The 144,179-nt window shown below is 43.2% G+C and overlaps 1 protein-coding gene and 1 pseudogene across 2 annotated transcripts; one reads left to right on the forward strand and one right to left on the reverse strand.

Moving 5' to 3' along the window:
• Window positions 1–9,988: 9,988 nt before the first annotated feature.
• On the forward strand, window positions 9,989–60,982 carry LOC101397583 (WD repeat-containing protein 91-like; annotated as a pseudogene). Its single transcript, XR_015552224.1, has 14 exons — window positions 9,989–10,153; window positions 11,513–11,791; window positions 13,397–13,480; window positions 14,423–14,579; window positions 15,964–16,062; window positions 18,172–18,183; window positions 19,939–20,140; window positions 21,919–22,112; window positions 22,867–23,013; window positions 24,400–24,494; window positions 24,658–24,826; window positions 26,900–27,008; window positions 53,704–53,919; window positions 57,048–60,982. The product of XR_015552224.1 is annotated as a WD repeat-containing protein 91-like (transcript).
• On the reverse strand, window positions 29,385–83,998 carry LOC101395853 (solute carrier family 23 member 1-like). The gene is made up of 12 exons (XM_087431134.1): window positions 83,732–83,998; window positions 77,021–77,167; window positions 74,143–74,300; window positions 60,974–61,133; window positions 55,063–55,244; window positions 54,025–54,145; window positions 52,738–52,894; window positions 51,655–51,908; window positions 31,625–31,816; window positions 31,174–31,282; window positions 30,982–31,077; window positions 29,385–29,644 (listed from the first exon to the last, which is right to left on the reverse strand). The coding sequence occupies exons 1-12, from the start codon at window positions 83,771–83,773 to the stop codon at window positions 29,385–29,387; spliced, it is 1,878 nt and encodes a 625-aa protein (XP_087287260.1). The 5' UTR covers window positions 83,774–83,998.
• Window positions 83,999–144,179: the final 60,181 nt, after the last annotated feature.

Consider the following 144,179-nt stretch of genomic DNA (forward strand, 5'->3'; position numbering starts at 1 on the left):
AATGCTTCCAAACCCACCGTTGAGTTTCTTGTGGCACCTAGTCAGTGACACGTCTAATCCCAGGTCTTTATGTTGCAGATGAGGAAGCTGAGAGGCAGAGAAATGACACAACTCGATAATCAGAGTTCAGTAGTGAGGTCGTATGTTTGCTTCCAAAAACAGAATTGTATAAGCACAGGATTGGGAATTCCTAGTTTAGCAGCAGTTTATATTTAAAAGTTTTGGGGGTTAGTTGATAAAAGCTTTGTGCGAGTTGGCACTAAGATATGGTTGTTATGACAAATGAACATGGCTTGTTTAAAGATATTCATTATATTTATAAAATAAAATTAATATGTGTTCATAGTAAGGAATTTGAAAAATATTAAAAAGTATAAAGACAGTCAGAAATCACCCATAAAATCCAACACCTCTACTACCTAAAGCCAATAATTGTAAATATTTTGTGTACCTATATATCAAAAATATTATATAAATCAATCACATTGCATCTACAGTTTTATATTGCATTTCTTAAAATTAAACTTTTATTCTGAGATAATTGTAGAATTCACATGCAGTTGTAAGAAATAATACAGAGAGATCCCATGTACCCTTTAGCAAATTTCCCTCAATGGTAACATCTTACAAAACTAGAGTTCATTATCACAACCAGGATATTGACATTTACAATCCACTGATATTATTCAGATTTCCCTGTTTCCTGGTACACATTTGTGTGTGTGTCTCTATGTTTAGTTCACTACAATTTTATCACACATGTAGGTTCATGCACCCACAACCACAGTCAAGATGCAGAACAGTTCCATCACCACAAGAAGCCCCTTTATAATCACACTCTCTTCCTCTCATATGCCCCACTCATCACTGACCCCTGGCAACCACTAATCTGTTCTCCAAAATCTCTAAATTTTGTCTTTCAAAAATGTTGTATAAATGGAATCATACCTTTTGGTATGTATGTAACCTTATGGGATTGGCTTTTTTCACTCAGCTTAATTTCCTTGAGATCCATCCAGGATCTCCTGGATGCCTCACTAATTCATTTCTCTTTATTGCTGCATAGATTTCCATGGTGAGGATGCACCACAGTTTGTTTAACCAGAAGAGGTGAGGTAGACCAGCCATGCCCTGGGTCCCAGTATTGCCTGTTACCCTTGTTTATTTTAGCTTCTACCAAAAAGAGTTGATGGACATTTGAGTGCTTTCCAGTTTTTCACTATTATGAATAAAGTGGCTATAAACATTTGTATATATGTTTTTGTGTGAAGGTAAGTTTTCATTTCTCTGGGATAAACGCCCAAGAGTACAATTACTGAGTTGCGTGGTAACTGCATGTTTAATTTATAACAAACTGCCAGAATTGTTTTTGGAGTGTGAAACATACATTTTTAACATGTAGTGTGAGTATTTCTCTAAGTAATTAAGTAGTCGTTGGAAAAAAACATGATTTTTAATGACAATATAATATTGCATAAGATGGATATATCATAATTTATTTAAGCTTTTCCCTAATGTTGAACATTTTGGTTGTTTCACATTTCTTTTTCCACGTAGAAATCACTAATAGACTCCTGCATGTGGAGCTGGTGTGAAGAACAGGCCAGCTGGACCTGGTTCTTGCAGTGCCCAGGGGTGAGCAGGTTCTGAAAGGCTGATTCATGATAACTGCACTGCACAGGGGCCTGAGGGAGACACCAAGATGCCAGTTTTTTCATTGTTCAATGAGAAATACACCTGTCACACAGAGAGAGAGTGTTTATGGTAGCACTGGCATAGATGACATCCCCTTCCACCTATGTTGGAAGGCTATCACAATCAGAAATTCCCTTTTAATTTACCAGGAGAAAGACATAGGAATGCCACAACTCTTCACGTTGTCAAGTGCCAGGAGAATCAGATGGTCCATTGGTGAACTTAGCACCAGGAAAAGGGGGGGGCTGGGATGCCCCTAATGGCCCAATTTTGAGCGGTCTAGCCCCACCTCATTTTGGGAATGGCCTTGTCATAGGACAGAACACAAGACGTCTGCTGGCCAAGGTGCACAGGAGAGCTTTGATGGGCTTTGCCCACAGTCACTCACTTGACTTCTGTGTTTAAAACCTTTTCTGAGAGGAGTGACATCATCATCATGGTGGAGTGAGCGTTCCACTTAGACTCTCTCCCCTAAGATACAACAAAAGGGACATTCATATACCAACAGAGGACATTCACACAACACAAAAGACATCTGAGAGAACCACGCAGCCATATGTCTGAAGGTGGAGGTGCTGGACCCCATGGAGGAAGCAGAAGGAGGTAAGGAGAACTCTTCTCTTTGCCCAGTGGCAGCGACCCTGGGACCGCGCAGCTCTCACAGAGAGAGAGGGCGGCAGGGCACCCCTCTGCAGGAAAACTGTCACTCTCCAAATTCCCTCTCAGCCCATGGGAAACTGCAACATAAAGGTGATAGAACTGTTATGCGGGTGTCTTCATTAAGCTATTACCCCAGGAGAGCAGATAGTGAGAGAAGAACGAGAAGACCTTGGGATCGGGCAGGTGAAAGAAAGCGTCCCGACACCCCCACCTGGTTCTCCAGTTCAGCCAGTTGCCCAGAGTGCCCTCAGATCACAACAGGCTCAGAATACACAGCTCTTGACCCCCACAAAGTGGTGGCAGGTGGAAGCTGTAACCCAGATATTTTCATCATGAGGAAAAACAAACCCACGCCCTCAAATAGTATGCATAAATTTATTAAATCTCCAGACCAGAAGGAAAATGATAAGCACGCAGAAATCAATCCTGAAGGCACAGAAATTTATAATTTAAAAGACAGAGAATTCAAAATAGCTATCATAAAAAAGCTCGATGAGTTACAATAAAATACAGATAGTTCAATGAAATAAGAAACTTCTTCATAAAAGAGATTGAAACTATAAAGCAAAAACATTCAGAAAAGTTGGAGATGAAAAACACAATGGAGGAGATAAAGAAAAATCTGGAATCTTTAAAGAATAGAGCTGACAATATAGAGGCTAGAATTAGAAACCTAGAGGCTAGGAATACAGAAATTCTCCAGATGAAGGAGGAGAACTAAAACTAAAAAGAAATGAAGAAATTCTCTGAGAAATAGCCAACTCAATTAGGGAATGCAATATGAGGATTATATATATTCCAAAGGGAGAAGAGAGGGAAAAAGGGGCAGAAAGCTTATTCAAAGAAATAATAGGAGAGAACATCCCAATCCTAGGGAAGGAGCTGGAATTACAAGTGAATGAAATCAATAGATCTCCTAACTATATCAACATAAAAAGACCCTTTCCAAGGCATATAGTATTAAAGCTACAAGAGTCAATAAAAGAAAAAGTATTAAGGGCAGTAAGACAAAAAACTAATGTACAAAGGAACTCCTATCAGGCTTTCAGTGGATTTCTCAGCAGAAACCTTACAGGCTAGGAGAGAATGGAATGATGTATTCAAAATTCTGAAAGACAAAAACTTTCAGCCAAGAATACTCTATCCAGCAAAAATATCCTTCAGATATGATGGAGAAATAAAAACTTTTCTAGGTAAACAAAAGCTAAGGGAGTTCATTGCCATAAGACCCCCACTACAACAAATGCTCAAGAAGGCCCTTACACCTAAAAAAAAAAAGAGAGAGAGAGAGAGAAAGGGGATACAAAGCCTTGAGCAATGAGAAAAGAGGTATACCAAGTCAGAAAAATTGCAGCTCTCTATCAGAACAGGTTAGAAAATACTTAATTATAACATCAAAGATAACTGGAAGGAAAACATCAAAAATAAATATAACTTCATCACTTTAACCAAAAGCTCACAACACAATATGGAACAGGTTGTGACATTAACAACATAGAAGAGGAGGAGGAAAGGGATGGAATCCACTTAGTCTAAGGAAATAAGAGGCTATCATAAAATGGAATATCTCAGGTATGAGATTATTTATGCAAACCTCAAACTATAATAATCAAAACAGCATGGTAATGGTACAAAAACAGACACACAGACCAATGGAACAGAACTGAAAGCCCAGAAATAAAACCACACATCTATTGACAGCTAATCTTCAACAAAGGAGCCAAGAACATACAACGGAGAAAGTAAAGTCCCTTCAATAAATGGTGCTGGGGGGCCGGCCCCATGGCTTAGTGGTTAAGTGCACGCGCTCCGCTGCTGGTGGCCCAGGTTCGGATCCTGGGCGTGCACCGACGCACCGCTTCTCCAGCCATGCTGAGGCCGCATCCCACATACAGCAACTAGAAGGCTGTGCAACTATGACATACAACTATCTACTGGGGCTTTGGGGGGAAAAAATAAATAAATAAAAATTAAAAAAAAAATAAATGCTGCTGGAAAAATTGGATGGCCACATGCAAAAGAATGAAAGTAGACCATTATCTTTCACCATACAAAAACATTAACTCAAAATGGATCAAAGACTTGAAGGCAAGACCTGAAACTATAAAACTCCTAGAACAGAATATAGACATTACACTCTGTGACATCAGTCTTAGAGGGATCATTTCAAATTCCATGTCTACTCAAGCAAGGGAAACAAAAGAAAAAATAAACAAGTGGGACTTGATCAGACTAAAGAGCTTCTGCAAGGCAAAGGAAACCAGGATCAAAATGAAAAGACAACCCATGAGCTGGGAGAAAATATTTGCAAATCATATATCTGAAGGGGTTAATCTCAAAAATATATAAAGAACTCACACAACTGAACAACAGAAAAAAAACCTGATCACAAAATGGGCAGTGGATATGAACAGATATTTTTCCAAGATATACAGATGGCCAACAGGCACATGAAAAGATGTTCAACATCACTAATCATCAGAGACATGCAAGTCAAAACTACAGTAAGATATCACCTTACACCCGTTAGAATGGCTATAATCACCAAGACAAAAATAACAAATGTTGGAGAGGTTGTGGAGAAAAGGGAACCCTCATTCACTGCCGGTGGGAATGCAAACTGGTGCAGCCACTATGGAAAACAGTACAGAGATTCCTCAAAAAATTAAAAATAGAAATACCTTATGATCTGGCTATCCCACTACTTGGTATTTATCCAAAGAACTTGAAATCAACAATCCAAAGAGACTTATGCACCCCTATGTTCACTGCAGCATTATTCACTATAGCCAACAAGTGGAAGCAACTCAACTGTCCATCAATTGATGATGGATAAAGAAGATGTGGTATATACATACAATGTAATGCTACTGACATAAAAAAGACAAAATTGTCCCATTCGCAACAAAATGGAGGGACCTGGAGGGTTATGTTAAGCAAAATTAGCCAGACAGAAGACAAGCAGTGTATGACTTCACTCATATGTGGAAGATAAACTAACACAAGGATAGAGAGAATAGTTTGGTTGTTACCAGGGGGAAGCGGAAAGGGGGGGGGCACAAGGGGTGAAGGGGCCCATTCATATGGTGACTGAGAAACAATAATGTACAACTGAAATTTCACAATGTTAGAAACTATTATGACATCAATAAAAAACACTTTTCTGATTGACGCAATATCTATTTTGTGAGTTGATGCCCTCAATTGCGTCCTGTGTTGTTAGCGCGATAGAGTTGATTCCGACTCCTAGCAACTCTGTGTACAACAGAGTGGAGCCCTGCCCGGTTTTTTGCACTATACTTTCACCTTCCACTACTGTATCAGACAATGCTCTACTGCTATTCATAGGGTTTTCATGGCCAATATTTCGGAAGTGGGTGGCCAGGTCCAAGGTAACTCCAGAACCTGAGATAGCTGCAGGGGCTCTTACACCTCTGCCCTGTTTTCTTTGGTTACCCAGGGTTAACGAGATTGATCTCTGCTCCGTGCAGACTGCTCCAGCTATTAAAGAGACCCTGTGTGGTGGTCTGTGCTCTAATACTCTTCAGGAGGAGGGGTAGTTCATCCTCATTCACTCAACTGCCCTGTCTCACAAGTTGACTGACTCATTGACACTGCTGTGAAGGTCTCAGCAGAGCACTGGTGGACTTGAAATCAGATATGTGAATTTGAGACCTTAAATAAAACATTTAGTCTCCCTAAACTTCAGTTTCCTATTTCTAAGATGAGGAAAAAAGGAATTTATAGGGCCACGTAAGGTTCAAATGAAATATGTAAAAGTGGTATGTAAAAGTGTTTTGCAGCTACAAAATGTTATCAGTATTACTATTACTATTAAGCTTAAAATAGTCACTGATACATGGAAGCCTGATGATTGGCAGCTGCCCCTTATACCCTCTATTACCATGAAATGTGATTCTCAAACCTGTGTCCCTAAGAATCACCTGGAGCTTGCTCCAAATGCAAGATTCCCAGGCACCATCCCAAGCAATTCTGATTAAGTAGGTGTGGCTTGGTCCCAGGAATTTGTCATTTAACAAGACCCCGAGGTAATCCTGATTTTGTGGTGACACAATTATACTTTGGAGAAACAGGAGCTGAATTCTACAGTCTAATGTAGCAGGACTAAAGCCCTCATTCACCATTTTGAACTCTGAGCCTCCATAAATGCTTCTGAACAGAACTGGTACAGTTAAGTTTGAGACATCTGTAGGATATTCAGATGGAAATATCCCCAGGTATTTGGGCAGAAGCTCAGGAGGAAGGTCTGGGCTGGAGGTAAGATTTTGGAGTCCTCAGTGTATAGATAATAGTTGAAGCCTCCACAGGGGTGAGGTAGGATGGTGGCCAGGCTCCAGGATCCAGTCTTATTTACTGTTTAAGGGTCCCTGTTTGTCCCAAAAGAGTGTGTCTGGATGTCCCACAGTCTCCTCTTTCTGAGTTCTCTCTGATCATGAATGGCATTATCATCCACCAGATGCTCAAGCCAGAAGCCTGCCAATCACTGACCACACCTGCTACTTACTCACCTTAGCCAATCAGTCACCAAGTCCAGCTGATCACACTCCTCAATAATCCTCAGATCTTCCCCCTGCTCTTCATCCCCACTGCCACCAGTCTAGTCTCATCTCTTGCTTGGAATGCCACAGCTTCCCAACTGGCCTCCATCCTCCTTCCAGCCCTGCTCCCATCCAATCCAGCCTCCACGCTGCAGCCAGAGTGTGTGTGCTTCAGTTGTCTGGCTTCTCCAAACAGCCAGAGCTAGTCCTGAGGGCAGAGACTCCGGTCTTGCATATTAATATGTCCCTGACACCTACCACAGTGCCTGGCTTCTAGTAGGTGCTCATTAAATGTTTTCCCCCTGCTATCCCCATATTCCTTGTCCTCCCTTCTCTCCCAACTCTAAGGCTCGAAAGCAAAGAGAGATTATTAGATTGGAAGAAAAGATAACTTGTGGTTCACCTTGTGGGCACCCACATAATTTTCTTTGTATAATGGAACTGCTGTGGGCCCCCGACAGAACCTTGTTAACTGAACCCCAGGCTACCTGCTACTTTCACAGCAGGCACCAGAGCATAAGCAGTAAAGGCTTAATCAGATCAACTAACTGGAGCCAATGAAGGAGCTGGAGAATCTAGTGCCTTCTCCATGGCATAAGACAACTCAGTGAAATGTCTCCAAATATCTTTAAAGAGCCAGTAAAATGGTATGAAAGGAAAATGGGGGAAGAGGAATGCTTTGGACAGGGAACCAGTCAGAAGTCCACACACAGGAGTAATCCAAGAGTTTATATTCCTTCCAATAGGGCTGTCCTGCCGGAAGGTGGCTGGGCCCTCACTGAAACTGCCCTCCCTCATGCATTGAATAAATATTTATTGAGCATCTACTATAAGCCTATAACAGCCCTGTTTTAGGCTCTGGGGATATAGTAGCAAACAATTAAGACAAAAATCTCTGCTTTCATGCAGCTTATATTTTAGTGGGGGGGAGGAGACAATAAATTAAATAAGTTAAATATCTAGTTTGTCACATGGTAATAAGTACTATGGAGAAAGATGTATCAGGGCCAGGGGAATAAATGAAACCGAGCACTAAAAAGCTAAAAAAATTCTTCCCTAGAGCCAAAAAAACTTTGAGATAAGCTTTGCTAACTGCAATTGTGCATATTCAGCGTAATCAACTGCTGTTTAAAACTAACCAGGGCTTTCTGTCCCTCTTTAGTATATGAGTGAGCTGTCTTTCCCAGGAAGTCAGGTCCAGAGGTCAAGATTCAGCCTCACAAGGCTAAACACAGGCTGGTGAGAAGGTGCCAACCAGCATGGCCACATGATCCCCCTCCCCTACCTAAAACCCCAGAAGAAAACCCCTACCGTTTTCCCTACGAGGAGGTGGATCTGAGTTCTAACACCCATTTCCTCATCTGGCTGTCTTTTGATAGTAATCCTCTTTCCTTTCCATAAGCCTGACATTTCAGTTATTGGCCCTACTGTGCGGCAGGTAAAAGAACCTGTGTTTGGGTTTGGTAACATAGGAATACTGGAGGTCAGAGTACTGTCTTTTACAGGATGGTCAAAGAGAGCCTTTCTGAGCTCGTGACATTTGTACAATCTGTGAAGCCTCCTCTGTCTGCTCAAATGAGATCTCCATGTGCGTATCTAGGAGAAGACATTCCAGTCAGAGGAAAGAGCTTGTGCTAAGGCCCAGAGGAACTGCCTTTCATTGATCAGAAAACCAATCTTATGTGGTTTTATAGGCTCTGGTCTGGGAATGGCCAGTGAAGCTGGACGTGGGGGAGGTGGGAGCTGTGGCTGCACACTTCAGAAGCCTCAGGAAATCTAACTTACAACTTTCCTGTAGGGGGAGGTTTTGGCGGTTGCTACTAGTCCGGATTTCCCAGGTTCACTTTTGAAGATCTGAGATCCCAGTCAGTGTAGGCTGTGGTCTGGTCCTCCCCATAGTCACTCTCCTTTCCTGCCCTGCAGGGCAAGGCTGGTTGCCTGGGGGATACTTACACCTGTGGAGACAGGTAAGGCAGACAGTGAGATGCAACCAGCCTCTACTTTGTCTTGCTGTGGCTTGCTCTTTGTTATCTTTTCAGGTTTCTCCAGCAGAGATCTGAGCCACCCCTGGAGCTAAATGTCCATATAGTTGGATTGGAGGGTCTGGGCAGAGTGGTAGAAAGATTCTGAGTCATACTTTGACAAATACAGAAAACTATTCCATTAGAGGGAAAGAGAAAGGAACAAACATTGAGTTTCACCAGTGGGCTATTTACTGCTAAACGTTTTACATACATTATCTCACTAAATTTTCCTGACTACTCTGCAAGGTAGATGCTATTGTCACTATTCTACAGACAAGGAAGTAAGGCTCAAAGACACTGGCTATTTCCATGCTTACAAAAATACACTTTGTAAAAGTTTCAAACAAAGAATGGTAAAGAATAGGAAGGCAAAGTCCCTCAGAGTCTCACCTCTTAGAGAAAACAACCACAAACGCTTAGCGCATAATCTTCCTGAATTCTTAAAATATACCAACACATACTTTTCTTTGCTTTTTACAAGAAACTGAGACCATATTATATATACTGTTCTGAATCTTGCCTTTTTTTTCTTAACAGTGTATCTTGGGTACCTGGCCGTGTAGTTAATTAATATTAATGAGAGCAGGGGTTTGGGGGGAGTTAGAGCTCTGAGGACACACTTGGTTGTGGGACTTCCCACAGGTCACTCCGCTCGTTAGGACTCCGGTTTCCCCCATTTGTAAAAGGAGGGCAGGGCACAGAGGATTCCGCGATGTAACGCCAATGAGCAGGGCACCTCAGCCCCAGCCCGCCTCGTGACTATCTGGGATGTTCTGCAAGGTCCAGCCCTCCTTGACGTGGACGGCAGCCGCCGCCAGCGCCCCCGGGAAACTCGGGCAAGCAGCACGTCCTCCTGTCGCTCCCCCGGGAGGGTGCTGATGACGAAACAGCCGGGCGGGACCAAGGGCGAGACTGGGGCGGGGCCTCAGGCGCACGGCGCGTCGTGCGTGCGAGCTGGTAGGCCAGCCGCGGCGACACGTACACGGCGCCTGCGCCCGGCCCCGCCCCCGCGGCCCAGATCCCGCCCCCGAGGCCCAGGCCCCGCCCCTCCTTCCGTGGTCCGCCGCGTCCCCTCACGGCGCTGGCGCAGCGATGGCGGAGGCCGTGGAGCGCACTGATGAGCCGGTCCGCGAGTACCTGCTCTTCCGCGGCTTCACGCGCACACTGCGGCAGCTGGACGCCGAGATCAAGGCGGACAAGGAGAGGGGCTTCCGGGTGAGGCACGGGCGCGGCGTGGGCAGGGGCGACCCCGAGGGAGCCCGGAGCGGGCTCTCCCCCAGCGCTGCCTCCGGGGCGGGAGCGGCGCTGTCACCGCGCCGGGGGACCGTCGACGTCGGCGCGTCCGGCCCTCGCTTGACAGAGGAGGAACCGAGGCCCTGAGGGGGGGACGTGACCTGCCTGAAGTGGCCCAGCGAGTCAGGAGCATCGCCGAGGCTAGAGCCCCGGTGCCCTGACTCCTGGTCCAGGCTCCGTTCTCCATCTGCCTCCCAGCAGGGGCTGGCCTGTCGTTGGCCAGGGTGGCGATGAGGTTTTAGGAGCTAAGGTTGGGTACATGGTTGAGTTTTGGCGACAGAAATATTCTAAAGTTGGCTTCCGAGGGCGCTGAGAGTAAAGGGGTCTCCAGCCCACAGTGTTAGCAATGCTCAGGTGTCTGGGATGTTTGTTTAAAATGTGTCAGTGACTCCTTGGCAGTTTTGCTTGGGCAGTTGAGGAAGCCCTTACTGTACATTTTAAAACATTATACCTCCCCTCCTCGGACATGATTTTCTGTTGAGAAGTTCTTGGAATTTATATGTGTGTGATTTGTGTGTATGTTTGCTGACCTCAGTCAGTGTTGGCAGGTGAATTGAGAGAGGCAGTGAGCCCGCAGCAAGAGCACTGGAGGGGAGTTAGGAGACCTGAGTTCCTGTCTTGCCAAAGGTAGTGGCTACTTAGTGGCAAAAGCAAATCATTCCAGCTCTCCAGGCCTCAGTGTCCTGATCTATAAAATGGGGGTGTTGGATTGGTATTGGTATCCAAAACCTTTTCCAGGTTGTGTTCTGGTGTGATTGCATCTCGCAAGGAGGTGACTTCTTTGGCTGACACTCTGAGCAGCAGCCAGGGCTTTGGTGGTGCGTTGATGACTTGGAGTCAGGCAGTGGGTCTCACCGTGAGCCTTGGAATCCTGACATGGCGGAGCTGGGAGGAGGACCGTGGAGATTGTCTCACTCGCTCTTTGTTCACTTTTCGAAATCTTAGTCAACTGAGACCAGAGAGTTGAGGTGACGTTGCCATGTTGGTTGAGTAAGTCAGGGGCAGCTCTAAGACCTGGGCCCAGATCTCCTGTTTTCTGGGCCAGAGCACTTTTACAGCTGAAGTTTCCACTCTTGTTAGTCAAACCACATATCTAACATCAGATAATAACTTAAAAGCTGTTACATTACTATGTTTTGAAAGTTTTATAGATTGCTATGTTTAAAAAAACTTAATACCCAGAAGCCACAGCACGAGGAAAAAGCTGTATTAACTGTGGAGTGAGGAGAGAATTCCCTTCTGTCCTGCGCCACCTTCTCCAGCCCATCTTTCTCTCACCAGGTGGACAAGATTGTGGACCAGCTGCAGCAGTTAATGCAGCTGTATGACTTGGCTGCTCTTCGGGATTGTTGGAGCTACCTGGAGCGTCGGCTTAGGAATTCTTTGCAAAGCAGGCCACGGAGCTCCAGAACCAGGCTGAGTGGAAGGATTGGTTTGTCCTGCCTTTCCGGCCCTCCCCAGACACCAACCCTGCCTTTACTACCTACTTTTCTCGGCACTGGGCCGCCACCTTCATTGTGTCCCTGCACAACTTCCTGAGTGTCCCGTTTCAGTGCATGCATATGCTTTCGGCTGCCTGGGGCTGTGGCCCTGTCTGAGGCATCAGCCTGAGTGTCCCGTTTCAGTGCATGCATATCCTTTCGGCTGCCTGGGGCTGTGGCCCTGTCTGAGGCATCAGACAATGTGATCAGCAGCCACTGCTCTTGATGCAATCATTTCTCTACAAAATGCCCAAGGACCACTGTCATGTTTTGTGTGAGGGGGCTGGACAGATTGTGGTTATTTTTGTCAGTTGGCCAGGGAATCATAAATCTTAGTTGTGACACTCGGCTGCTGAAGAAATAGCTGATGTGCACGGGCGGTGGGGACTGTCGTAGCGGTGGGGTGCTAGTGCCGGGCTCTGAGAGGACCCCTCAACCAGGGCTGACACGGGGATTGGTAGGCAGCTGCTTTTAGTGACACTGCCTGCCTCCAGAGCACCCTCTCTGTGCATGCCCTGTGCCCTGGAGCGTGTCACTTGCCTTTGCTGGGATTAGGTAGCAGGTGAGAATGCTTCTTGGACTGGAACTTCCTCCCTGTGTCGCTCTCTCTGACAGTGACCCCAGTGTTCCTCAACTTGTCAGAAAACAGAGTAGCTTTAAGAATGTACGTGTGGCTATCTAAGAGAGAGAGAACGTAAATAATTTACAGCCTACCATATTTACCATTTTGTCATGGAAAGCCTGCGATCCTGGGGCCCGGGGCATCCTCCCTTGCTCCTGATCTAGGCTAGACTTCTAGGGGAAGAGAAGGGAGTCTGATTTGAATGGGGCTGCCTGGTGAGTCACTGATAAATTGGGTGTGTAGAGGCCCACCACCGGAGGCTGTTTTGGCCTCTGGGACGAGTGTCTTCTGGGAGAGTGTCATGAAAGGAAGGGTGCCCTTTCCTTTCCTGTTGAGGGTGAGCGTGAATTCCTCCCCTGCCATTGTCTTTTTTCTCCCCCTGCTGCTGCTCTTCATCCTGAGGGCTTTCAAAGGAAACTAGCAGGGGGCTCAGCCCATGACCACATGGGCCCTCTAGGGAAATTGGAAAAGTCACACCAGATCTTCTCAGGACAACACAGTGCCCTGCAAACTAGGCCATGCTCCCTCCAGCCACAGTTCGCTTCCCCAGTGCTGAGGCCCTGCCTGCTGTGCCCCTCCTGACTGAAGCTGTTTGAGATGACTGGGAAAGACTGACACCCTGACCCAGAATGTGGATGTTCATGGGGTGGCATGGGGCCAGTGCTCCTGCCCTGCTGGTAGAGCAGCTGGCAGTATGCCTGGAGAGCCACTGGCTGCTGGGCTCGCTTTTAGCTGGATGTCGCTAAAGCTTAGACTGCCTGTGAAGCCCACTGGATCCTAGCTCTTTACTGCTGGTATTTGGGAAAAAACACTCAGGTTTGGATTTATGTCCTCTCTGTGGGCTGGCCGGGCAGATTGTCATGTGTCAGTGAGTCTGTCTGAACGAAATCAGGCCAGGCCCAGCGTCGAGAGAGATGATTCCATAAAGCTGTGAAGAGCCCACAGCACCGAGTCTTTCTCTGTTCCCTGCGTCTCATGTTCAAGGATGTTGCTGCTGTGTCAGCAGTGTGGGAAGGGCTTTTACTCGTTTCACAGGCAGGCTTATTCTTTAACTTCCTGCACCAGTTCCCGTGATCCTGTACTTCGATGCGGAGTGCCAGAGGACCAACCAGGTTCCAGAAGAAAATGAAGTTCCGCGCAAGAAAGGTTGTTCTGAACATGCTTGCTCCTTGGGAAATATTTCTCACGTACTTTTTCGTGTGTGAGATTAGGTAGTGGCAGTGGAGGGCTGATTAAATACAGGAAAACACTGATCTCAGATGAAAGTGTGTCACCAGAAGTCAGTGTTGGGGATTCGGGGGCTGTAACAGTCTCTGAAAACCAGAGGTGAGGTTCCTATTTTAAGTCATGTGTGTAGCGTGAACAACATAGTAACAGTAATGAGCTTCGAAGAGAAGGCTGTATGCACTCATGCCTCACAACTAACCTGTTTTCCTGTCTATTTTGTCCCCCGAGTCCTTTTCCACATCTGTATTGTTTACAGCCCAGATATAGTTTAATTGTTCTGTTCAGCTGTGTTTCTCTAGTTTGGTAAAATGCTAGCGCCAGGAGACTCACATTTGCCTTAGATTTTGCCTGAGGAGAATTTCTCTGTCCTTCAAATTAAGATAGCTTCAGAAAGAGGAAGATTTTCAGAAAAAGGAAGATTGAAAGCTGTTTAGGTTTTGGGGTTTAAGATTCTTGGGTTGTGTGTGTGGGTGTATAGTTTTCTTTAGGCGAAAGGTCAAAAATTCTGAAATTCATTTAAGACATTTTTTATGTGCGAGTTCCAAAGTCTGATTTTGTAGATTCCAAAGAGCAAAGCAGGATAGGGCAGAGCTGTTTTTCTCAGTGAATTCAGGAAGGAGCAAGTCAGATGATAAACAGAAAAAGACAAGTGGGTTTTGTGTATCTAACGGTTTTTAGTTTTCTCACCTCACGAGAGTCAGGTAACAGCGGCCACTTGCCCATTTTTCCAGTCCACGGTGAGCAGAGAGTGAGACGGGCCCTGAGGCCAAGGGCCAGGGGCCTTTTGAGCCAGTGAGGGTTGGTTTTGGATGTGACATGTCTAATCTTCCCCAGGGGAGGGATGATTAGGTGGGATTGCAGTCTGACCCGCCCCCACTCCTACGTAGCTTTTTGGGTTGCAAGCCGAAATCCACTGACTGAAGAAAGAGGAGCAACAGCCAGACGAGGAAGAGGCCGTGGTCCAACACAAATTGCCTCCTTATGTCTGCAACATGGACCGCCTGGGGGACTCGGAACTGTGAGTGTTCACTGCCCCTCGCGGGTGGGGTCCACGTCCCCGCCTGTCTCCTGTGCTCTCCCCTGGAAAGCACCTCGCCCTAACCCTCCTGCTCCTAGGGAATTGCCAGAGACCCTCCTGGCCCTCACAGTTCTTGTCTAAGCTTCTGAGGAAGGTTCCCTAGGAGTTGTTCCCCCCTCCCAGCCTCTGAGCCTGCCCAGGGAGGGGGAACTGCACAGCTCTGCCAGGGGTCTGCACATCCAGATGTGCGCAGCCTGCATAAATAAACACAACCCCTGTCGTGAAGCCTCAGGAAGTTTCTGTGCATTGAAAGGCGTGCCTTGTGGGTGGAAAGATTGGCCACCCCAGGTTGGATGCATTCAGTGGTAGAAGCATGCTCCTGTCAGGGTTTGAAGAGGTAGGCAGATTGGAGAGAGGTATTTGAGTGACCTTAGGAAACAGCCAGTTAAAGCAAAAGACCCAGGTGATGATAATCATAGTAGCAGTTGAAGAAACGGAGGCACAGACAGGTCTCAGTGATTGTGAGTCGGGATGCAAACCCAGGCAGTCAGATTCCAAACCAACACATGGCCAAGTGCTGCAGCAAGTGAAACTGTTCTAGTTTCTGAGCTAGCGCCATCTGGCGGAGATAAATGCAAGACAAAATGTAATTTAAAAATTTTTAGTAGCTATGTGAAAAAAAAATTAAAAGTGGGGCTGGCCTGGTGGCGTAGGGGTTAAGTTCAGTGCGCTTTGCTTCTGCAGCCTGGAGTTCGCCAGTTTGGATCTCTAGTGCAGACCTACGCCACTCATCAAACTGTACTGTGGCGGCAACCCACATACAAAATAGAGGAAGATGGGCACAGGGCCACTCGTCCTAGAGCAAAAAGAGGAAGACTGGCAACAGGTGTTAGCTCAGGGCCAATCTTCCTCACCAAAAAGAAAAAGTACAAGAAACAGGTGAAGTTGATTTTAATGATGTATTTTATTTAGCCCAATATATGCAAAATATCATTTCAACATGTAGTGAATATAAACAAAATATTAATATTTTCCAACTAAGTCTTGAATTCTGGCATATATTTTACAACTCCAGCACATCTCAGTTTGGCCCAACCACATTTCAGGTGCTCAGGGGCACATGTGGTCAGTGGCTGTGGGACAGCACAGCTCTGAGCTTTCCTGTGGCCCTCAAAGAAGAGCCACAGACGTCACCATTGTGCCAGATAGGCTGCCAGCTCCCTTTGGTACAAGAAATAGTACCAAGGATAATGCCACCTTAAAGCCCAGGCGTGTGGACCTGGCGAAGGCCCTGGTCACTGGCGCCGTCCATAGCCCAGTCCACAGCTAAGCCTCCCAGGTCCCCCTCCAGCCCTGTGACCTTGTGGTGTGTCTGCTTGACCAGAGCCATGGTGTGCAGCCAGAGGAACGCTTCCCTCTCCCAGTGTCCTTGTGTGGGCTTCCTGTCCTCACTGCTGCCTCAGAGTAAGAAGAGCCCCTCAGGGTTGTTGCCTTACCCAGTATCAAATGACCTCATAGTTACTGAGATGCCAGTGGTAAGAACAGCTGCCCTTGGGGCTGTTTCCATGGATCTTAGCCAGATGGGGAAAAGGGAGCCCTCTTCTAAGTCTTTCATTCTGTAATTCCAGTGTTACGAGGGCTTGCCTTCTGGGTGGCTTTATTTTGCTTCAGGTGAGACCAAGTTACTGGCCCTTGTTCCCTGCCCCATTTGGATGACTGCCTGGCAAGCTCTTTTCAGGCCACTGAAAATTAATTTATATCCTTCTCCAGAGTGAGAAGCAAGAAGGTCAAATGATAAAACATATGTGCAGATATCTCTGCTGAGCTGTCGGAGATAGGTAGATTATGATAGAATGTGACTGAATAAAATTTGGACCATTGGAATGTTATATGAATCCAGTAGTTAAGATTTTTATGAGGTTTGCTCTTAAAACAAAATAAAACATTCAATTACCAGTTATGTCATAGTAAACATTTATTTACCTACATTTGTAGCTAGAGGCAAGTTTATCTTAACCTACTTAAAGTGTTTTCTGCACAGCTGCGTCCATCAGTGTTCAGCACATTAGTATTTTTTGTTATTTTTCACCCTTCTTTAGTAAATAACTTAGATGTAATTTAAGGAGAGGCTCTCTTTCGGCAGGCTCTGATGGGTCCATAGCTGTCTGGGTGTGAATTACCCTGTCACTGTAAAAGTGGTTCTTAATTTATTGCAGTGCCCTTTGTTAATGCCTGTGTGAGTTTTCATTCTGGAATACTGTCCAGCCCCCAGCCTGGTGATGTACTGGACAAATTCTTTGCCATCTTGACTTGTGAGGGAAGCACTGCCTTTGTGCTCCTTAATGTTATATTTCCTGTCCTTGCTGGGGAAGAGTTAACAAGTGGCTTTTGTGTCACCTAGAGGAATTTGAAGTCCATCCTAAGCCTCCCTATTCCATCAGTGTGGGCCAATTGAATTGAGCACTCTTAACACCAAACGTTGAAAAGGAAAAGACACCATTTATCAGGTGTAGTGGGTGAGTAAGGAAAGAAAAGAGGGCCGCAAAGTGCCTGTCTCCCTTCTAACATTCCCCAGCTTTGGTGCCAGGCAGGATACCTCTGTGGTCCATATACTTTTTCCTTGGAATGAATGCAATATTATATGTGTTCTTTTCCCTTTTCTTCTCGGATATCTAGTTTAAAGATCTCTTGGTCAGGTTAATAAATTTGTCAAACCTGCATAATAGTTGTTTGAGGTTTTCTGAGACTTCCTCACTTGCCAGGATCCCACTATTTTGGAAAACAGCTGTCAACCCAGGAATCCAATTTTCCATCTCCTTAGCACTGTTTACGGAGCTAGCTGTGGAGTTCCCATAGGCATTTTTAGATTCAAAAAATGTGGCCTCTACTACCAGTTCTTTTGTCTTTTCAACCAAAATGTTAGAGCTTATAGAGACATGTTCGGAACTCTTAACATCTCATTTTATTTGAGTCCTCTTTTTTCTTGGTAAGTCTAGCTAAAAGTTTGTCTATTTTGTTTGTCTTTAAAAAAACAGCTCTTAATTTCCTTGATCATTTTCATTGTCTTTTTTGTCTCTATTTCATTAATTTCTACTCTGATCTTTGTTATTTCATCCTTCAGTTAACTTTGGGCTTCATTTATTCTTTTTCTAGTTCCTTGAGGAGATTGTTTATTTGAGATCTTTGTTTTTTCTTAATGTAGGCGTTTATTGCTATGAACTTGCTTTTTAGAACTGCTTTTGCTGTATCCCATAAGTTTTGATATGTTGTGTTTCCATTTTCATATGTCTCAAGATATTTTTTGATTTCTCTTGATTTCTTCTTTGATCATTGATTGTTCAGGAGCATGTTGTTTAATCTCCACGTATGTGTGAATTTTTTAGTTTTCTTCTTGTAGTTGACTTTTAGCTTTATACCATTGTGATGCTTGATATGATTTCAATCTTCTTAAATTTTTTAAGACTTGGTTTGTGGCCTAACGTGATCTATCTTGGAGAATGTTCTATGTGCACTTGAGAAGAATGTGTATTCTGCTACTTTTGGATGGAACGTTCTGTAAATGTCCATTAAGTTCATTTGATCTAGTGTATAGGTTAAGTCCAATGTTTCCTTGTTGATTTCCTGTCTGGATGATCTCTCCATTGTGAAAGTAGGGTATTAAAGTGCCCTACTATTATTGTATTGCTGCCTATTTCTCCCTTCATGTCCTTTAGTATTTGCTTTATATATTTAGGTCTTCCTATGTCAGGTGCATAAATATTTACAAATGTTTTATCTTCTTGTTGGATTGATCCCTTTGTCATTATATAATGACCTTGTCTCTTATTACAGTCTTTGGCTTGAAATCTGTTTTGTCTGATATAAGTTTAGCTACCCCTGTGGAATTCTTCAGTCTAATTTGCCCTCTGGATCAGTAGATATGGAGAGGAATCAATGGATTTATGTAATGAGGGCTGTCAGACTTAGGTCACATCCCAGGGAGTAAGCACAGGCCCCCTGGGACCCATGTGAGGGGTGTCATGGTTACCTCATGACCTCTCTGTTATCAGTTGTCTTGATCATGTCTTGCTTCTGGGAAGATGAGAGAAGTCTTCTTCCACTTTCTAAATCTGTGGAACCTGTTCAGTGTTCCATGGACCATGGGATACTTCTCAAGAATGGCCGGAAGCACTGAGAGAAGGGCCTTTTCTTGGTTATGTTGTGTAGCTCCAGGATTATGACATTTCTTCTTATCTTTTCTGTTCAGTGTCCTTTTCTGCCAAGTGCTCCCTTTATGGTATTGCTTTTCTCGGCTTTCTCAGAGCATGAAGTTTGCTGTCAGATCTGGGTGCGAATCCCAGCTCCGACAAGTTCTCCCTGTGTAGAGCAAGTAACTTAACCTCTCTAAGCCTCAGTTCCTCAAGTTAAAATCATGTTCTCATCTTTAAGGGGATGTTTGTGAAGTTCTTATCATGGTGCTTTACGTATGGTAAACATTCAATGAGTGATATATGTTGGCTCTATTATCATTATTGTTGTTGTTGGTTATCTTCTTATTTCTTTTCTCTTGAACAAGAACCCTACTTCTCCCAAAATAAGCCAGAATTCAGAGAACAAATACTTTCTCTAGAAGAAACATCTATTACAAGCATAAGTAGATACCGCTGGAGGTGACCTCGGTCAGAAAAACAAAAATAACAAATACCCTGTAGGTCAGCCACAGTTAGGCTCCAGGTAAACTTATTGTCCTTTAAAATTTCATTTCTTAACACATATTCACATGACTCCAAGGTCCCAAGGAATCTATGTTAATCATTTTAAGTTGTTTATTCTTAACATAAGAAGTAACAAGTTAAAGAACTAGAAAGGAACAAGCAGACTGTGGTTGAGTTTATTCTCTTAGTCGCACCCTTGGCCCGAAACGAGAGAGGGTATTGTGTTTCTTTTTCCCTCCAGATTGTATGTTGCATAAATATTTTTATTTTGTTGCCCAAACATATAGTTGATGTAAATGTTTATCACACCAAGCACAGGGCATGACCTGCGTCATATTCATCGCATAGTAAGTGCTCGTCTCCTCCCCCTTAACTAAAGTTCACTGTTCAGATCAGATGAAGGAGATAGATGTATATCTACCTCCAGGTGACAGCTGTGGCAGGCTGAGGGGTGCTGGCGACCTGTCCTCTCATGATGGGGACTAGAGCACGGAGAGGAGGAGGTCTAGAGTTGCCCATGTTTCACTCTTGACCTTGCCCACCAGGTGAGATGGTAACATTTTAACGCCCTGCTCAGCACGGCCAGGGAGGTCCCCTACCCAGGAGCTGTTGGGTAAAGATGCTGCTGCCTGGCTCCTGCTCCCCTCCTGGTCCACGTGTCACAGCCTGGGCACAAACGAGAAGAGACTTACAGCCTGTTGTCTCCCCTTCCAGAAGGCTAAGGGAGCAGACCCAGCGTGTGGTCCCAAACACGGGAAGAGTCTCTTCAGCAGACTGGCCACCGGGGAGTCCAGCTGGTCGCAGCACCGGCAGTGGTGCCTGCAGGATCACAGAAAGGAGAGGAAGGAGCTTCTCTCCACTTTGCAGGTACGGCTTGTCCTCTCCCCCCACCGCGGGGACAGCACACGGCTACCGTGGATGGCCGTGGGAATTGTGGGGGTGCAGGGCCCGCTCTTACCTCTCTTGATTATGCTGCTGTGTAGAGCATGGTTTTGCCTAACTGGGTTTAATTGCTTGTGCTTTGGTTGTTTTGCTGATATTGTGCCTGGCTCTTCTGTGGTCCCTTTTCCCCATGTAGCATTTCCCTAAGTAGGGGCCATAAGATGCCAACTGAAAATGTTCCCACAAGATGAGTTCCGTGATTGAAGTGGTCTGGGACCCCTTACGTACTGCGTTCTTCCCCAAAGTTAACTGTGCATATTAATGGTAGCATGTTGCAGGCTCTCAGACTCCACAGAGACCTGTTGCCCTTGATTTAACCCTGAATCCCCGAGACTTGCTTGATCCCAGGAGCCTTTCCTCCTGAGCCCCCTGAGGCCCATCTGCTGAAGTGGCGTCCCTGAGGGCGACATGCACACACAGTGTAGTGCTGCAGCACAGGCCCTGGGCATGCTGTCCCTGAGACTCCCCTCACTGCTGAATGTGGGTTGGGGTCTGCTCTTCCTGGCAGTGTGAGCTGCCTCCTTTTCCTTCAAATACTCTGGGTTGAAGACAAAAGCCTGAGGGATTTACTGCTTAAGCACCTTGTTGTCCGGTTATCAGGAGATGAATGCCTATTTTAAAGGCATTTCTGCCGATTCCCAGCCCTCTAGGGTTCCAGGTTGATGGTAATAGACACTTATGACTCCGATCTCAAATCCTCCTGTCCGGCGCTGTAGGATTAAAGACACTCCTGAGCTCAGCCACTCCCATAGGGCACTTTTCTGAGCTCCAGTCTCTCTTCTCTGTTATTATTTTGCTGTAGAACTGCTCTTCCTGTGACCCTGGGGAGCGCTTAGAGGAGCATCAGGAGCTCCGGGGGTGGTGGTGATGCCAGCTGATGCCCTGGCCTGGGTTATGTCTGGGTGAGCGGGTGGTAATCATGGTGGCCACCACTTAGTGCACCAGGAGCAGAGACAAGGGCCGCTGCAGACCCTGGGTGCCAGGGCATGTGGGGTGCCCTCTGGCCTCTGGCCTTGCTCTGGCTCTGCTGCTGTCCATGGGTCTCTGTCTTTATGCCTGGCCAGTGGCCTCAGTGTCTCAGTGACCCCCTCCCAGTAGGAGGTGCTGGCTGGCGTGGTGGTGTACTGCTGAGGGGCCAGCTTACCTCTGACTGACCTGGCTTCACGTCCAAGTCCTGCCCCTGGCCAGCTCTTGACCTTGAGCAAGTTACTTAACTGATGCTGCTTTCAGTCATAGTTTCCACAGCTGTAAAATGGCATTAATGATAGGATCCACATGGTTTGGGGGAGGATTAAGTGAGAGAATCAGTCGTATTCACACAGTGTCTGGCTCACAGTAGGCACTCACTAACCGACTTCTGTCATCATTGGCCTGGCCTGTCAAGATGGTGTGTATCCTGAGTCCCCTCAGCTCTGACAGGGAGGGGCGCCCGTGGCCCACTCCTCCCTCAGCAGGGCCTGTGTGAGGAGCAGGGTCTCTAGAAAGGGGCCGTCAGTGAAGCAGGCACCACCTCTCCTGGGGTGAGCTGGGCGCTGCTCTCGCCATTCAGAGCTCTCTCCTCTAGACTCTGAGACCACCGCGAGCCCCCTCAGAGTGCTGCGGCCTGGTGTTCTAGATGTCCCGCAGTGTGCCCCAGGTGTGGCGAATGGCTGGGTCCAGCACAGACAGCCACAGCTGACTTGTCCCCACTTTGCTTGGCACAGTGTGTCGAGAAGAAGCCTGAAGCTAGTGGCCCAGAGGGAGAGCCCTGCCCAGAGCTCCACATGGAGGCCCTGGAGACGCTGACGCGGGCTTCCACAGCAGGCCCTGAGGGCGGAGGGGTCCGCTCCAAGCAGCTGTTCATCGTGCTGGGGCAGGAGGAGTATGGAGAGCACCACTCCTCCATCATGCACTGCAGGTGGGTTTGGGCCAGGGGTGAGGCCCACCAGGGAAAACGCTGACCAGGGTGGGGGCTGGTCTTTTCAGGCTGTGCGTGTGAGGTGTGGCCGGCAGGAGGATGGGGGACGAATGGAGGTACAGATGGTGGAATGGTCCCTGAAGGACCGTGCTCACCCCTGAACAGTCAGAGGAGGACTGGGCAGCTGTCATCGGGGGCTCCTGCTCAGAGCTGCTGTTGGCTTGGTCAACCCCTCTATCCTTCCTAACTGTGGGAGTCTGGGTTTTAGGAACAAGTTACCTTTTATTTTAACCCTCTAAGACTTACTCAATTTTAATTTGCTTTATGTGGGTACTTTTAGGTAAATATTTTACATGGTAAACGCATGACCTTTCATGAACAAGCCCTCCCGGGGTGTCATGTTCAGAGGGTCAGTGGGTTCCTTGCTCTGACAGCCCTGATGGGCTCCAGAGCTGTGATGCAGGAGGCTCTCCGTCTCCAGAGCCTGCAATGGCTGAGCGCGGGGTCAGGTTGCCCGCTGTTCTGTCCTCAGGGTTTACTACTGGGCTTAGCAGACAATGGGTGCTTCATAGCTAGTTCTTGGATGAATAAATATTTCTAGAAATCGTCCATGCCCACCTTTGGAGTATAGGCACTTTGGGATTATTTTTTAAAACAGTAGGAAAGTCAGAACATCCATCCTCTGGGCTTTAGCTGAGGAGGACGGCAGACTGAGGCAAGGATGCTAACAGCTTCCCTCTTTTTTTGTCCTTAGAGTGGACTGCTCAGGGCGGAGGGTCACCAGCTTGTAGATGGGGTCATCAAAGTGTGGTCCTTCAGCCCCATCATGCAGACCAAAGCGTCGTCCATTTCCAAGTTGCCGCTGCTCTCTCTGGAGTGGGCTGCCAAGCAGGACAGGCTGGTGAGTAACGTCTTGCCTCGTTGCTCGCTCTGTGCTCTAAGTGACGAGTTCCCCAGGGCTCTCCACCCAGCTCTGCCACCACAGGCCAAGTTGAGGCAGCTAAACCAGACCCCCTCCCTTCTCTCTGTCATTGGGAATTTGGGGACCACACATCCAAGACTGTCCCAGCGGGCATCTGTCGGGGGGTGGCAGGGAGGTTACTGGATTCACAAGAATTGTGATTAGACTGCATGGGACCTGGAGAACGCTCTCCCGTCAGATGGCAGAGGCCTTCTTCCCACCTGTGGTGATCTGGCCCGCTTCTCCATCTGCCTGGGGAGGGACTGGCTTACTTCCTGTTCTCCCCCAGGAGCTCCTGTCGTCTTTCCGCGGTTTCTAACAACCCACTTTGAACATTCTCAGCTGCCCCCTCCGACTGCTAAGACCCCTCCCTGTGCCAGGCCCCAAGGGAAGCACCTTAAGCTGGTGGGGGTGGTGTCCTATTTCATGGTTCCCAGGTCTAATGCATTTGTGTTAGTACAGGGTTCATCTTCCTTCTGGACTTTAATATTTGTGATAGGATTTGTAGTTAAGGAGGTAAAGTTGATTTATAGTTTTTTCTTTCATTATATTCCATTTTGAGGGGATCATACCAGGCAGCCCAAGGGGCAAACCTTGTTTTTTTATAATTTTTGACAACTGCAGGAATTATCCTTATGGTACTAGGATCTTGGGGCTTACCCTGTACCACTGTAATTTGCCAAGTGAATGCTGAGGTCCTGATGTAGGGAACATTCCTGGGGGACACCCTCAGACCTGCTTCTGGTGCTTTCTTCTGGCAGCAGTCATTATTACCTTTGAAGCTTTTCACCAAATAAATCACAAATTCCTGAAGGCAAGGATAGCTTCTTCTATTTCTTCTGGAGGCCTTCACAGGCCCAGAGCTGGAGCTGTCCCCAGAATCTGCACATGGGCCAGTGACCCAGGTGTGGTGAGCACCGGGACCAGTACCTAGGGAAGTGGTGGTGAGGAGGTCAGGAGCAAGAAGGAAGGGCTGGAACAGCTGGGCTTTAAAACTGAAAGAAAGGGAGGGAAGATCCGAGGGTCTCATTTAATCAGCCAGAACATTCCCACTGCCTTGTGTCTGTGGTGATACCTCTCTGCCGTCCACAGATCCTTTTGTGATTGTGCTTGTGTTCAAGGTCAGCTCTGATGTCTTTATTTAAATGTGAAATGAGGTCCTTTTTAGCCAGATTTCAGAGAACTACCTGGATAAGTGGAGGGGCCTCACCCCTGCAGCCTGACCAGACCCGTACCTCACAGGAGCAGGCCTGGCTCCACGTGGTCCTCCCTGACCGGGCCTGACCCCATGCTGTTCTTCACACCTGCCGCCCCTTCTCATTCCAGTTCTTGCTGGGCAGTGGTGTGGGGACAGTGCGCCTTTATGACACGGAAGCCAAGAAGAATCTCTGTGAAATCACTGTCAACGACGATATGCCCAGGTGAGCTGGAGGCCACACCCCCCACTCACTGTGCTCTGCGGGGCCTGGTCCTTTGCTGAGCCTTCTGCCCCACCTCCTGTGGCGGGCCCCAGCCTCAGAGCCGAAGCTCATCCTTCCCCTGCGCCGGCGGAGTGCTGACCCTGCCCCACCCTGTCTGTTGCAGAATCCTGTCTCTCGCCTGCAGCCCCAGCGGGGCCTCTTTCGTCTGTTCAGCTGCAGCTCCGAGCCTCGCTTCTCAGGTGGACTTCTCGGCACCAGACATCGGCAGCAAGGGCACTAACCAGGTTCCTGGCAAGCTGCTGCTGTGGGACACGAAAACCATGAAGCAGCAGGTGCGGGCCCTGCCCCCGCGGGTCACCCTCCCAGGACTCGATTTCTGAGAGTCTCTTCGCTCTCTTTGCTTTGGTCTCCTCAGGTTTTGATTTATGAGGAAATTTCAAAGTTCAAGTGTTGAAAAGGAGTAATACTCCAGCTGGGCAGATTGCTAGCAACTTAAGTCATTCAGAATTGTGCCACAAACTGAGAAGTCACACAGAGCCTATGAGAGGGCCCTTGTGGTTTATGTAAAAAATTTTTTAATTTAATTTTTGTTTATATGTAAAGACTTTATTTTTGAGCAGTTTTAGGTTCACAGCAAGACTGAGAGGAAGGTACAGAGATTTCCCGTATACTCCCTGCCCCTTCACATGCATGGCCTCCACAGCTATCAACACCCCACCAGAGTGTGGTACGTTTGTTACAATTGATGCATCTACACTGACTCAACATAATCACCCAAAGTCCGTAGTTTACATTAGGGTTCATTCTTGGTGTTGAACATTGTGTGGGTTTGGACAAATGTGTAATGACATGTATCCCCCCTTATAGTATCATACAGGGGATTTTCACTGCCCTAAAAATCCTCTGCTCCACCTATTCATCTCCCTCACCCCACAACCCCTGGTAACTGCGGTCTTATACTGTCTCCATAGTTTTGCTTTTTCCAGAATATCGTATAGTTGGAATCACACAGCCTTTTCAGATTGGCTTCTTTCACTTAATATTGTGATTCCAGTGGTTATTTTGGGGAGACGACTGGAGTCTCCTTCTGACTCCCTGTTAGCTTAGAATTGCATAAAAATGACAGCAGCACTTGGAGTAGTGAGGACACATGCGTATTCTGAGAAGCAACAGAACTGTGAAAGCTTGCTCACGGGGCCATGTGGCCCACCTTCCTCAGGAGCTGAGGACCCGTTCCCATGCAGAACAGGAGATGCCTGCAGCTGTGACCCTAACACCTAGAGAGATTCATTGATGTCTGAAGTCACCTCTGTAAAAGGCAGTGATGTTCCTTGTTAAAATTAGTGTTGGTGCTCAAAAGTGGTGTGGCCCTTATGTTGAACAGATTGTTTCCTGATGTTGCTGGACGCTTGCAGGGTCCCTGTCTCATAGGTGCCCTGTGTTCCAAGTGTTCAGTTTGCACCTTACTGCATCTGCTGGTACAGATGGTGTAAATTCCCAATGGGAAGTCTCACAGGTGTCTCAGGCCTATGAGGGCCACACCCGAATTCTTGACCAACATGCCTCGCCACACCTGTTCTCCTCTAGTCTTCCTGCATCCCACTGAGAAACAGTGCGTTTCCGGGCCCATCCTTCTCCCTCACCCAACACCACCAATCTATGAGCAAACGTTGTCAGTTCCACCTCCCAAATGTCTTCCCAGTCTGACCACTTCTCTGCACTTCCAGGGACACACCCTAGACCCACTGTCTAGTGCCCCTCAGCCGGACAGCTGCAGGACCTCCTGCTGTGGCACCCACCCCCCGTCTCCCCACCACCACCTAGGGGACAGGCAGACACTGCAGCACGTCACGCTCCTTCCTGCTCTTCCAGGTTTCCCATCCCCTGTCCCTCAAGGCCCTGCACGCTGCCCCTCCCCACACTCCGGCCTCCTGGTGCTTCCTGCCCTTCTCATCCTGCAGCCGCAGGCCCTTCCTGTGTGCTGCCCCCTTTCCAGAGGCTTCTTACCCCACCCTGTCTGGCAGACATCTGTCCTCCAGCATCTCTTAGAAGCTTTCCTGTTTACAACCCAGTTTGGTTAGTTCCTTCTTAATCTTGCTGTTTTCCTCAAGGCACTTACCATGATTTCTAATTTTATGTTTACTTGTTATTCTAAAATTTCAAATTAAATATTGAATACATATATAAGAATATTGAAATTGTAGATATATGGTATAATGAGAATAAAAGTAGTAAAATAAGCACCTATATACACAACAGTTTAAAAATGAAACATTACCAATACTTTTTATGCTCCTGTGTGCCCCTCCCTAGTCTTGGTCTCTTCCCCCTACCAGAGACAACTGTCTTGAATTTTGGTTTATTATTGCACTACATTTACTTTTTATTTTTATTTTTTGTACCAGCTCCAGTTCTCCCTGGATCTGGAGCCCATTGGTATCAACTGCATGGCCTTCAATCACAACGGGAACCTGCTGGTCACAGGGGCAGCTGACGGCGTCATCCAGCTGTTTGGTAAGTAGGTGTGCTCACGGCAATCCTGGTCCCCTCCTTAAATGTCTCAGAGAAGAGAGTTGAATTTTTGCCAGCTAGACTAGAGGCTGTTGCAAACCCGATTCAAGATGCTCACAATAGAGCTTAACTTTGGTCAGGGTCTGCTGTTTCCAGAGCACCCTCTGTAATCACCTTGCACATGGTCAGTGTCAGTGGACGCGGGAGAGTGGAGCTTAGCGGTCCTTCAGTCTTGAGGTGTTGCATCTGAGTCCTCAGGCCTGAGTGAGATCCAAGAAGACACATGAGCTGATGTTGTCCTGTCCTCTCGGTGCGGCTAGTTCATTCTCCCCATAAAAGCATTAGAACAGGGCCGGCCTGGTGGCTTAGTGGTTAAGTGAGCGCTCCGCTATTGGCGGCCTGGGTTCCGATTCCGGGCGCACACCGACGCACCATTTCGCCGGCCCTGCTGAGGCTGCATCCCACATATAGCAGCTAGAAGGATGTGTAACTATGACATGCAACTATCTACTGGGGCTTTGGGGAAAAAAGGAGGAGGATTGGCAATAGATATTAGCTCAGAGCCAGTCTTCCTCAGCAAAAAGAGGGGGATTAGCATGGATGTTAGCTCAGGGCTGATCTCCCTCACACACACAAAAGAAGTGTTAGAACGTTGTAGATGGGAATCATCTGGCATGCTGTTTAAAGATGCTTATGCCAGTCCTGTCACAGGAGACCTGGACTCAGAGGGTCAGGGATGGGACTAGGGACTGTATCTTTAACAGATCCCCAGGGTCCCCTGGTGGGAAGTTACAGAGGCCTCCTAGGAAGGACTTGTGTGTCCTCCTAGACAAACGGGCTCTGCCCAGGGATTCCGGAACCTTACTTTTGACCCAGTGGAAGAAGCTGCTTGTGGGGCTCAGAGGCAGCCTGGCCTCTTCAGCAGACGTCAGCCCTGTGACCGCTGTCAGGTCCTGGAGGCACTCTGCCTCCAGAACAGCTCCCACCCACTGGGCAGAGGGCAAGGGGTGCCTCCTGTCATGGGCAGATGCCTCCCCAGGGCCCGGGCGGGAATCTCAGCGGCGTCTGTTGCCTCAGATATGCAGCAGCATGAGTGCGCTATGAGCTGGAAGGCCCACTGCGAGGAGGTCTACTCCGTGGAGTTCAGCTACGATGAGAACACCGTGTACAGCATCGGCGAGGACAGGAAGGTAGGTGAGCAGGGTCCAGATCAGGAACTTCCTTCCCTCTGGCTTAGGCATCAGAGATTCCAGAACACACCAGGATAGCATGATGGGCTGGGTTTAAATCCTGACCATTCCTTTTACTGGCTCTAACCTTGGGCCTTTCTTTGCCCAATTTTGTCATCCGTAAAATAGGGGTACTAATAGTAACCAATCGGAGAGGATCTTTGTGAGGTGTAAATGAGTTGACTTGGCATTGGCTATTCTTATGAAAGGGGACTGTCCACATCCTTTTTCCTTGTGGTAGCAAAGTGACTCATCCCACCGTAGATGGGTCTAGATCTGGGACCAGGTTGTGCTATGGTGAGCATGGTTGTTGGGTGGTCACAGCATGGATGTGTCAAGTTTGCCGGCGGGTGGGGACAGCTTCCCAGAGGCAGCTGTGTAGGCCTGAGCAGAGTCAAGATATGTTGTGAAAAGGAAGCTGGGGGAAAAAAGTAAAATTGAGTGCTCTCTTGTAGATTTTCTACAGGGTGGGGCAGGCAGAGGTGGGAGAAAGACTTGCTTTTCATGTATGCTCTCCTGGACGTTTTGGATTTTATACTATCTACCAGTATTATCCTTTGTTCATACAATTCCTCCTGTGTTTTTGTGAGCTCTCCCAGTGTCCTTCCTTCCCAGTTGCAAGAATCAATAAATCCCATCTCGCATTTTTGAGTTACACTTTTCTCATTTCCAGCCAAAAGTGCCCTAACCAATTCCACAGAGATCTCCTCTGTGGCTCAGCAGGGAATTTGGAGGTTGTGGCCAATCCCCCTGCTGCTCCAGGGCAGAGCTGTCTGACTTATTTCACTTAGCATAATGTTCCTGAAGTCCATTCATGTTGTTGCAAATCACAAGATTTCATTCGTTTTTATGGCAGGATAATATTCCATCGTGTATATATATATATATACCACATATCTTCATGTATTCATCCATCAATGGACACTTACGTTGTTTCCATATCTCGGCTATTGTAAATAATGCTGCAATGCACATGGGGATGTATATATCTTTTTGAATTAGTGTTTTCATTTTCTTCAGATATATACCCAGAAGTAGAATTGCTGGATCATACGGTAGTTCTGTTTTTAAATTTTTGAGGAAACTCCATACTGCTTTCCATGTTGGTTGTACCAATTTACATTCCCAGCAGCAGTGCAGACAGTTCTGCTTACATGCTGGTTTCTGTGGCACCCTTCAGACACTCTCCTGAGGAATCCTGGGAGCAGAGGGTAAGCTGGCACACTCCCACCTCACCTATCCTATCATGTTCCAGTCTCGGCCAGAAGGGGAGGTAGCGAGTATAGGAGGAAGTGCAGAACTTTGTGCCAATCCCACAGGGGAGGCTGTAGACCTCTGATGCCTTCGTAGTCTCCTCAGACTGCTCGTGGATTTGATTCCATGCCAAGAGGCCTCTCTCCTCTGGACTTCCTAATAGGAGACAGTGAGCAGTCAAGGCCAGGCCCTGATGGAGCTGGGCCGAGGTGGGCTGGAGGGAGCCTCTGCTGCCCTCTGCAGGCACTCATGAGGTCTCCTCTCAATGCCCTCCACCTGCCAAAAGGGCCTCCTCCTCCTCCTCCTCCAAGCCCATCTGAAGAATCACAGCTCAGCTCATCAGACATCCCCTGAGCTCCCACTGTGGGGCTGACATGGTGCAGAGCTCCGAGGTAGGATCCGTATATGAACCACCATCCTCTCCTCATCTTTAGGAGTAGGCCTCTCTGCATTTAATGTTTCTGGAATGCAGATGCATTTTATACTTGGGAGAGAGAAGAAAGGTTGAAAATAGAATACTGTGAAGCAGGGGCTAGCATAGAGGTCCTGTCGAGAGGCTGTGCCAGGATCAAGAAGGCAGCATTGAAACCCATCTGGGATGGCAGCTCTGCACTCTTCACCTTCAGTGTCCTCAGCACTTATAGACTCAGTTTGCTCATCATCACATTTGTTACTGTGTATTGTAATTGTTTGTTTTCTTGTTTCTCTGCCCTATTAGCCTGTGGACTTCCGGAAGGCAGTGGGCATGTCTTTCTGCTCTTTGTATTCTCAGTACATAGCATCTGGAGTACAACAAGTGCTCAATGGGTTTTTATTGAAAATATGAATGAATGAGTGAATGAATACGTGTGTTCTCTCCCTCACCAACTAGACTGCAGGCTCTGGGGATGGGGTTGTATCTTTTTGGTTTTGCTTCTGGTGCATTTCTCACCTCAGAGCTGTGTTATAGACTGAATTGTGTCCCCCCAGAAATCATATGTTGATGCCTTAACCCCCCATATTTCAGAATGTGCCTTATTTGGTGATAGGTCCTTTAAAGATGTGATTAAGTTAAAGATAAGGTCATTAGGATGGGCCCTAATCTAATCTGACTGATGTCTTTCTAAGAAGAGGAGATTAGAACATGGAGACAGCAGGTCTGCACATACACAGAGGAGAAGGCACATGAGAACACAGCAAGAAGGTGGCCCTCTGGAGCCAAGGAGAGAGGTCTCAGGAGAAACCAACCCTGCCAACTCCTTGATCTCAGCCTTCTAGCATCCAGACTGTGAGAAAATACATTTCAGTTGTTTAAGCCCCCCCAGTCTGTGGTATTTTGTTATGGCAACCCTAGAAAGCTAATACATGCCTTTACACCCCACTCAGACCCAGGGCCTCCTCAAGGTATGCTGTGGCCAGCTTGACATGGTAATCCGGGGCAGAGAGGCAATGTGGGTGGCCAAATACTGACCATCTACCCAAACGGCTAGCTTATAGGCAAAAGTGAGCCCTACCTGGGATGGTGTTGTCCAGTAGAAAGCCCAGAAATCCCCCTACAAACATGTCCGTGGTCAGCAGCACCTGGATGACCTGGTCCAGTTGGAGAATTCCTAGAGTCGAGACAAAAGTGACAGAGATTCCTGGGGACAAAAGGCCCCACTGGCTCTTCCACTGGAGTGGTCACAGTCTAGAGGATGGAGAATCACCTGTGTGGAGCATCTCAGCGTTCCTGTTCACCCATTTGGAAATGGCAATCCCACAGAAGATGGAGAAGCCAAAGACAAAAGTGTTCCTGGACAAGTTCATGTCCACGTACTGCAGGAGAGAGGCCCCCATGGCAAACCCAGAAGCATTGGCACCTGTACTGCACGTCAATCTAACATCCCTCAAAAGCCCCCTCCCCTCCCACCACCACCAGAGTCGGGAGGAAGGCTGGAATCAGAGTGACACATGCTCTCAGTGGGCCAGCCAGGCCCCAATTCCAACTTGACCTTGGGAGTTTAGTGGTTTAGATGATCTAATGCAAGCTGATGCAATTTCTGTTTTTCAGATGTTTGGATGATACTGGCTATTTATTTCTTCCATTTGAAGGCCAGTGTGGTTCCTGGGACCATTCATCTCATCCCCATGGGCTCCTCTCAGGGGATGCAGTGCTACTGCTTTTCCAAGGGTGCCTTGCCTCTCCTGCAGATTGGAAATCCCCAATGCCGTGAGGATCCCAAACGTCACCAGGAACATGCCTCTGATCACAGGGGTTGGGATAGTGGCAAAGGAAGCCCTGATCTTCCCCAATACTCCCATTAGGAGCAGCACACAGCCCGGAGTGACATTCACCATCCTGCTCACCACCTGCAGCGCTCAAGGAGATGGGTGACAAGGAGCTCAGCACCAGCCAGGCCACAAGTCCAGAGGCCTCTGCCCTGCTCCCGGGGCACCTGGAACATCACTCCAGTGGACTTGCAGGAACACCACCTAACCCCAAAATGGTGCCCCCTGTGCTCCCACATGGGGTTTGGGAAAGGATGAGGGTGTGACCTTGGATCCCGGCCTCTGCCCTCACCTCTCCACTCGGCTGCTCTCACACTTGTCTTCAAGTCCTGACTCAAATGCTCGTCCTCTAAGAAGCCGTTACAGCGAGGCAAGAAGTCTCTAGGGAGGCAGTGGCCAAGTGCTTAAGAATGGAGGTTTGAGAGTCAATCCCAGCTCTGCCTCTAACTAGCTGTGTGGCTTTGGGTACATTACCTAACCTCTCCAAATGTCAGCCTCCACAAACCAAATGGTATTAATAATATTTACTTCACACACTCACTGTATGAGACCAGCATTACCCTGATACCAAAGCCAGATAAAGATACTACAAGAAAACTACAGACCAATATCCTTGATGAATATAGATGCAAAAATTCTCAACAAAATATTAGCTAACTGGACTCAACAGCACATTAAAAGGACCATGAGTAAGTGGGATGTATTCCAGGGATGCAAGGATGGTTCAACATTTGCAAATCCATCAATGTGTTACACCACACTGACAAAGAAAGATAAAATCATATGATCATCTCAATAGATGCAGAGAAAGCATTCAAGAAAATTCAACATTCTTTCAAGATAAAAACTCTCAACAAATTGGGTATAGAAGGAATATACCTCAAGACAATAAAAGCCGTAAGTGACAAACCCATAGCTAATATCATACTCAACCCTGAAAGGTTGAAAACTTTCCCTCTAAGATCAGGAAGACAAGGGTGCCCACTTTTTCTACTCCTATTCAACATAGGAGTGGAACATAGTACTGGAAGTCTCAGCTAGAGCAATCAGGTAAGATAAAGAAATAAAAGGCATCCAAATCAGAAAGGAAGAAGTAAAATTGTCTTTATTTGCAGATGATATGCTCTTATGTATAGAGAATGTGTAAAAAACACTCAACCAAGTAACTGTTAGAACTAATCAACGAACCAGTAAAGTTGCAGAATACAAAAACCGACATACAGAATCAGTTGCATTTCTATACACTAACAGCATAATATCTGAAAAAAAAATAAAACTATCCTCTCCCAATAGCATCAAAAACAATAAAATACTTAGGAATAAATTTAACCAAGGAAATGAAAGATCTGTACAATAAAAACTATACGACTCTGATGAAAGAAATTGAAGAAGACACAAATAAATGGAAGGATATCTCACATTCATGGATCTGAAGGCTTAATATCGTTAAAATGTCCATGCTGTATTTACCCAAAGAACTTGAAATCAACAATTCAAAGAGACTTATGCACCTCTAAGTTCATTGCAGCATTATTAACAATAGCCAAGATGTCTAAGCAACCCAAGTGCCTTTCCACTGATGAATGGTTAAAGAAGATGTGTTATACATATACACCATTGAATACTACTCAGCCATAAAAAAAGACAAAATCATCCCATTCACAACAACATGGATGAAACTTGAGGGTATCATGTTAAGTGAGATAAGCCAGACAGAGAAAGACAAACACTATAGGATTTCACTGATGTGGAAGATAAAACATACATGGACAAAGAGAACAAAGTAGAGGTTACCAGAGGGGAAGGCGTTTGTGGGGTCGGCATAAAGGGTAAAGGGACACATATGTATGGTGACTGACAATAATGTACAACTGAAATTTCACAATGTTATAAACTATTATGACACCAATTAAAAAGAATGTCCCTACTACCCAAAGCCATCGATAGACTGAGTGCAATCCCTATCAAAATTCCAATGGCATTTTCCACAGAAATAGAAAAAACAATCCTAAAATTCATACATAACCACAAAAGACCCTGAATAGCCCAAGGAATTCGAGGAAGAAAAAGCTAGAGGCATCACAATTCCTCATTTCAAACTATACTACAAAGCTATAGTGATTAAAACAGTAGGGTACTGGCATAAAAATAGACACATAGACCAATGAAACAGAATCAAGAGCCCCCAAATCAACCGCTGCATATACAGTCAACTAATATATGACGGGGGAGCCAAGAATACTCTGTGGGGAAAGGATAGTCTCTTCAATAAATGTTGTTAGGAAAACTGGATAACCATATGCAGAAAAATGAAATTGGACCCCTGTCTTACACCACTCACAAAATTTAACTTGAAATGGATTAAAGACTTAAATGTAAGACCTGAAACTGTAAAACTCCTAGAAGAAAACACAGGGAAAAATCTCCTTGACATTGATCTTGGCAGTGATTTTTTAGATATGAGACCAAAAGCACAAGCAATAAAAGCAAAAATCAACCAGTGGGACTGCATCGAACTAAAAAGCTTCTGCACAGCAAAAGAAACAATCCACTAAATGAAAAAGCAATCTATGAAATGGGAGAAAATATTTGGAAACTATATATCAGATAAGGGTTTAATATCCAAATGTATAGAGTACTCGTACAACTCAATAACAACAACAAAAATGATTTAAAAATGGGGAGAAGAACTGAATAGACATTTTTCCAAAGAAGATATACAAATGGTCAATGGGTACATGAAAAGATGCTCAACATCACTAATCATCAGGAAAATGTAAATCAAAACCACAATGAGATATTATCTCATACCTGTTAGAATGGTTATCATCAAAAAGACAAGAGACGTGTTGATGAGGCTATGGAGAAAAGGCAACCCTTGTGCACTGTTGGTAGGAATGTAAATTGATGTGGCCACTGTGGAACTCAGTATGAGGTTCCTTAAATATTTAACAATAGAACTAGCATATGATCCAGTAATATTTCTGGGTATTTATCTGAAGGAAATGAAAACACTAACTGGAAAAGATATATGCACCCCTATATTCATTGTAGTATTATTGACTATGGCCAAGATATGGACAACCTAAGTGTCCATCAATGGATGAATGGATAAAGAAAATGTGGTATATATATATATATACATGTATATATATATATATATACATGTGTATATATATATATATATATATATATATACACAATGGAATATTAACCTTAAAATAAGAAGGAATCCTGCCATTTGTGACAATATGGGATGGACATTGAGGGCATTCTGCTAAGTGAAAGAAGTCAATGAAAGAAAAATACTGTACGATATCATTTGTATGTGGAATCTCAAAAAGCTAACCTTGTAGAAATAGTAGAATGGTGTTTACCAGGGGATGTGGGGTTGGAGACATGGGGAGACATTTGTCAAAGAGTACAACTTCTGGTTAGAGGATCAATAAGTTCTGGGGATCCTAATGCCTGGCATTGTGATTCTAGTTAATAATACTGTATTATATACTTAAAGTTGATAAGAGAGTAGATATTAAATGTTCTCACCACACAAAAGAAGCAATCGTTAAGTAATGTGATGGAGGTGTTAGCTAATGGTCGTCTTCATATTGCAATATATAAGTGTACCAAATAAACACATTGTACACCTTAAACTTACACAATGTTCTATGTCAAGTATATCTCAATACAGCTGAGAGGGATAAAAGGAAAATCATTGTGCCTGGAGCACAGTCACACAGGAAGGGACACTAGATGGGATGGAGAGCAAGGCAAAGGGTCTGTCATGAGGGCTTTAAGGGTCATAGAAAGGAGTTAGAATAAAATCCAAAGGCAGGACATAAGCAAATTGTGGTACATATCTACAATGGAATATTAGTCAGCCTCAAAAATGGAGGAAATTCTGACACATGCTACAACATGGATGAACCTTGAGAACATTATGTTAAGTGAAATAAGCCAGACGCAAAAAACAGATACTGTATTATTCCACTTATATGAGGTACCTAGAGTAGTCAAATTCATAGAAACATAAACTAGAATGCTGGTTGACAGGGGCTGGGGGAGGGGGAATAAGGAGTTGTTTAACTGCTACAGAGTTCAGATTTGCAACATGAAAAGAGTTCTGGAGATCGGCCGCACAACAATTTAAATGTATTTTAGTCCGGTGAACTGTACATTTAGAAATGGTTAAGATGGTCAATTTATGTTATGTGTATTTTATCACAATTAAAAATAATCCAAAGACAAAGGAAACTCTCAGTAGAGTTGTGTTTAGCAAGGTGGTGATGTGTGATTTACTTTTCAAGAAGTTCCATCTGTAAAAGTCACTTCATTATTATTAATTGATACATTCCCTCGGTTAGGACAAATTAGATTTTCTCAACAAGCAATTATTATGGAATACGTATAAAGTATGATTTCTCCTTAATCTCTATGTGGGTTCACTTGGAATACAAACCTGAGATGCGGCCCCCTCCCATGGTGTTATACAGCATCAACTGGTCCTATCAAGAATCTTACAAATGAGATTTTCTTCTGGTTCATTTCTCCAGAGGCTCAAGTGTTGCAGTAGAGTCACTAGTAATTGCTATTAGCTGGTTGCATAGAGTTTTTCGAGTAGCTAAGGGTGTGGGAATGCTAAGGAAGTACATTTCACCCCCTTAGAGTAGATCTTAAAATTAAGTTTCTACAAAGGTTAAAAAAACAAAACACAAGGAGTGCTGTCAGCATCATAGCAGAGTGAGCTCTTCCCTTACACTCTCCCCCCTAAGATACAACAAAAAGAACACTCATAAACCAACAGAGGACACTGGCCCAACACAATAGACGTCTGAGAGATCCATGTCACCATAGGTCTGAAGGTGGAGGTGCTGGACCTCCTGGGAGCCAGTGCAAGGAGGTAAGTGATCAAGGGCGCAGAACCACATGCGGCGGACGACGCACGACTCTGAGTTGAGAGAGGGAAAGGCCAGGCCTCTACTGGAATGCCTTCGCTCTCAGAGTTGCCTCCCAAACCATGGGAATGCTCCACACTGAGGAAGGTAAGCAATCATGGGGGCATCTTCACCAAGCCAAGCAGCCCAGGAGGACAGATGGAGCGCAGAGCGAGAGAACCCCCGGGGTCACACATGTGAAACTAAGCACCCCTCCCCCCATTCAGTGCACCAGCTCAGCTGGTCGGCCAGAGCAAGGGGCCCCTGCCAGCGTGCCTCCATATACATATGTAAAGCAGTGGTGTCCAGCAGGCAAACACAGAAGGGCCCTATCAGCACAGCTGCCAAAGAACAGGCACAGCTGTCATGAATCACGGTGGGATCAGAATACAAAGTCCCTTGGCCAACCCCCACCCCCAGTGGCAGCACATAGGATCTGCAGCCAGATACTACCATTATGCAATGGCCCAAATCCACCCTGTCAAATAGTATGAAGAGGTATATTAACACTCCAGACCAGAAGGAAAATGACAAGCACCTAGAAATCAATTCTAAAGTCACATAAATGTACAATCTAAATGACAGAGAATTCAAAATAGCTATCATAAAAAAACTCAACAACTTACAAGAAAGCTCAGAAAAACCGTTTAGTGAAATCAGGAATAAAATTAAAGAAAAAAGGGACTTCTTCAAAAAGGAGATTGAAACTATTAAAAAATCAGAAATGTTGCAGATGAAAAACAATAAGAGAGAAATCTGGAGTCCTTAAATAACACAGCTGATATGGAGGACAGAATCAGAAATTTAGAGGACAGAAATAAATGCTTCAGATGGAGGAGAGAGAACTAAGACTAAAAAGAAATGAAGAAATTCTCCGAGAAATATCCAACTCAATTACGAAATGCAACATAGGTATTATAGGTATTCCAGAGGGATAAGATAGGGAAACAAGAGTGGAGAGCTTATTCAAAGAAATAATAGCTGATACCTTCCCAAACCTGAGGAAGGAGCTGGAACTACAAGTAAAAGAAGCTAATTGAACTCCTAACTATGTCAGTGTAAAAAGACCTTCTCCAAGGCATATATTAGTAAAACTGGCAAAAGTCAATGACAAAGAAAAAATATTAAGGGCAGTATTAGGCAGAAGAAAATAACCTACAAAAGAACCCCTATCAGGCTTTCACCAGATATCTCAGCAGAAACCTTACAGGCTAGGAGAGAGTGGAATGTTATATTCAAAATGCTGAAAGACAATAACTTTCAACCAAGAATACTCTATCCAGTGGAAAAAATCCTTCAGATATGATGGAGAAATAAAAACTTTCCCAGATAAACCACAGCTGAGGGAGTTCATTGCCACTAGACCCCTGCCTGCAAGAAATGATAAAGAAGGTCCTCATACCTGAAAAAAAGAGAAAGGTTTTACAAAGCCTTGAGCAAGGAGATAAATAGGCAGACAAAATCAGAAAACAGCAGCTCTCTATCAGAACAGGTTAGCAAACACTTAATTATAACATTAAAGGAGAGGAAAATATCAAAAATAATTCTAATCACTTAATTTTAAATACAAACAACACAAAACAAAATAAGTTGTGATAACAATAACTTAGATGGGGAAGAGGTAGGGGATGGAACCTGCTTAGACTAAGGAAATAAGAGGCTGTCAGAAAATGGACTAGATCATCTATGAGATTTTTTTATAGAAACCTCAAGGTAACTACTGAACAAAAAATCAGAACAGAGACCGAAACAAATAAATAGATAATTAATTAATTAATTAAAGAGAAAACAGAAAACCATCATAGAGAACAACCAAACTGGATTGGCATTCAGAAATACATGGGAGCAGAAAAAAAGGAGTACAGAACAACTGGAAAATAGTGATAAAAATGGCAGTATTAAGCCCTCATATATCAATAATCATTCTAAATATAAATGGATTGAATTCTCCAATCTAAAGACACAGAGTGGCTGAATGGATTAAAAAACAGCACCCAACAGCACTGATGTCAGCATCATGGCGGAGTGAGCTTTCCCGTAAGCTCTTCCCCAAATAAGATACAGCAAAAGGAACAGTCACAGACCCACTACAGACTCCTAGACAGCAAAAAGGAAGATCAGGAAGATCCACACTGTGGCACATCTGAGAGTGGACATGCTGGGGCCCCCAGAGGAAGTGTAGAGAGGTAAGGAGAAATCCTCTCCCTCCCCATCAGATCAGCGATCCAGGTCTGTGTGGGTCCCAGAGTGGGGGAGGTGCATCCCTCTGCGGGGAAACCGTAGCTCTTCAGGCTCTCTCAGCGAGTGGGAATCTCCCACACAGAGGACTCAGGACTGCTGCAGGGGTGCCATCAACATCTGATCACCCCAGGAGAGCAGATAATGGATGAGTGAGAAGCCCCCCATTCCAGGGACCCAGTGGGCAAAAGAGAGAGCCCCCACAACCTCCCCACATGCCTGACACTGAAGCTCAACCGACCAGACCAGACCGAGCGGCCGGCCAATCACAGCAAGCAGCTGGGGTAGAGTGCAGGGAGCTCAGATTACACTGCCCTTAACACCCACATGGTGGAGGCGGGTGGAAATTGCAACCAGATATTTCCAGGATGAGGAAAAACAAAGCGAATACAGGAACCACAATGCAAAAGTACATGAAATCACCACACCAGAAGGAAAATAACAAGCACCCAGAAACCAACCCTGAAGACACAGAAATCCATAACCTAAACGACAGAGATTTCAAAATAGCTATCATAAAAAAACTCAATGAGGGGCCGGCCCTGTGGCTTGGTGGTTAAGTGCGTGCGCTGCGATGCTGGTGGCCCGGGTTCGGATCCCGGGTGCGCATCGAGGCACCACTTCTCCGTTCATCCTGAGGCCGAGTCCCGCATACAGCAACTAGAAGGATGTGCAGCTACGACATACAACTATCCACTGGGGCTTTGGGGGGAAAAAATAAAATAAATAAAAAAATCTTTAAAAAAAAAAAAAAATGAAATACAAGATAACAGAAACAATTCAATGAGATAAGGAGGTTCTTCACAAAAGAGATCGAAATCATAAAGAAAAACCAATCAGTACTGATGGAGATGAAGAACACAATGGAGGAGACAAAGGAGAATCTGGAATCTTTAAAGAACAGATCTGACAATATGGAGGAAAGAATTAGCATTATAGAGGATAGAAATACAGATATGCTCCAGATGGAAGAGGAGAGAGAACTAAGACTAAAAAGAAAAGAAGAAAGTCTTCCGAGAAATATCTGACTCTATTACGAAATGTAACAAGAATTATAGGTATTCCTGAGGGAGAAGAGAGGGAAAGACGAACAGAGAGCCTATTCAAGGAAATAATAGCTGAGAACTTCCCAAATCTGGGAAAGGAGCAGGAAATAGCAGTAAGTGAAGCCTATAGGTCACCTAAATACATCAACAGGCAAAGGCCCACTCCACGACATGTAGTGGTAAGGCTGGCCAAAGTCACTGACAAAGAAACAATATTAAGGGCAGCTAGACAAAAACAAAAATTAACGTACAAAGGAACTCCCATCAGGCTCTCAGCGGATTTCTCAACAGAAACTTTACAGGCTAGGAGAGACTGGAATGATATATTCAAAATACTGAAAGACAAAAACTTTCAGCCAAGAATACTCTATCCAGCAAAAATTTCCTTCAAATATGATGGAGAAATAGTAACTTTCCCAGATAAACAAAAGCTGAGGGAGTTCATGGCCACGAGACCCCCACTACAAGAAATACTCAAGAAGTCCCTCAGACCTGCAAAAAAGAAAAGAAAGGGAATACAAAGCTTGGAGCAAGGAGAAAAATAGGTAGACAAAATCAGAAAAGTAGTAGATCTTTACTGGAATAGCTTAGCAACCACTTAAATACCAAACTCAAAGATCAAAGGAAGGAATTCACCAAAAATAAATATAACCTCATTACTGTAAACACACACCCACAATACAAGATAGAATAAGGTATAACAAGAATGACTTAGAAGGGGAAGAATAAAGTGATTGAACTCACTTAGTATAAGGAAATAAGAGGCCATCAGATAGTGGACTATCTCATACACAAGATTTTTTATACAAACCTCAAGGTAACCACTAAACAAATAATCAAAACAAAATCACATGATAAACAAAGAGAAAACTAGAAGAGTCATAAGACAGAACAACCAAACTGAATTGGCAGTCCAAAACAAATGGGATGAGAAACAAAGGAAATGCACAAGAACCGGAAAATAAGTGACAAAACAGCAACATTAAGCCCTCATATATCAATAATTACCCTAAATGTAAATGGATTGAACTCTCCAATCAAAAGATACAGAGTGGCAGGATGGATTAAAAAGCAAGACCCAACAATATGCTGCCTTCAGGAAAGACATCTCAGCTCTAAAGACAAGCACAGGCTCAGAGTGAAAGGATGGAAGACAATACTCCAAGCTAATGGCAAACAAAAGAAAGCAGGTGTTGCCATACTCATATCAGACAAAGTAGACTTCAAGATAAAACAGGTTGAGAGAGACAAAGAAGGAAAATATATAATGATAAAAGAGACACTCCACCAAGAAGACATTATCACTTATAAATACATATGCACCCAACATAGGAGCACCAGTGTACATAAAGCAACTATTAACAAACCTAAAAGGAGACATTAACAGCAACACAATAATAGTAGGGGATCTTAATACCCCACTTACATCAACAGATAGATCATCCAGACAAAAAGTCAATAAAGAAATAGTGGACTTAAATGAAAAACTGGACGAGATGGACCTAGTAGACATATACAGAGCACTCCATCCAAAAACGTCTGACTACACATTCTTCTCAAGCACGCATGGAACATTGTCAAGGATAGACCATATGTTGGGAAACAAAGCAAGCTTCAATAAATTTAAGAAGATTGAAATCATAACAAGCATCTTTTCAGACCACAATGCTATGAAACTGGAAATCAACCACGAAAAAAAAATGGGAAAGTGATAAAAATGTGGAGATTAAGAACATGCTACTGAAAAACCAATGGATCATTGATGAAATTAAAGGAGAAATCAAAAACTATCTGGAAACAAATGAAAATGAAAATATGCCATACCAAATCATATGGGATGCAGCAAAAGCGGTCCTCAGAGGGAAACTCGTACCAATACAAGCCCACCTTACCAAATAAGAAAAAGCCCCAATAAGCAACCTTAAATTACACCTAACAGAACTAGAGAAAGAAGAACAAACGAAGCCCAAAGTCAGCCGAAGGAGAGAAATAATAAAAATCACAGCAGAAATAAATGAAATTGAGACCAAATAAACAGTAGAAAGGGTTAATGAAACAAAGAGTTGGTTCTTTGAGAAGATAAAGAAAATTTACAAACCCTTAGCCAGACTTACTAAGAAAAAAAGAGAAAAGGCTCAAGTAAATAAAATTAGAAATGAAACAGGAGAAATTACAACAGATACCACGGAAATACAAAGGATTATAAGAGAGTACTATGAGAAATTATATGCCAACAAATTGGACAATCTAGAAGAAATGGATCAATTCTTAGACTCATACAACCTCCCAAAACAGAACCAAGAAGAAATGGAGAATCTGAATAGACCAATCACAAGTAAAGAGATTGAAATAGTAATTGAAAACCTCCCAAAAAATAAAAGTCCAGGACCAGATGGCTTCTCCAATGAAGTTTACCAAACATTCAAAGAAAATCTAATACCCATCCTTCTCAAACTATTCCAAAAAATAGAGGAAGATGAAACACTTCCTAACTCATTCTATGAGGCCACCATCACCCTGATACCAACGCCAGACAAAGACAATACAAAGAAGGAAAATTACAAGCCAATATCATTGATGAACATAGATGCAAAAATCCTCAACAAAATATTGGCAAACCGAATACGGCAATACATTAAAAAGATCATACACCATGATCAAGTGGGATTTATACCAAGGACGCAGGGATGGTTCAACATCCGCAAATGAATCAACGTGATACACCACATCAACAAAGTAAAGAATAAAAACCACATCATCATCTCCATAGATGCAGAGAAAGCATTTGACAAGATACAACATCCGTTTATGATAAAAACTCTCAACAAAATGGGTATAGAGGGAAAATACCTCAACATAATAAAGGCTATTTATGACAAACCCACAGCCAACATACTCAACGGGGAAAGGCTGAAAGCCATTTCTCTGAGAACAGGAATGAGACAAAGCTGCCCACTCTCACCACTCTTATTCAACATACTACTGGAGTTTTCTTGGCCAGAGCAATTAGGCAAGAAAAAGGAATAAAAGGAATCCAAATAGGCAACGAAGAAGTGAAACTCTCACTATTTGCAGACGACATGATTTTATATATAGAAAACCCTAAAGAATCCATTGGAAAACTATTAGAAATAATCAACAACTGCAGCCAAGTTGCAGGGTAGAAAATCAACCTACAAAAATCAGTTGCATTTCTGTATGCTAATAACGAACTAACAGAGAGCTCAAAAAGATAATACCATTTACAATTGCATCAAAAAGAATAAAATAGGAATAAATCTTACCAAGGAAGTGAAAGACCTATACGATGAAAACTACAAAACATTATTGAAAGAAATCGATGACATAAAGAAATGGAAAGACATCCCATGTACATGGATTGGAACAATAAACACAGTTAAAATGTGTATGTTACTTAAAGCAATCTACAGATTCAATGCAATCCCAATCAGAATCCCAATGACATTCTTCATGGAAATAGAAAAAAGAATACTAAAATTCATATGGGGCCACAAAAGACCCCGAATAGCTAAAGAAATCCTAACAAAAAAGAACAAAGCTGGAGGCATCACAATCCCTGACTTCAAAACATACTACAAAACAATAGTAATCAAACCAGCATGGTACTGGTACAAAAACAGACACACAGATCAATGGAACAGAATTGAAAGCTCAGAAATCAACCACACATATATGGACAGCTAATTTTCGACAAAGGAGCTAAGAACATGCAATGGAGTAAGGAAAGTCTCTTCAATAAATGGTGTTGGGAAAACTGGACAGCCACATGCAAAAGAATGAAAGTGGATCATTTGATATTGCCGTTCACAAAAATGGTCTCAAAATGGATCAAAGACCGGAAGGTGAGACCTGAAACTATAAAATTCATAAGAAGAAAATATAGGCAACACACTATTTGACATTGGTCATAAAGGAATCTTTTTGGATGACATGCCTACCCAGACTAGGGAAACTAAAGAAAAAATAAGCAAGTGGGACTTTATCAGATCAAAGAGCTTCTAAAAGACAAATGAAACCAGAATCAAGATGAACAGACAACCCACCAGCTGGGAGAAAATATTTGCAAAACATGTATCTGACAAGGGGTTATTCTCCATAATATATAATGGACTCACAACTGAACAACAAAAAAGCAAACAACCTGGTCGAAAAATGGGCAGAGGAAATGAACAGACACTTCTCTAAACAAGATATACAGATGGCCAATAGGCACATGAAAAGATGTTCAACATCACTAAACATCAGGGAAATGCAAATCAAAACAACACTAAGATATCACCTCATGCCCATTAGAATGGCTGTAATCACCAAGACAAAAAACAACAAATGTTGGAGAGGATGTGGAGAAGCAGGAACCCTCATGCACAGCTGGTGGGAATGCAAACTGGTGCAGCCTCTGTGGAAAATGGTATGGAGATTACTCAAAGAATTAAAAATAGAAATACCCTATGATCCAGCTATCCCACTACTGGGAATCTGTCCAATGAACCTGAAATCAACAATCCAAAGAGGCTTATGCACCCCTATGTTCATTGCAGCATTATTCACTATAGCCAAGAAGTGGAAGCAACCCAAGTGTCCCTCAACTGATGGTTGGATCAAGAAGATGTGGTGTATATATATAATGGAATACTACTCAGCCATAAAAAGACAAAATCGTCCCATTTGCAGCAACTTGGATGGGCCTGTAGGGTATTATGTTAAGTGAAATAAGCCAGAAAGAGAAAGACAGACACTGTATGATCTCACTCATATGTGGAATATAAACCAACACATGGACAGAGAAAACTGTATTGTGGTTACCAGGGGCAATGGGGGTAGATGGTGGGCACAAGGGATGAAGGGAGACGTACATATGGTGATGGACAAACAAAAATGTACAAGCCAAGATTTCACAATGTTAAAAACTATTAAAACATCAAAGACCCAACAATATGCTGCCCCCAGCAAACACATCTCACCTCTAAAGACAAACACAGGCTCAGATTAAAGGGATGGAAGATGATACTCCGAGCTAATGGCAAACAAAAGAAAGCAGATATTGCCATACTAGTGGCAGAAAAAGTAGACTTTAAGATAAAAGAGGCAATGAGAGACGAAGGGGGGCAGTATATAATGATAAAAGGGACACTCCACCAAGAGGACATAACACTTATGAATATATATGCACCTAACACAGGAGCACCAAAGTACATAAAGCAACTATTAAGAGCTAAGAGGAGATGATAACAGCTACACAATAATAGTAGGGGACCTTAACACCCCACTTACATCAATGGATAGGACATCCAGACAGAAAGTCAACAAGGAGATAGTGGAATAAAACAAAAAACTAGACCACGTGGCCTTAGTAGATATTTATAGAACATTCTATCCAAAAACAGGAGAATACACATTCTTTTCAAGTGCACATGGAACATTCTCAAAGATAGACCATTTGTTGGGAAACAAGGCAAGCCTCAGTAAATTTAAGAAGATTGAAATCATATCAAGCATCTTTTCTGACCAGATGCTATGAAACTAGAAATCAACTACTAGCAAAAAGCTGGGAAAGTGACAAAGATGTGGAGACTAAACAACATGCTACTGAACATCCAATGGATTATTGAAGAAATGAAAGGAGAAATCAAAAAATATCTGGAGACAAATGAAAATGAAAATACATCATAGCAACTCATATGGGATGTAGCAAAAGCAGTTCTGAGAGGGAAACTCATAGCAATAGAGGCCCACCTTAACAAGAAAAATCCCAAGTAAGCAATCTTAAACTACACCTAACAGAATTAGAAAAGAAGAACAAACAAAGCCCAAAGTCAGCAGAAGGAGGGAGATAATAAAAATTAGAGCAGAAATAAATGAAATTGAAACCAAAAAAACAGTAGAAAGGATCAATGAAATTAAGAGATGGGTCTTTGAGAAGATAAACAAAATTGATAAACCCTTAGCCAGACTCACTAAGAAAAAAGGAGTCTCAAATAAATAAAAATGAAGAAGGAGAAATTACAATAGATACCACAGAAATGCAGAGGGTTATAAGAGAATACTATGAAAAACTATATGCCAACAAATTGGACAATTTAGAAGAAATGGATAATTTCTTAGACTCATACAACCTCCCAAAACTGAATCAAGAAGAAGTAGACAATCTGAATAGAACAATCCCAAGTAAGAGATTAAAAGAGTAATTAAAAACCTTCCTAAAAATAAAGGTCCAGGATCAGATGGCTTCTCTGGAGAATTCTGCAAAACATTCAAAGAAGATTTAATACCTATCCTTCTCAAACTATTCTAGAAGGTTGAACAAGAAGGAACACTTCCTAACACATTCTATGATGTCAACATCACCCTGATCCCAAAGCCAGACAAGAAAAACACAAAGAAGGAAAATTACCGGCCATTATCACTGATGAACATAGATGCAAAAGTCCTCAAGAAAATACTAGAAAACCGAATACAGCAAAACACTAAAAGGATCATAAATCATGATCAAATGGGATTTATACTAGGTATGCAGGGATGGTTCAACATCCACAAATCAATGTAATACACCACAGTAAGAAAATGAGGACTAAAAACCACATGCTCATCTCAATAGATGCAGAGAAAGCATTTGACAAGATCCAACATCCATTTATGATAAAAAAAAACTCTCAATAAAATAGGTATAGAAGGAAAGTACCTCAAAATAATAAAGGCCGTATATGACAAACCCATAGCCAACCCATAGCCAACAAACCCATACTCAACAGGGAAAAACTGAAAGCAATCCCCCTGAGAACAGGAACAAGACAAGGGTGCCCACTCTCACCACTCTTATTCAACATAGTACTGGAGGTTTTGGCCAGAACAATTAAGCAAAAAAAAGAGATAAAAGGTATCCAAATTGACAATGAGGTAGTGAAACTTTCACTGTTTGCAGACAACGTGATTTTATATAGAGAAAACCCTAAAGAATCCATCAGAAAACTATTAGAAAAAATTAATAACTATAGCAGTGTTGCAGGGTACAAGATAACTGACAAAATCAGTTGCATTTCTATACTCTAATAACAGACTAACAGAAAGAGAAGTCAAGAATACAATCCCATTTACAATATCAACAAAAAGAATAAAATATCTAGGGATAAATTTAACCATGGAGGTGAAAGACCTATACAATGAAAACTATAAGATATTATTGGCAGAATTCGATGAAGACATAAAGAAATGAAAGGATATTCCATGCACATGGATTGGAAGAATAAACATAGTTACAATGTCCATATTACCTAAAGCAATCTAGAGATTTGTGCATTCGCAATCAAATGCCCAATGACATTCTTCACGGATATGGAACAAAGAATCCTAAAATTCATATGGGGCAGCAAAAGATCCTGAATAGCTAATAAAGCAATCCTGAGGAAAAAGAACCAAGCTGGAGGCATCACAATCCCTGACTTCAAAATATACTACAAAGCTATACCAATGAAAACAGCATGGTTCTGCTACAAAAACAGACACGCAGATCAATGGAAGAGAATTGAAAGCCCAAAAATAAAACCACACATATACAGACAGCTAATCTGTGACAAAGGAGCCAAGAACATATGATGGAGAAAGGAAAGTCTCTTCAATAAATGATGTTGGGAAAATTGGACAGCCATACACAAAAGAATGAAAGTAGACCATTATCTTTTGCCATACACAAAAATTAACTCAAAATGGATTAAAGACTTGAAGGTAAGACGTGAAACCATGAAACTGCTAGAAGAAAATATAGGCAATACACTCTTTGACATCAGTCTCAGAAGGCTCTTTTTGGATACCATGTCTACTCGGGCAAGGGAAACAAAAGGAAAAATAAACAAATGGGACTATATTAGACTAAAGGGTTTCTGCAAGGCAAAGGAAACCAGGAACAAAACGAAAGGACAACCCACCAACTGGGAGAAAATATTTGCAAATCATATATCCGACAGGTTAATCTCCAAAATATATAAAGAACTCATGCAACTCAACAACACAAAACCAAACAACCTGATCAAAAAATGGACAGAGGATTTAACAGACATTTTGCCAAAGAAGAAATACAGATGGCCAACAGGCACGTGAAAAGATGTTCAACATCACTAATCATTACGGAAATACAGGTCACAGCTACAATGAGATATCACCTTACACCTGTCAGAATGGCTATAATTACCAAGACAAAGAACAACAAATGTTGGAGAGGATGTGGAGAAAGGGGAACTCTCAGACACTGCTGGTGGGAATGCGAACTGGTACAGCCAATATGGAAAACAGTATGGAGATTTCTCAGAAAACTAAAAATAGAAATACCATACCACCCAGCTGTCCCACTACTGGATATTTATCCAAAGAACTTGAAATCAACAATTCAAAGAGACTTATGCACCCCTGTGTTCATTTCAGCATTACTCACAATAGCCAAGACATGGAAGCAACCCAAGTGCCCATTGACTGGTGAATGGTTAAAGAAGATGTGGTATAGATATACAATGGAATACTACTCTGCCATAAAAAAGGACAAAATTGTCCCATTTGCAACAACATGGATAGACCTTGAGGGTATTATGTTAAGCAAAATAAGCCAGACAGAGAAAGACAAACACTGTATGATTTCACTCATATGTGTAAGATAAACACATGGACAAAGAGAACAGATTAGTGGTTACCAGTGGGGAAGGAGGTTCGGGGGTGGGCATAAGGTATAAAGGGGCACATATATATGGTGACTGATAAATAATAACATACAATTGATATTTCACAATGTTATAAACTATTATGACCTCAACTGAAAAAAAAAGGAATTAGTGGAAATGAAAACAAAACAAAGCATTCTGCTGTGAGGATCATGCACCATGGGCCACATCCCATCCCACCACAGAACACATCCCATCCCAGCACAGCTGTCACACAACTGGACATTACTGATTGTTGTGCTAGTCAAGGGTTATAGCTGGAGTTTGAGTGACAGCTACTAGCAGTGAGACAAAAATGACCTCTGACCTTGAGGCATTCAGGATCATCCTCAAAAGTTAGACTTGTACTGCAAGTGTCTGAATATCCCATCATGAGTCTATTGTCAATGAATGTCTTTAGATAGTTCTTAAATCTTTTATCATCCATTTGTGTCTACTCCCAGTCCTTAAAAGTTACTCTAATGTAGTCTCAGCTTTGCAAGATGAAAAAGTTCTGGAGATCTGTTGCACAAGTATATAGTAGACTAAATTATTACAGTATATCGTATAGTATAGTATATTAAGTAAGTATACTTAACACTACTGAACTGCACACTTGAAAATGGTTAACATGGTAGATTTTATGTTATGTGTCTTTAAGCACAATTAAAAATATTTTTTTAAAAGATACTCTAATGTCAGCTACTTGAAGTCCATTAAGGCAGCAATAAAGTAGCAGATTCTGCCTTTGCTTATTTTTCTTTCTAGTCTAAGAGCTTCTTTACTTAACTGTCTTCATTAGAAGACAAGTGGTAGGAATTTCCCACATCAAAAGCACTTTTTGCCTTGTTTTGTTTGCAACCCTAACAATGCACTGTGGGAACAAGGGCATGAATCCAAGCACAAGAGATCAACTAGTTGGATCAACCAGACCCTTTAGACATGCTGATGGTCTTATAAAGTTGGCAGTCCTCCCCAATCCTGCTACCACAGAATTCGTCATGCAGCCCTGAGCTTCTTTTGTCCTCAGGATTGACATCTGGGCTGGGAGCATGACCTCCTGGACAGGGGATGGGTGATCTCTGGCCTTCAGCCAGATCCCCCTCCACACACACACACACGCACTCATGCACGTGCACGCGCAGGGAGAGAACCAAGAATTGGTCACAGCTCTTTCCTTGCAGATGCAACATGAAGCAATACCTTAAAAGGCCACAAGGAGGAGGTGTGAGTCCAGACCAGGGTTAATCTGTCTCCTACTGCATTCCTAGTCTATTCTGTGTCTGTGAATATTTCCCTCCTCCTCTTTCCCTCTCCTCTAAAGGCCTTAGTTTAGAAATGATACATCAAAGAAATGTTCTGTTTATTGAATATAATTTTCTGCTCTGTATCAGATTTGTTATCTTTAACAGGAAAAATATTTGCTGCTTTATACCTATGTAGCCCACTCCCGCTGTATTTCTGTGTGGGTCATTGGCCCTCATGTGGGATGGTGTTCGCCTCACTTGCACTAAAGGTTTAGAAACCTTGGGCAAGTACCAAAGAGTCCACAGTGTCGCAGCATACGGGACTTGCTGTAGGCGTGGGTACTGGCTCAGCTGTTTGCTCCCAGGTTTTTGCCCCCGCTGTGGGCCAGAGGCCATGCAGGGTACAAAGGTGGACAGATCTGATGCTAGAAAGATGCAGTGCCACCTGGCTGCATATCAGGACCACTGAGGGAGCTATCAGAAAATGTAGGGCGGGGGATGTGGGTGGGGGATCTGCGTTTTCCAAAGCTCACAGGACTTGTGCTGGGAACCATTGCAAAGATATCTGAAGCAAGTGGAAAGCAACATCATAATACTATTCTTTTCTAAGTCACCTTAGAGAGCACATTCCTGAAGAATTCTTGCTGACCTTACAGAGTTTCCCTGTGGAAAATGGAGAGCAAGGAAGAGATTTTAAGCAGGGACTAATCTAATTGAGTTCCAGAAAGATCCTTGTGCAGCCATGTGGTAGGTAGATTAGAGATGGGCAAGATCCTTAGAAAAGAGACTGTTAGGGAGACTGCAGTGTCCAGGTGAGAGATGATAAATCTGTGGCACTAGGAATGGGTAAGGGAGGACAGGAAGGGCAGCAGGCATGTTGAGAAAATAGAATCCACTGTGAGGATGCAGGACAGCAAGAAGTTAGATGTTTTGGGTGAACTCACTAAGACGAGGTTTACAGGAGGAGAAGTAAGGATGAGGGCACATACTGAGCATCACAGGGGCCATACTGAGTATGAGGTGCCCTTGGGACATTGAGGTGGAGGTGACCAGATGGCCTTTGAATATTCAGGTTTGGAGCTTCAACATAGGGTTGGGCCAGAGGTAATGGACCACCCACCTAAACTTCAGAAAGTAATGACTTTCTTCAGTGCTCATAAAGCCACTGACGTCTGCCAGTGTCAGATAGACTTTCTATCTTGGTTGTGGAATCGCCACAACCAAGAAGGTCAAGTATGGTAGGCAGAAAGATGCCATGCCCTAATACCCAAACCTGTGAACATGTCACCTTGTTTGGCAAAGGAAACTTTGCAGTTATGATTAAGTTCTGTTAAGTATTTTGAGATGGAGAGAATATCCTGAATCATCTGGGTGGGCCCAGTCTAATTACATGAATCCTTATAAGCAGAGAATCTTTCCTGGCTGTGCTCAGAGGGAGATGTGACCATGGAAGAAGAGTCGGAGAGATGCAACATTGCTGGCTTTGAAGATGGAGGAAGGGGGCCCTGAGCCATGGAATGTGGGCAGACTCTTGCTGATGGAAAAAGCGAGGAAATGGGTTGTACCCTGCAGCCTCCAGAGAGGAACACAGCCCTGCGGGACCCCTGTTGGACTTCTGAACTCCAGATCAGTAAAGGAAGAACTTGGGGTATTTGAAACCACTAAGTTTGTGATCCTTTGTTACAGCAGTACTAAGAGACTAACACTTTGATGACAGATTCAGGTGTCCAGCAGGCCCGTCAGCTGCCTTACCTTGGTGATCCCCAGTGCCCCAACATTCTCGCTGTAGGAGGTGGTGCCATTCCCGGACCCCCAAGCCCCTGCCAGCAGACAGCCAATGCCCTCAATGCCGATGCCACGGTTGATGGCGTGCTTCGGAGGGGGTGGGGCCCCTGCCAGGCGGGCACAGGCATAATAATCGCCTACCGACTCCACCATGGAGGAAATCACCCCTGCCATGATCCCAAAGACCCCAGCTGGGCTGACGGTGGGGAAGCCCCACTGTCCTGCAAAGGCAATGCAGAGAGAATATTAACCTAGAAGATAACAGGCTGCTGAACTCTAAATCATTTCTTTGCTGGAGAGGTCTCTGAAAGGCTTTAAAGGCCAGGGAGCATGTCTTCCAACCCCACAACTGTCCAGAGGCTTTGGCTCGGACTCCTGCCCTACCATTCATCCCTGAGGTGGTCAGACGCCCTGACCTTGATGTCACTGTGCACAAAAAGAGCCAGCAACAGGGCCTCTTCCCAGGAAGGGCTTGAAGCATTGGAAGCCAAGATGCTTAGTCAGGGAGGCCTTAGCGCCACAGTCCATGAGGCAAGGCCAGCCATCCCTGGAACCTGGTTATTTGTACACCCTGAGCGAAGAACTGCAGGCAAAGGAGACCAGAAGTGGCCTAAGGGGTGGCCTTGACCTTGTCTCCTCAGAAATGTTCTCCTTCAGTCCCAGGCCTCCCTTGTGTGGGATCCACAGAATCCAGGAGGAGACCAAAAGGTCTGGCTAGGAGGTCAAGACCTCACTGTCCTCTCCCCACTCCCAAGTTCGTTAGTTCTGAGCAACATGGAGGAGGGCTGAGGGATGTAGGCCAGCTCAGAGGTAGGTCTGGGAGTGGGAGCCTTTGGCCTGGCACTCCCAAAGGATTCTTAGGGCAACCCAAGGGTCTTCTTTTCTTAGGGGAATGATATGGACTCCCTAGGGCCTGTCCCTCCTTGTCAGATCCCTTGGAGGAGATCTCCCCCACCGGCCCTATTCAACTCTCCCTCCAGTGCCCTGGGCCCCATGGGCAGTCCTGGGAAATGTGTGTCCCAGGCAAGAAGGGGCCCATCTTCTCATTACCTGGGTAAGGGAAGCGAAACCAAGGAGCCTGGCTCAGGACGTTGGCTTTGGTGTCGGTGCGGGCCAGGTACCCATAGGCTGTGGGGTCCGCGGGGAGGGCATTGGTCACCGTGAGCACAAAGCAGAGGAACCATGAGATGCAGAGGGCCAGCAGCACCTGCCAGAAGGAGCCATCCTTCACTGCTGGGTTTCACCCCCTGCCCAGGTCAACAACCTCCCAGAGGGGTGGGGCAAAGGAGGGAGTTCAGGAAAGCTCTTTGGAATAAAGAAGTGTTGGGTTACTCACCCTTCCAGTGACAACAGGAATCTGGTGTGTCAGTGGATAATTAACACATTAAAGGAACGTAGAAAATAAACTATGGGGAGACCTTGTGTCAAACGTAGGTGGAAATGTCTGGTAAAGCGGGCACAGCCGAGTTCAGAAGGATTACCATCTGGCTCCCTTTCCACTGTTTGTTGGTCACATGACCTTGGGTCAAACTCTCTGAGCCTCAGTTTCCTCCTCTGTACAGTGGAATGACCACCACTGCTCTGCAGAGCCTAGAGCAAAATTTCTTCAAGTAGAATCCTCAGATACATTGATTTTTTTTCTCTTGTGGCAGGACCCAAGAAATCTGTATTTTTAACAGCGTCCCCAGGTGATCTGATGCATATTGAATTTTAGAACCACTGGCCTACAGTGTTGTTGAAGGAGCAATAAGATCATTGTGTGGAAGGATCTTTTTACAACGTGAAATGTAGTTTACAGTTGAATGAAACCTGCAAACATATTTGTGTGGTTGACAGCTACACATACTTGACTGTGTGGTTCAAGAGAGAATTCAACAGGGAAGGCTCTGAAAAGGGAGATGCCGTCCTCATCCCAGGGTATATGGACTACCCATAGGCCACAGGGAAAGAACCAGATCTAAGCAACTTGGCCCTTAGTTTTGTGTAATTAGTGGTGATCCTGGTTGTGTCTTCCAGAACCTTGCTATGAGGACAGCCCAGGGAACATGAGAAGGCTGTCCCACACTGGTGCCCAGAGCAGCGACCTAGGGCAGGGTTCTCTGCTCCTGGGAGAGAACACTGAGGGAAGGCGTTGGACGGCATTCCACCCATGGTCAGGAAGCGCCCCATAGGCCACAGGCCTCCTCTCGGCCTCCTTCTCCTTCTCCGGTCATTGAGGAGAGGCCACTGAAGGTGAGAGAGCATTTGTTTTGGGGGCTTTCTGGGAGTGCCAGAGGCTGTGCCTCACTCTCCAGGTGAGTCAACTCAGAATGGAAGGGGGAGGGGAGTGCTGCTTACAGGGAAGACCTGAAACAGGTAGAACTTAGAGGTGAAACCCGTCCTCTCTCGTCCATAAATGGGCACGGGCACCACGACGTTTTTCAGGAACTGAGAAAACAGCACGATGAGGAAGATGGTCCTGAAACAGAAACAAACCACACCCAACTCAGGGGCTCAGCCTGAGTGAGGGTCCAGAATGCTGGGCCACCACGTATCTCTGGGATTGGGAGCAGTAGCCAAGCTGGGAGGGCCCCCATCTAGACCCTGCTTTGCAGCACAGGCAGAATCCTGCCACCTCTGAAAAAGTGGGCTGCTGCCTTTCAGAAGCTGCTGGTGGCTGAGGAGGAGGAGTGGGAGGGGAGGCTGTTATTCCTTGGAGATCAGCAGCTGGATGGATCCAGCAGATGGAGCCAATGAGCCCAGACTCAGAGAACATTTCTCCCAGGTTCTTCTGCAGGTCCTTGTGGTCAGACCACAGCAGGCAGAGAGAATGACAGTGTCCAGTGTCATCCCCAAGTCCCTTCGATGCTCTCTTTAAATGCTTCAGACCTCTTTTTCCAGGAAGCCTTCCTGATCCTCCCAGCTGGCTGTCCTCACCCCTCCCCTGAACATGCATGACATTCTGTAACTCTCATCACTGTCTCCTGATGTCATAGGTACTTGGATCCAAGTCTTGTCTCTCTCCCAGACACTACAAGATGCTTGACAGCTGAAGTCATGTCTTTGCAGCCTTCCCAGAGGCCAGAAGTTTACAAACATTCCCTCAATGAAAACCTAGTAGTCAGGGGAACAGTAGTATCAGCTTTCTGTGAACACTACACTAAGTATTCTTATACACTGGCTGCGATGATCTCATTATCTGTAAGCACTAATAATGGAATAAACAGTAAGAGTAATAGAAGTACCAATTTTCCTGCTTTTTAAGTTATCGTAATGTTCATGCAAGTATTTCTAAACCACAAGAGTTTGCCAATATCCAGGACTCTTATTCTTCTTACTGGGTAACCTTCCACCAAAGAGAACTTAGATGGCGCTCCCTCCCCAGAGAGTACTTACACGGCGGCAATCCCCCAGTGGCTCCCAGCATTATTCCCTGCAGAATGGAAGAGAGGCAGGGCCACCAGGGAGATGGTCGGAGCAATGGTCAAGGGGCCAATGAAGCGCATGAGAAAACCGATGAGGCCTGAGAAGCCCACTAGAATCTGGACACAGGAAGCGACCATGATGGCGCCCTGCAACTGAAGAGGAAGAGTGCAGCTCAGGCACCTCAAAGCTTGCAGCAGGACTGTGGGCCTCAGCCCAGCCCAGGCCCCGAGAACAGGCCCCGCTGCTGCAGCCCACCTCTAAATCTGGTCACCCCTGGGTGGTGCATTCAGAGGCAGTGCAGAGGCAAAGCTGGACCCTGAAGGAACTGAGGAAAGAAGAGCTCTGATCTCTCTCCTTTCTCCAGTTCTGGATTTCCAACCAGCTGTTGGACACTTTCACTTAATAGGAAGGTTTTCAGGGCGTAGCCTTCAACATTATTGATTGATCATAGTGATGATGGTGATGCTTGTAAAGCAGCGTCACTCAGCAGTGTATTGGATATGTTGCTGCTTCACTTTTCTCTGTTTTCCCACTTTCTATTGCAGGGGTTGGCCCTTTTTTTTCTGTAAAGCACCAGATAGTGAACATTTTAGGCTTTGTGGGTCATATGGGCTCTGTCATACTTTTCCAGACAGGAAGTGAACAAATGAGCCTAGCTGTATTCCAATAAAACTTCATTTATATGCACTGAAATTTGAATTTCATATTCTTTTGACTTGTCATGAAATATTCTTCATTTGATTTTTTCAACCATTTAAAATATAAAACCGTTTTTAGCTTGTGGCCTTTACAAAGACAGGCACCTGGCCAGATTTGGTTCCTGGACTGTGGTTTGCCAACCCCCGATATCTTGGACTGAAGGAGTTTGCTTTACTTCTCCTTTTTTACTTTACTGGTTTGGATGTTATACATTCTATTTTATCCCTAAAAACTTTCTTTGCTTTGAAGTATGCTCATTCTGAAAGTAATTTAGTGACTTCCACTTTCTTGCGATTAGCATTAGCATCGTATATCTTTCTCCATCCCTTTACTTTTAATCCATCTGAGTCTTTCTAATTAAAATGGGTTTCTTGTAGACAACATATAGTTAGGTCTTGTTTTTGGATCCTCTCTGACAGTCTCGGCCTTTTAATCAATGCATTTAGACCATTGATATTCAAAATGACTATTGAAATAGTTGGATTAATATCTACTGTATTCGTTACTCTTTTTTATTTGTTGCCCTTGTTCTTTGTTCCTATTTCTATCTTCCAATCTTTTGCTGCCTTTTGTGGTTTTAAATGAGTATTTTATATGATCCCGTTTTCTCTCCTTTCTTAGCATATCAGTTATACTTCCCTTTTTTTACTTTTTAGTGGTTGCCCTAGAGTTTGCCATATATATTTACAGCTAATCCTAGTCCACTTGCAAATAACATTACACCACTTCATGGGTAGTGTGAGTACCTTATAATAACAAAGTAGTCCTGATTTCTCCCTCCCATCCCTTGCATCATTGCTGTCATTTCTTTCACTTATCTATAAGCACATATAAGTATATAAATAAAAACCACCATGATACTGGAAGGTGAAGTGTAAATTGGTCTAATGTGTTGAAAACTGAACTTACCATCTCCTCTCATGGTTTTCTTCTTTTTCTGCCAACACCATTTCCTTAAAATAGAATCATTGTTCACTTTTAACTCTCGTTTATTTCTTATATCCCAGTAATTAATGACATTCCTATTGGTCATGTATTCGCATCACTTTCATCTGTGGCTGGCATTGTGATGTACAATTAGCCTGCCAGCATCAGTGATTTCAATCCTTGAGATGTGTGTGGAAAAATATAACTCAGCAAAGTATGGAGAATCTACGTTAAATTCCAATAGACTGGCTCAGTGAATTTACGCAATCAATCAATCAATTAATAAAATGCGGTTGAGACTCATAAGAACTTTTTTCTCTTGTTTACAGCACTGGAGAAATCACTGGACCAGCAGGGGGAGCTGGAAACCACAGATGAGACTCCAGGTTTGGGCTCACTGTTGGATACTAGGAGGTGATGTGGGAAAAAGTACTAGAGACGACTGTCTGGATGCAGGCAAGAGGAAGCCCCACCCCACGCCCAGGGTCTTAGAGCAGGGCTTGGTGAATCTCTTCTATAAAAGGCCAGAGAGTAAGTCTTTCAGAATTTGTAGGCCATATGTGGTTTCTATCACATAGTCTTTTTTCAAACAACCTTCTAAAATGTAAAAACCATTCTTAGTTGGGAGTAAAGATACAGAACACAGGCTGGATTTGGTCCCAGAAGCATAGTTTGCTGACTTCTGCTTTAGAGGACTGCATGTATCACAAAACAAACGTAAACAGACAGTGTATTAAAGGAAATATGGATGTGTCTGTCCCTGGGGATGCCGTGCTCAATGCAGGTGCAACGCGGCCCGTATCCCTCAACATCCTCTCTCACTACTAATACTGTTCGAGCCCCAGGGAAATTCTTTCCCGTAACTCTTGCCCAGTGTCCTCAGAACACAAGGTAACTGCTTCTGAATGTGGTGAAGGTTGATGCCATTGCAGAGGTGGAGGCAGACACTTCATTAGAACACAGGGAGGATTGAGCAGTATGAGTACTTAGGTAGGAGAAGAGACAAATCACTGTGTCAGATCTTTCTTCTTGGATAGTATGAAGGTAACAGATTCTTACCTAAGGAATTATAGTTCTCAGGAGGTGAGGGAAAAGGAAATCCCGCCCCTGGCATCTAGCAGAGCAGGTTAAGGCAACCCTGCTTCTCATTCTTTGCTTAGTTTTAATTTGGATTTACCAAAGCCAAGTACAGGCTTCCTGGGGGACAGAAAAAAACAAACAAAAAGAACCCTCCACAAACCGCATGTGTTCTGTGATTCATTCTATGATGATGTAGTAACAGGAGGCTGCACTGAAGAAGTACATCCTGATTTGGAAAAGGTGGTGCAACACACAACATTCTGAGATTGGCCAATGCACCTGGCAAAAATCCAGGGCCCGCCAGCTTGACAAGTGAAATTCTTAAGTATATCTTGATCTGGAACTACATGGAAAAGTTCTTTAAAGATTAAAAAGCCCTGTTAATTCTGGTCCACTCTGAGAGAAGAAGGAAGCACAAGAGCTTGATGAGATTATTGAAGTTCACCCACATCTGGGTGCCCTTTTGGACTTTATGTCAGAGCACAGGCACATGTAAAACGCTGTTTTGGAGAGGGAAGAACAGCAGAAGGTTCTGGCTGAGATTCACAAGTTCTGGCTCAGACTGGTCTACTGTGTCCTTATAAGCACAGTGCTCCCTGAGGATTCAGAAGTGTTGGTAGTGGAGTCCACGCTGAATGAGGACTGACCCGGATAGAAGCCGGGGTCTTCAGCTCTGCTTTGAGGCTTTTGGTGCGGATGTGGCCTGGAGCAGCTAACCCACACTCTCCCTTTGAAAGATCATTGGTAACTAGTCTGCTACTGGGCAATGTTTGGAATTAGCCCACTACTGAATGGTACCAAATAACTCCTAGGTCAGAGATCCCAATCATATCTTGAGTGATGTCAGAAAGACATTCCAATAAGGAAGGGGCTGATCCACAAAATTTGCTGATTCAAGGGAAATAGCTATAGTTAGGAAAAGAAAAGGCAGTTACACAGGGGTTACATAGGATCCATAAGCAAGTGACAGTCCCCTCTCCCCTGGGGTGGACACTACCTCACAAGATAACTCGAGCAACACAGACTTGGATCCCACTATGTGAGTCTTTGAGTTCAAAAAGCACTGGTTGGAATCTTGCTAAAGGTGCTGCTCAGCTGGCTGAGAAAGATGGAGACTGGAAGAGTATAACGTTTCAACAGAAGGACTTTGATGGAAGAAGTAAGGCATGTCTAAATCCAGCCAGTGGACTGACTTACGTGTGATGTGACTGACCGCACACACAAATACCTGGAATTATCCCTATGTGATTATACAGATTCGTGGGCTGTGGCCGATGGACTAGCAGTGTGGTCTGGCAAGTGGATCATAGAAAACTCTATTGAAATTTCACCTTTTGTGGGACAGGACTTTCTAGTCAAATCTCCAATACTGGTGGTTCTTGTTGATGCCCCCAAGTCTTAAAAAGAGGAGGTAAGTATGATTTTGAATGTAGTCACTAGGGCCCATGAGATGACACCTTGGGCCACAAGCCGCGTGCACTCACTCACAAACACATGTTGTTGTGGACTCACAAACAGCATAATCCTCATCTCCATGTGAAATCACTTGTGCTGCCCAGGATGATCCCGATTGGCAACAGCAGTGGGCACATGTGCCTTTGGTGGGAGAATATGAGGATATATGGCCAGAGAGCTGGCAGGCTGCTATACTGGACATTTCACAGAGCATGGGAGGTTTTAATATCTTTTTAAGCTGGTATTGACAGTGTTTCTGGTCTGAGCTTTGCCTATTCTGCAGCTGAAGCCCTGGGCCAGACTGCTGTAGAAGACTGGTGGCCTAGATTGCCAACCAAATGAATATCAACTTATATATCTAACAGCTTAAGGATCACTTTTCACAGCCTGAAAAGGACAGGAGTAGACCAAGAAATACAACATCAAGTGATCTTTTCATGTTTCATATCACTTCACAAAAGCAGTGAAATTATTGCAAAATTAGAATGTGCTTGAGGCAACAAAATGTGCGTGACAAAGGCACGGAAGGCTGGCTTTCCAGGCTGGGATGGTGTGAGATCACACTAAACATGGGGCACGAAAGTGAGTCACCAGTAGAGCAGTTTCTAAAGGACAGGTTGAGAAATGAGAGAGTATAGAAGCCTTATTTTCCCAAGACTGGGGATTTTTCTTTCATGTTCCCTAGGATGGAAATAATAGAAATCACTTTAATTTGACTTGTTGGATTCCTGATGGTATTAATGGGCCAGACTGGAACATCTGGTGTTATCAGGACGCATCTTAACCAGTGGAGAGGATCCAGTGATAATATACTTATTAAATAATCGGAAAGTACCTTGGAGAAGGACATACAGGAGGGTTTAACAGTGTTACTTTTGCTGCCCACTGTTTAAAGGATAGCCGAGAATGACTCACAATCTCCTCCTCCAACAGGAGCAAGGGAATGGGCTAAGAAGGGCTCCCAAGGGGCAAAAAGAAAGATGGCGGCAGAAAGAACTGGAGTCACCAGACAAATTACTGTATCAGATAATGCTCCTTTGCCCTTTACATTTAAAATAAGTTGGAAATAAGGAAATGATTTCTTAGCAATATTTCTAGATACATCTTCAGTCTTGGATGAGGGATGCTAGCACCAGAGTTGATTCTACCAAACTGAAGCACATCTGATAAAACTGGACTCAGAGTACACTGGGCTGTACTGGATGGACATTGAGGAAAGAACATTGTAAAAGTGGCCAATTCGTGCTGTGATGCTGGCATATTAGGATGTAGTCTGTTTGACTTTTGTTTAAGATTAAGATTGGTCATGACTTTTGTTTAAGATTAAGATTGGTCATGAACTAAATATGAAATATGTGAGCGTTTCCAAGTAAACCTATTTTCACTTTCCATCCATTCAACCCCAGCAGCCCCAATCCCTCTCTTGCTCATCATCCTGTTTTATTTTCTTCATTGCACTTATAACTCCCTGAGATTTTCCTTTTCTATTTGCGTTTTGGAGTATTTGTCTCTCCCTCCCACTCCGCCCCACCGCATACACACATTAGAATGTTAGCTCAACGAGGGCAGGTTCCTTGTCTGACTTAGCTACAGCAGTATCTCAAAGCCTGGAATCTTGCCCAGCAGTGAGTTGAACAATGAATGTTGAACAAATGAGTCAACTCGGGAGCCCCTGTTGAGTACCCTCCATTCCTCCCACCCACCTCCCTTGCCCCATTACCTCTCGGATCCTCTTCTGCCATTCCTCTGTGAATTCAGGAGAGCTGGTGTTCACCTGGCTGGCACTGAGTGTCCACTCGGGGCACTTCCAGGCAGGAAGGGAGAGCATGGCCAGGGAGGGTCCCACAAAACCAAATGTCCCTCCCTGGAGAATGGGCAGCCTGGAGGAGGGGAAATGATGCAGTTACCCATAAGATTCTTCAGTACGAGTCTGTCACTGGCCTCAATGGGGGCTTTTTAATCCCAAGTCCTCCCTCAGTTTCCAGGCAACACATGACCCCTGTTATTCTCAGTTTACAAAGAACTCCTGCCAAGCTCCAAGTCAGACCCATGAACTCTCCTAAACTTTGGACTGGTAGGAGAGGTGGGGAGGGGAAAGACAAGCAGACCTAACCCCAGTCCTGGAGATGCAAGCCCAGGAAGAGAGAGTTAGGTGCTGGGAAAAGATCTGGAGACAGCACAGAGCTCAGTGAACACAGTTAGTGGGTGCCATTGTCTTCCCCAGTACCAGAGAATCTTCTCTGGACCCAGGATCAAAGCATAGCTCACAGATGTGGAGTTCTCCCACTGATAAGAGATGCACAGCCTAGAGTCTGGGTTGCCAGATTCCTTTGTGTCTTCAAATTGAACAGCAGTCCCAGACCTCTACCTTCTGGCTCCTTTTTACGCATAGACAGAAGAGGATTGAGGTCATTATCAGGGCGTGTCCCCCATCCAAACCCTTTTCACTCCTGATCGGTATCTAACTTTGGCCTGTGTAAGAACTTCTAGCAGTGCTTCCCTGCCTTGTCTTCCCTTCAGGGTGAACACAGCCTGACAGTCAACCTCCAACAATCCTGTCTTACTAGAGTGTCAGAAAGTATGAAGTCTGCCAGCCCTGGACATTAGAATTTGAGTGGGGGAAGGGAGTGGAACAGAGAAATTCTAGCCTCTTGATTGCATTTGTTACTATGGCCCTTCTTGGTCAGGTACTTTTTCTTGTTTTTTTTTTTTTTTTTGATGAGGAAGTGTAGTCCTGAGCTAACATCTGTTGCCAGTCTTCCTCTAATTTGTATGTGGGATGCTGACACAGCATGGCTTGATGAGCAGTGTGTAGGTCTGCACCCAGGATCTGAACCCACACACCACAAGCCCTGAAGCAGAGTACTCAAACTTAACCACTACACCACTGGGCCGGCCTCCAGGTACTTTTTCTTTACAGTACTAGCAGGGTATTTTTGAACTCAGGATTCTACGAAGACAGCTTCAAGGATTATTCTTAAGAATGACTGAACACATATTATGTAATAAAACATAAAGTGTACGGAAAACTTTTGCTGCCTAAGTGGCCTTTGTATCCTGGCTGAAGACTGGGATCGGCGATGCCTGGGCATCACCCTCAGACAAGTTCAAGGGCTTGTCTAGGAGTGCGCCCAGGCATGGGGAGTGCACAAAGATCTGGGTGAGGCCAGTGTGCAGCCAGGGCTGAGAACAACTGATCTAGATTTGTAAATCTAGACCCATAATGCTCCAAGATGGAATGGAATACACTGCACACACAGGGCAGGAACACACGGGTGGTGGTATGAGTATGTGTGAGTAACTTTTTTAATTTAAAAATTATGAATGTGAGTATCTTGACAGAGAAGGAAAACATGCTATATGTATATCATTGCAAAATGCCTTTTGAGCTTTTAAAATGAACATAGAATTCTTTGTATAAGGGTATAACCAGAGAGTACATAATATAGGACTTGTGTTTAATTTTTAGCTATAATTCTGTATACACATTTCATTCATTCAATAGATGTTTATTGAGGATCTCCTGTGTGGCAGACACTGCGCACCAGGTATTGGAGATTTCATGGTGAGTGAGACAAAACTCCCACTTCTATTCTAGGTACACATTTCTCTGTTAGCGCTCGTACTAACAAACTAACCATTTATAGTAACTGACTCTCAGGGATTGCTTTAAACACCTTAGGATTATGCTTACAAACACTCCACCGTGTTAGTATGCCACCACTGCCTCAGCCATTTCAGTATTACTGGGTTCCATGAGGGCAGGGATTCATTATTTTTCTTTTCCATCCCTCCAGCACTGAGCCTGGTGTCACAAAAACCCTACCAGCATCGGGTTTTATTTTATTTTGTTCTTTTAGTTTAATAGGCATGTAATGAAACCCTAATAAATGTGAATTTCCATTTCATTAAGTCATAAAGGACGTGTACTCATTCATGTGATTTCATGTCTGTTTTTCCTGCCTATAATCAATCTATTTATGACATAGAATTTGGATACTGTTGAAACATTTCTAATAATTCTTTTTGGTGAGGAAGTTTGTCGCTGAGCTAACATCTGTGCCAGTGTTCCTCTATTTTGTACTTGGGACGCTGCCACAGCATGGCTTGATGAGCAGTGCGTAGTTCCCTGCCCAGGATCTGAACCCACGTACTTTGGCTGCTGAAGCAGAGCGTGTGAACTTAGCCACTATGCCACAGGGCTGGCCCCTGTAATAATTCTTCACTTATGATAGTGAGCTTTATTTACATTTTTAAAAAATGTTTTCTCTTATTGTATGCAGGAATTCATCCCTAACTCAGAAATTATTTAAGGGAATATTTCAAAATTTTTAAGTAGTTGAGCACTTTTCTAACTCTGTTCTTCCGAGATTATTACACGTGGTTGGGACATGTGATACTGACTTTCTGCCTTTTTTGGATTGCTGAATACCTTTTATGTTCAAGAGTAAGATGAATTTTTTTCCATTTTCTTCAGTGTATTATCATGTCCTACCTTTAGATTCACACAATGTATCAATAAATTCTTCCCCCATTATTCTACACTCAGAACTTCCAATTCCATTCATTCTTCTCTCTCTCCCCACCTCATTTCATTAGCATTCCCATTTCTTTCCCATAACTTCTTATTGGTACCCTTTTTATTGATAGATAGGTAGGTAGGTAGGTAGATAGATAATTGATAGATATATAGATAGATAGATCTACATGTATTTCCTGCATTTCTGTTAGGTGTTCCATTATACACTTTGCTGGTACATGTTTGGGATATATGCACTCAGTATCATGACTAGGCTTTCGTTGTTCAGCATATCTCTTACCTTTTAAGATGACCTTAATGTATATCTCGGTGCTCTTTTAAATTTCATATTAATTTCATCTGCTACCATGATGGCAACTCCTTTTTAATTTGCCCATGAATATGATTCACTGTTATTATACGTGTGCCTTCTGACTTAAATGTCTCTCTTGTAAACCATAGACCGTTCATTAAAACAACTCAATATGTTAGAGCTAGAAGAGTCCTTTGAAATGTATCCAGCCTGGCCTTGTCATTTTATAGATAGGAGATCTGGGGCCCAAAGTCATAGAGTTAACCAGGACAAGTGCTTGGGTCTCCTCACTCTTCATCACTCACCTGTGACACCGATTAAGAGCATGGCATAGACCAAAGGCAAGATTGAATCTCACTCTACCTTATCAGTGTGTGACTTAGGCTTGTTGCCTAACTTCTGCAAACCTCAGTGTCCTCTTTGATAAAATAAAGGTAGTAGTAATCTCCCCAAGGAGTAGCTGTGAAGAAAAAATATATGTAAATGCTTAGCCCCAGGGACACATTTCTGTGGTTTTGCCAACCTCAAATACTAATCCTATCAGTCTTTTAGGATATTTTCCTGAGACTGCAGATTTTGACATTTTACCTCTTCTTAGAAAACATGCAAGTCATTGTTGTAAAGGAAAATGGTGGAGAGTTTTACACTGGGGCATAGAAGAGCTCAATAAATAGCAATAATTGTCATTATTATTCCCTCTGAAATGTGTGGGTACGTCCTGAGAAGGTAGTGCACATCAGCACGTTTTCTTAATGTTTCCTCTAAATAGCAGATGTTACCGTGTGGGCCTGTTTCTTACTGTTGTTTGGCATTCCTATTTCTTGCATGTTGGTTCTCTAAGTTTTGTTTTCTATGATCCTTGTTTTCTTTTGTGTTGTTGGAATCCATGTGCTTGGGCTGGTCCAAGGCTGGGTCTCTGCATCAATTACCCCTTGCTCTGTGGCATCCACTCAGCCCTCAGGTAGCACAGCCTCACCTGCACAGCTCTGCACAGCTTTCACTTGACTCCTCGGTGTTATTTCTTCTGTTCTAGTTCTTTAGTAGGCAGTGTCTGTCTACTTTTGGGGCTCATGTGAATATTTAAGGGTTAATGTCTGATGCATGGCTCTCTTCATGTGATGTCACAACATGTGTCAACTGGGATGGAGTTGCTTTTATTGGATCTACTAATTATTTTGAAGCTTCTCATTCTAGTATTGTTGTTGAATCGATTTCCAGTCCTCTCTCACTGTCTCTGTTTCTTTTTGTTTGTTAGATTTTTTTGGAGGAAGTGCTCTAATAATGTCCCACAAGTCCCAACATGATATGTATTAACTTTAGCTATTGATTTACACTTCATCTTGTTCCAAATAGGATTTACAAGGACTTACAAATATGTTATGATACACTAGGGACCTGTCACTCTATCCTCAGACCTTCTAATTTCATTTTCCACCTATTCCTTCTCCCTCTCCCTACCCCATCTCACCCACAGCCAGCCTCATAAACCCTTATAGAAAAAGCCATTCTTGGCTCAGATGGATTGAGATCTGGGTGCAAATCTCCACTGCCACCATGACAACATCCCATAGAAAACATGGGCAGACTCTCTCTGTCCATCCTACTTGTCTCTTCACCCATCACCATCTCATCTGTTGGCTTAAGTACAAAGAAGAGAAAACTCTCTGCCATTTTCCTTTACGACAATCACTTGCATGTTTTCTAAGAAGAGGTAAAATGTCAAAATCTGTAGTCTCGGGAAGGTATCCTAAAAGTCTGACAGGATTGGTATTTTACGTTGGCAAAACCACAGAAATGTGTCCCTGGGGGTAGTATTAACATCTAGGTTTATACAGTCTTTACAAACCTACACAGTGTCTTCCTATCATCATCTCAAGAGTACTTCAGGGTGGGTAGGGCGATATCAGAGGAAACTGATGCTGGGGGGAAGCTAGTGGCAGGGTTCAGCTGAGAAGTGGGGGAGCCCTGATCAGAAAATCTGTGTCATGGGGCCAAATTACAACAGTGTGTTTGTTATAAGGACAACTGACAACAGGACTTGTGGTAAGAACAATATACGTGAAGGGTTTATGCTGATGATCAGGTGGGACATTTTTCTCCTCTCTCGGTAGTCTCATTTTGTCCCATAAAACAGGAATATCTAACCTTTTGAAAGTATTGGGAAAGTAAGCATCAACCCTTCTCTCTGAGCTCACATGTACCTTGTTAAAGAAAATATTACTCGTGACACTTATTAAAGATATTAAGGCCAGTTTTATTCAAGGAGAGAGGCACTACAATGGGTTTTTGTGGTGGGAGAGATCAGACTTAACTCCCCATACAAGGAAAAGTGGAGATTTATAGCCAAGGAGCAGGGTGGGGGTCAGTGGATGGAAAATTGCTAATAGGAAGTCTACTGGATTTAGTAACAGGGTGGTCATAGTCGATCTTGTATGTTAGACACTGTGACTAGATAGACCTCTCCCAAATGTTAAATAGACAGAAAACCCAGCATCACTTGGGCCTGTAAAAAATCCTGCAGAGAAGGAAGAAGGGGAGAGGCGACTTTGGACTTCTTAAAATCACATTGGAAACTAGAAGACAATGCAGCATTGCTTTCAAAATTCTGAAAGAAAATTATTTCCAACCTAAAATTCTATACCCAGCCAAGCTATCAATTAAGTGAGAGTAGAATCAAGACATTTTCACTTATGCAAAGTCTTACAAAATTTACTTCCCATGTACGGTCTCTCAGGATACTACTAGATAATTGTGTTCCACCAAAGAAAGACAAAGATGCAGGAACAAGAGATCTCGACTTGAGAACTGACATGCAGGGGATTCCCAGGATAAGGGTGAAGAGGCATTCAGGATGACAGCTGAGCACCAGGCATAGACAGCAACCATTCCAGGTTGCAGCAAGTCAGAGGGCTCCAGGAGACAGTTCATCAAGAACATGAAGCTGATAGACTGTGTGATGTGAATGAAATTATTAAGAAGAGATTTAGACAACAGGCAGAGAGTTTAGAGTTGAATTAGAAATAAGTACATAGAAAATTAAGTATGTTAAAAACAAGAAAGATATTAGCTCCAGGGTAAACATAAAGTTGAGCAGGACAGGAACTTTGTGATTCAGTTCTGAATAGCATCATAGTCATAACGTAAGCCCTGAATATTGATCTGCGCTGGGAGCGTGGGCAAATAGGAGGATGGGAAGTGTGCTTGTATGTGATGGGGGGGCGGCTGTGAGAGAAAAAGTAATTACAGTCATCCATATTGGCACCTCAATCAGTAATGCCTAGAATAGAAGCATATTAGTTAGAGACTTGGAGAAAAATGTGTAAATAATCAGCTTGGAGGGATGAGAGTGCTTGCCTCTGCCTAGAAGAAAAGGGGGATAAGATCTCTGGTGGGGAGGGGAAGCCTGTCATTTTGTCTTCTTTAAACCCATCACTACCCACTGTCCTGAGTGTGCCTTTCACACCTGCCCCCAACCTGGTGGTCGACTGGGTGCCACTGCTCCAGTCCTTCCTTCTGTTCTGCGCCAAAGACGTCCATGCTTGCCCCCCTCCTTTTTTGTTTGCAGGGAAAGATTCGCCCTGAGCTAACATCTGTTGCCAGTCTTCCTCTTTTGTTTTTGCTCTCCAAAGCCCCAGTACATGGTTGTATATACTAGTTGTAAGTCTTTCTAGTTCTTCTATATGAGCTGCCATCACAGAACAGCAACTGACAGATAGGTGATGGTGTGGTTCCACAACCCGGAAGCAAACCCAGGCCGCTGAAGTGGTGAGCACCGAACTTTAACCAGTAGGCCATCAAGGCTGACTCTGCCATTTTTTGTTTTTAAGGGCTTTAATGCTAATAATTACAGGGAAACAAAGATAAAAGCAGGTGAGGTGACAAAGATTGAAGAATCTCAGAAACTTCTCAAGGCTTCTCAAGGCTTCGGCCTTGAATCATAGTCCCAGACCCCCTTCTAAGATGGTAATGGGCAGCCAACTGGACTTTGGCTCTCAGGCACAGATTCAAAGAGTGTGGCTCATGAAATACACCCTGATACTTTTCTAAAAACACATTTTAAGTGGTGTTTATTTTTCCTAGTTATAAAGTAACACGTGGACTTTGAAGGAAAATAAGTGGCAAATAAAGAAAAATATAAAGAATAAATTTAAGTCACGATAATTCTACAACCAGAAATAACCATTAACATTTTGTTCTAGTCTTTTTTTATCTTTAACTAGATAAATTTTATTAGCACACATATAATAATACCTTTCATATATAATGTATACCACCCAGAAATAATCTTTAACATTTCTTTCCGTCTTCTTTCTGTCTTTAACTAGATAAATGATTGTCAGTACCCATAAAATTTATACCTCTCATAATTATGAATTACATTGGTCACTATTACAACAGTGAAATCCTTGAAACAACTTAAATGTCCTTTAATAAGAAATGGTTAAATAAGCTAGAATATATTGATATATTCTAGAATATGGAATACTAAGTGATCATTTTTTAAAAAGTGCTATTGCAGAAATGTGTTTATTGAAATGGAAAGATATTTATAATGCATTGCATATGTTTATAAAAGGGGGAGGAGTGGTTTTTACCACAATTGAATTTTTTTTAATTGTTAAAAAAGGAAGGGAAGGTCAAAATTTTGTGTGTGGTACAATCCTTTTCTCGATGTGAAAAATAAATTTTCTGTACTGAGCTAACTACTTAATGTGCATTATCTAATTTAATTCTCAAGGATTTGAAAAAATTCAAAAACAGGTCCTCTTCACAGAAACATGAAAACTACGAGAGAAAATAAATGCAAATATTGTCAGGGGTAGAAAGGAGAGGGAGCATTAAGTCTCCCTAGGCAGGGCAATATGCCCTGAGCACCCAGGAACCTGGAGGGGATGAGGCGGAACAGGAACCGGCAACCCTGAGGAGGTTTGGGGTTGGGCCATGTGGAGTTTGGGGGGTTTGTGGGTAAACGGGGAAGAGGTCCACAGGTGGGGACAGATGCATCTGGAGCTTGAGTTGCTGGAATCCAACCTCACCTCTGACATCATTTTGATGTTCCCTTCTTGGAGTGAATCCAATGAGTGGGCAAAAGATAACGTCAGAGGAACTTTTCTTTGAAATAGGTCAGGATGGGGAGCAGAGCCTCAGGAATGTAGGATGGGACTGATGAATTCTTCTTGAATTTAAAAGGGTCACTGTGTTGTGAGAAATCCTGGGCACGCCAAGAGCCCCACCTACTTCACTCTTGGACAAAGAGCACTTGTTCATCTTTTGCCTGGGCTCTTTACACCAAGCAGGTCAGGACCTGCTAAACTGTGGAAAAGCCCATCATGGGCCTTCCCTGTAGATATCTACCCAACTTAAACCCACAGGAAGCAGAAGCACCAGCGTCCTCTTTGGGACACATCAACCCCCTCTCCCTCCTCTGATGTGACTGATCACCAGGTCACTCTTCTACCCCAATGGCCACCACTGTTCCTGCTCCGACCGGAGCTCCAATGGCTCATCGGGTGACCTAGCTGTCAACAGGGCAGGAGCAAGGTGGCTGCACACCTCTGGTGATGGGCATGGCCTTTCTGCATAACCAGGGACAGGCGCAGAGCTAGGGCAGGGCAGGGCTGGGCCTGCAGGGAATTTGGTGGGTGAAAAGGACAAAGGCCAGGGCTGACTCAGGCAAAACTGTATGCAAGCAAACATAAGGCATCTGAGTGCACTTTGTGGCAGGAGTACTTGCTCCACACTTGAGATATTCCCAGGAACATGGAAAGGAAGTCATATCACATGGAATGACTCCAGAAAAACAAATTACCAGGTAAAAATCATGAATACTTCCAGAGATGGAGTTAAGACGCAGAATTGATTGCCTCTTATCATTCCTTTTTGATTATTTAACACAGTTTTAAGTACTAAGACCTGCTGAAATCTTATTGCGACTGCAGTGTTTTATTTCTAATCTAGAAAAGTACACCATAAAATCCTGGTTAGCAGATAATCAACAACCAAATCTACTCGGCCTTTGATTCATAAGCTGTCAGTTAGGTTTTACCATCTATAATATCTTAGGCAGTTACTCATCAGTATGTGAAAGGGAAGCCCATTTTGACGGGTGGAACCAAACTCAAGTGTATTCCTGTCACCACTTTAGTCTAATGACATTACCATGACTTTATTTCCCTCTTTCTTTCCATGTTTAATTAGGGTGTAAGTTCTTTGAACCCTAGCTCCTGATTAGTTTGTGTTTCTCAAAGAACTTACCAGAAGGCTACCCCCACATGTACTATTACTACTGATTATCCACTTGAAACATGGCACTTCATCTTCTCTGTCACCATCATAGCTGTCCACAATATTAGAGATGTAAGGGACTTTTAGATATTATATAGTTCAACTCCTTCATCTGACAGATGAGAAAATTGAGCCTGAGAGAGGACCAATGACTTGCCCAAGTTCCCACAGCACAGACACCAGGACTGGAATTCAGGCCTCCAGTTTCCAAGCTCCAAGCTTTCCGTAATTATAATTAAAACCATTTTGGGTTTAAGGGGGAGGGGCTCCCCCATCCAGAAGAGCTTTGTGTTTGTAACTCTCCATAGGTCCCTGGCATGGCTAGGGGCTCCTGGGAATCCAGACAGTTTGCTGCAAGGCCTGACTCATGATCTTGCAGTGTCTGACATTCCAGGGGCCAATTCTGGGAAGGGGGCAGGGTCCTGGATTTTAGGAGCCTGAAAGACAGACCAGATCACACTCGGTACCTCTTTGAGTTCTTCATGAGGAATTTGGAGGAAATCTTGGCTCACAGAGATGGTGACAGAAGAAGAAGGAGAAGGGAAATAACCTGCCAAAGATGTAGGCACTAGTCTCCCACTCCTTGGCGGAGAATGGGAAAACTTAAGCACTGGCACAGCTCCTGGAAATGACTTGCGAAGGAAGCACCTTGTAAAGTGCCTTTGACTTGATTTAGCAAAAGACCATGGTAGGAATTAATATTCTCCTCTGGATGCTGCCTGAAGTCAGCCTGTCCTGGAAACAATGGGCCAACCGCCTATCAAGCTACACCTGTGTGGCTTGATTCAGATAATTGATAAAGAACAAATGGATATTAGTTTCTCCTGTCCAGTCATTTTCTCTTAACACAGGTCAGGCAGAAGCACACTGTAGGGAATGTTTTCCATTTTCCTCTGCAACTCCAGGGCTAAGCACAGGCCTGGTACAGGTTAGGTCAAAGGAGTGACAGTCACCTCACTTGCATGGCTCCTTCTAAAGGCCAGGGAGGGGCCCTGCAATGTGTTCACTAGCCATACACCTTCATAAAATTTGCACTAGTAAGAGGTTTCAGCCATAGTTGTCTGGAACTACTGTCTCTTTCCACTGCCACCTCCCTAACTTTAATCCTTGTATCAGATGCCATTTGAAAGGCTATGGGCACTTTTAGGATCTCGCTAAGTGGGAGTTGAGTCATGATTAATTTAGTTTGAGTGTAGTGGGATATATTTTGTGGTTCGAGATCACTAAACTGCCCATGTGTAGTTAATGTATTGCTGGCCATCTTGGGGCAATCATGGTTTCCAGCAACACTCTACTACCCACTGTGCCAGCTCATTCTACATCACGAAGGTGCAGGACCAGAGATTGAATTATGATATGAATGTGTCTTTTGGCACCCACCACTTGACATTTGTGGGTGGTAGGTGAGAAACAAGGTTAGAAATGTATGGAGTCAGAAGCTAGTCTGTGGCAAATTTGCCAACCATCAGATATGCAAAATTACCAGAGAAGGTCTAGTTCTCATTGATGTGCAGGCAAAATGGAAGTTTTCTCCTTTCAGGAATATACTTAATAATGCAACATATACAATAACAAATGCATTTAAAAAAATTGACAGGAATCATGTACCATAGAATTGGTCAGATGTTCTGTGTGTAGGGCACAAATCTACAGCAGAACTACAGTTTGTGTGTGAAGGCATGATACTGTGTCCCAACTAGCAGTCATACCAAACAGATTTGGACTGACTCCTGCTAGAGGAATGACTGAATTATCTTTCCTTCTCTCTGTGAAATGAAGAGGAGATTGAAGGGTATGCAACCACAAAACGTGGGGAAAAATGTATTACAGGGGACTGTGAGAAAGTTAAAGAATAAAAACTACCATGCTATGTTTTGGAATTTATGGTGTTTATCTGCTTTTAAGAATTTGTAATTTGTTGTGATTTTTTTCAATTTAATAGTATTCTCTTTTGTACATGATTTATATTCCAAATTTTCTCTTCTTTTCCTTAAAGGGGACACCAAAAACTGTATAAGCTTCAGGCTGAACAAAACCTGGGTCTGTCCTTGCACTAGATGCTTAAAAAATGTGAGAGGAAGAAGATACAGGACTAATAGATTTGGGGTGAGGGAGGTGAGCAGGAAAGGTCTGGAGGACTGACAGAGGAATTTGCTGAGAAGATGGTACCCAAGGGAGCCACTGTGTGGTGTGGAATCCAGGTGGGGCAGGGTGTGGTGGTGGAGAATGTGAAGAGAGGATGTGTGGAAATGAGGAGGGGAAGGTTCCAAAGACATGTTTTCCAGGCTTCATTCACAGTTTTGTCCAGGCCAGCTCCAGAGAAATAGGACTCCATTTCACTCAGGCTAATTTTAGCAGCTTACATATGAACATAAAAGACTAGATGGTTTAAAAAAAAAGTGACTCCACCAATCATCACAATTGATTATCTCAATAATACTGTAAGGGAGCAGGGCACATGTTATCATGAGCCTTTTCTGACAGATCCTAAACCACATATCTGGTTCAGTGAACGTCTGCTGTCTTGTCTACTCAGAACAGAACTTGTCTTCCCAAATGGGAGTTGCCATATTTGTTGCCCTGGTGGAGCCAGAGCTGGGCATTTGGCTTAAACTGGGCCAATCAGAGCTCTTCCCTGGAATTTTTAAAGTGTGAGACCAGCCAGAACAGTACTCGCCTGCTTTGGAGGGGTAAGTGAGAGGACGGCCAGCAGCCCTGTCTATGGACACGTGCAGGAAGCCTGTCTGCGAGAATGAAGCACAGGCTCTGGCAGAGTAATGAAGAGACAGTCTTGTCTTCAGTCTAGGAAAGGAGAGCCCCCTGCACTTAGTCCGATGCTCTAGAGGGCTCCACTCTGGCCTCCTCTGGGGAGGCGACTGCACGGCCAAAGGGCTATGCCCACCTCAAGTCTGTGCGCCCCTCCCCTTAGAGTCCCCAAAATTCTCTGCCCTGAGCCTCTTCCAGAGCCTGCTTGGGCCTCTTCCCCAGGTCTGTCCTGCTGAAGGCAGACCACGATGCGGGTGTGCACACCCCTAGGCCTGAAGGATGGCCAAGGGGCAGCTGTCTGGGGAATCTGGTGTGTGTGGGGTATGTGGATGGAACTTGGATGTGCAGGTTGGGGTGTCACCATTCTTGCATGTGAGACCGTTCATGATCTGGAGCAAAGCTTGAGGTAGGAAGAGAAGGGGGAAGGCCACAGGCTGAGGGCCAGCCCTCCCAAAGCTTCGAGGTTCCAAAGCAGAACTTGAAGGAATCACGGAATTCTAAATTCACACCTGGCCTTCCAGGTAGGATGATCAGAACATATTTTATTTAAGAGCTTGTAAGCTTGGTGTATAACTCTCTGATATTTAGACATGGAGTGTGTGGGTCTCCATTTGTACTCTTGCCCTGGGTCTCACGAATATTAGGGGCAGACCTGAGTAGAGACAAGAGATGGAGAGAAAGTCCTAGTGGCATCTGAGTCCCTGGTTCAACATGTTCCTGATGCATAATGCACCCTGCCTTTCTCTTGGCTTGACCTTATAAGTTAATAAAGAAGAAATTTTTGCCTAAGTGTATCTGGATTTGTGTTACTTTAATCAAGAATCCTAGCTAATATGGACAATAAATGTTGAAGCTAGGACTTGAACCCAGGCTCTGACCCCTGGCTCTGTGCTCTCTCTATCATGTCACACCAGCTTCCTAACTGCCTCTCCTGCTACAAGCCAAGCAAGACTTACTGATACACTGGCAGGTAAAAGTCTGAACCCACAGGGAGGATTTTACTTACCTGACTCCTAAAAGCACTTGCAGGAGAGTGCAGATGCCAGAGACAAAGAACATGGTGCTGATGAGGTAGCTCTGGGTCAGGGAGTCATGCTGCAGACACAGGTCCTTGGCCAGGATTAGTGGCACTGCCACGAGCCCCCCCAGGGCCGTAAGGAAGTGCTGTGGGCAGAGCAGAGAGAGTAGACAGGCGTGTAGATGCTGTGGCTTCCTGCTCCACCCTCATTCCCATTCCCACTATCAGAGCCAAGAGCTCCACCTCCGGTCTCAGAGGATCCTGGCCATGAGTGATAGGCAGAGATCCAGGCAACCAGTGGGATCTAGGAAGGCCAGGCAGCAAGAAGCAGGGACCCAGCCAGAGGGGCTGGAGTTCAAGGGCAGACCCTGGGCAGGACCCTAGTGCTGGGAACTGATATCTTGGGTAAGAAACCAAGGCAGAAACACAGCCCAGGTGGACATAACAGGAACCATGGAGAGGGCCTCAAGAACAAGAACAAGGCAAGAGGCTCATTATTATAACAAGGCACACGGTGAGGGCAAGACCATTGACCAGGAAGGCCTGAGCACATTCTCCAGGATAGATGATATATTAAGTCACAAAACAGCTTTAGCAAACTTAAGAAGTTTGAAATCCTACCAACTATCTTTTCCAACTAAAGTGGTACGAAACTAGAAATCATTAACAGGAGGAAAACTAGAAAATTCACAAATTTGTGGAAATTAAGCAACAGACTCCTGAACAACCAATGAGTCAAAGAAAAAATCAAAAAATATCTTGAGACAAATGCAAACAGAAACAGAATGTACCAAAACTTACAGGATGCAGCAAAAGCAGTTTTAAAAGGGAAATTTATAGCAATGGATGCCTACATTAAGAAAGAAGAAAGATCTCAAATAAACAACCTAACTTTACTCCTCAAGGAACTAGAAAGAGAAGAACAAACTAAACCCAAAGTTAGCAGAAGAAAGGAAATAACAAAGATCAGAGCAGAAATGAATGAAACAGAGACCAGAAAAACAACAGAAAAGATCAACTGGCTTTTTGAAAAGATAAACAAACCCTTAGCTAGACTAAGAAAAAAAAAGGAGAGGACTCAAACAAAATCAGAAATTAAACAGGAGCCATTACAACTGATACCACAGAAATACAAAGAACCATAAGACAGGAGTACGAACAATTATACACCAACAAATTGGATAACCTAAAAGAAATGGATAACTTCCTAGAAACATACAACTTACCAAGACCAAATCATAAAGAAACAGAAAATGTGAACAGACTAATGACAAGTAAGGAGATTGAATCAGTAATCCAAATGCTCCCAACAAAGAAAAGTCCAGGACCAGATGGTTTCACTGGTGAATTCCACCAAACATTTAAAGAAGAATTAACACCAATCCTCAAACTCTTCCAAAAAACTGAAGAGGAGGGGACACTCCCAAACTCATTTTATGAGGCCAGCATAACCCTAATACCAAAGCCAGATAAGGACACTACAAGAAAAGAACACTACAGGCCAATATCCCTGATGAACAGAGGTGCAAAAATTCTCAACAAAATACTAGCAAACTGAATTCAACAGTACCTTAAAAGGATCATACACCACAATCAAGTGGGATTCACCCCTGGGATGCAAGGATGGTTCAACATATGCAAATCAATAAATATGATACAGCACATTAATAAAATGAAAGATAAAAATCATATGATCATCTCAATAGATGCAGAAAAAGCATTTGACAAAATTCAGCATCCTTTCATGAGAAAATATCTACATTATCCATTATACTGGCTCATAATAATATTTTAATAATAGTATGACATTTGCTCTTATTTTATAGAAAAGTACAAAGAAGCAAACAAAAATGTGTACCACATCCCTGCTATCCCATATTGAACAGTTTGTAATAGTAAAAGAAACACATCTATGAAATTAGAAAATTCATGCTATAAAAAGTTACAGAATAAAAAAATGAAAGTTGAAAGCTACCCTAACTTTCCTAGTTCTTCTTCCCAAGGCTAAATACCTTTCTTAGTTTCTTCTGAAATCTTCAAAACATATAAACACACCACATATACTTATTTCTATCATTCAATCTCTTTTTTTTGTTTGTTTTTAACACAAAAAAGATCACACTATACACAGTTCTCTACTTTGCTTCTTTCATTTAATATATCTTGGGGAACATTCCCTAACTGCAAGGTAAACATATCTGTCTCTTTTTAATAGCTGCATAAAAATGTCATTTGTTAGGACGTGCCACAATTTATTTAACCAGTTCCCTATGATGGATATTTTGGTTGTTTCTGGGTTTTGTTTGTTTGTTGTGTGTTTTGACTTTACTATTACCAATAATGTTACAAGAACTTCTTTGTACTTATCTGAATGAATCTTGTCAGCATATCCACAGAGAAATTATTCAGCATTGGGAACTGGGTGAAAGGGTATATGTGTTTTACATGTTGATAGAAATCACCAAATTGTCATCCAGAAAGATTGCACCAACTAACATTCCAACAGTGTTTGAGAGTGCTTGTTTCCCAAAATTCCCCAAGCGTTGGTTCTCAATTATTTTAGTTGTTGCCAATCAAATAAATTAAAATTGAAAAAAAAAAACAATGGCCCAGGCGGTGTCCTTGATGTGACTTATCAGCCCAGCATGAGAGAAAATCCTCCCTAATTCCTCCCCCATCCCCAAACTCCTGGACAGAAAGAGAGACCAGAGGAGCTTTGAGTTCCCCTAGAGGTCAATTACACGGAAGACAACAGTATCAGCAACTGAAGTCGTGGATCTTGACTAATTAATTTGACCTGGGTGTGTATTGATGTGGCTTTTGAGGCAGAGCCTCTTTGGACCCAGTGTTTGCTGGGTGGCATTACCTGGATCCCCAAGAAGATGCAGAGATACCATGGTGGGATGTCCAAGATGCTATAGGCCAGGTGGCTGCTGCTGGGACTCCCCGACTGGCCATCCTTCTTCTTGCCTCCGCCATCATCATGGGAGCTGAGCGAGCTATCATCCCTCTGCTGGGAACAAGAGAAGGACACATCTGGACATTTCTAAAGGAATCAAATGGACTTCCTGGTTTCATCTGCACATATGGACAGCCTTCCAGAGGCAAGAGGCAATGAGACAGGGATAACTACTGTTGGCCAGCTGAGGATTTCTAGGTCCAGACTCAAAAGAGCAGTGATTTTCTATATTATACATCCACATAGGGCCATGCAAGAAGCATGGATGTCTTGCCTGAAGCCCTGGCAGAGAAGCAGCTTTGTGCAGGAGGAGATGGGGGCCAACTCCAAGGTCAGAAAATGAGCAGGTTTCCCTCCCAGACAGTCAGGTAAATGGGGATCCTGGCCCCAGAATGGAGTAGCTGCCCTCAGGCTCTGTGCTTACATCTGCCAAAGCCCTCATCACAGCGTGGTTATTGTATGGACGGTTTCCTTGTCCATCTCTTCTGCTGGATCATGAGTTCTTAGAATGCATTGACCGTGCCTTACTCTTCTTTGTTGCCCCAGCTTCCAGAGCAGTCCCTGTGCTCAGTGTAGACCAAATGAATGGATAAATGTCACACACAAATGTAAATGAGTGCAGTGCATACAGAATGCTCTAGGGGCAAGAGCCAACTTACATTCCTACCAGTTTAACCAAAATTAACTTTGAATTATAAACTTTCCCCTCCAACTTATTGGCTACATAGCTTACCAACCTTGGGCAAATTACTAACATTTATAAGCCTCAGTTTTCTGATCTATAAAACAGAAATGTCAATAACATCTACTTCATAGATAGTTGACAAAATTAAATTGGAGTGTGAAGAAATGGGGAGATGTTGGTCAAAGGGAATACAAATATTATAACAAATAAGTTCTAGGGATCTAATGTACAGCATGGTGATTAAAGTTAGTAATCCTGTATTCTGTACTTGAAAGATGCTAAGAAGTAAATCTTAAATGTTGTCACCACAAAAAAGAAACGGTCATCATGTGATGTGATGCAGGTGTTAGCTAATGCTATGGTGGGAATCATTTTGCAATCTAGAAGTGTATCAAAGCAACATGTTGTACACCTTAAACTTACACAATATTATTTGTCAATTATATCTCAATAAAGCTGGAAAAAAATTGGAGCAGGAAGCACAAATTCTGGTGCCTGGCACAGTGTAATTGCCCAATAAACATTAGCTGTTATAATTAAGATAAGCTTCCAGTCTCATGTTTCAAAGACTTTAAATTTGTGCTTAGGGCTGACATTTGAGCATCTGGCTGTGGGTGACAGGAGCATGAGAACAATGTCTCTGGTGTGGCCAGAAGGTGGCAAGGTCACCAACATGAAAATCAGGCAACCCTAGGAGATATGCCCCAGCAGCGTCCTGGGCCCAGGTCAGACTACAGAGGGCAGGGTCTGCACAGTGACACAGCCAGGGCTGCCCTGAGGGTGGTGTGGGCTTCTCCTGGAGAAAGTTCCAGAAAGGGACTGTAACACCCACCTCCATGCCTCAGCACCCTTTACTTCAGCCAAGCCTCAAAGAACAACTTCTGAACCAGGGATGCACGGTGATTCTCGTGGGTGCTGAACACTCCTACCCTATGGGATCCTTCTTCCATAAAAAATGTATTATTATATTTTGTGACTACATTGGTATAAAGACAGATATTTTATTACATATGAAAACATTTTCTTTGATCTAAGAGTTCTTTTTTTTCTTCTGATTTTAAAAGAAGTGAAAACATTTTTGTGGGCCTGTAAAAGAACGATGAGCCCTGGGCACTGTGGCTGCTGTACCTAATGGGTCGGTGGCCCTGCTCTGGAGAAGTGGGAGAAGGAGAGGGGGGAGGAGAGGCTTTCTCCACTTGCTTAGAAGTGGAGAGGGAAGAAAGCCGCCAGGTCAAGAACTGGGTGGTTGTCCCTTACCACCTCCAGGACAGCACTGGTCCCTAGGAAACGTTAAATTCGAAGACGGGGTTTCTCAACCTCAGCACTATTGACATTTTGGATGGGATAATTCTCTGTTGTGTTGTGTGTGTGGCAGGGGGGTGGGGGCTGGACTGTGCACTGTAGGATGGTAAGCAGCATCTGTGGCCTCTACCCACTAGATGCCAGTAGTACTCCCTCCCCTACAGTTGTGACAACCAAAAATGTCTCTGGACATTGCAAATGTCCCTGGGGGTGGGGGGTGGTAAAATCACCCCTAGTTAAAAATTGCTGTTTTGAGTATTGACCAGTCCCCACTACGGAAGTCCTAGCTAGGGACAGTGCTGCCTGTCATGGGGAGGTGGGCAGGTAGACCATCCCATCTCCTGTGTGGAGACAGAGGAAGCCAGGCCACCTCCTCCATGGGGTTAGAGCATTAGCAAACGCTAATGCTAATTTCTTCCCAGTGCCACCTGTGGGGTCCACATCACTGGCCATGGAGAAGGCGTGGCGTAGCACGCTGAGCCTCCAGGCAGCTGGGGGAGCCCAGGGCTATGGTCAGGCTGCTGACAGTGGGCTGACTGATCCAGCCGAGCACAGCTCTGCAGAGTCATTTTGTTCCTTGGGTTCTGAACAGTGTTTGCTCATTAATCTTCTAACATTTAGGTCCTAAAACATCAGTGTAGGAGTTTTGCTTCTGCTCACCTATTTAGCGATGCCTGGAAATATGCATCCCTCACCTGCTCCAGGAAGCCTTCCCTGACCTCACCCAACCACAGCCTCAACTAAACTAGGCCTTTCCTCCTCAGAGGCTCCTACAACACCATGAACATGTTTACCCTGGCCCAAAACATGCCTGATTGCAGCCACGTTTCCTTGTCTGAAAGACCATAAAGTCTCTACGGCCATCTCCAGCACCATTAGTGCTCATGTAACTATCTGTTGACTGATGAAATAAATGAACAAATGTATAAACTAGTGACTGTAGAGAATTTTTCTTAGTAATTTTTGTTAATAAGTCCCTAACTAACTTGTTAGAACTCTTTTGAAACATCATGCTTATCCTATTTAGACTTCTGAGAAGAAGGATGTACTGATGCTGCTCGGTACTTGGGTTGCACAGGAAAGTTGTTTTTGCCTAAGGAGTTTAAGGTTAGTCAAAGATAGAATGGAGGGTGCTGGAGGGAGGGAACTCTGGGCCCCCGAGCCCTTGTCACGAGTTTTTAGTGAATGTATTGAGGAATCAGTGAGGGTGACAGAGGAAAAACAGGTTGAGGAAAAGAGGAGAGGGAGAAGGAAAGAGAGAGTGATTGAATGATTGATTGGTTGGTTGATTGATTCTCCGTAGGCTACATGGAACAACAGAGCATGCAGTTGGAAATTGACACGGTCTGTCAGTCCCCTGCTTGGAGGCCACAGGCACATCACTTCACCTCTCCCAGCCTCAGTCTCCCCATCTAAATCTGGATGGTTGCAAGGATACAGGAAGACTCCAGTGTGTGCAGTGTATGTGGCATCCTGTTGTGTGTGCCCATGCGTGAGCTCACAGGGCTGTGGCTGGTACAGCTGTGTGTGTTCTGCCAACAAGCTCACCTCACACCCTCTCTCAGGACCTCTCAGAATTCTCAGGAAGGTGACAGGGAGGGAAACACTGACTGGGGGGAACTGTTGGTTCTGGACCTTCTGGTGTTTTTCCTCATAGGAGCCAATGACTCAAAGACTGTCCCCAGCCTGAGGACCTCTTACTGTCCTAAGTTCTGTCTGGATATCAAATTGGACCATCTGAAGGTTATGGAAATCACTTCTGCATCTGCTTTAAAACAATTATCTGAGAGTCAGCCCTGACGGCCTAGAGATTAAAGTTTGGCATGCTCTGCTTCGGTGGCCGGGGTTTGGTTCCTGAGCGTGGAACCACACCACTCGTCTGTCAGTAGCCGTGCTGTGGTGGTGGCTCACATAGAAGAGCTAGAAGGACTTACAACTGGAATATACAACTATGTACTGGGGCTTTGGAGAGGAAAAAAGTTAAAAGAGAGAGAGGAAGATTGGAAACTGATGTTAGTTCAGGGCATATATTTCCTAGCGAAAAAGAAAAAGATGCATAAGCCAGACTTTGAAACAAAAGAAAACAAAACACAATTATCTGGGAAATTGACCTTGCATGAGGCCCCACATAAAAAAATAATTGTTTAAAACTTAGAGATTGGAAAATCCTGTCTTCCTTGAGAACAGCTGGTTCTTCTCTTCTGGTAAGAGTGTGTGACTTCTGGGAAGGCCATCAGCCATGGCTGTAGAAAGCACAGAGCCTGATCAAAATATGCCTCTCGTTTTAAATGACCTCATGTCACTTTTGCAAAGAGATGGGGCAAAAAATACAACAAGCAGGTACACAGTGCGCTAAGACTCCTGTGGGTCAGGGATGAATCATTAGCATATTAAAGACACACTTAGAAACAAGTGACGTCCCAAAGGTATGTTAGAGCAGTGCTTCTCAGATGGAGGAGGGAGCTGTCCCATCTTGGGGCATATCTGAATCTGGGAGGTGCTTTTCTCCCAGGAGAATCCCCGGCAGGGAGAAGTCTGCATGTGTGACTCACACAGTGGCAGATGGAAGCTAGTGAGCCCTTTTTTGGAGGAAAAATAGATTCTCAGTGAAGCGTCCCTGCCAGTGAGCACTGGGGTGAGAAGAGAGGCCACAGCTCTTCTTCTGGCTGGAGGTGAGTCTATCAACTCAACACCTGGGCTATAATTTCACCACAAGACTTGATCAAAAGAGGTGTTCTGATATGCCTTGGCATTTTATAGAGCTTTATAGTTTAGAAAGAGCTTCCAATGCATCCTCCCATTTGATTCTCACCACCATTGTATAAGCCCCAATTTACAGATGAGGAGACTGAGGCTCAGTGAGGGTCTGTGGCTTGTCCAACGTCCCGCTGTAAATGGGAGAATGGAACTGTCCTCTTTCGGTGTCGAGGGCAGTTGCCTGCAGGTGTGTCCCTGTGCATACAGCCCTCCAGCTCCCTGGAGCAGATGAGCAGAGCAGGAGGAGACCCTGGTGCAGGGAGAGCAGCAGTGGGAAGGGGGAGTTCCTGGGGTAGATGGAGCACTTGCCCCTCTGACTCCATCCATACCCCACACAGCCTTTGTTTCCCCACCCGACCCTCTAGGTTCCTTTCCTAATGTTGCCATTCACCTGGCTCTAGCCAATGGAATCCTCTAGGTTTCTCCAAATGTGAGCTCAATTATCCTGCCTCAGAGCCTTTGCTCACCCTGTGCTCCCACTCGATCACCCTGCTTCCCCTCCCCACTCCCAGCTCCCAAGAGCTCAATGCCTCCTCCCTCATCAGCTCTCCTGAGCCCGCACCCCCATGCAATTTTTCTCCCTAGTACTCCCAGCACATTTTGTCTCTCTGTTGTGTGATTTACTATTTTCTCCCTTGTATCAGAAGTATTTTTGGTGTACCCTGCTTTCCCCTAGCTAGGCCATAAGCTGTCTTCCTCGTGTTTATATCTCTAGAAGGTTCTAGCAGAGCAACATGCATGTGAAAACCAAAAACATCTCAGAAAAGTGACTTTTTAACCTAGGTGCTGAAACTGAGGTTTTGAGGAAAATGAAGAGAAGACAGGCCACTGAAGAGGAGATGGATACGTGCCAAGATCCTTCCACTCCCCAACTGGCCTTGGGTAGGCCCAAAATGTGGGAAACATCCCAGCCTTCAGAAAATAGAGTCTTCAACTTATTTCACAAGATTTCTTTTGCTTCCATGAGGTAGTGGCAGAAAGAATTCTGAGGAGAAGAAAGGAGAATTCTCTCAGGTGCCTCCCACAATTTTCCAGAAGACATGGCCAGGGCCTCTTCACCAGAAGGCTGACCAGCAGTGGGCAGGGTCTGGCACCTGGCTCCAGGGGACAGCTCTGGGAACCCAGGCCAGGTTCACAGGTGGCACCTGTCCCACAGAGGCCTTGCTGGGCCTCATTCGGGCTACAGCCCTGGCCTGGTGCAGAGGGGCTCTTTCCAGCTGTGGTGGGAGTGGCAAGAACAGAGGGCCTCCGCTCAGTTCCCCCTGTCAGTTTCAGGTGGCCAGAACAGGGTGGAGCGGTGCTGGGGCCAGGACTAGCTAGCGAGGCCTCCAGACGGGTTACTGTGACTATTCCTCTGGGCCTCAGGTTCCTCATCAGTCAAATGGGAACAGATGTGCCTGCTCCACTGGCTTGGGAGGAAGAAAATTAAGTATACAGAGTGCCTGGGGCATATGGGTTGTTCAGTAATTGTTAGTTCTTTCTGCTTCCCTCTCTCTTTCCCTTTGCTTTGCTTCACAAAGGGCTTCTGAGCAAAGAAATTGTAATGCTGAGGAACCTGGAAAACAAATATTTAGATTCAACAGAGACAAACCTGAGACTAAAGGTAAAGCACGGAGCCTCTTCCAGCTGTTCCAGCTCCTCCTCAGTCCTTTGTAATTCAGCACAGAGGCCTCTGCCTCTGGTGACCAGGTCGAGAGTGCAGCTGCCACCCCCGTGTAATCATCTAAAATCTCGTCTAGACTGTGAGCCACTGTCCTTAGCACTAATGATGAATCAGGGCTTTAGGACTCCCTGCTGGGTTCCCCTCCTCGTCTCTCTCTTCCTTTCTGCTTGCCCCCCTCTTCTCTTTCCCTCTCTCTTCTACCAGCACTCACCAAGAAGTCGGGGTCCTCATTGGTGGTCACGGCAGAGTTCATGGCAACTTGAGGTCTTCTCCTTTTGGCGTCCTCACAGGGTGAAAAAAAAGAGAAGCTGCTTCAGTAGAGAAAGATTAACTTCTCAACGCCCCGCCAAAATAATAAAAGAGACAGACAGGGATCCGGCGCCTGGCTCTGGGGAGGGTGGGGCCTCCATAACCCGTCTGTGGATCTGCAACAGACTCCCGCCCACGCTGCCTCCCCCTCCCCGGCCCTCTCCAGTCATAATTTGGTAAGTTTGGGTAATTGCAGAGAAGTTGATACCCCATGACACTAAGGAAACAAATCAGGGCACAGCCTGGCTGGGTGTGGCAGGAGATCACTTTCTGGAAGCCAAATTCCCAGAGGCAGGAAAGGAGGGGGGTGAGGGGGAGGCTGTGGCTGAAGAGTCCTTTCAGTTTTCTAAAGCTGATTTCTAGTGACTGGTTGAGCTGGAATGAAAGCACTGCAAAAACAGCCCAACCAGCCTGGCCCCTGAGATGCATTAACAAAGTCATCAATGAGGGAAAGTGTATTACTGTTGACCTGGGAGCAGCCACTAAGGCCCATGGGTGGAGCAAAGGCCTCAGGTGAGAGATGGAGAAAAACAATGCTTCTAATTCTTTGGTGCTTGTCTCCCTAACACCCAGAAACACCTAATAACCCACCTTTTAGAGAGAGAAATCCAGGAAGGCATAGTCTTTCTCTTATTCTGCACATGGCACTTGAAAAGCTCTCCTCAGAAACGCTTGATAGGGCCGGCCCCGTGGCGTAGCGGTTAAGTGCGCAGGCTCCGCTGCTGGCTGTCAGGGTTCAGATCTCGGGTGTGCACCAAGGCACCGCTTGTCAGCCCATGGTGTGGCGGCGTCCCATATAACGTGGAGGAAGATAGGCACGGATGTTAGCCCACGGCCTGTCTTCCTGAGCAAAAAGAGGAGGATTGGTATGGATGTTAGTTCAGGGCTGATCTTCCTCACAAAAAGAAAAAAAATAAACGCTTGATAAACCCTGTTCCATGAAGTCCAAAGCAAGCCAAGTACCAGCTACTCGTGATGACATAATGTTCTGGAATGGGTGGCACTGGGTCTCAAAGTTCAAAAAACATGCAGGACACACATGGACATCAATGGGAGTTGGTCCAATAGGGAGCACTGAAAAAAACAACAATGAGATGTTGGACGAGGGAGAAGACAGATCTGATTTGGGCTGTGACAGAAAGCCAAGGTCAGAAGAGAGTCAAAGGTCACTAAGTAGCTAATTTTCCTAGATACTTAACGATGTACACTTGCTACACCTTTTTTGTATTATCTTATTTAATGTTCACGACAAACTAGCATTCACATCCTTATTTTATAGATTAAGAAATTCAGGCATTGATGGGTTAAGCTCTCTGCCTGAGGCTCATAGCAAACACGGGAGCTGAGATTCAAACCCAGACAGTCTTGTTCCACAGCCCACGAGGGTCAAGGAGATGCCGAATGGAGACATGCAACCTTCTGGGTCTGGAGAATGGAAGGACAAGGCTCCAGGGGAGATGGTCCAGAGAGCGTGGACACAGAGGGGCTTCCCCACACCATTCCTGAGAGGAAACGTGGATCCTCTACAAGGATAGATCCCAGGGGCCCCAAGTTCACCTCAGAAGTGAGTGTGAGACTGCTTAGCTTCAGGAGGGCATGGACTCCTGTGTCGGTTGGGTTGCCCTGAACACACTACATGTGCAGTTCCCTGAGCTGGGCAATTACAAGGTGAGGACAGAGAGCTGGTGCTAACATTCACATGGATCTCTGCAGCAAGCAGCACAAGCTTCCTTGCTGCAAGGAGGGCCTGGCTGGTGAGAATCAGAGCAAGGGGCTGCCTGAACTGTCCACCACAAGCTCCACCCTCACAGACCTGTGGGCATGGGCAAAGTTGGGTTCATGGTGGACAGCTCTTTTCTCTGTCACCTTTTGGTGTAACACGGAAGAAGGGGACTTCTCCAAGATGCTGCCCTCCCCACACTGAAGGTCCTGCCTTTCTTGGCTTTGCCCTTTCACCTCCATGCCAATTCTTTAGGTGTACAATTAAACTACCCTAGAGTGTGATGAAAGATGATGCCGAGTTAGCTACTCAATTGAGGTAAGTCACAAAGATGGTCTCCTATTATCCACTTTGTTTCGCTGCCTGTTCAATGTGTTCTAGAACCTTCCTCACTCTTCATCTTCAAGTCCTCTCCTCTGGTCCTGACACTCTTTGTTTCACATGGTTCTTTGCACAAGTCCTTTCTGTGTTCACCCTGTGGCTTGTGGTCACTGCTGAGTCCATGTAGTCCCCACCTCCCTCAGCAGCTCAGGTGAGGAGCAAAGCCAGCACTGTTCCTTGTCCTCCACCTTCCGCCCCTCAGAAGTCACTTCCACAGATGGTGGTCTCTCCACTCATTGGCCTGGCCTGGCTTCTGCCTCCATCTCTCACACTAAAGCCACTGTGGTACCTCACAACTCTCCCACAACTGCAGCTGCCCCAACTGCTGGCCTCACCCTCCTGCCCAGCTGGAATCATCATGACACCCCATACGCACACCAGCTCGAGGTTCGCAATATACGCCCAGCACATTCACGTTAATTATTTATGACTGTGTGTTTTGAGTTGCAGAAATCTAGTTCTGGTGATTAGCTCAAGCAATGAGAGGAATTTGTTTTAAGAATGTGGGGTCTCTCAGGGAACCCATGATCTTTCCTCAAATACATGATGGAGTTAAAACTCTTCCATTACATTTTCACACATAAACTTCTAATCTCAAATTTGAGGCAGCTCCTTAAGCCCCAGGCACTTTGGCAGGACAAAGGTGTTGGGCTTCTCTGTATATAATGCATGATGGCCCCATTGGATGCACCATCTTCATGTGTGGAGTAGGCTAAGCAAGAAGGCTTGACCTGGACCTTTTCATCACTAAGGTCACATAAATGGGCAGTTGGCTGTTGTAGGCAGAAATATGCCAAGACACAGCCATGAAGCAAATCACACATGACAACAAGCATGAAGAAGGCCAGCAGAGTTTCTCAAGTGTAGGTGCAGCTTTTGGTTTTGCCATTCAGAATCCATTTAGCTTTCCCTCATTTTCCTCTTGGGAACCATCCTGATCCACAGCAACCAGTCCTTGTGCTCCCGGCAGAGTTTACTCTGCCCCGTGGCTGCCCTGCAGGAGGGTGTGGGGCAGTTGGAGCACTGCAGACTCCTGGCCACAGCCTTGGTTGGATTAGTGATGGGCATGGGGCCCAACTAGAGCCAATGAGATGCAATAAGACTTTTGCTGGGACTTTGGGGAGAGAGGCATTCTCTTTTCCTCACTAAACTTGAACCTGGAGGATGCTGCTCTATAGCTGCTGGCAGCCATTTCACAACTACACAGAGCCTGAGAAGGAAGCTGACATGGAGAACAGAGCTGAGATGGAGAGAGACTGGTTCCCAGGGATATTTGAATCCATATATCTAGCCATACACTTCAGCTAGTAAATTCTCTTTTTGGCTTAAACCAATTTGATTTGGGTTTTCAGTCATTTGCAACTTACAGTTTTATCTCCAATCCTATACCAGTCCTTTTTCTAGAATTAGTTACACAATATTTGCTAATATTTTACCCTTCACTAACAATGATTGTTCAGTTTCTAACAGTGTTGAAAATAACTTAAACATTGGGTCTAATGCTAACCACCTCAACATATTTTTCCACAACAGAATTAATTGTCTAAAATGTGGCAAAAACCATCCAAGAGACTATTGGGGAACAGTTTAACATCTATTTGTCCATAAGGTGCTTCACTCAAATGAATACAGTCATGCACCACATAATGGCATTTTGGTTAGTGATGGATCACATATATGATGGTGGTTCCACAAGATTGGTACCGTATAGCCTAGGTGTGCAGTAGGCTATACCATCTAGGTGGTGTAAGTATGCTCTGTGATGTTCCCACAACAATGACACCATGTAAAGACATATCTCTCAGAAGCTATCCCCATTGTTATGTGACCCATGGCTGTACCTAATTTCAAATACTCTTGATCTGAAAGGTCAAGAAACCAGCCTTAGCCATGGAGAGCAGGGTTTCTTAACATCTTTATAGAGCACTTGCTTGTTTCACCAGAACTTGGAGTTGTAGCATTTTAGGTTTGGATTTGCAAAATTATTTACTTCAGGGCCTGCCCAGTGGCGTAGTGGTTAAGTTCGCATGCTCTGCTTTCACAGCCCGGGGTTCACAGGTTCAGATCCCAGCAAGGAACTACTCACCGCTTCTCAAGCCATACTGTGGCAGGCGTCTCGCATATGAAAAGTAGAGGAAGATGGGCACAGATGTTAGCCCAGGGCCAATCTTCCTCAGCAAAAAGAGGAAGATAGGCAACATATGTTAGCTCGGGGCTAATCTTCTTCACCAAAAAAAAAAAATTATTTACTTCAAATTTTGATATTTGCAGCTTGGAAAACTGCCTCGATTGTGGCTCTTGATTTATGTCTTCCTGGTCTAAATGATTCTTGTACTAATGCTTAATTGAACATTTTCAATTTCTGTTTCTAGAACAGGGGTTGGAAAACTGTGACTCACAAGCCAAATCTGACCCACTCCTACGTGTACAAACAGAGCTTTACTGGAACACATCCAGGCCCATTCGTTTCCATATTCTCTGTAGCTGCTTTTGGATTACAATGGCAAAGTTGAATAGTTGTGAGGGGCCCACAAAGCCTAAAATTATTTACTACCTGGCCCTTTACAGAAAAAGTTTGCTGACTTCTGCTCTAGAACATCAGTCCAAAAACTCATGTTTAAAAAAAAGCAACACTCAATTTAAAAAGTCTTCAGCATATAATTTTTCATCTTTAATTACACAATGTAGGTATGATTTAAATAAATTTAAATAAAGTATAACTGAGTACTTTTTTTAACCCTATTATCTCCTCTTCAATTGATACCAGTCTTTGCTTTCCTCTTCCAGAGCTCAGTGTGCTACAAGCTTTTCTTTGAGTTCACTCTTCCAGAGCACAGGCCTGATTCCAGGGCTGCTTAACAGGAACAGTCATAACAGGCAATTTGCCATTTATAATGTTTTCTCTCTGCTCTTATGTAACTAACTGCTTCTGCTAACCCTTCAGCTTGTCTCTGTTTCTCAGTGTCCAGGCTCTTCTGTTGGACAAGCAGGGCCCAGGGAGGAATCTCCAGGTGGGGTCCCAGGACCTGGCTGAGATGGAACTGAGCTGGGGCTGTGGAACCAAGAGCTGAAACCAGCTTATGGAGAGTAGTGGTTGAAAACCACTACTCTAATATAAGCAGACACACTCTAAACTTGGAACACAGGTTACCAAAATTTAACCTCTACTCCGAGCTGCCCCTTCTCAGCAGGAGCAGGTCCTATGGCCAGCTTTGGTGTCTTCATAGTTGTAGCCCTTCCTTATGGCACATTCTGGGTCCCCAGGCCAGGTCACTGAGGCTCGGAGTGGAGGATGGGGCTTCAGGCGGCTGAGTGAGCAGAGACTAGTGAAAGTCAGATGGATCCTCACACAGAGACGCCTCTGGCAGGAGAGGTCCTGGACTTATAGACTCCATCACCTTGAAGCTGTCTGTTGGTGTGCCCCATCTGCAGTCTTCTCGTGTCACCTTGTGACCCACCTACCCAGAGGACAGTATTCCCCTTCTTGGCAACCCATGACTCACCCTGCTACTGCAGGCCATCAGAGGATCTGGGAAATCAGAGGATGCCTGATAAGTGTAAACCACAGGCTATGAGTTATGTTCTTAGTGGCAAGCAACAGAAACTGACTCTGACCAAGGTTAGAAAGAAATGGGTAGTTATTTGAAGAACACTGGTAGCTCACAGAATGAAGAGTTGAACAACCAGGCATTGGGAAGGATAGCAATAGTGGGTCTAGGGATCACAGTGGCAGGGATCCATGGACCTTCTCTTTGAGGGTGTCACTGTCAGGTGACTCAGCCCCAGCCACCTTCTCTTCCTTGTGCCATCACTCAGAAGTCAAATTCCAAGGAGGTGGGATCTGATTGGCCCAGCCTGGGTTATGCGTCCTGCAGGCAGCCCACAGGGATTGGGGTGGAGATGGGGTCCTGCAACTGGTAGCTCTCCAGGAGGCACAAAGAACGGGGAAGGGGCAGTTTTTCCAAAGGAAAGAGAAGAAAGGCAGGAGGAAGATGCAGGAAGGAAGTGGCCACTCCCCACAGTTACCATGATCGGGTGCATCCTGGGTGGAGGAACGCAAGGAGTTTTCCCACGCAAATTCTGTGCCTTTGCAGCAAGACTACCAGCCATGTGGTCAATAAGTACAACAATGGAGTATGCCTGCTTCCTGTGCTTCACTGGCCACTGCAAAAGCACATTCCACCTCCTTCTCCCCTACTCAGCACAAACCTGGAAGGCGATTGTCTGCTGCCCACCCCCTTCCCCAAGAAACAGAAGTTAATGTAGCTGGGAGACACTGTATTTGCATGATTAATGCATGCTTTCTGGGCAGGCATTTTCCTCTCCCCCTGCCCCCCACCTATTCTAAAAGACACATCACTAAGGGAAGCAGGCAGGAACCCAGAACTGATCGAGTTGTAGAACAATAGGGTTAATTTCTTGAATCCCTGATTTTTCAGACTGAGAGTCCTACCCTCCAGTGCGGGGACTCACCCAGTTGGCTGAGACCCCTCAGGCAGAGGGAACTGACACAGACCTGAGAATGAGAGTCATGCCATTCAGGGCGCAGGGAGCCAGGTAGAATCGTGTGCAGTGATGTGGAGCCTCTCAGAGGCCGGGGTTCAGGGTGAGTCCCCATGACTGCCTGGTGGAGAGTCCCACAGGACACTAAATGCCCTGAGCAGATCCAGGGCCATCGGAAGGACAAAGAAAGGGAATGATGTGACTGGTAGAGGCTGCAGACCAAATTAATTCCTGATTTCTAGGAAAGTACTAGAAAAGGAGGGGCACGGAGGGTGATTTCTAAGCCCCCTACACCAGACTTGGAATTTCTACAGAACTAACCCCCGTCCAGCAGAGAGAAAGGGCCATTCCAAAAGCACCTGCCAGGGGTCTGCCTCTAGGGCAGGGGGGTTGTACCAGAACTGGCAGCCCTGGTGGCGCTTGGCCTGTATCCTGGGCCATCAGGCAGGGGCACTTCTACCTGAAGCAGCCAAGACCTAGGGGCCTCCCTGTGCCCCTAAATGGCCAGGAGGCTGGTCTTAATGTAAACTGAATTCAGGGGAGGATTCTGAACCCACAGCAAAGGTGGAGGGAACAAGGCGTAGTTCCCAGACAGCTCTCAAGAACCGAGGGCCTGTGCGGGTCCTTGTTGGCTGTTTCTAGGACGATTGACATTTCATGGGAGACCAGAGCCATAAACCCGTGAACTCTCAGCCAAATGTGTGGAAGTGAGGTGTGCTTGGGAAGGTCTCAGGAGACCAGGGGGAGCAGAAGAAGGAGCCATGAGGATCCCCCAAGGTTCTAGCGCCAGCTGACCCCAAACCCCTGCCATAGCAGACAGCTGAGGCCCAGGTTGGGGACAATGACTGAGGAAGAAGCAGATGTGGCTGGAGATTGGGGGCATGAGTAGCCCACACTTATTGCTGCCTTTGAGGCAAAGACCCCATGGAAAGCACCTCCATATAGGTGAGACACTCAGAGGCTTACCTGGAATCAAGGAAAGTTCTGCTGGGTCCCTGGTTGGAGAGGAGAGGAGGAGGGGCGGGCACAGTGCCCAGGAGGGAGGAGGGAACTTTGCCCAGTACCCAGTGTCCGCTGGCTGTCCCTGAGAGACCCCAAGGAGTGTCTCACTCACAGAGGCAGGCACAGTTTGTGTGGGGTAGAGCCCAGTGTGCCCCTTTTTTGTGGAGACACAGAGACTTACTAGGAAGACACTGTGAAAGAATAATGTTTTGGAAATAATAATAGTACTAGGTTCCTCAGGCAAAAAAAATCACCATTTATAGAGGGAGGGATTTCACCCCACAGGTAGTTGAGGAGTCAATGGTGAGGGGAAATGGAGAAAGCAAGAATATTTGGGGGTCTCCTTCTCCTGGGGAAGAGGCCAGCAAGAGTCCAGCAAGACCGCAGAGAGGGACCATCTGTATGACAGGTGACAGGGCCACAGACAGCACCCCCCAGGACACTGAAGCAGCTGAATGATTCCTGGGTCCTCAAGCCAAAGAGTTAGAGAATCTGAGGTGGTCAAGATGGCTGATGGGCCTGAAAGAACAAGGGCCTTCTCAGTGGGGACATACGTGCACTGAAGAACATGGCAGACAGACAATAGACACCTTACAGGACACCTGTGAGCACAGGTGACTCAGGGCCAGATGGGGTGGGCCTTCCCTAAAGCCTTGGCAGTACCCAAGTGCTCCCAAATTTATCCACAAAGTCCAGGAAAGTGGTGAACACCCACCATCCCAGTAGAATACCATATCTATTATGGACAACCTAAGGAGAAAGGAGGGCTCAGCCTCTGCATCACCAGAAAATTTCTCCAGAAGTAGCAACTGAGGTTGTGTGAGCCACGGACAAAGCAGAATCGGTGTTTGTCCTCCCCACACGCCACCTCCATCAAATGCTCAAATCGGGGACCAGTTATCATGGAGGGTGTCCCTGGTTTGTCCTTCATTACACTATCTCCAATGTTGTGCTTACACCGGTGGTGTCCTGGCACTGGGCTCCATCGCAGCTCCTCTGCTATCCCAGGGGTTGACTGCAGAGAAGTCGGTGGGAGCCCCAGTCTGAGGACCTGCCCATCTCCTGCATGTCCTCCCCACTCTACTGTAAGCACCAGCTCCTCTTTGTGAACCAGCTGCAGCTGGGAGGTGGGGGAGCCCAGGTCCAGAGACCTTCTAAGATGTGTGCTATAGACTGAATGTTAGGGTCCCTGAAAATTCATATGTTAAATCTTAATGCCCTATGTGATGATATTTGGAGGTAGGGCCTTTTGGAGGTGATTAGGTCATAAGGAAGTAATGGAAGTAATGCCTTATAAAAGAGACCCCAGAGAGCTCTCTTGCCCCTTCTGCCATGTGAGGAAACAGCAAGGATGTCTGTGAACGAGGAAGCAGGTCCTCACCAGACAGCGAATCTTCCAGCGCCTTAATCTTGGGCTTCTCACCCTCCAGAAGGGTGAGAAATAAATGTTTACTGTTAAAGCCACCCAGTCTATGGCTTTTTTATCATCACAGCTCAAACAGATTAAGACAACCTGGCATGTGTGGAATTCCCTTCATTAGCTTTATAAGAATAATGGTTTTGGCCTCTGGCCTTTTGTTTGCTCAATTCCTCTTAACAGGGGTTTGACCTAAATACTTCTTGCATGCAGTGTCCGTCTGCTGTTTGATCACTTTTAAGGGGGCTGAGTAGCAATGGAGCTTGGGCTGCATATTAAAGATGCTTCTCCTGAGGAGCACACAAGGTGGCCATCATGGGTGGTGCTGCCATCTCGAGTCCAGAGGGTGAGCGTGCAGCACACCAACACGCTGTGAGCCCCCTCGATGCAAGTGAGCCACATCAGGGGCTTTGCTGCTCAGCTTTCTCTTGTAGTCTTGGTCTGAGTCACTCCTGAGCCCTCTGAGGATGGGTTCCATGGAGCAGCGAGAGCCTCTCTCTCAGCGGTGGCATCCTCCTAGCTGGCTCCATCTTTTTCGCCCTGTGCTTCCTTCAGGAGAAGGTTACAAGGAGCTGCTCTGCAGCTGCCTGTTCTGTGTGAGGACCTCGGTTCTGTGAAGCTGAAAGCCCTAAAGCCTGGACACACCGAGCACACACTACCCTGTGCTGACCCTGTGGTGGATGGACCCAAGGGAGGCAGAGGACCGAGCCCCAGCACTCCTCCTCAGAAGTGCTCATGTCCACCTCCCAGCGCAGAGGGTGGGAGGATGCCCTGCATATGACAGGAATCACTGGAGCTGGGGGAGTCCTGGCTGCAGGAAACAGCTTCAAGCAGAGAGTTCCATCAGAGAGCTTCCCTCTACCCTAATCTCACCACTGAGGTCAAGAGGGGTCATTGCATGGTTATAACACACGGAGGCTATAACCCATGACTGGGCTCCCAGCCAGCATTTCCTGGGCTGACCCACGCAATTCCTTCCCTGTTCCCTAGTTGGAGGAGAGGGAGGGGCCTCCTTGGCTTTATCCCCTTGCAGCTGCCAGAGCTTTGTGTGATAGAGAACAAGGGTAGCCATGACACCCAGTGGAGAAATAGACCCCAGCTGTCTTCTCCCTAGAGACAGGAATTGGCCTGCCCTCTGCTTCGCCGGAATTCTGAGCAGATCCCATCTTCCTGAGACTGGGCTTGAGTGCTGTCCGTGATTCTGACATCCCAGGGTGGGGGAAGGAGAAGCTGGACTTGAGGGCAATGGAAGGGCCTGACATCTGACATCTGCTGCCTCAGGGCCTCAAGGCCATAGCTGCCAATCACACGTGACTTCCCAACCCTCTAATGCTGTTTCCCTGAGCCCAGACCCAAGTCCTGGCCTTTGTCCAAGGGCGTATTCCTCTTCCACGCTTCAAGGAGTGGGCCAGGAGAAAAAAGATATTATTCTCAATCTATAAAGCCATATCAACTTATAGCACGTATCTAAAAGAGAACTTTAGCTTCGAGGCTTAGTTCAGGCATGCCTATTAATGAGCATTCCTTCTTTGCATCCTCTCTGTCTTCCAGCCATCAACCATTCCACACGTTATAGAGCACTGACCATCACTTAGTGTGTTTTGAGCATCATGCCAGGTGTTGAGTACACCAGAGTGGGCAAAAACAGACACACAGGTCCCCGCCCTCAAGGAACTCATCATCTAGTGTAGGAGACAGGCGTTAATCAAACACTTATACCGATCAATATATAATTTCAACTGTGATCAGTGCTATGGAGGAGAGACGAATGCTGCTGTGAGACTTGGTGCTAAAAGATGGTGGCTCAGACCAGAGCGACAGTGAAGACGGACAGAACTGAATGGAATGAAGAGATACTAGGAGGTAAAATCAACAGACCTGATGATGGATTGGGCATGGGGGTGGATAAGGGAGAAAGAAGTATTAGGGGTGACATGGGGTTTCTGGTCTGTTTCTGGGTGTGATGAAAGTGAGGGTTTTTATTGAGTTGGGGAAACCTGGAAGGGAACAGGTTTGCAGCAGAAGAGCAGGAGTGCTGTCATTGAGTTCAAGGTGACTTTGAGACACCCAAGTGGAGATGTCAAGGAGGCAGACATACATACAGAGGACCTCCCAGGAGAGGGCTGGAGGTGTCAGTTTTCAGATTCAACTCTGTTTAAATGGTCATTGAAGTCATAGGCGTGGATGGTCAGGCCCAGGGAGAGAATACAGAATGAGGAGCAGACACAAGGCCACTGGCACGACAATAACAGCTTAGGAAGGGTGCCTGCCCCGAGGGTGCACACTTCAGTCCAGGAAGAGCAGCTGGGAGGAGGAGAGAACCACTTCTCCTGCTGCCCAAGCTGGTCTTCCAGTCAATGTGGTCCCACCTGATGGAGGATTGTTGGATCAGATCCTTGGGAGCAGAGACAGAAAGTGGAGACCAGAGAGAAGGACGCTCACGCTGCGGGGAGGTGACCTGTGGGTCTAGCTCTTGCTTCCTTCCATCCCTCTCTCTGTGGTGGAGCAGCCCCTGGCTGGGGCTCCCTGCTGACAGGGCAGAATGCCACAGGGCCCTGAGCTGACTTTGCGGAGAGTCGACATGGGAGAGGTGGGACAGGGTGACCTTCTCATTCCCTTCCCAGCTCTGTTCAGCCTGTAATGAAGCCGGAGTCCTTCCTGTGCTGAAGGTCACACTCCTGGCAGGGAGGACAGTGGGGGCTTGTGGGGCCCAATGCACATGCAGGAGGGAGGGAAGCCCAAAAGCCGTGCCTGGCTCCCAAGTGCCTCCCCCAGGACCAGGCCCCTTCTCTCTACCCTCCAGGTACTACCCAGGGAGGTGGCCCCACACAGGAGGAGGTGGTGGGGAGACCTTGGGGCTTATGGACAAGGCTGACCTGGGGACACAGAGCCACCTTCCTGCCCCACCCTGTGCCCAAATAACTGGGGCTTTCAGAGGTAGTACTCTCAAGATGGACCATGCCCTGATCTCTAGGGCCCCAAAGTTTTGAGCAGCCTGGCCTGGGGGCAGTGTGGGTCATGCAGTGTGGGTCACCCTGGCCTGGGGGCAGCCTGGGGGCAGTAGGGGGGCAGCCTGGCCTGGGGGCAGTTACCAATTTGGCATTGTTGCTCTGGGCTGGGAGCAGTTGGAATAGGGTGCTGGATGTGGCACAGACTCTAATTTCCGGTCCAGTTTCTTGCCCCCACATTTTTGCCAGCACCTTACAGCCCTCCAGCCCAGCTTCTCCTTGTCAGAGGCCAGGGCCCTCACATGATATCCCTACAACACACTCGGCCTCCCCACAGAGGTGGCCTTCACTCCCTGGAGCAGCCTCTTGGACTCCCCTGCTCATGCCTTGCCCCAGCAACCTCCTGTTCCCTCCTCTGCAGCCAGGCTCCCAGCGGGCATCTGGGCCTTGACCAGCAGTCACCAGCAGCAGGCCCCACCTCATGGCTCACCCCTGAAACCTCTCTTTCTCCCCTTTTATGCCCAACAACGGGTCACCTGGGCTTCACTCACCTTGATAACAGTAAGACAAGGTGCACAGACCTCACTCCCATGGCCAATCGATGCCTTTAATTCAATGGTAAGATGGCTTTGTGGTGATGGTGGGCGCAGGAGAGGAGGAGTGTCTGGAAAATGGCTGGAATAGGTAGCTGACTCTGCCCTCATTGGCACTTATCATCTACTAGGAGGGGCAGGGAAAAGCAGTGACGGGACATGTCATAAGAGAAAGTGCCCACCCCCTAGGCCAGAGAAGCCTAGAGGAGGAGCCCCACACTCTCCCAGGGGTGAGGCAGCATTTGTGTCTGAAGAGCAAGACAGGGGGTAGATGCAAAGCCAGGGAGCAGCCCACTCAGCCCAGCCACAGCTCTACACTGTTCTCATCCAGGATCACTCACAGTTCCTTCCTTCCTTCCTCTTTCTTTGCAGCAGTTCCAGGGATGCTTCCTCAAGCCAACAGTCAGGCCAGAGTCTCCCCTCAAGGAGCCTGCACCAGGAGCCCCTATTGGCAGTTCCAGCATGCAGCCCCCTGCTCCAGGAGCTGAGGGACCTGCCCCTGCTGCTCAGGCCTCAGAAGACACTCCTCCCAGAGGGCCATGTGCATCTGAGCTCCCCTGGGAGAGCTGGGAGAAGCAACAGCAAGATGCCCACTTCCCTGGGCTCCTGCCATGGTCCTCTGAGCACAGCGGAGGTGTCCTACCCACTGTGGGAGGCATCCCCCCACCTCCCAATGTTCTTTGGTGAGCGTGGCATGGCAGGAGATGGGAACCAGCACTCACTCACAGCCATCTGTCCTGTCTTCTCCATCCTCCCTGGGTCCCAATCCAGACCTTTTCTAGTTTGGCCTGGAAAGTCCAGGCCACCCACCAGGATTCTGAATGCAGCTCTGCCCCTGTCAGTGGCCTTCACTGTATCCTCAGAAAGGTCTTTCTAACTCACCATACCCTGATTCTTATCACTGTGTCATCAGAAAGATCTTTCTAACTCATCATATCCTGATTCTTATCACTGTATCATCAGAAAGGGCTTTATTCCTCACCATGTCCTGTTTCTTAAGGAAACTGGACTTAGGAGGGAAGAGAATGTCCTGAGAAGGCTGAGTTCACAGCAAGGACTAATGAGGAATTGGATGACTCTCTGTCCCCATAGATCTTTAGGAAGAGGACAGGCTGCCTGGCATTGAATAGCAGCAACTGGGGACAGCACGACTCTGAGGACAACCCACTCATGATATTTGCAGGGCCCAGGACACAAGCACAAATGGAGGCCTACCTACCATGTGTCTACTTATCGAAAGGTTATAAGTCAAGTTAAGAAACTGTGAAATAAATATGTTCTATCATCCTGCCCTGACAAATGCACCTTCATAACAACCTGGTAGCTGATTTGCATTTAGAATTCTCTGACTCCTTGGAGTCTGTGCTCAAATGCAGTGGCACTGGGAGAACAGGCCTCAGTTCACAGCCCGATCCCCTGCTTTCCTCACCTTTGGCTCCATCCCACACCCTGGGGACCTTGGGTGCATGCAAGTGGAGGCCCAGTCTGCACATCCAAGCTCTGTCCACCCCTCCCCCACTAACATGAGCTCTTGGCCACTCCTTGGCTGGGTCTAGGGGTGCACACCTGGGGACAAAGCCTGCACAGGCTCTGCAAGTGAGCATTTGGGCAGGAAGGGCAGGGTCTTGGAATGACAGTGTGGTCTGGAAAGGGGGCTGTGGCTCCAGTTTGGCATGTCCCCTTGGCCCCATAGACTCCTTGCCCCATGGGGAGAAGGCATACCCAGAAAAGGGCTTAAGTGGACCCCCAGGGGTGGTCCTGGGCAAGGCAGCTCATCCACTCACTCTCTCCTCTCCTGACAAGTGATCAGCAGATGGGCCTTCGAGCCTCAGAAACGGTGCCTTCATGTTCCCCTGTCCAAATTCTCCCTCTCGCCCTGTTCTCCAACACTCCATCAGTCAGACGCGCACCAGGAAACAGAGGGCACAATCAAATTAGATCATTTGCAAGGTGAAGATAGAATATAAGGCAATCACAATGGATATGTAGTAACCCAGAGGTAGTAAGAGTGGAGGAACAATTTCTACACTTAGGCCCAAGGACAAAGGGAAGGAAGAGGTACTGGAACCCAGGAGGAGAGAGCCATGTCGAAAAGGATGATTTGTGAAGTGCAGGGACCTTGGTTGAGGGATACAGCCAAGCAAAGATGCCTCACAGGTAGGGAGCCCCGAGACTAAATATCACGGGCTCACTCTCCTTCCTCCTTCTCATTTCCTACTGGTGCTCCCCTTGGGCCAAACTCAACCGAAGCCAGACAGCACAGGATATTGACGTAGCCCATAGAAATCGGCCTCCTAGGGCTGAGCATAGAATGGAGAGGGGTGAAGGGTGAGTCTGAAAGGGAAACAGAACATATCCAGCATATATACTAAATAATGACTCAGAGAAGATTGGTAACAGGAGATGAAAGGTGGGTATTCATGAACAGAATTTGCTCTCATGACCAATTGATAATAATGTGCATGTTCAGTGTTGTGCATCATGGGGATTGGGCATAAGTGGCATGCAGCCCCTGTAGATAATGCTACACCAGGGTTTCCCAACTGCAAAAGGTCAAGAGTCCACCCAAAGACACCCAGCTAGGTGTAAGACTCAGACTAGAAGCCAGGCCCACCTCCCAGCCCACAGCTTTCCCGACATCCCTGTCCAGTACTGACAAGCAAAGTCTACAAACAGGGCAGGGAGGAGAACAGGTTGGGGGAAAATGGAACCAGGTTTCATGCGTGTTGGATGTGAAAGGACAGTGCACATCTGCATGGAAATAGCCAGCAGCAGCTGGACGTGCACGACAATACACGTAGAAAAAAATTGGTTACGTGCTCCCTATGCTTGAGCACTGGACCCAGATGTGGGTGAGGGATCTATACCTCCTCTCAACAGACGCTGCCTCAAGGACCAGATGTTCACACGAATGCCAGGAAGCCACATTTCAGGAAGGAGCATTTCACCACTTCCTTTTTGCACCCGTTTGCTTAACCCCTGACCACCACCCCACACATCCTGTAAGCCTTTGCCCTACTCAACAATGAGCAGTATATACCTACAAGGACCGGATTCAAAATGAAACATCATAAAACTTAGACGGGCTAAATTAGAAGAAAATTAACAGGCATGATGCCAACCGGCAGCGATATTGGATACTATAATGAATATCCTACACGGATTTCCGCTGAAATGTCATCTGATCTGAGCATACGCACCAGCGAGAAGTGAATTTTCCTGAATGTCTGACCTGAAGCCTGCTCCAGGGAGCTGTTCTCAGTCTGTGACTTAGCTCAACTCCACCAGTAAATACCCACTAGGCTCATCTTGACCGGTAGTGATCTGAATGGGAAATGTGCCAGCTTTCTCATCATTACTGGCAGATATCTTTTCATTTTATTTTAATTATTTTTGAGGTCATAATATTTTATAACATTGTGAATTCTACGTGTACATTATTGTTTTTCATTCACGATATGTATGTGCCCCTTTACCCCTTATGCCCACTCCCCAACCCCCTTCCACTCTGATAATCACTAATCTGTTCTCTTTGTCCATGTGGTTGTTTATCTTCCACATATGAGTGAAATCATGAGGTGTTTGTATTTTCTTTCTGGCTTATTCCACTTAACACCCTCAAAGTCCATCCATGTTGTTGCAAATGGGACAATTTTGTCTTTTTTAAGGCTGAGTAGTATTCCATTGCATATATATACCGCATCTTCTTTATTCATTCATCAGTTGGGGGGCACTTGGGTTGCTTCCACATCTTGGCTATTGTGAATAATGCTTCAATGAACATAGGGGTGCATAAGTCTCTTTGAATTGTAGATTTCAAGTTCTTTGGGTAAATACCCAGTAGTGGGATAGCTGAGTCATATGGTATTTCTATTTTTAATTTTTGAGAAATCTCCATACTGTTTTCCATACTGGCTGCACCAGTTTGCATTCCCACCAGCAGTGTATGAGGGTTCCCTTTTCTCCACATCTCCTCTGACATTTGTTATTTTTTGTCTTGGTGATCATAGCCATTCTGACAGGTGTAAAGTGATATCTTATTGTAGTTTTGATGCATGTTCCTAACAATTAGTGATGCTGAACATCTTTTCATGTGCCTGTTGGCCATCTGTATATCTTCTTTGGAAAAATGTCTATTCATATCCTCAGCCCATCTTTTGATCTAGTTGTTTGTTTTTCTGTTGTTCAGTTGTGTAAGTTCTTTATATATTTTGGAGATTAACCCCTTGTCAGATATATGATTTGCAAATATTTTCTCCCAGTTGATGGGTTGTTTTCTCATTTTGTTCATGGTTTCCTTTGCCTTGCAGAAGCTCTTTAGTCTGATGTAGTCCCATTTGTTGTTTTTTTTTTCTTTTGTTTCCCATGCCTGAGTAGACATAGTACTCGAAAAGATGCTGTCAAGACCAATGTCAAGAGCGTACAGCCTATATTTTCTTCTAGGAATTTTATGGTTTCAGGTCTTATATTCAAGTCTTTAATCCATTTTGAATTAATTTTTGTGTATGCTGTAAGACAATGGTCTATTTTCATTCTTTTGTGTGTGGCTTTCCAGTTTCCAACACCATTTATTTATTTATTTATTTTTGTGAGGAAGATCGGCCCTGAGCTAACATCTATTGCCAATCCTCCTCCTTTTTTTTCCCCAAAGCCCCAGTAGATAGTTGTATGTTATAGTAGCACATCCTTCTAGTTGCTGTATGTGGGACGCGGCCTCAGCATGGCTGGAGAAGCGGTGCGTCGGTGTGCGCCCGGGATCCAAACCTGGGCTGCCAGTAGCGGAGCACGCGCACTCAACCACCAAGCCACGGGGCCGGCCCTCCAACACCATTTATTGAAAAGACTTTCCTTTCTCCATTGTATGTTCTTGGCTTCTTTGTCAAATTTTAGCTGTCCATAGATGTGTGGATTCATTCCTGGGCTTTCAATTCTGTTCCATTGATGTGTGTCTGTTTTTGTGCCAGTACCATGCTGTTTTGATTACTATAATTTTGTAGTATATTTTGAAGTTAGGGATTGTGATGCCTCCAGCTTTGTTCTTTGTTCTCAGATTTGTTTGGCTGTTCAGAGTTTTTTATTGTTCAATATAAATTTTAGGATTCCTTGTTCTATTTCTGTGAAGTATGTCATTGGGATTCTGATTAGGATTGCATTGAATCTGTAGATTGCTTTAGGTAATATGGACATTTTAGCTATGTTGATTCTTCCAATCCGTGTGCCTGGAATATTTTTCCGTTTCTTTATGTCATCATAGATTTCTTTCAATGATGTCTTTTTTGTTGTTGTTTTGAGGAAGATCAGCCCTGAGCTAACATCCATGCCAATCCTCCTCTTTTTGCTGAGAAAGACCAGCCCTGAGCTAACATCTATTGCCAATCCTCCTCTTTTTTTTCCCTTTTACTCCCCAAAGCCCCAGTAGATAATTGTATGTCATAGTTGCACATCTTTCTAGTTGCTGTATGTGGGACGCCGCCTCAGCATGGCCAGACAAGTGGTGCGTCGGTGCGCGCCCAGGATCTGAACCCGGGCCGCCAGTAGCAGAGAACATGCACTTAACTGCTAAGCCACTGGGCCAGCCCCCCCAATAATGTCTTATAGTTTTCATTGTACAGGTCTTTTACTTCCTTGGTTAAATTTATTCCTAGATATTTTATTCTTTTTGTTGTGATTGTAAATGGGATTGTATTCTCAAGTTCTCTTTCTGTTAGTTCATTATTAGAGTCTAGATATGCAACTGATTTTTATAAGTTGATTTTGTACCTTGCAACTTTACTGTAGTTGTTGATTATTTCCAATAGTTTTCTGCTGGATTCTTTAGAGTTTTCTATGTATAGAATCATGTCATCTGCAAACAGCAAAGTTTCACTTCTTCCTTGCCAATTTGGATACTCTTTATTTGTTTTTCTTGCTAACTGCTCTGGCCAAACCCTCCAGTATTATGTTGAATAAGAGTGGCGAGAGTGGGCACCCTTGGCTTTTTCCTGTTCTCAGAGATGGCTTTCAGTTTTTCACCATTGAGTATGATGTTGGTTTTGGGTTTGTCATATATGATCTTTATTATGTTGAGATACCTTCCCCCATACCCATTTTATTGACAGTTTTTATCATAAATGGATGTTGTATCTTCTCAAATGCTTTCTCTGCACCTATTGAGATGATCACGTAATTTTTATGCCTCATTTTGTTAATGTGGTGTATCACATTGATTTGTGGATGTTGAACCATCCCTGTGTCACTGGTATAAATCCCACTTGATCATGGTGTATGATCTTTTTAATGTATTGCTGTATTCAGTTGCCAATATTTTGTGGAGGATTTTTGCATCTGTGTTCATCAGCGATATTGGCCTGTAATTTTCCTTCTTTGTGTTGTCCTTGTCTAGCTTTGGGGTCAGGGTGATATTGGCCTCGTAGAATGAGTTAGGAAGCATTCTGTCTTCTTCAATTTTTTGGAATAGTTTGAGAAGGATAGATATTAAATCTTCTTTGAATGTTTGGTAGAATTCTCCATAGAAGCCATCTGGTCCAAGACTTTGATTTTTTAGAAGTTGTTTTTATTACTATTTCAATCTCTTTTCTTGAGATTGGTCTATTTAGATTCTCTATTTCTTCTTGATGCAGTTTTGGGAGGGTGTATGATTCTAAGCATTTATCCATTTCTTCTAGGTTATCCAATTTTTTGACATTTAATTTTTCATAATATTCTCTTATAATCCTTTGCATTTCTATGGTATCCATTATAATTTCTCCTCTTTCATTTCTAATTTTATTTATTTGAGCCTTCTCTGTTTTTTTCTTACTTAGTCTGGCTAAGGGTTTGTAAATTTTGTTTATCTTCTCAAAGAACCAGCTCTTAGTTTCATTGATCCTTTCTCCTTTTTTTTTTTTTTTTTTAGCTTCTATTTCATTTATTTCTGGTCTAATTTTTATTTTTCCCCTTCTGCTGACTTGGGCTCATTTATTCTTCTTTTTCTAGTTCTGTTACATGTAGTTTCAGGTTACTTATTTGAGATTTTTCTAGTTTGTTGAGGAAAGCTTGTATTGCTATGAATTTCCCTCTTAGGACCACTTTTGCTGCATGCCATATAAGTTAGTATGATGGATGTTCATTTTCATTTGTCTCCAGATATTTTTTTATTTCTCCTTTAATTTCTTCATTGATCCATTGTTTGTTCAGTAGCATGTTGTTTAGTCTCCACATATTTGTCATTTGACCAGCTTTTTTCTTGCAGTTGATTTCTAGTTTCATAGCTTTGTTGTTGGAAAAGATGCTTGATATGATTTCATTTATTAAATTTATTGAGGCTTTGCTTTTTTCCCAGGATATGGTCTGTCTTTGAGAATGTACCATGTACATTTGAGAAGAATGTGTATTCTGCTGTTTTGGGATGGAGTGTGCTATATATACCTGTTAAGTCTATCTAGGATAGTTTTTTGTTTAATTCCACTATTTCCTTGTTGACTTTCTGTCTGGATGATCTATCCATTGATGTAAGTGGGGTGTTGAGGTCCCCTACTATTATTGTGTTGCTGTTAATTTCTCCCTTTAGGTCTCTTAATAGTTGGTTTATGTAGTTTGGTACTCCTACGTTAGGTGCATATACATTCATAACTGTTATGTCCTCTTGGTGGAGCATCCCTTTTATCATTATATACTGCCCCTCTTTGTCTATGATTGCCTTTTTTATCTTGACGTCCACTTTACTGATATAAGAATAGCAACACCTGCTTTATTTTGTTTGCCATTGGCTTGGAGTATCAACTTCCATCCCTTCACTCTGAGCCTGTGTTTGTCTTTAGAGCTGAGATGTATTTCCTGGAGGCAACATATTGTTGGGTCTTTTTTTTAACCCATCCAGCCACTCTGTGCCCTTTGATTGGAGAATTCAACCCATTTACGTTTAGAGTGATTATTTTTATATGAGGGCTTACTACTGCCATTTTATCTCTTGTTTTCTGGTTGTTCTATATTGCCCTGGTTTCTCTTCCCTTGTATTTCCAACTGCCAGTTCAGTTTGGTGATTTTCTACGATGGTTTTCTCAGTTTTCTCTTTATTTATCATTTGTGTCTCTGTTCTCGTTTTTTGTTTAGTGGTTACTGTGAAGTTTTTTATAAAAGATCTCATAGATTAGATAGTCCATTTTATGATAGCCTCTTATCTCCATTAGCCTAAGCAAGTTCCATCTCTTTCGTTTCCCCATCTAAGTTATTATTGTCACAAATTATTCCATTTTGTGTTGTGAGTATGCATTTAAAATGAAATGTTTATAGTTTTTTTGATGCTTTCCATCACTTTATATTTAATTTTGTACTTAAGTGTTTGCTAACCTGTTCTGAGAGAGAGGTACAATTTTCTGGTTTTGTCTCCCTGTTTATCTTCTTGCTCAAGACTTTGTAAACCTTTTCCTTTTTGTTTCAGATATGAGGCAGGGAAGTCTTATGGTGGTGAACTCCCTCAGCTTTTATTTATCTGGGAAAGTTTTTATTTCTCCATTGTATCTGATGGATAGTTTCACTGGATAGAGTATTCTTGGCTGAAAGTTTTTGTCTTTCAGTATCCTGAACATATCATTCCACTCTCTCCTGGCCTGTAAGGTTTCTGCTCAGAAGTCACCGAAAGCCTGATAGGGGTTCCTTTGTAGATTCTTCTCTCATGCCTTGCTACCCTTATATTTTTTCTTTGTTGTTGACTTTTGCCAGTTTTACTAATATATGCCTTGGAGAAAGTCTTTTTGCATTGATGTAATTAGGAGTTCTGTTGGCCTCAATTACCAGCTCCTTCCCCAGGTTTGGGGAGTTTTCAGTATTATATCTCTGAACAAGCTCTCTGCTCCTTTCTCCCTCTCTTCTCCCTCTGGAATACCTATAATGAAACCTTATGTTTCATTTCCTAATTGATTCAGATATTAGAGAATTTCTTCATTTCTTTTTAGTCTTAGTTCTCTCTCCTCCTCCACCTGTAGCATTTCTATATTTCTGTCCTCTAAATTACTAATTCTGTCTTCCATAATGTCAGTTCTGTTTTTGAAGGTTTCTAGATTGCTTTTTGTCTCATTCATTGTGTTCTTCATCTCCAGCATTTCCGTTTTTTTTTTTTTTCGAGTTTCAATCTCTTTTGTGAAGAATTCCTTCTACTCATTAATTTTATTCCTGAGCTCATTGAACTGTCTGAGTTTTTTTGTAACTAGTTGAATTTTTTATGATAACTATTTTGAATTATCTGTCATTTATATTGTAAATGTCTGTGACTTCAGGATTGTTTTCCTTCTTGTCATTTTCCTTCCGATCTGGAGTGTGAATATATTTCTTCAAGGTGTTTGATGAAGTAGACCTTTGCTGGTGCATAGTGGTAGTATCTGGTCACAGATTCCACCTGCCACCCCTGGGGGGAGGGCAGGAGCTGTGTTTTCTGAACCCATCATGTCTGCTGAAAGTTGTGCCCATCTGCTGGAAGTTGTTCCTATCTGCTGGAAGTTGTGCCAATAGGGCTCATCTGCATTTGCCTGCTGGCTGCTGATGCTTGGCAGGTCTCACACAGAGGCACAGGCACTCTGGTGAGGATCTGCTGCCCTGGCTGACTAGCCGAGCTAGTGTGCCAGGCAGGAGGGGAGGACAAGAGTGCTTTCTTTTGTGCCTGTGTGCCAGCTTTGACTCACTGGTGGCCCACCTGGGCTGCTAGGCTTGGTGGGGGTGCCCACATGGTGGCTGAGCCACCCTGTTCCCATGAGCTGGGATGCAACTCTGAAAGTGAAAGCATTCCTGTGGAGACCTGCCTATTTCCCTGTCTCCTTTTAGAGTCACGTGCCAGCCGCTGCGTGGGGTTCCATGCCCTAGATCACTGCTGCTGGTGAGGGGGAGGTGATCCACTCACCTCCTTCCACTGCCTCCCAAGGATCCAGTACCCCCACCTTCAGTCATATGGCTACATGGATCTCTCAGATGTCCTATTGTACTGTGTGGGTGTCCTATGTTGGTTAATGAATGTCCTTTTGGTTGTATCTTAGGGGGGAGAGACTAAAGGAGTAGCTCACTCCACCATGATGCTGATATCACTCTGCAATCTCATCTTGAGACTTTCTTTGCTCAGGCTATCTGCCTACCCAATTCTCAGCTTATCCAAAACTCTCACTTTGAGCTACTTTGACGTTTTGAACTTCTGACACTCACATTTGGTCTTGTTTTAGAGTTGACTACCCAAACTTTTTCAGAGTATGAGAGCAGGGGTCGTCTTATTTTTGCACCCCCTGAACACCTGGCATAATAATGCCTGGCCCAAAGTAGATATTTGAAAAAAAGGTTAGACTAAATTAAACCCAAATCTCTTCTTCACATCTTAGTCCCAGTTGCATCTTTCAACCTATTTCCTCTCCTACACACTGTCCTTCAAATATCTGAAGACAATTACCTCATCCTTCCTTGTTCCTTATCTGTACAAAATCCAGAAGACGCTGGCTAAATTGGGAGTGTAAATTCAATGTAAACAAAACTCAATATAAGCTCAAAATAGTCAAGAAGTCCCTAAGGTTCTATTTCCCCACCAACCTTTCACTCACACTCTGATTTGGAATGAATACAGTATCTCTTCATAACATTTCTTCCACCACCACTTAGCTAAAATAAAGAGGAAACAGATAATACCACCCTTATCTTAGTCATTTTATAAATATAAACAAGAAAGCTGGCAAAGCACTTGGAGCTTTGGAACAGAGACGGAGTATGACTAAAGTCATAGATAAAAGTAATGGAGGATGCGTAACAATCACTTCTAGCTCTGCTATTAAATCTGTGACCCCAGATAAAAACCCAACTTCTGGTGGCCTTTTTGCATATTATGGAGACTGATAAAAGCTGAGAAATTCATGCTACTGAAACATTTTTAAAAACCTTCTGGACTGGAAGTAATATACCAGGCATTTTATAAACAGTATTTTCATTTTGAAATACTAAAGCTAAAAATAAGAAAGCCATATATCATCGTTTTTCTTTAAATGCTGTTAATTATTTATGAACTTTGGAGTTTTTAAATCACCCAGCCCACACACACACAGATTCCATTTGGCCTTTTACTGTCTATTGGTCTCGTACACCTACTTCCTTCAACCACTAAGGGATGTTCTGGAAGGAGGGGAGATGACGACACTTACAAACTCCTGCCTAATACACTCAGTTTCCCACAGAGATGGATCAAATGTGGAATGTATTCTTTAGAACAGCCAATTCTTGTTAGATATACCCTGAACTTTTGAGTTAATGTTTATCTTCTTTCCCAATTTATCTGGGTTACACCAATAAAAATAATTATTTTACTCTTTAAAGGGATTTTTCTAATCATATACTCATTTTTTAATCAATTTGTTTAGAAACAACTTTTGAAATGTATTTTCAAAGGCAGCTCTTCCTGAAAGGAAACTGCCCGAGTGTCTGGAGGCTATGGCTAGACTCAATTAACAATATGTTAACAAGCACAAAGAAGTGAGTACTAATTTTAGTGACAAAGTAAGTATTTTTTTTTTTTTGAAGGGTTCATGGTAATGACCTCAGTCATCTTTCACCACTTGGGCAGAAATAGCTACATCTGACAAATGATATGTCTCACAATTGTGTTTAAGTTATATAAGCTAACCAATTTTTTTAAATTTACATACCCTAAAATAATAAGGACCTTAAATCAAATTATGTTGGTAAAAATTTGATAGAAAACTCAAATAATATGTGCAGTGTATGCCATGTTGTGAAGTTTAGGCAAACTGTGTTTGAGAGCACTAACTGCATTCAGCTCTGTATTGGGATATCATAGCATATTCCCTGTGAAAATACATGGTCGACACATTATCTATTCACAAAATACTATTCATATATAGTTAAGGGTAGACTATTTTTTCTTCTTCTGCAATTTCTAGAATGGTTCTAATTCAGTGTAGCCTAGAAAATGACCCACACCCATCTGAATTACAATCCCCCCTACAACTGCAGTAAAACTTACGTATAACATTTGGAGTAAAATTAAAATAATCCCCTGTATGATGTCCTTTTAGAAAACAAACTATTGAGTGTAAATCAAAAGAGCTTCATTGGAACAGAGGATGTTAAAAAAAGAGAAACCACTTCAAGGTAAACAAAACAAGCATGTGGGCAGGTGTCATTCAAATCAAGGACTATACGACATGGCAGCTAGTGCTCATTGGCCAATAGCAAGAAGCTCCCTCTATGTTATTGCCTGACAAGCTATGCCTGTCAGCTTATAAGTCAGAGCACAAATATGAGCTAAGATGGTAGGTTAAATCTATGTATTTAATTTCATTGCTTCCTAAATGTCTACTAAAATTAGAGTAAATAAATTAGCAGGGTGGACATGAGAGGAAACAACAGAACAAAACATAGTGACCTAGTAAGCAGATGGTTGAGGGAACTTATTTGGCTGACCTGAGAGAGGCCAGCCTCAGGCTAACAGTGAGGAAAGCTGAGACCCAAACCAATTTACACCACAGAATCCTCAACAGCACAGACAATGACAGTGCCCGGTACCCCTATCACTAAGGATAAAGCATGTGGAGGTGGGGCTAAAATAAAGATAACTGAGAAAGCTGTTTTAAGAACCTAGTTCCCTAGATTCATTCCCCAACTCCACACCATAGTACAACCACATTTCTCCTAAATGGGCAGATATTTGGAGACAATCTCTGGAGAGGAAAGGACTCAGAACAGAGGGATTAAGTAAATATATGCATAATGAACACAGAGACCACCAGTACAGCTTGGCAGGCAGACCCTCACCCTCTAGGCCAATCAGTGCAAGACTCTTCTCTGTGGAATCTGACCAGCCCAAGAGAAAAGGCCTAAAGACATTGACAACAGGAGTTCCCCAACTGAGAGCCCATCCAGATCTTCCAACAGTGAAGTTCAAAGCTGGCAAGCCATATTCTTGTTTTCAAAACTTCCCATCAGCTTTTTTAGTCTTATTTGTGAGCAGATCACCAAGGATTGCCAGGGGTCTGAGAAGTCTTTAGTATGGAAGATAGAGATCAAAGCAAGCAAACAGATAAAAACAACTTGGGGAAACAGAAACAACACAAGGAGAATAAAACTATAAAGATAAACAATAAAGTTGAGATAAAACTTCCTAGAAAGGAGAGCAAAAGACAGAAATGGAAAGTTGGAAAAAAGAAAAGCAGAAGAGAAGTTCGGAAAATCTGATATTGAAAAGTGTGATTTTTAGAAAAGGAGAGAAGAGAAAATAATTGCAAAAAATTCACTCATAGAATAAGTAAAAAAAGAAAAACTTCCCAGAACAGAAGAACACGAGTTGCCAGATTTTAAAAGCCTACTATGTGTCCACTGTGTCCTTCACAATAAATTAAAATGGACCCATGCCAAGGAACATCATTGTAAAATTTCAGAACACAGAAGACACAACTTCTACAAGCATCCAGAGGGAGAGGATAAAAGGTTACTTATAAAGGATCAGAGTGGCTTTGGATTTCTTTAACAGCAATACCAGAAGCAAGAAGACAATAAATTAATGCTTTCAAAATTCTGAAGCAAAAGAATTTCTGCAACTTAAGTCCTGTATCCACCAAACTATCAACTGAGAGAGAATATTTTCAGATATGCAAATTACTAAAATATTTATCTCCCACATGCCTTTCATACTAGAGGATGTCACTCCAATAAATTAGAGATTTAAAAAAAAAAAAAGCTAACATATGGCATATCAGAATACAGGGAAAACAAGACCCAGGAAAGGAGAGAGGTGAAGGGAAATAGCAGGAATGACAGCTGTGCACCAGATCTGAGTACTGTGACCTGAGAGACAGACATACCGAGGGCTGTCAGTACCAAAGTTCCCACTGCTATCTTTCCAGCAGACTGCCTAAGTCACTTTAGTCCAGATTCTTTTCTGTACTTATCTGATTTTCACCAAACCTAATGAAATTTCTGTTCTCCCCTCCACGCCTGGTGAATTGATCAGCTGATGCCTATTTTAAACCACCCCACTCCCACTGGTCGTGCTTTGATCTACTCCAGAGGATTGGAGAGGAGATACGCTGAGCATAGACAGAAAACAGAAAGCAGACTACTCTTCCTACCCTGTCTCTGTCAGACACCCAGGACCAGGCTCACACGATAGCCCTGTCAGGCGCCCCGACTGTGGTGAACCCTGTTTTCAGGATTCACTCATGACCTCACCCACTGTCTTCCCCAGAATTGGCTTTTATAAATTATCAGAGAAGCTAAAGCCAAACTATGACCCAGAGACTCTGTTGAGCTTATCTTCTCCTAAAATCCTTGATCTAGTAGTGACAATATTGCCCTTTTCCTTACACAGCTAGGTGTTAGTTTACTACTCTGCTTTTTAAAATTAAACAAATGCATACATAAGTGGCCAAACTCTAAAGAAAAGAAATATTAACAGAAATAAACATAATGGTTATTTATGGATGGTGGGTAATGAAAAGGAAGTATAGTTGGAGAGGGGCAGATAGGGGGTCTTTTAAGATACTGCAGGTCCTATTTTTAACTCAGGTGGTCGGCACACAAATTTTTATTGTTTGATTATTCTTTAAATGATATTTATACATTTTATAAAGTCTTCTGTAGGTGTGGTTCATTAAACGTACAATCACAGCACAACCTTGCAAGGTAGAATTTTCCTCCTTTTTTTTTTTTGGAAAAGCAACATTTTTATTGATATACACACATCTCAGGAATATCCAATCCCCCTCCCCACCCAAAAGCCTTGATCACAATTCACTGCTACCTGAATATTGCTTGTGTGTTGGTATATCACTTTGCAGTGCAATGTGAAGACTCAGGAGACAGAAGCAAAGCTCACAGGTCAAAGAGAGCATGCAGTTTCTAGTCCTCTCCTCTCTATCACAGTAACATTTTGGTTAATTTTTAAAAAAACAATTTACTATTCACCTGCAACATCTATTTGTAGTGACGCTCGAGACTATCCTGTTTACATTTTTCAAAACTGTGTTGAAGTTATTATTGTTGTGGGTTTCTTGGTAGTAAATTGAAGTACAAAGTAAAGATAAGAAGGAGAAAATCAATTCAAAAGAACAGGATGTAAGATTTAGAAGACCTACTTAATTCATCCTACAAAGATTCCCTTGATGGATGTGGCTGAAAATATGCCAACTCCAGCTTCTGAATGTAATCCAAAACGTTCAGATTCCTAGGAATCTGGTAGGGAACATTTCATTTCTGTCCTCTGCCCTCTTTTGGTCAGTGGAGTGACCATCTCTCCATCATTAGGAACTCCCTAGAATGGTCGGTCATAAAAGATCTATCTGTGGCTTGTCTACATCAGTGTTTTCCAATCTCTTTCCCATCATGGCACTCGCACGCGGTGCTGCTACTTATGCAGCACGTTGGCTGCTGCTCCCACCAGGTCTCCCCAAGACAACCAGCATCTCAGCAATGACAGCCCTCTGCTCCTTCCTGGCATGTGAGGCTTCTCATCTGGGATGCTTTGGTCTACAGAATACGATAGCATAAGAAGAGCTCTCTACTGAAATCCAGTGGAAGAGGAACTCTTGAGGACAAGATGGGCTGATCTTCAAAGATGGCAGTGACTGACAAGAAATGAACTCTTTTTATAATTTCTTCTTCTCAGCCACCCTCCCTATTGTGGAAGATGTAAAAATCAATGGAAACACCTGATGACTGCTATCACAAAATGTTTCAGACTCACATGCAATAAAACGGAGAATCAAAAACAAGAACAACCCAATGGTCATCATCAAGGTTTCTCTTTTATTTAAGATTTTAGTTTTAATTCTGAAGAAAGAGGTACACTTTCTTGTTTTTAGTTTTAGCATCAGATTATAACCAGGTTTCTGTTTTCTTTTCTCCTGTCTTCTCAATACTGCACAAACGTCCAGAACCTACAAAAGCTGCAGGCAAGGAGCTCAGATATTTGCTCCTGATGGTGAGCAGATGGCCCCAGAGCAGTGCTGTCTCAGAGCACCCTCGTCAGGGGAATTTAGGTAAAAGAAAACAAGATTCTGACAGAGGAGAAAGACTGAAGAAATCACTTAGATTTCAGCTTTTATATTATGGATAGGTATTAAATCTGTGAATACTTTTTTTCTTTACAACATTTGAATTTACTTTAAATCTAAAGCCAAATCTTTTTTCTCCTTTAAAAAAATCACTTCTCCCCTCCTGATAACCTCTTTAGCAATAGGCCAGTTACTGCTACAGATCAATTTGTCTTTCCATCAACATCCGATATATAGGAGATGCTTTCCTTCTATACCCATTTTATTCAGAGTTTTTATCATAAATGGATGTCGTGTCTTATCAGATGCTTTCTCTTCGTCTATTGAGATGACCATGTGATTTTTATTCTTCATTTTGTTAATGTGGTGTATCATGTTGATTGATTTGCAGATGTTGAACCATCCCTGCATCCCTGGTATAAATCCCACTTGATCATGGTGTATGATCTTTTTAATGTATTGTTGTACTCGATTTGCTAGTATTTTGTTGAGGATTTTTGCGTCGATGTTCATCAATGATGTTGGCCTGTAATTTTATTTTTTTGTGTTGTCCTTGTCTGATTGTGGTATCAGGGTAATGTCGGCCTTGTAGAATGAGTTAGGAAGCTTCCTCTTCTCTTCAGTTTTTTGGAAGAGTTTGAGAAGGGTAGGTATTAAGTCTTCTTTGAATGTTTGGTAGAATTCACCAGGGAAGCCATCTGGCCCTAAACATTTATTTGGGGGGAGGTTTTTGATTATTGTTTTGATCTCCTTACTGGTGATTGGTCTATTCAAATTCTCTGTTTCTTCTTGATGCAGCTTTGGAAGGTTGTATGATTCTAAGAATTTATCCATTTCTTTTAGATTATCCAATTTGTTGAGTGTATAGCTTTTCAAAGTGTTCTCTTATAATCTTTTGTATTTTTGAGGTGTCTGTTGTAATTTCTCCTCTTTCATTTCTGATTTTATTTATCTGAGCCTTTTCTCTTTTTTTCTTGGTAACCCTAGCTATAGGTTTGTCGACTTGATCTTTTCAAAGAACCAGCTCCTTGTTTCAATGATTTTTTTTCTTTTTTTCTTTTTTTTTTAGTCTCTATTTCATTTATTTCTGCTCTGATTTTTATTATTTCCTTTCTTCTACTGATTTGTGGCTTTGTTCTTTTTCCAGTTCCTTTAGGTGCACTGTTAGATTGTTTGAGATTTTTCTTGTTTGTTGAGGTAGGCTTGTATTGCTATAAACTTCCTCTTAGAACTGCTTTTGCTGTATCTCATAAATTTTGGCATGTTGTATTTTCATTCTCATTCATCTCCAGGTATTTTTTGATTTCTCCTCTGATTTCTTCATTGACCCAATTGTTGTTCAGCAGCATTTTGTTTAATCTCCACATATTTGTGGCTTTTCTGATTTTCTTCATGTGGTTGATATCTAGTTTCATACCTTCATGGTCAGAAAAGATTCTTGGTATTATTTCAACCTTCTTAAATTTATTGAGACTGTTTTGTGGCCTAATATGTGATCTATCCTGGAGAATGTTCCATGTGCATTCAAAAAGAATGTGTATTCTCCAGATTTTGGATGGAATGTTCTGTATATATCTACTAAGTCCATCTGGTCTAGTGTGTCATTTAAGGCATATGTTTCCTTATTCATCTTCTGTTTGGATGATCTATCCATTGGTGTAAGTGGAGTGTTAAAGTTCCCTACTATTATTGTGTTATTGTCTATTTCTCCTTTTATGTCTGTCAATAATTGCTTTATATATTTAGGTCCTCCTATGTTGAGCACGTAGATATTTACTAGTGTTATATCCTCTTGTTGGATTGTTCCCTTGATCATTATGCAGTGCCCTTCTATGTCTCTTGTTACAGTTTTTGTTTTAAAGTCTATTTTGTCTGATGTAAGTATTGCTACCCCAGCTTTCTTTTCATTGACATTTGCATGGAGTATCTTTTTCCATCCTTCATTCTCAGTCTGTGAGCATCTAGGTCTGAAGTGTGTCTCTTGTATGCAGCATATATATATGGGTTGAGCTAACATCCATGCCAATCCTCCTCTTTTTGCTGAGGAAGACTGGCCCTGGGCTGACAACTATGCCTATCTTCCTCCACTTTATTGGGGATGCCGCCACAGCATGGCCTGACAAGCAGTGCCTCGGTGCATGCCCAGGATCCAAACCCGGACCACCAGCAGTGAAGTGCACACACTTAACCACTACGCCACAGGGCCAGCCCCCACCCTATGTCTTTTGATTGGAACATTTAGTCCATTAACATTAACATAGCTATTGATAAGTATGTACTTATTGCCATTTTGTTACTTTTTTTCTGGGTGTTTTAGTAGTTCTTCTCTGTTCCTTTCTTCTTCTCTTGCTCTCTTCCCTTGTGGTTTGATGATTTTCTTTAGTATTACGCTTGAGTTCCTTTCTCTTAATTTTTTTTTGTGTGTGTATTTATTATAGGTATCTGGTTTGTGATTACTGTGAGGTTCATATATAATAACCTATGTATATAGCAATCTATATTAAGTTGATGGTCTCTTAAGCTTGACCTCTTTCTAAAAGCTTTACTCTTTTACTCCCCTCCTCCCACATTTATGTGTTTTTACATCTTTTTTGTGTATGTGTATCCATTACCCTCTTATCATGGAAATAGATAATTTTTGCNTTTTTTTTTTTTTTTTTTATTTTTTTTTTTTATTTATTTATTTTTTTTTAAAGATTTTATTTATTTTATTTTTTCCCCCCAAAGCTCCAGTGGATAGCTGTATGTCGTAGCTGCACATCCTTCTAGTTGCTGTATGCGGGACTCGGCCTCAGGATGAACGGAGAAGTGGTGCCTCGATGCGCACCCGGGATCCGAACCCGGGCCACCAGCATCGCAGCGCGCGCACTTAACCACCAAGCCACAGGGCCGGCCCGATAATTTTTGCTTTTGTCTTTTGACCTTCATATTAGCTTCGTAGGTGGTTGATCTACTACCTTTACTGTATATTTGCATTTACCAGTGATTTTATTGTTTTTTTATATAGTTTTCTTATTCCTATTTGTGGTCTTTTCTTTTCCACTTAAATAAGTCCCTTTAGCATTTCTTGTTAGGTTGGTTTATTGGTGATAAACTCCTTTAGTTTTTGCTTGTCTGAAAAACTTTATCTCTCCTTCCATTCTGAACGATAACCTTGCTAGGTAGAGTATTCTTGGCTGTAGGTTTTTTCCTTTCAGCACTTTAAACATATCATGCCACTCTCTTCTAGCATGTAAGGTTTCTGCTGAGAAGTCAGCCGATAGCCTTAAGGGGTTTCTTTTGTATGTAACTTGTTGCCTTTCTTTTGCAGCTTTTAGGATTCTCTCTCTATCTTTAATTCTTGACATTTTAATTGTAATATTTCTTGGTCTGGACCTCTTTGAGTTCATATTGTTTGGTGTTCTCTGTGTTTCCTGTATCTGGATGTCTATTTCCTTCCTTAGGTTAATAAAGTTTTCAGCCATTATTTCTTTGAATATATTCTCTGGCCCTTTGTTTCTTCTCCTTCTGAGACACCTATAATATGGATGTTAGTGCTCTTGATGTTGTCCCAGATTTCCCTTAGACTGTCTTCATTCTTTGTAATTTTTTCTTCTATCTGTGCAGCTTGGGTGATTTCCTCTAGTCTTTCATCCAACTCGCTGATCCATTCTTCTGTATCATCTATTCTGCTATTGATTCCCTCTAGTGTATTTTTCATTTCCGTTATTGTATTCTTAGGTTCTCCTAGATTCTTTATTATACTTTCCAATTCTTTGTTGAAGTTCTCACTGAATTCATCCATTCTTCTCCCAAGATCAGTGAGCATCCTTATGATTATTAGTTTGTAATCTTTATCATGTAGATTGTTTACCTCTATTTCATTTGGTTCTTTTTCTGAGGATTTGTCCTCTTCCCTTATTTGGAACATATTCCTTTTTCTCCTCATTTTGCCTTTTTATCTGCACTTATATCTATGTATTAGGTAGATTAGCTACATCTCTCAATCTTGGAGAGGTGGCCTTATGTAAGAGATGCCTTATGAGGTCCAGCAGTGTGCTTCCCTCTTGTCACCAATTCCAAATGTTCCAAGAGTGTCGCTTGTGTGGGTTACATGTGTCCTTCTGTTGTGGAAGGGTTGCTCTTGCTGCAGGTGCACAGGGAGGCTAGGCTGTCACCTTGGCCAGCTGGTTGTAATGCTCAGCTTGTATATCTACTACTGTTCCTTCGGTCACTTTATCAGGCATGGGGATCCCCAGTACAGTTGGTAAGGTCTAATAGCACATTCCTGCTACAGTTTTTCTGTTAAGTGAGTAGGGCCCCAGTGTGGCTGGTTGCTAGGCTCAGGGGCTTATAATTGCTGTATGCCTCCAGCCTGCAAGGTTGTTGTCAGCTCTCTCAGTACTGCAGCTGGTTAGGGGCTGGCTCCAGGCATGGCAGCACACGATTATTTCAGGTGTTGGAAGGTGGGGCAGATTCCCTATGTGGCTGTTTGAGAAACACAAGTGTGCTGCAGCTGACAAGCCCCATCCCCCACAGGCCCATACACCCCATTAATGTAGTCCTGCCCCATGCACATGCCTGGACCCACTGAAGCAGACCAGCTTGCCCTGCTATGGAGGTCCCACATACTCTGCCAACACAGGCCTGCCCCTTGCACAGACCCTGCCCCTCACATATGCCCTGCCCCACAGGAGTGGACCTGGCCACCCCACTGCAGAGGTCCCACACACCCCACCTGTGCAGGCCCACAAGTTGCCTGAGGGTTTGCTTTTGGGGGGAACCAGTCCCTAGAGTGGGCTGCCTGCCCTGGCTGAGCTGGATTAAATCAGTGGTCTAGTGGGTGGGGCATACCCCTGCAATAACAGGCCAGGGGAAGATCTCCAATGGCATCTGCCATCCTCTGTGTCAGCAGCACACCTGTACTAGGCCACAATAATGGCTGTCACCAATGTCTCAGTCCCTGTGGGGGTGGTCCCAGCCTGGAGAGGTCTTGTCTCTTGCTGATGTGCCCAGAGCTTATCAATTGAGTCTGTTTTCACCAAAGGACTGTGCACCTTTCTTTCTGGTGATTTTATGTTGCTTTCCAAAATGGATGAATTTGTGTGTGGGCCCTTTAAGAGCAGGCTTTTCTTCCCCCTTATGTTTGATAGCTTTTCTGGGAGTATTCCCTGTCATTGTTAATAGCCAGCAAAACCAGCTATTATGACACTCATCTCCATTGTGCTGAGTCCAAAAGCTGCTTATTGTGGCAAAGCTCTCCCACTCAGCTCCCCCAATCCTCCAGGGAAAACTTCATACCTTAAGATTGCTCCTGGATGTGAAGTGCCATGGCTAGAATGTGGTTTTTTCCTCTCCAGAAAAGAGTTTCTGCCTCTTCCACCTCCATCAACACTGTCCCTTGTTGCGGGGGTTCTTTTTATCTAGTTTTCAGTTCTCTCTCAGGGGTAACAGTTCCAAGGTAGTTGTAAATTTGTTGTGTCCATGGGAGAAGGTGAGTTCAGAGTCCTTCTATGCCACCATCTTCCCAGCCTCCTCAAGGAACTTATAGTGTAGATGGTGAGACAATGCAAGTACGTGAAAAGTTCAATAACTACAATCTGAAAAAACAACAGAAGAAATGTCACAGGGTTGTAATAACTAATAAACACTATAAAAGTTTAATAAACAGAGAGATCAGGCACACATGTGGGAATGTGCTAGAAGCACAGCGAGTGAAGGACAATAGCAGTCATTCATTCATAAGTTGTTTTAGTCACTACATAGGCACTCTGAGCCTGAAAAACCCACAACAGGTTGAAACTATCTTTGATATTTCTACATAATACTAGACTAGTCCAACTATTTACCAGGAAGTTTAAAGAAAGACATGTTTTATAAGCATAAATTCCAAGATAAGCTGTGTTCTGATATTAGACCTTTTATAGAAAGTCATAAAGCAGGAAAAGATGAACAGCTTACGCAAGAGCACACAGTTAACATTACAGCTGCCAAAGTGGGTTTCTTTACTTTCTGTTCCTCAGATGAACTGCAATATGGTAATTATTATGAAATTCAAAACTACAGGTAGCAAAATGTGGGAAAATTTGCTCCTTAGGATAAGTTGTCACAGGTGATGAGACAATGAGTTTTTCTGGTTTGCATAAAATCTTCACCTGAAAGAACAATTTTCAAATAATTGGTTTCACAGACTGCAAAACCATCCCCAGGAGCCAGTGGGGATGAAGCTGAGGGGGGAGGGCACTAGGACAACACAGCCCCCCATCCTGATTTCACCCATTTCACATATTAGACTACCATTGATTGCCTTTGAAAAACAAGATCTGATCCTAAGCGTGAAGACAGAAGATCTACTTATAATGAGAACACAGTGAGATAACATGTTTTATTTAAGAGGAACTCTAAACAAAAGGCTATTCCAAGTATTTGTTTCCTCTAATACAATTTGTATGACCAGGTCAGGATTTCCTGTCTCCTGGTGGAATTCTTGCCTCTAATTTCTTTTGGGTTCCCCATCCTCCAGTCTTTTCATTAAATAATAAACACATAGGGCATATTAATTAAACTAGCTAGATGCACCTAAATGCACAATTCACCAATTTCTCTACTGTCATGTTGGGGTGGGGACAACGGGCCCACACATATTCAGCCTTGAACCTTAGGCTACTCCATCCTACTCTGCAGTCCCTAGGGCCAGAGACCTCTGATTTCAAGTTAAATTTCTCTGTTAGCAGCCAAACACACCCCAACTGGGTACCAGTCACTGAGAGTCCCAGTCACAAAATATTCCTAAAAGAGTTCATTCTGCTCTTCAGTTTCTAAGCCTTATCTAATGGCTACACCCCAGAACCTCAACTGCAACCTGATCTTGTTTCCAAAAAAGCTTTTATCTTCTTTTTCTCCATTGCTGTCCTTTACATTTCAAAGTCAAAGTCTCCCTCCAGTGTATAGGTTACTTAGTGAAACAAATCTTTGTTGGTACAAGTGATTGTACATCAGAAATCTAGTTCCCATTATGGTTACCCCTTGCCAGTTAGACTCTGAAACCTCCATGCATTTGTAGAAGGACGTGGCATACAGCCTGTCTCAGCTACTACATCTCTCTCTACACACACCCCCACCTCACCCTGTTTTATACTATTTCCTATCAGTTTGGGGACGGAGTCCATCTCCATCAGTATATGATTTTAAGAAAGCCTAGAAGGAGGCGGAGTCAAGATGGCGGCGTAAGCAGACTCTGAACTCACCTCCCCCCGTGGACACAGCCAATTTACAAGTACTCGTGGAAAAATTGCCCCTGAGTCAGAACTGAAAACTGCATAAGAGGAACTCCTGCAACAACGGGCAATCCTAACTGAGATGGAAGAGGCAGAAACTCCCTTCTGGAGAGGAAAAACGCCGCCTTCACAAGCCGCCAGCTTCACGGCCGCCCGCCGGGAGCAGCTCACAGGTACGCAGCCTCCCTGGAGGCGCGGGGCCCTGAGCTGGGGAGTGCCCCCGCTGTGGGCATTTTGTGGGCCCAGCACAATCGAGACCACCGGCATAATATCTGACTTTGCCTGCTACTAAAACACTGGGGAGCACCCCCAGCAAACCCGGTTCACAAAGAAACTAAAACTGGCTCTTAAAGGGCCCACACGCAAACTCACCCGTTTCAGAAAGCATCCTAAAATCACCAGAAAGAAAGGTACACAGTGCTGTGGTGAAAAGAGACTCACCTAATAGGCCCTGAGTGCATCTCGGTGAGGGGTGAGACCTCTCCAGGGACTGGGACATTGGCGGCGGCCATTGTTGTGGCCTGGTGTGAGCGTGCTGACACAGACGCCATTGGAGTTCTTCCTGAGGCCTGCTAGCCCAGGGTCTGCCCCATCCGCTAGAGCACCAATTTAATCCAGCTCAGGTGGGCAGGCAGCCCACCCTAGAGACTGGCCCCACCCAACAACAAGCCCTCAGGCAACTTGTGGGCCTGCATAGATTGGTGACTGCATTCTCTGCAGCCTGGCAACTGAGCCGACTTGAGCGGGGCAGGGTGTGCACAAGGAGCTGGTGGAGAGTGTGGGGCGGTGGCGGAGCGTGTGGGGCTCCCGCCATGGAGAGACTGGGTCCACTTAGGGAGGTCGGGGCGCTCACACGGGGCAGGACTGTGTTGACTGTGTGTGTGGACCTGTGGGTGGCAGGGTTTGTCAGCTGCAGAAGACTTGTGCTTCTCAAAGACCCACATAGGAGGTTTGCCCCACCTTCCAAAGCCTGAAACAATTGGGTGCTCCTGTGCCTGAGGCTAGACACACCCAGCTGCAATCCTCAGAGAGCTGACAAGAGACCTAATAGGCTAGAGGCTTACAGCAATTGTAAGGCCCTGAGCCTAACAACCTGCCACGCTGGGGGCCTACTCACTTAAAAGAAATACTGCAACACAAATGTGGTATTAGAACTTGCAGCCAACTGTGCTGGGGCTCCCCACACCTGATAAAGAGACTGAAGGGCCCACAACAACTACAAGCAGCTGAGCATTACAACAGCTGGCCAGGAGCATAACTCAGCCTCCCTGGGCGCCTACAGGGAGAGCAAACAGGCCACAACAGAAGGACACACGTAGCCCACATAGGGGTCACCCCTGGAACATTGAGAACTGAGGGAAGCACACTGGAAGCCTCCTAAGGCATCACTTACATAAGGTCACCTATCCAAGAGCAGGAGACGTAGCTGACCTACCTAATACGTAGACACAAGCACAGGGAAAGAGGCAAAATTAGGAGGCAAAAGAATACATTCCAAGTAAGGGAACAGGACAAAACCCCAGAAAAGGAACTAAGTGAAACAGAAATGAGCAACCTACCCGACAGAGAGTTCAAACTAAGAGTGTTAAGGATGCTCACTGATCTGGGGAGAAGAATAGATGAACTCAGTGAGAATGTCAACAAAGAAATGGAAGATATAAAAAAGAATCAATCAGAAATGAAGAATACAATACTGGAAATGAAAAATTCATTAGAGGGACTCAAAAGCAGAGTAGAAGATACAGAAGAATGGGTCTGTGAGCTGGACGAAAGACTAGAAGAAATTACCCAAGGTGAACAGGTAAAAGAGAAAAGAATTAAAAAGAGTGAGGACGGTCTAAGGGACCTCTGGGACAACATCAAGCACACTAACATCCGTGTTATAGGTGTCCTGGAAGGAGAAGAGCGAGACAAGGGGGCAGAGAATCTATTTCAAGAAATAATAGATGAAAACTTCCCTAACCTAAGGAAGGAAACAGACATCCAGGTACAGGAATCACAGAGAGCCCCAAACAAGATAAACCCAAAGAGGCCCACACCAAGACACATCATAATCAAAATGTCCAGAATTAAAGATAAAGAGAGAATCCTAAAAGCCGCAAGAGAATGTGAAGTTACATACAAAGGAAACCCCATAAGGCTATCAGCTGACTTCTCAGCAGAAACCTTACAGGCTAGAAGAGAATGGCATGATATATTTAAAGTGCTAAAAGGAAAAAACTTACAGCCAAGAATACTCTACCCAACAAGGTTATCATTCAAAATGGAAGGAGAGATCAAAATTTTCCCAGATAAGCAAAAATTAAAGGAGTTTGTCACCAAGAAACCAGTGCTACAAGAAATGTTAAAGGGACTGATTTAAGGGGAAAAGAGAAGACCACAAATAGGAAAAATTATCTATTTCCATGATTAGAACGTAATGGATACAAATACACAAAAAAGAGGTTAGATATGATATCAAAAACATAAAAGGAGGGAGGAGGGGAGTGAAGAGTACAGCTTTCAGACAGAGGTCAAACTAAAGTGACCATCAATTCTGTATAGAAGAAGAAAGGAACAGAGAAGGACTACTAAAACACTGAGAAAAAAAACAAAAGTTAAAAAATGGCAGTAAGTACATACTTATCAATAGCTACTTTAAACGTCAATGGACTAAATGCTCCAATTAAAAGGCATAGGGTGGCTGACTGGATAAAAAAACAAGACCCATATATATGCTGCATACAAGAGACACACTTCAGACCTAAAGACACTCACAAACTGAAAGTGAAGGGATGGAAAAAGATACTCCACGCAAATGGCAATGAAAAGAGAGCTGGGGTAGCAATACTCATATCAGACAAAATAGACTTTAAAACAAAAACTGTAAAAAGAGACGAAGAAGGGCCTTACATAATGATCAAGGGAACAATCCAACAAGAGGATATAACACTTGTAAATATCTACGCACCCAATGTAGGTGCACCTAAATATATAAAGCAATTATTAACAGACATAAAAACAGAAATAGACAGTAACACAATAATAATAGGGGACTTTAACACTCCACTTACACCAACGGATAGATCATCCAAACAGAAGATCAATAAGGAAACATTGGCCTTAAACGACACACTAGAACAGATGGACCTAGTAGATATATACAGAGCACTCCATCCAAAAACCGAAGAATACACGTTCTTTTCAAATGCACATGGAACATTCTCCAGGGTTGATCAAACATTAGGCCACAAAACAAGTCTCCATAAATTCAATAAGATTGAAATAATACCAAGCATCTTTTCTGACCACAACGGTATGAAACTAGAAATCAACTATAGGAAGAAAATCAGAAAAGCCACAAATACGTGGAGATTAAACAAAATGCTACTGAACAACGACTGGGTTAACGAAGAAATCAAAGAAGAAATCAAAAAATACCTGGAGACAAATGAAAATGAAAATACGACATGCCAGAATTTATGGGATACAGCAAAAGCGGTTCTAAGAGGGAAGTTTATAGCAATACAGGCCTATCTCAAAAAACAAGAAAAATCTCAAATAAACAATCTAACAATGCACCTAAAGGAACTGGAAAAAGAAGAACAAACCAAGCCCAAAATCAGTAGAAGAAGGGAAATAATAAAAATCAGAGCAGAAATAAATGAAATAGAGACCAAAAAACAAAAGAAAAAATTAATAAAACCAAGAGCTGGTTCTTTGAAAAGATCAACAAAATTGACAAATCTTTAGCTAGACTCACCAAGAAAAAAAGAGAGAAGGCACAAATAAGTAAAATCAGAAATGAAAGAGGAGAGGTTACAACAGACACCTCGGAAATACAAAAGATTATAAGAGAATACTATGAAAAGCTATATGCCAACCAATTCGACAATCTGGAAGAAATGGATAAATTCTTAGAATCATACAACCTTCCAAAACTGGATCAAGAAGAAGTAGAGAATTTGAATAGACCAATCACCAGTAAGGAGATTGAAACAGTAATCACAAACCTCCCCAAAAATAAAAGTCCAGGACCAGACGGCTTCCCTGGGGAATTCTACCAAACATTCAAAGAAGACTTAATACCTATCCTTCTCAAACTCTTCCAAAAAATTGAGGAGGGGGGGAAGCTCCCTAACTCATTCTACGAAGCTGACATTACCCTGATACCAAAACCAGACAAGGACAACACAAAAAAAGAAAATTACAGGCCAATATCACTGATGAACATCGATGCAAAAATCCTCAACAAAATACTAGCAAATCGCATACAACAATATGTTAAAAAGATTATACACCATGATGAAGTGGGATTTATTCCAGGGATGCAGGGATGGCTTAACATTCGCAAATCAATCAACATAATACACCACATTAATAAAATGAAGAATAAAAATCACATGATCATCTCAATAGATGCAGAGAAAGCATTTGACAAGATCCAGCATCCATTTATGATAAAAACTCTGAATAAAATGGGTATAGAAGGAAAGTACCTCAACATAATAAAGACCATATATGAGAAACCCACAGCTAATATCATCCTCAATGGTGAAAAACTGAAAGCCATCCCTCTAAGAACAGGAACCAGACAAGGATGCCCACTGTCACCACTCCTATTTAACATAGTACTGGAAGTCCTAGCCAGAGCAATCAGGCAAGAGAAAGAAATAAAAGGGATCCAAATTGGAAAGGAAGAAGTGAAACTGTCACTATTTGCAGATGACATGATTTTATATATAGAAAACCCTAAAGAATCCACCAGAAAACTTTTAGAAGTAATAAACAAAAATGGTAAAATTGCAGGATACAAAATCAACATACAAAAATCAGTTGCATTTCTGTACACTAATAACGAAGTAGCAGAAAGAGAAATTAAGAATACCATCCCATTTACAATTGCAACAAAAAGAATAAAATACCTAGGAATAAACTTAACCAAAGAGGTGAAATATCTGTACACCGAAAACTATAAAACATTTCTGAAAGAAATTGAAGAAGACACAAGGAAATGGAAAGATATTCCGTGCTCTTGGATTGGAAGAATTAACATAGTTAAGATGTCCATACTTCCTAAAGCCATCTATAGATTCAATGCAATCCCTATCAAAGTTCCAACAACATTTTTCACAGAAATAGAACAAAGAATCCTAAAATTTATATGGAACAACAAAAGACCTCGAATAGCTAAAGGAATCCTGAGAAAAAAGAACAAAGCTGGAGGTATCACACTCCCTGATTTCAAAATATACTACAAAGCTATAGTAACCAAAACAGCATGGTACTGGCACAAAAACAGACACACAGATCAATGGAATAGAATCGAAAGCCCAGAAATAAACCCACTCATCTATGGACAGCTAATCTTTGACAAAGGAGCCAAGAGCATACAATGGGGAAAAGAAAGTCTCTTCAACAAATGCTGTTGGGAAAACTGGATGGCCATATGCAAAAAAAATGAAAGTAGACCCTTACCTTACACCATACACAAAAATTAACTCCAAATGGATTAAAGACTTGAATGTAAGACCTGAAACTGTGAAACTTCTAGAAGAAAACATAGGCAGTACGCTCTTCGACATCGGTCTTAGCAACATCTTTTCAAACACCATGTCTGACAGGGCAAGAGAAACAATAGAAAAAATAAACAAATGGGACTACATCAAACTAAAAAGCTTCTGCACAGCAAAGGAAACCATCAACAAAACGAAAAGACAAACTAACAATTGGGAGAAGATATTTGCAAACCATACTTCTGATAAGGGCTTAATCTCCAAAATATATAAAGAACTCATGCATCTCAACAACAAAAAAACTACCAACCCAATTAAAAAATGGGCAAAAGACCTGAACAGATATTTCTCCAAAGAAGATATACAGATGGCCAACAGACACATGAAAAGATGTTCAAAATCACTAACTATCAGGGAAATGCAAATCAAAACTACAATGAGATATCACCTCACGCCTGTCAGAATGGCTATAATTAACAAGACAGGAAACAACATGTGTTGGAGAGGATGTGGAGAGAAGGGAACTCTCATACACTGCTGGTGGGAGTGCAAAGTGGTGCAGCCACTATGGATAACAGTATGGAGATTCCTCAAAAAATCAAGGATAGAACTACCATATGATCCAGCTATTCCACTGCTGGGTATTTATCCAAAGAACTTGAAAACACCAATTTGTAAAAGTACATGCACCCCTGTGTTCATTGCAGCGTTATTCACAATAGCCAAGACTTGGAAGCAACCTAAGTGCCCATCAAGGGACGAATGGATAAAGAAGCTGTGGTATATATACACAATGGAATACTGCTCAGCCATAAGAAACGATGAAATCCAGCCATTTGTGACAACATGGATGGACATTGAGGGTATTATGCAAAGTGAAATAAGTCAGAGGGAGAAGGTCAAATACCGTATGATTTCCTTCATTAAGTAGTAGATAATAACAACAATAAACAAACACATAGAGACAGAGATTGGATTGGTGGTTACCAGAGGGGAAGGGGGGAGGGAGGAGGGTGAAAAGGATAATTCGGCACATGTGTGTGGTGATGGGTTGTAATTAGTATTTTGGTGGTGAACATGATGTAATCTATGCAGAAATAGAAGTACAATGATGTACACCTGAAATTTTTACAATGTCATAAACCAGTGTTACTGCAATAAACAAAAATTTTAAAAAAAAAAGAAAGCCTAAAGTTTCTCAGAATTCAACAACATGTCTCTAAGCAACTCAAATATAAATGGATTATGCTTGTCTTATATGTTAAACCAAACTTGAAAGAGCACACAAATTTCTCCAATTGGAACTTAAAGCCTTCATGATATAGGCATGCTGTACTTTAGCACAGCTACAAAAATCATTTCAATGTATTAACTAAAATTCACTGGGAAAATGACTACTTTGTGAATAAATTCTTTCAAACAGATTTATAAAATCAGTTCGTTAATGAAAAAATGTTACTCGAACAAAAAGAACTGGCATTCGATTTTCTAGAATTATGCTTATTATAAAGCAAGATAGACCAGTGCTGCAGAGCAGACTTGCTGGGGCAAAGACAAAAACTTAAGGGTTTAAGAGTTTTGGAAGTAGAGATTAAATTAAGTGAAAAATTCTAAGAATTCAAATGAAAAAGAGTGCTGAGAACAGAAGAACTTCAACAAAGTGATAAAAAACACAGCAAAATTTACTCCTGCTACTAGAAAGTAGAAACGACATAAACAGGAAGAGAGAGGCCGTGAGGATCAGCTAAATATGATCTGGGCTTTCTGGACTCTGTCTTTACTTCCTGCCTTTCTCCTTGTCTAGAACACTTACCTGATCTCTTCAATTAATTTTTAATAAATCTTCCAAAAGTCTAAGTCTTTTCTCTTCCACTCAGATCATCCTAGATGACAGTACTTGTGGTCTGAACAACACCCATTTGGCAGCACACTGTGCTGTGACATCTACTGGAGTTACTGTTTCCCTTCGTGCACTCACACCTTCTCTCTCACAACTCTACTGAAAGGCCTGCAAGGGGATATTTTGTACATTCTACAGCACGTAGCTCAGCATCTTAGAAACTTGACGTGCCTGAGGTATCTGCTGAATCAAAGATTCAACTTGAGAGGAGCTGGAAAATCACTTTCCCCAAAAAACCTGCTTAATTCATGTCTGTATCATGTGATGAATTAAATTGCTGTCTCCAAAGAGATTCAGATCTTTCTGAAAGAAGGAATCAGATAAGTTCTGGGGTCCAAAAGGCTTCTCTGCATGGAAACTGAGAGAAAGGAGCCACTAAGATGATACATTTTCAATAGTGCTTGAGATGCAAAAACACAAGCAAATATAATTTTTAAAGATTTTATTTATTTATTTTTCCCCCCAAAGCCCCAGTAGATAGTTGTATGTCACAGCTGCACATCCTTCTAGTTGCTGTATGTGGGACACGGCCCCAGCATGGCCAGAGAAGCGGTGCATCGGTGCGCGCCCGGGATCCGAACCCGGGCCGCCAGCAGCAGAGCGCACGCACTTAACCGCTAAGCCACGGGGCCGGCCCAACAAATATAATTTTTAAAATCCAATGCACCAAAATTATTTAAATAAGGAATTCTTTTAAAAACGATATTCTAATATTATGTGTACAGGATGGTAAAAAGTCTATTAGCTTATGTTCTATCCATTTTTATACCCTAGACACTATTCATCCACTCACTATGCACTTTACATACTTAAGTACTTTAGTACCAACAATCCAATGAGCTAAGTAGTAGCTTCATTTTACAAATGAGGAGACTGAGTAGGCTCTGGTGGTTTAAAGAATTTGCCCAAGGTTATATAGGAAAAAGTGCTGAAGTCACTAATCAAACCCAGTCTGACTCAAAAGCATTTGTTCTTGCCACCAAGAACACCATCCTTGTCCTGGCAGGACTCATGGTCCAAGAGAGGCGGGGCACGGACACATTTAAATAACTACACTATGTGATAATAAATGCTATTCTGGTATGAAGAAAGCCCTATGGGGCATAAAGAAGAACATGAACAATTCTGTCATTCTGTGTGCAGAATAAACAATGATTACAGAAGCTCAAAGGAAGAGAAGTTGATGTGGAAGAGGGAAAGGGCGTTCCATACAGAACAGAGAGCAGCAGAAGCAGCTAATCGTGAAATACAGTAGGAACACTTCAAAACATAAGTAGATGTGTTTTGCACAATGTATACTTTTCTGTTCTAGAATGTTCCTATAGTTCCTATAAGGATCTACAAGTCTGTTTTGGGGGAGAATCACATAATCTAATCAGAACCAGGAAAACATCCAGATGTTTGCTTTATGAAGGATCTAAGGAAGCAGAATCTACTAAAAAAAAAATCATGGAAAAATACTTAATGGAAAGATGTCTATATATAAAGCTATAAATAGAATGAGGAAAAAGTAAACTTAAAATTTAATGCAAAAGATAAATACCATCCTAGAAGCATTATAGACTGGATTAGATGGAACCTGAACCAGAACATACAAGCAACAGAGCTAAATGACATGGGAGGATAAAAATCCAACCAGCACTGCTCTATTGCTTGTGTTTGGGGGCATTTTTCATGGGAAATAATATGTAGCATTTTTTCTAGAATCTCAGCTCCTTTCCAGCTGAAATACCTAGGAAGTTAAACTTTAATTTTGAAGTGGAACAAGTAGTCATTTTGGCAGCTTCTACAGATGATTCTTTTCCATATACAAGTCTGTTTTGGAGGAGAATCAGATAATCTAATGAGAATCAAGAAAACATAACCAAGAACCAAGAAACACCTCTTTCTATATCCCATGGTCCATTTCCTTCCCTCTTCTGTTGCTGGCCCAAACCCAAAGACTTTGCAGCTAGCTCCATTCCTATACCACTTACACATCAATCACATAAAACAAATTGAATATAGTGATGAATGAGAGCATTTCCATAAAGAACCAATCATATCAAAGTAATTTATTCTTTGTATAGGCTTTCTAGGATGTCATAAGTATAACATATCTTGAATTCAGCAGTTTCTGGTAAGTTCTCTCAATGTACCTTTTGGGATAAGATGGTAAAGTATAGCAGGGATAACAGCAGTGTTCAGGTGAGTTTTCACGGAACTTAAAATACTGTGTGTCAGCCTGAAAGTTTCTTAGATACTTCTTGGCTTATCTTTGACTCCCTGCTTTTTATTATACATAAAAAAACCCACAAAGTTAACTATATATGTAAACGGAGAGCCAATTCTAGAGATGAAAGAATCAATAATTCAAACTATAATTATTCTTGAATTAAAATTCATAAATTCCTCACAAAATGATATTAATAATGTTGCTAATAACATTTATCTACCACTTTCTAATCACATAGTTCTTTCATAAGACAAACTTGTAAGATGATGATATACAAAGAGGATACACTATAACTGTGCCAAATCCAAACACATAAAATTTAACAGGTATACGTTCAGATTTTTAAAAATGCATTAGGGAAGTACAGGATGGAAGAGATCTAACTAAGCAGTCATGTGGATGAAAAATGGTCTAGTGGTTTTATTTAACAGGCTTAAGTAATACCTGATGTGACAATTGGTAATGTAACTCATAAAAAAGGTATCATTAAGACTGCATAAATAGATGTGCAATGTCTAAATCAGCAATTGTATGACACTGGGAAAATCATAGATGATAGCCACTCTGAGCCTCAATCTCCTCATTTCAAAAATGGGAATAATAAGAGCTGGTCTGGTGGTGTAGTAGTTAAGTTCAGTGCACTCTGCTTCAGAAGCCCAGCTTTGGCAGTTTGGATCCCAGGCGCAGACCTGCAACACTCATCAAGCCATGCTTTGGCAGTGATCCACATACAAAATAGAGGAAGATCGGCACAGATGTTAGCTCAGGGCCAATCTTCCTCAAGCAAAAAGAGGAGGGCTGGTGATGGATGATAGCTCAAGGCCAATCTTCCTCACCAGAAAAAAAGGGGGGGGGGTAATACTTACTGCACAGGATATTTTTATAAAAGGACTCTGGTAAACTGTAAAGGAATATACAAATATTAGCAATAAGAATAGTTTTAATGAAAAAGTAGATCTATTATCTAGTCATATCTGGATTATTATATTAAGTGTGAGCTTCATATTTTAAGAAAGGCATTCATTGCCAATTCAAAATATGTGTTCAGGAGAGCTGGACTACAGAGAGAACTAGAAACCAATTTAAGTGTAGAATGGTTGAAAGAACTAAGGATGTTTCATCTACATCTAAGAGTTACTAGACAAATGGTAACTACTTTCACATATTTGATACAAAGTATAAATGGGGAAAAGATTTTGGTTTAACCAAGAGAAAAAATTCTTTAACAATGACAAGTTTCTCTAAAGAGAGCTCCTGGTGACATCAGGATCATGGTGGAGTGAGTGCTTCCCTTAGACTCTCCCCTCTAAGGACAATGAAAATGACATTCATATACCAACAGAGGACCTTCACACAACACAAAAGACATCGGAGACACCCACAGAACCATACATCCAAAGGTGGAGGTGCTGGACCCCCAGAGGAAGTAGAAGGAGGTAAGTGGATTTCCTCTCCCTCCTGAACAGTAGCAACCCTTGGACTACACGTGGCTCTGTGAGGAGAAGGGGGTGGAGTGGCCCTCCATGGGAACACCTTCCTTCTCCAAGTTCCCTCAAGCCCATGGGAAAGCCCCACACAGAGGTGACTAAGCTATTGTGGGAATGTCTTCATCAACCGAGCACCCCAGGAAAGCAGATAGGGAGGGCAATGCAAGAAGCCCCTGAGATCGTGCAGGTGAAAGAAAGCCCCCTTCTCCCTGCGCAGCACTGAAGCTCAGCCAGTTGGCCAGAGCACTTGCATGTAAGATAGAAAAGCAGCAGCTGTGAGTGAGTGAGCCATGGATTGCTGCGGGCTCAGAATACACAGCTATTGACCCCCACCAAGTGGCAGCAGGTGGAAGCTGTGACCAGATACTATCACTACACAGAGGCACAAATCCACACCGTCAAAAAGTATGAAAAAATACATTAATACTCCCGACCAGAAGGAAAATGACAAGCACTCAGAAATCAATCAGGAAGGCACAGAAATTTATCGTGTAACTGACAGAGAATTCAAAATAGCTATCATAAAAAAACTCAATGAGTTACAAGAAAATACAGATAGTTCAATGAAATCAGGAAATTCTTCACCAAAGAGATTGAAACTATAAAGAAAAACCAATCAGAAATGTTGGAGATGAAAAACACAATGGATGAGATAAAGAAAAATCTGGACTTCCTAAATAACACAGCTGATATTATGGAGGACAGAAGCAGAAGTCTGGAGGATAGAAATATAGAGATGCTTCAGATGGAGGAGGAGAGAGAACTAAGACTAAAAAGAAATGAAGATATTCCCTGAGAAATATCCAACTCAATTAGGAAATGCAACATAAGGATTATAGGTATTCAAGAGGGAGAAGAGAAGAATGGAGCAGAAATCTTGTTCAAAGAAATAATAGCTGAGAACTTCCCAAACCTGGGGTAGGAGCTAGAAATACAAGTAAAAGAAGCTATTAGAACTCCTAATTATATCAATGTAAAAAGACCTTTTCCAAGGCATATAGTAGTAAAGCTGGCAAAGGTCGTGACCAAGAAAAAATATTAAGGGCAACAGGGCAGAAGAAAATAACTTATAAAGGAAACCCTATCAGGCTTTCAGCAGATTTCTCAGCAGAAACATTATAGGCTAGGAGAGAGTGGAATGATATATTTAAAATTCTGAAAGACAAAAACTTTCAGCCAAGAATACTGTATCCAGTGAAAATATCCTTCAGATATGATGGAGAAATAAAATTTCCCAGATAAACAAAAGCCAAGGAAGTACATAACCACAAGACTCCCCCCTCAAAAGAAATGCTCAAGAAGGCCCTCATACCTGAAAAAAAAAAAAGTAAGGAGTTACAAAGCCTTGTGCAAGGAGATAAATAGGTAGACAAAATCAGAAAATTGTATCAGAACAGGTTAGGAAACAACTATAACATTAAATAAAGGGAAGGAAAACATCAAAAATAAATGTGATCTCGTTATTTTAACCACAAACTCACAACACAAGATGGAATATGTTGTGACAATAATAACTTAGAAGGGAAAGACGAAAGCAATGGAATTGGCTTAGTCTATGGAAATAAGAGGCTATCAGAAAATGGACTATCTCATCTATGAGATATTTTTTACAAACCTCGTGGTAACCACTAAACAAATAATCAGAACAGAGACACAAATGATAAATAGAGAAAACTAAGAAAACCATCACAGAGAACTACAAAACTTAATTGGTAGTCTGAAATACATGGGAAAAGAAATAAGGGAAATCAGAAGAACCAGAAAGTGAGCAATAAAACAGCAGCATTAAGCCCTCATATATCAATAATGACTGTAAATGTAAATGGATTGATTCTCCAATCAAAAGACACAAAGTAGCTGGATGGATTAAAAAAAACATGACACAACAATATGCTGCCTCCAGGAAATACATCTCAGCTCTAAAGACAAACACAAGCTTAGAGTGAAGGGATGGAAGATGATACTCCAAGCAAGTGGCAAACAAAAGAAAGCAGGTGTTGTCATACTTATATCAGAACAAGTAGACTTAAAGACAAAACAGGTAATGAGAGACAAAGAGGGGCAGTATATAATGATGAAAGGAACACTCCACCAAGAAGACATAACACATAAATACATATGCACCAAACCAAAGGAGCACCAAAGTACATAAAGCAACTATTAACAACCCAAAAAGAGATATCAATGACACAATAATAGTAGAGGACCTTAACACCCCCCTTACATCAATAGATAGAACATCCAGACAGAAAGTCAACAAGGAAATAGTATATTAAATGAAAAACTAGACCAGATGGCCTTAATAGATATATATAGAACACTCCATCCAAAAACAGCAGAATATACATTCTTCTCAAGTACACATGGAACATTCTCACAGATATACCATATTTTGGGAAACAAGGCAAGCCTCAATAAATTTAAGAAGACTGAAATCACATCAAGCACCTTTTCTGACCATAATGCTATGAAACAAGAAATCAACTACAAGAAAACAAAAGTGACAAATATGTGGAGACTAAACAACATGCTACTAAACAACCAATGGATCATTGAAGAAATTAAAGGAGAAATCAAAAAATACCTGGAGACAAATGAGAATGAAAATACACCATACCAACTCATATGGGATGCAGAAAAAGCAGCCATCAGAGGGAAATTCATAGCAATACAGGCCCACCGTAATAAAAAAGAAAAATCTCAAATAAGCAATCTTCAACTACACCTAAGAGAATTAGAAAAAGGAGACAAACAGAGCCAAAAGTCAGCAGAAGCCATGAAAAAATAAAAATTAGAGCAGAAATTAAAGAAATTGAAAGAAAAAAAAAACAGTGGAAAGGATCAATGAAACAAAGAGCTGGTTGTTTGAGAAGATAAACAGAATTGACAAAACCTTATCAAGAAGGTTTTTGTTCTTATCACCAAGAACAAAAGAGAGAAGACTCAAATAAATAAAATTAGAAATGAAAGAGGAGAAATTACAACGGATACCGCAGAAATACAAAGGATTATAAGAGAATGAAAAACTATATGACAACAAATTGGATTATCTAGAAGAAATTGATAAATTCTTAGCCTCATACAACCTCCCAAAACTGAACCAAGAAGAAATAGAGAATCTGAATAGACCAATCGTGAGTAAAGAGATTGAAACAGTAATCAAAAACCTCCCAAAAAACAAAAGTCCAGGACTAGACAGCCTCTCTGGAGAATTCTACCAAACACTCAAAGAAGATTTAATATCTATCCTTCTCAAACTATTCCAAAAAATTGAGGAAGACAGTACACTTCTTACCACATTCTACGAGGCCAACATCACCCTGATATCAAAGCCAGACAAGGACAACACAAAGAAGGAAAATTACAGGCCAATATCGCTGATGAACACAGATGCAAAATTCCTCAACAAAATACTGGCAACTGAATACAGCAATATATTAAAAAGATCATACACCATGATCAAGTGGGATTTATACCAGTGACACAGGGATGGTTCAATATCTGCAAATAAATGTGACACACCACATTAACAAAATGAGGAATAAAAACCTTACGATCATCCCAAAAGACACTGAGAAAGCATTTGACATGATCCAACATCCATTTGTGATAAAAAACTCTCAATGAAATAGGTATAGAAGTAAAGTATCTCAACACAATAAAGGCCATATATGACAAACCCACAGCCAATATCATAATCAACGGGGAAGGACTGAAAGCCACTCCTCTGCGAACAGGAACAAGACAAGGGTTCCCACACTTACCACTCCCATTCAAGAGAGTACGGGAAGTTTTGGCCAGAGCAATTAGGCAAGAAAAAGAAATAAAAGGAGCCGAAGTAGCCAATGAAAAAGTGAAACTCTCACTGTTTTCAGATGACATGATTTTATATGTAGAATACCCTAAAGAATCCATCAGAAAACTATTAGAAATAATCATCAACTACAGCAAAGTTGCAGGGTACAAGATCAACTTACAAAAAGCAGTTTCATTTTTATACTCTAATAATGAACTAACAGAAAGAAAAGTCAAGAATACAATCCCATTTACAACCACAACAAAAAGAACAAAACATCTAGGAATAAATTTAACCAAGGAGGTGAAAGATCTATACATTGAAAACCATAACATATTATTGAAAGAAATCAAAGACATAAAGAAATGGAGAAATGTTCCATGCACATGGATTGGAAGAATAAATACAGTTAAAATGTCCATACTACCTGAAGAAATCTATAGATTCAATGCAATCCCAAACAGAATCCCAATGACATTCTTCATGGAAATAGAACAAAGAATCCTAAAATTCGTATGGGGTAACAAAAGACCCTGAATAGTTAAAGCAATCCTGAGAAAAAAGAACAAAGCTGGAGGCATCATAATCCCTGACTTCAAAATATACTACAAAGCTATAATAATCAAAACAGCATGGTACTGGCACAAAAACAGACACACAGATCAAAGGAACATAATTGAAAGCCCAAAAGTGAAACCATACATGTATGGAGAGCTAATCTTTGACAAAGGAGCCAAGAACATACAATGGAGAAAGGAAAGTCTCTTCAATAAGTGGTGCTGGGAAAACTGGACCGCTACACGCAAAAGAATGAAAGTGGACCATTATTTTACACCATACACAAAAATTTACTCAAAATGGATTAAGTACTTGAATATAACACCTGAAACCGTAAAACTCTTAGAAGAAAATAATAGGCAGTGTACTCTTTGACATTGGTCTTAGCAGCATCTTTTTGAATGTCACATCTACTCAGGCAATGGAAATGAAAAAAAAAATGGGACTACATCAGACTAAAAAGCTTCCGCAAGGCAAAAGAAACCATGAAAAAAACGAAAAGACAAACCATCAACTCAGAGAAAATATTTGCAAATCATATATCTGACAAGGAGGTAATTTCCAAAATATATAAAGAACTCATACAACTCAACAACAACAAAAAAATAAACGCCTCGATCAGAAAATGGGCAGAGGATATGAACAGACATTTTTCCAAAGGAGATACACATGGCCAACAGACACATGAAGAGATGTTCAACATCACGAAATATTATGGAAATGCAAATCAAAAATACAATGAGATCTCACTTTACACCCATCAGAACGGCTATAATTACCAAGACAAAAAATAACAAATGTTAGAGAGGATGTTGAGAAAAGTGAACCCTCATACACTGCTGGGAGGAATGCAAACTGGTGCAGCCACTATGGAAAACAGTATGGAGATTCCTCACAAAATCAAGGATAGAACTACCATATGATCCAGCTATTCCACCGCTGGGTATTTATCCAAAGAACATGAAAACACCAATGCGTAAAGATACATGCACCCCTGTGTTCATTGCAGCGTTATTCACAATAGCCAAGACTTGGAAGCAACCTAAGTGCCCATCAAGGGACGAATGGATAAAGAAGCTGTGGTATATATACACAATGGAATACTACTCAGCCATAAGAAACAATGAAATCCAGCCATTTGTGACAACATGGATGGACATTGAGGGTATTATGCAAAGTGAAATAAGTCAGAGGGAGAAGGTCAAATACCGTATGATTTCCTTCATTTAGTAGTAGATAATAACAACAATAAACAAACACATAGAGACAGAGATTGGATTGGTGATTACCAGAGGGGATGGGGGGAGGGAGGAGTGCGAAAGGGATAATTCGGCACATGTGTGTGGTGATGGGTTGTAATTGGTATTTGAGTGGTGAACATGATGTAATCTATGCAGAAATAGAAGTACAATGATGTACACCTGAAATTTATACAATGTTACAAACCAATGTTACTGCAACAAACAAAAATTTAAAAATAATAATGATAATAATATACACCTGAAATTACACAATGTTATAAGCCATTATGACCTCAATCAAATAATTGAAAAAAAATACAATAAAAGAGCTAGAATAACCTAGAAGTTGGGGAAAGTGAATAATACCAGTCTCACAATGTTAAAAATCTTTATCAATTCGACATTTAACCTTGCAGTGGTTGTTACTCAATCTACTCCAAAACCCAGGCTATACTTTCTGTTTAAATGTGTTGTTTTGTTTTAAAAGAGAAAAGGGGAAAAAAAGAAAGAATACGATCACTTAAAATGAAAAGCAAGTTTGGAAATAACCTGAAAGGTAGCAGACTGGTTACCAGGAGGTATTGGGAGGTAACTGATCGTAGACTCTGAGTAAACACTCAGCAGCCTGACAGAGAGAGAGCTTTCTCCTTTGAAAAGGGAAAATCCAGGCCTGTCAGGGGTCCTGTAGGGGAATCAAACAGGTAGTGCACATTAAGATCTAGTCAAGAACTCCTCCTCTAATTGTGATAAGTTACACCGAGAAAGAAATAATTTCTTCTTTGTCCAAAGAAAGAAAAAGAAACTGGATAGAGAGGTGAGCACGATCTATCAGAATAAGACTCATGATGGTCAAGAATTAAAACCTGAAGGGGCCAGCCCAGGGGCGCAAGCAGTTAAGTGCGCGCGTTCTGCTGCGGCGGCAGCCGGGGTTCGTCAGTTGGGATCCCAGGCGCACACCACTGCACCGCTTGTCAAGCCATGCTGTGGCGGCATCCCATATAAAGTGGAGGAAGATGGGCATGGATATTAGCCCAGGGCCAGTCTTCCTCAGCAAAAAAAGAGGAGGATTGGCAGATGTTAGCTCAGGGCCGATCTTCCTCACAACAACAAAAAAAGAATTAAAACCTGAAAAGTGTATTATAAAAGAAAGGCTGCAGGGCTCTGTGTACTTATTTGGAGATTATATAAGACCTTTGCTTATTTTAGTAACAGGCTTCATTCCAATCACCTACCACCTAAAATACAGGTGAGGTCTGGGAGTTTATGCCTAGCAGCATTGACTACACTAACACTCAAGATATGTTATACCTATCTGGGACTAGAGGAGGCTACAGTTAGGTTAATTAGTGAATGTTAACAGTTTAGAAGTAAAAAGAAACATACCTGGTAGCAAATCTTCCCCTCCACGGGCGGTGAGAGGATAAGACATATATATCTGTAATCCATAATCATCAATTTTAATAAAAAGTTATATTTTTAATAGAGAAAACATAAGTGGAACAATGGTTTGTAGCCCCAGACTCAGCTTAAGGCCAATAAGAAACCTTCCTACTTGGTTGATGAAGTCATAACCCAGGGCCTCCTTTACCATTAGCTGGATACTCAATTTATAGATGTAATAAAGGAAAAAATAAGCAGCTTTGGGTGTCAGTCTTCTTGCAAATACCAACATATAAAACGACATTTAAAAACATCTCAGTAATGTTCCAGATCACTACATTCTGCTCCTTAGACATTCAGTGTGCAAGACTGAGAACAGAGCGTAAATGCTAGTGTAGTCCTTGGGATAAGGTCTCGCCATGTTAGGAAACAGCTCTAGGCTACAGAAGTTGATTGCAGTCAGCTTTCCTGCATTTCCTCTTGGAGGTAGTGATGGTATTATCATCTTTAAATCCTTGTGGAGCTTTCCCTCTGTTTCATTATGCTGAAAACAACAACCTCCTTGATTGAAAAAAAAATTGGCAGATATGCTATCATTTTACATGGTGTAGCGTATAGCAACTCCTCAAAGGTGAATCTGAGATCACATTTTAGTGAGGGTGTAGTGCATCCTGGCGCCATTACTATAAGATTTTTTTCATTCTGTAATATTAGAGATGTCACCAGTCTAGTGGTCATGCATGTTGTTCCTTAAGATGCTCTTTGGCACTGCAGGAAAATCCTGAGTAAATTTACTTCCACCTCTGTTTTACTCATCATTTTAGTTCTGACATTGGCAATTATTTTAAGTCTGTATTAGGAGAACCTGCAAAGTTAGATTTTCCTCCTCCTGAAGTTACTCCAAGATCACTGGGCCACATTTAACACAGGCTGTTTTGACAATTTACAGGATCTGTGGTAACAGTTGCCAATAGATAGACACTTTGAAAGCCTTCAATTCACTATTTGCACTGATATTCACAGTTGAAAAACCTTGACTTGCAAGAGCTACTATAATAATCAAACTGCTTGTGAGAACTGCTATGATAACCAAACTGTAAGACACAATGAAGTTTAGAGAAGAGAAATATTCTGAATCTTGAAGTTTTCTTCTCCTTGAGTTACATGTGTGAAAGCAAATTCAGATGATGAGCGCCAAGAGAACTTTAGATTGTTGTTAGAACGTGATTATAGGCAAATAGCAATCCCTCTGCACCTTGTTTACTATTATTTAGTCTTTCAAAGGAGGATTGTTCAAGACTATGTTATAGATTTCATAGCTCTGAAATTTCGTGATTCACAAAACTTTTTTCCTATTATCTCTTCCTGAGGTTTTCCCAAAGAGTATGACGTGGGATGGGTAGCATGCTTAGTAGTGGGAGTGAAACTTGATAATAAAAAGCTATGAAAATATTTGTTCAGATAAAACATGACCAGAGGTGAGGTGGGCACCAGTATTGTAAGCTCGCTGCATTTAAATTGGGTGCTTATTTCTTTAAAAAAAATATTTAGAGAAAGATGGAATATAAATACAACATTTAGCCTAAACATATGAATTAATGACAGCACAGCAGAAATAAATACATTAAAAGTCTTAGAGAGATGGCCTGAGACTTTTTCGTCTGCTACATTCATTAAGTGGAGAATTTAAAGGAAAATTTCTGTATATAAACCAACACATATGCGCACACACACATTCAACCTCACACCCACACAGAGAGCCAGACTTATAGTTTACCTTTGCTAAGGGAACATTTTCTTACATAAAGCTGATCAAATGTCATCAAGACAGAAAGACTATATGTGCCATTTCAAAACTATTCAGATGGCTATTTCAAGCAATTTTACCTACTCAGGAAAGCAAGTAACCTAAAGGTCTCTCACCTACAGTTCATTCTCCCATCCCCTCTTTGGAGGGCGGGGTCTAGAAGTTACTTGACCCACAAGCTTAAGTTGTACTGCTGTGAAGAAGTATGGAATATTTTAAGATTTAACATTTGCTTTTCAGTTTTACTGGCTAAAACACTGAGTCTAGATGCAGCTTAGACCACACAGCCCCAAGAAGGAACAGGCCAAAATCCTCACAAGCTGGACTGGGTTATTTATTCTGCTATTTTAACACTGAGGGAATTAAAAAACAGTACTGAGCCACTGAATTGTATACTTTAAAGTAGTTAATTGTATGTTATGTGAATTTCAACTCAATTTTTTTTTTAAAAGGCACTGGGTGCTGTAAAGGCCTTATAAATTATACGGGGTTGGAGGGAAGCTCTTAGGGTGTTGCTTTGTAACAGAGCAGAATAGTGGGTCTGAGAACCAAACAAGAGCTGGAACAACAAAGCTATTCCAAGCATGGTATGTTCCAGGGTCAGAGTGGAGCTTCCAGGAACCTTTAGAATAACTGTAACGTGAAGTGGGCTAGGAGCAAAGTCAAGTCAACAGCTGCCCTAGGAAGTGTGGTCTGAAGAAATGTGGAGAAAATGGATTGGTTCTCAAGGACAACAATTTCCAACTGTTTCATGGAACTTCTAGGTACTTCAGTCCAATTCTCAAGTAGCTTAGATTGCTTAGGCTTGCCTTCAATTTTAGGTACCTAACAGGTATAACCTAGATTTTTGTATGACTCCAACCCAGGGGAGACCCTATAAAACACCATGGAACAGAGTAGATTCTCCTTAATGAATTTTGAACTCTTGAGAGTGATTCTCTGGAAAAGGCTCCTGATTAAAGAAGCTGTAGACTAGTATGCCCAGCAATATAAAGTTGCTGAGAATAATACTCATGGTAGCAAATCACAGGGCAGTAAGGAGATCCAAGGAGCGGTGGCTTCTCGATCCATCAGCACATTGCAAACACAGGATTCTTGAGCAATGACTTGTCCTTTGAAGCATTATCTTTTTAAATATCATAGTTGATATCTCAGCTGACACATGTGGAATAAGTCTAGGAAGTTTAAAAATATTTTAGTGTCAGGAAATTTAGAGCACTTCCAAACTAGGCATATTTGCTGTTAATTGAATAGGGAGAAAAAAATATGTTATATATCTATATCTATATCTCCATCCCTGTTCCACTACATCTTCAGCAATTTGTCCTAAAGGTCACATCTAAGTATAAAAAATCTAAGGACCAAAAGTAGATAGTTCAATAACTTGTAGGTTTGTATCTATTTACACAGCACATTTGAGGAAAATTGTCAAAATATTTTTATGACCTGTTATGATAAAATTCTTCAGTTCTCTCTACTCTTCACCAATCTACTGCTTTTAATTCCAATCTGTTCTATAAATAAAGCAGAATGACCTAGTCTGACTAAGTAAGAAGAGATACTTTCCCTAAGTAGGTGGAAAGCTGATTCTTTTCAGTTTGTATGCGAGCTTGGGGGAAACTAGCTCATACCTGTAACATGCACTCCTCAACTACCAGACTCACCATATGCCATACCTGCTCACTCTGTCTAAATCTTTCACATCATAAGTTAACATGTCTACCCATCCCTCACACTCACTGGGCTTACTTACACCTGTCCAATCTCATCTCTGGCTTTTCGTAGGCCTTCCCCTTCACTCTGCTTCCCCATCCTCCTACTGTGCTTTGAGGAAGGACTGTTTATTCCATTCTGGGAAGTTTTCCTTTGGATCATCTTCAACTTACAGGATTCCCCAGGCAATACCATGCTTTCCACAATTCTCTGTCATACAGTCTGCCTCCATACTCTCAAGAAAGGACTGGAGGGAAAGTGGGTAGAAAAGAGACCATAACAGTTATGAAAGCCAGCCTTCTTTCCAACCTCCAGCCCTAATGTTAAACATCTATCTACCATCCTTTCTCTGGTTCTGACTCATCATTCAGCACTGAGTGGTCATCACACTGACCACAGTCTCCTAATTTTCATTCCCTTACAACACTATACCTATTCTTTGTCCTGATCAAAATATAAAATCACTGAACTCCCTTCAACACTTTCACACCTGCCTCAGTGGACTCTTCTTTAACCAGAAAATTAGATATTTCAATGTTGTCTTCTTGAATAGCTTTGTGTCCTTTTCTTCACCTTCTAAAAAATCTCTCAATATTCACTTTGTCCACTCCTGATGCTTTGTGTTAAATCAGAGGAACATATAAAACCATACATATTTGGACTCTAAAATTTTTAAATTTGATCCTTATCTTTACTCAGTAATACTTTAATTTCTTTCTGATGCACTTCTAGGCTTATTCTCACAGATTTATTTAATCTCCTGGAAGCCAGATTCCTAGAATTCATGAGGAGAGGTCAAGGGTATGGATGCAGCAGTCATTGACTACTTACTTAAGACATTTGGCAACAGAGGGGAAGAGAAAAACAAGATGCTGACTAGATGGGTGGTAGATCTTAGGAGGCATTGCTTTAGGTTAAGGGAGATACCTAAATATTTAAAGGCAGAACATATGGAGCCAACTGAGAGGAAGACAAGGATGGTGCTGACAGAGATAGGGAATGTCTTCCTCTGTTGTTTGTTAGAACAATCAGAAAATCAAGGAGACAGAATGTGAGATTAGAGAAAATGAGCATAGATGAAGGGGCTCTGCCTTTAAATATTTAGGTATCTCCCTTAACTTAAAGCAATGCCTCCCAAGATCTACCACCCATCTAGTCAGCATCTTGTTTTTCTCTTCCCCTTTGTTGCCAAATGTCTTAAGTAAGTAGTCAATGGCTGCTGCATCCATACCCTTGATCTTTCCTCATGAATTCTAGGAATCTGGCTTCCATCTGTACCTTTTTATAAAAGTTACATTTTTAAAAGTCGCCAGAGACCTAGCCAAACCCTAAGTCCTTTCTTAGCTCTCATCCTTTCTGACTCCTAATTCATAATTTCATCTCCATTCCTACTATTACTGTTCTAGTCCAGGCCATCTTATTTACACTGGTCAACAATAACATAATGGAACTTCTTTCTAACTGGTCCTAATTTCAAGAAACATATTACTAAATGAATCTTCTTAAAATACTATAATCAGGTTACATCTTTACCAAAGAACCTATAGTTCTCTACCATTGACCACATCCACATCAAGACTAAACTCTTCATCAAAGTTTTCAAGCCTTTTGCAAACTTATCTCACCTTCCTATATGACCTATACACCTCCGACGAGTCCATCTCCTTACCATCCTTCCCTGCTAACCCCTACAGACCATGCTAATCTCTGTCTATGCTTTTTTGTTCCATCTGCTCCCTTTACTGTATTTTCCCACCCCATCATCTAAATTTTATCCATCCTTCAAAATCAAAAAGCTTGTCACTTTTTAGGAAGCCCTTCTCTGAACCAGCTCACAATAACTTCTTTCTCTAACTCCCATGTTTACTTTTTTATCAGCACAGTATCTGATTAGTTCACTAAAAATTTCATGTGTGAATACTTGCAGATATTACTGCCATTTATTCAGCACAGCACAAGGAGACAATGTAATAGGCATTCACTCAGATAAAAGGCTGAGAGGAGAGAGACACAGGACTAATTACAGAAGGACTAGTTTGACACTAGCTTGACTTTGTTCATATGTTGAAGAAAAAAACTTATATGTCATTTTGGGTTATCATCTCTTTAAAAAAATTTTTAAAGTTGTGTCATCAATTGTATGATATCCATCTCTTAAAGCCAATTAAGCAGATTTTGGAGAAATGCATGATGAAATAAATTTAAAAAATCCAAAACCTTACAACTCAACATAGGATAAAATGTTCCCCAGTTTTTACATATGCATAAATAACATGGTGGTCTTCATTTTGTAAGATTTCAATGCACCTGAAATTTGTTCCTTTCTCTTGGCTTTAAGAGGAAATGCCTCTGTGGAAGTAGCCCCCTAAGAACCTGTGTCACAGCAGAAGACAGCTCTAGCAGTCTTGAAGGTGCTTGAAACACCACACAAATAGGAGCCATATCAGTAAAAGTGTGCACAGACACAATATATTAAAGTTGTTTTCTTTAAAAGAACAGATATAGAGAAAGCTCTGCTTAATTCACAGGACACTAAGTAAAGAGTAAGAGACATGAGCATATTATACACGTGACTGAGAAATACTTAAATAAGAATAATGAAGGTGTGTTTCCCTATTAAGATTTTCTTTGCTCACTCCAAATTAGAATACATTTAAAAATTTCAAGTATCAGTATTCAATGCCCTTTGTTGCCACAGTCAGAGCGAAGAATAGCGACACGAGTCTGACCTGCTATGGCTGTTCTTGTGGTTAAAACATATCAAAAGCTGACCTTATAGAAATAATGTGAAATGAAACTGTCACTACACTGTTATCCTTGATGATAGGGTCGGTACTTTATTCGACCTTATATCCCTCAAGACCTAGCTCAGGTCACTACACACAACAGGCACTCAAATATTTAATTAATGCTTGCTGAAATAAGGGG

The sequence above is a fragment of the Ceratotherium simum genome, chromosome 1 (genome assembly GCF_057802395.1).
Source record: "Ceratotherium simum simum isolate JZ-2026a chromosome 1, ASM5780239v1, whole genome shotgun sequence".
In the NCBI taxonomy this organism is placed as follows: Eukaryota; Metazoa; Chordata; class Mammalia; order Perissodactyla; family Rhinocerotidae; genus Ceratotherium; species Ceratotherium simum.

Excerpts from the sequence above, each read along its gene's own strand:
- LOC101395853 (XM_087431134.1), bottom strand. The coding sequence starts at position 83,773 with ATGAACTCTGCCGTGACCACCAATGAGGACCCCGACTTCTTG. Across the intron at positions 77,168-83,731 it reads ATGAGGACCCCGACTTCTTG|CAGAGGGATGATAGCTCGCT; the intron begins GTGAGTGCTGGT and ends TCTTGTTCCCAG. Across the intron at positions 31,283-31,624 it reads AAGGCACCCTTGGAAAAGCA|TACGTGGACATGAACTTGTC; the intron begins GTAGCACTGCAT and ends TCTCTCCTGCAG.